Source organism: Vipera ursinii (assembly GCF_947247035.1).
Source record: "Vipera ursinii genome assembly, chromosome: 6".
NCBI classification, from domain to species: Eukaryota; Metazoa; Chordata; class Lepidosauria; order Squamata; family Viperidae; genus Vipera; species Vipera ursinii.
This window is the reverse complement of record NC_139515.1, coordinates 3475326-3619504: the sequence shown is the minus strand read 5'-3', so window position 1 is coordinate 3619504 and position 144179 is coordinate 3475326. Positions and strand designations below refer to the sequence as shown.

Here is a 144179-nt window from a genome sequence, read left to right as displayed (position 1 = left end):
CAAAGATGGAACCTTTTGGACTAAACGAGATGACGGTATGTACAGCCACTCAGTCTTGGCCGGGTTAAGTCGAAGCCTGTTTTCTCCCATCCAAATCTGTACCGCTTCCAGGCAACGGGACATCACATCGAGGGCATCACTGGGTTTTAGTCTCCAGGCCTTGGATCATCTTAGTTGCTCTTCTCTGAATTTTTTTTCCAGACTCTCAACATCCTTTTTCTAGTACAGTGACCAACATTGGTTGCAGTATTCCAGATGTGGCCTCACTAGGGTTTTTATAAAGCGGTACTAACAGTTTGCGTGATCTTGATTCTATGCCTCTGTTTATACAACCCAGGATAAAGGTCCCTAACCTTTTCAAACAGAAGGGATTGAAGATCAGAAGAGCTGAATGCATCCCGTGGGATATCTCTTGGGCTTCAACTTTACCACCGATATCCGCTCGGGCTCTTCATGCAGAAAAATATAACCCAGAACAAGCGAAACACAGGGCAGCTGAGGGCATTGTGAACTGTCACTCACCAGGACCACAAAGTCAGTGAGCCATATGCCACATGGTTGGATAATCTGCAACTCTGGCTGCTAACAGTGCTTGGAAGTGGAGCAGCGGGAACAAAAAAACACCGTGTGAGCAGCTAACTGGCGAAGTCACGGACTGCTTTCGTCAGATGGCGCTTCGTATTTTTCGCACCTGGACTCTGGAACTGGGTAACTTTTTCCTCGATATCTAGATCGTGCTTTCAGCTCCCGCTTGTTTTAGACCAAGGGCCGAAGCCTTCCTGCTCTTTTGTGTTGTTGTAGCAACAGCAGGGGATGGACAAAATTCAGCTAACACCGGGTACACCACACAAACGCAAAAAGGACCTCGCTAGGGACCACAATTTCCCTCTTCGGTAAACAGCAACAGATGTCACAACGGAACGAAATCTCTCATTAATGCAGATCCCAACCTGTATGCAGCATGTGGCTTCAAATAACCACCCCAGGTATTGCTCTCACCTGTTCCGCTAGCCGTCAGGCTGCAGATGGCGGTGCACAACCCAGCACAAGGATAAAATCTGCTAGACCCTCATTTCTGATTCTGCTTTGTGCATAAATAAATTCAATCTGCGTAGCAAAAGGGCCAGGGTTATACGGAAGTCTCTTTGTTGCACTAGAAAAATGAGTTCCTCCTGTACGCTAGAAAAGTTGTTTGATTAAAAATTAAGGCAATTCGTCTGACACAGAGTTCAGACGGCTGTGGTAATTTTCCATCCTGTTTTGGGCGGGTGTGTCTCCAAAATTGGACATGCAATTACTCGACAAGACATCGGGCCCAACTGTGCAGTCGGTAGCCATGGCGCTTGTAATTATTTGGTACGAATGCTGCCGCACTGCAAACAGTTTGAATCACGAGGTATTCTTACTTTTCTCCTTGCCCCATTCCTGTTAAGGCCCATCCCTTTTGTATTGTTCTACGGGGAAAACTAATTCTATTTAACAGAGAATCAAAACCATCCAGGAAAATTATTAAATAATAATTGGAGAACAGTCATGTTGCCTAGGATGGGGGGGGGACTTCCGGGACTCATAGTTTCTGTTCAATGAGCAGATAGTAATTGTGGCTAAAGGTAAAGGTAAAGGTTCCCCTGCACATGCGTGCTAGTCGTTTCCAACTCTAGGGGCTGGTGCTCATCTCCGTTTCAAAGCCGAAGAGCCAGTGCTTGTCCGAGGACGTCTCCGTGGTCATGTGGCCGGCATGACTAGACGCCAAAGGTGCACGGAACTCTGTTACCTTCCCACCGTAGTAGTCCCTATTTTTCTACTTGCATTTTTACGTGCTTTCGAACTGCTAGGTTGGCAGAAGCTGGGACGAGTAACAGGCGCTCACTCTGTTACGTGGCACTCGGGATTCGACCCGCCAAACTGCCGACCTTCTGATCGACAAGCTCAGCGTCCTAACCCACTGAGCCACCGCGTCCCTCTCAATTGTGGCTAGGAAAGTTTTTTCAGAGCTTCTTCTGGTACACCAGTTGTATCCTCTCTGTAGAAGAAGGACAGGCAGAGCCTGGGCTGGAGTCAAGCGAGGAATCAACCTGAAGTCCTTACGCTGCCACAAATGGTTTAAGCCCAATCCCTCTTGGATTCCGCTAACTCTACCTAGTGACAATTTAGTGCTGACCATTAGTTCACAGATCCCCAACTCCCAGTCCATAGACTGGTACCGGGCCACAGCATACTAGCAACTGGGCCGCACAAACAAGCAAAGCCCCATCCGCGGGATACAGGAAGCACACAAAACCATGCCTCTCCTCATGGTTCATTTACAACTGATAGTACAAGGCATATATTTCACAGATTGTTTTTTTAACTTGCTTATTTTCTTCTGGTATCTGGTGTACAAAGCTCTGAATGTTTGAACAACAAAGTAATCAATTCATCTGAATGGGTCTGTCTTTTATTCTGGCCTATAACTGTTGTCTCTGTGCATAAATGCAGCCTGATTTTGGCTACCCACACAATGTATTGCAAACCAAATAAACGGGCTTCAGGGTTGGCTGCGTAACAACTTGACACTGTCATCATTATACAGATGCCATGCTGGCATATCTGAACAAACAGCAGTTCATTCATTTATTCCAGGAATAAATCATTTCGTTTGCAGAAAGCCAGCGTGATGTTTTTCATAGTCAGCATGTTATCTTAAGACAGAGGTCTTCAAACGTGGCCCTTTTATGACTTGTAGACTTCAACTCCCAGAATTCCTCAACCAACGTGCCTGGCTGAGGAATTCTGGGAGGGGTCTTCAAACTTGGCCTTTCTATGACTTGTGGACTTCAACTCCCAGAATTCCTTGAGTCATAAAAGGGCCACGTTTGAAGACCCCTGAGTTCTCAAAGGGAGATTAGTTCCTTCAGCCATAACCTCCTTTAATGTTCTACCTTTGGCACCGGCAGATAGGAATATTTTACAAAGGTAAAAACGCACAGTGATTTAATTTGTGTAAACTAGATTTCCCTCCTTGCCTCATGCCTTTAATTTCTTCGGTTCACAATTTTTTACTCCTTTTCTGCATTATGCATAACATGGTTTCATCCCCAAAGGAAATGGAGTGATGGATATGTTCGCAATCCTTCTTCCTGTCTTAAGAGAGCAATCGGGGTTGTCCCTTAGGTGCCTTTGTCGATGTCCTGATGGAGATTAAACACCGTATCAATTTCACAAACAAAGCTAAACAAAGGCTTGGCCAAAGTCTTAGGTGGGAATAATTTTCACTCATATTGAGCTGGATAGGCCGACACAAAGTCCCTGGAATCAACTTCGGAGGAAGGCAGAAAGACCATCAGTTTCAAGTTCTATTATATCCAACAGTGCTTTTTTTGTGAAAGAAAAAGGTGCCGGAACTCACACATGTCACACAACCCGCCTTGCCTATCCTACAAGGTTCCATCCAAAAAAGGTGCCGGAACTCCGTTCTGAGCGTTCTATGAGAAAAAAAGCCCTGAGGTTCAAAGATTTATATTCATTTTCATGCCATAAAAACACCTCAATGTTCTTTGTCTTGTGTAGTCAATTTGTCTTATGTGACCAGTCTACTGAGCAATAACTATATAACTTTGCCAATTTTCCTTGTCCAGTTATCTATATCTTTTCAAATCATGTCTTTGTTTTAAATAAATATTTTTTTAGAAAATTAAAAAATGTTGTGAAATGCTATTATTAAAAACTATTTCTGCAGCATTTCTCGGCTATAATAAATTTTAATAATAAAAAGAAACTGGAGAAATAGTGGACTATCTTGTTAGCTGCTGCAATATCTATCTATCTATCTATCTATCTATCTATCTATCATCTATCTATCTATTTATCTATCTATCTATCTTCTATCTATCATCTATCTATCTATCATCTATCTATCTATCATCTATCTATCTATCTATCTATCTATCTATCTATCTATCTATCTATCTATCATCTATCTATCTATCTATCTATCTATCTCTATCTATCTATCATCTATCTATCTATCATCTATCTATCTATCATCTATCTATCATCTATCTATCTATCTATCTATCTATCTATCTATCTATCTATCTATCTATCCATCTATCTATCTATATCTACACACACACACACACACACACACACACACACACACACCCATTTGACTATTCATAATTTGTCTATGAGATTGTGAAAATTTTGGTAAAATTTTGTTTTTAAGGTACTTCTCAACCTTTTTTGAAGAAATATCTTCTACACAAATTGGAATGACAATTTTAAAAAATGCCTGTATACTTGCATTATCCACTAAAAACCTTCATAAAAACACATGGAATTACGCATGCTTCCTCACCTCAATCTAATAAAATAACTAATTGAAATCACTGCATTAATAATTAACAGTCTGATATGCTGGAAGTATAACAGCAAGGAAGTTATAGTTAGCAATTTCACACATTTTCTGATACTTCGTACGCACAATACCCAGAGTGAACACACTGATTGTTTGCTCAGGAAACAGAACACGTAAATGGCTTAGACAAAGTAAGCAGTGTGAAATCATATGTAAACACCGACGCATAAAGCATATGTAACTTTCCAGATCTATTAAGTAATTATTTGGGAGACCACAGTCGGTGACTGTTTAAAAGTTACAACGGCAGCGAAAGAAATGTGGCTTATGACCAGTTTTCACACTTATCCCTTTTGCGGCACCCTCGAGGTCCCGGGATCAAAGTTCAGGTGCTCAGACGACTCATATTTACGACGGTTTCTGTGTCCCAGGGTCATGTGATCTGCTTATGCAAGTTTCCGACAAACAAAGTCAGCGGGGGAGCCGGATTCGTTTAACAACCGTCTTACTAACTTACCAACGGCAGCGATTCACTTAGCAACGGCGGCGAGAGAGGTCGTAAAATAGGGCAAAACTCACTTAACAAGTGTTTCACTTGGCAAGAGAAATTTTGGGCTCAAGTGTGGTTTGTAAGTTGAGGATTACCTGTAGCACGCAAAGCACTGACAGTTGAAATGAATTTCTAGGTGTGCATCACCTTGTAAATTATTTTGGACAGAAGCCTCCTTTTTGTACCTTACTCTCCAACAACAAACACAATTTTGTGGGATGATGTTTACCCACACAGGGCCCTCCTGTTTGCTTCACCGTTTCATGAGGGACTTTGTCCCTGGGAAAATTAGACGAATGTTGAATGAATATGTGCTTCAGAACCGAATAGCCAATTAGAGAATCGTTGCAATGCTTGGCTGAAAAGTTTGACTCATCTCCAGTCACCACTCGAAATTTCTGAGGCAATTTTAGGAAGATGCATTAATAAAGGCCAACAAGTTGTGACTAGCTTTCTTTCATGGGTTGAGGGGGGAAAAAAAGAGTCAACCATGAAAATGACAGTCTCAGATTTTGCTAGGGAACAGAACGCAGAATTTACCTCTCTCGGATTTATTCTAACTCATCTTGAAGTACAATTAAAGAAAAGAAAAGAAAAAAAAGTTCTATTAGAAACTTTCCTTGAGAATATCCATTGGTTTAATTTTATTTGGGAGCATAATAACCAAAGATTTAATGCCTTCATTTCTACACAAGAATTCCTAACGGAGCTCTAAGAGATACTGCTTTGAATTCTGGTTACAAAACTAATTTCTAATTTGCTAAACAAAAGCCATTCTCATTTAAAGTTGCACATGTAAATCAATACATGAACTGCGGAATGAGGTTGCAAAATAACAATAATAATAAAGAATTCCAGCATTGTTCACAGTATAACTTACCTAACGATATTAATTGGATTATGTTTGTGTGGGGGGCAAATTTAGGAATATAATGGCATAGCCGGATAAAGTATATTTAAAGTAAAGTATGTTATTAGTGAGGATATAATAGAGAGCCAGTTTAGTCTCGTAATTAAGACACCAGGCAGGAGATGGTGAAATGAAGTGAGATGAAAGACAGCTGGATGACTTTGAATAAATTATATGGTAAAATAAAGTGTTCTGTTATGCTGCATTGTGCAGCTTATTGTATATTGACCCATATCTTCTACCGTTGTGTTCGAGCATTCACAACTTCTGGAGGCACGCTGTTCCACTGGTTAATTGTTCTAACTGTCAGGAATAGAGATGAATACAAATCTTCTTAGGAAACTTTTTCAACAGATACATTTGAACTAACCCCTACCGTAACATCATAGAAATGTTTTGGTTTATTAATTAATCAACTGGATTAAGGAGAGATGTCCTGACAGTTAGGACAATTAACCAGTGGAACAACCTGCCTCCAGAAGCTGTGAATGCTCCAACACTGGAAGTTTTTAAGAAGAGACTGGACAGCCATTTGTCTGAAATGGTATAGGGTTTCCTGCCTGAGCAGGGGGTTGACCTCCAAGATCCCTTCCAGGTCTATTCTATTCTATTCTATTCTATTCTATTCTATTCTATTCTATTCTATTCTATTCTATTCTATTCTATTCTATTCTATTCTATTCTATTCTATTCTATTCTTCTGTGAACTAGCTAATATCACCTGGTGCCCAGGAACATACAAGTTCTCCATTCGTGGGTCTTACCCGTGTCGAGCCGTAGCTTTCTTTTTTATTTTCATTAAATTAAATCTCCTCTCTTTACAATGAGACGTAAAAAGGCTGCATGGAAAATTATACCTTACATTTCCCCCCCCTGCAGATCGCTTGTTTCATTAAAATATGATGCTCCGTAATTGCCATCCGTTAAAAAATGTGCTATTATATTAAGTACTTAAACATGGTGCAGCCCCAAAGAATATCATCCGCCTATAAGTGACTCTGCCAACGTTATTTCAGTGGGTATTATTTTCCCACCTACTCCTAGCATTTTCAGCCAGTCTGCTAAATTTAATTGTTAAAATTGCAGAAATTACTCTCCCCTTTGTTGTAAATGAGAAGACAGACGATGACGCAATTCCATCAAGGGCGCACCCTCATCTCTTTAAAAACAGTTCATTTTAGGATTATTTGAGATCTATTTCAAATTCTATTCAGCCAATTAACTAGGGAGAATAATCTTCTGTAAGATGCCACATAATGGATTTGTTTCAAAGCCTCTATTTAGGGATCATTAGAACTTTTAAATATATATATATCTCCATGCAAATCCGTCTGCCTTTTCAATAACACGCACTCTCTTATTCCCTTCCTGAAACTAGAAAAAAAACCCAGCTTTTGGGGTGTGTATGTGTTACTCTTTAGTCTTGACAAAAATGTTTGAGAGGCTACTGTGCATTCATGCTTAAAAATTATAGTTATTTTTTTTCTTCAAAAATAATTGAAGCCAAGTCCCCATTCCATATGGCAATGTACATTTCTAGCGATCTTTAAGCCTGCATTTTAAGAAGCAAAAGGGGTTGATATAGAGAATTGGACAATTTCAGGATATATCTTTTCTTCTTTTCTTTGATGGGAAAGCTTCATTTCCGTTGATATCATCTCGATACCACGACTTTTCCGTTTCTCACGGCAGAAGGCATTTTCGACTTATGGAATTTGATTCATGGCAAATCCTGACGTTATAGATTTCTGTGTCTCACGTAAGAAGACATCACGCTTTTTTTGAAAGACTTCACTGCATGGAGGAAACCCAGGTTCCTTATCGTTCATGCTAAAATTTAACCACTTTATAGATGAACTACTTAAAACAGAGGTGTCCAAACACAGTAACTTTAAGGCTTGAGGACTTTGGCTCCCAGAATTCCTTAGCCAGCATGGCTGACAGGGGAATTCTGGGAGTTGAAGTCTGCAGGTTTTCAAGTTGCCAAGGTTGGACAGCCTTGATTTTAAAAGTGCTCGCTGTGCCACTGTTCTCTTGTTGTTTTAAACACACATGCACCCAATGTCATTTTTCCTAATTTTTTTTTTCCGTTTAGTAAATTCCAATTGACATTTCTAACTTCATCAGACAATCAACCAGTTACCTATGAGATTGAGTAAATGCTCCAACCTTCAGGATAGCCTGGTGAGCAGTGAGCTGTTTATCCCTTGTGGGAAGTCAGCCCCGCCCCCCCAGAAAAGGAAATATTAAAAGGGCAGAAAAATATATTTCCTCAAAAGGATCTTAATGAGGCAGAAAAGCATGCCTCTTAATAGCCCCAAGTCACCCTCCCCCAAGCAGAAACCAGCTCTGCAGAATTACAGATGATAATCTTGTCAGTAAGACTGGAGTTAGGAAACTGGGGTTAGGAAGAAAGATCCCTAGAATCAACACCAAAAATCCAACAGTCATCAGCCCCAGTCTCAGGGAAGCAGGATGTGACCCTTGGGACATAATACAATTAACCCACCACCATCAGAATACCAGAAAGGCACACCCAGACAAAGGTCAGAATACATGACACAGGAAATACAAAGCCTCAAACAGGAAACAGGAAACAACTCCAAACAAAAGGCTCCAGAGGGTATAAAAACCCACTCCCTACATGTGCTCGCTCTCTTTTTTAATCCTAGAGCCATCTTCCTGTCTGGTTCTCCTCTTCAATTAACTGCAACCTTCTTTCTAAAGCAGTCGCCATGTTGTTTATTCCCAGCTTGGACTGAACCACGATGAAGACGTTTCCTTCAACACCCCCCAATGCAAGCTGAATTTTAAGAGCAGCATAGCAAGTCTTGAGACGATGTTGGCCAAGGCAGAGGTCACTCAAGTTGTATCGCAAGAAGACAGGGGGGGACACTGTGTTCCAGCAATAATTTAATTTAATTTAATTTAATAATTATATACCGCCCTTCTCCCTGAGGACTCAGGGCGGTTCACAGGGCAGAATAAAATACTAAATACAAACATTAAAAAGAGATTAAATGATTGCCCAAGTTAAAACAATTGGAATAAAATTCTAAAAACCCCAAGATAAAATTAAGACACCAAAAATAAAACAACCCCACCAATCCCCATCAGGCTAGGCCGGCTTGTACAAACAGAAACGTCTTGAGATCGCGACGAAAGGAGTGAAGATCGGGCGCCATCCGGAGCTCTACCGGTAGCTGATTCCACAGCTCCGGAGCGCCCACAGAGAAGGATCTCCTCCTGGGGGCCACCAATCGACATTCTCTGATCGGTGGCACCCTGAGGAGGCCCTCTCTGTGGGAACGCACAGGGCGCAGGGAGCTTGATGCCGGCAGCAGATGTTCCCTAAGGTACTCCGGCCCCATGCCATGGAGGGCTTTGAACACCGTTACCAGTACCTTGAATCTCACCCTTTAAAGTCTTCTCTACCACCTCAGAATGTTCTTCGTTCGTTCATAAGCAGAAGAATTGTCGGAATAATTCAGTGACATTTCTGCTTCTGACAGCAGAGCTATGAAATTAAGGTGAGGTGGGAAAAGGGGCAGAGGACAAAAAACAGCAAGCTTCAGTCTACTTTTTTCCTCCCACTCGAAATCTCTAAGAGATCATCGTCCTTGTAATTCTGTTGTTCACATTTTCTAGATGGCCCAGTTCAGTGGCTCAACCCTTATTTTTCTGTCATGTCTATTGGATTCACACGTAAAGGTTCAACTAAACTCATTTATTGCTAAAAGCCTATGGACAAGAATCTTCTCAACTAACAGTTGGCACCTGCTTAGAGTTAGATCAAGGTCAACAGAATTCAAGGGAGGGCGGAGAAAATATCGACAGACCCCTCACATCCTGGACATAATCTATTTCAACTTCTCCCCTCAGGACGCCCTATAGAGCAGTGCATGTCAAAACAACTAGACATAAAGTTAGTATTTTCCCCCCGTGCCATCACTCTGCTGAACACTTAATTCCCACTGTCTTGTTTCTCGTCTTTTCACATCTTCTCCTACTGGTTTCTTATGATTTATCAATGGTTGTTTGTAACTTATAATCAATTACTGTATCTACGATTGTGACCCACGACCTACCAGTATTGCTCACTGTACACTGTGAGTCTATGCACCGGAGACAAATGCCTTGTGTGTCTGATCACACTCGGCCAATAAAGAGTTCTATTTCTATTTCTTAAGTTTGCTTGTGGCTACATAGGGATTCTAGGCTGATTCCTCTTTTGACTCCGCCTCCAGGTTCTGCCATTCCTTCTGCTACAACCTGACCCGTGCGGTCCGGCAGGAGGGGCACATTGTGGGTTCTGATTGCTAAGGATGGGACCCAGGAGAACAGTTCCTCTGTCCCAGGGCGGTCCTTTGGAATATCGTTCCCATCCACGGCGTATTAAGGGAGAGGACGAAGAGCAGAGGAAGTAAAGACGGAACGTTATTGGCAACTTCACAGCCCATGTAACACCTGGAGACCCAGCCACTTCGCTCAGCTAAATATATTGGGCTAAACTCGCAGTTTCAGAACAGCGCAACTGTGCGATATCTGTCCCTCTCAGCTTCACAGCTTTTGCCAAGCAAAATTTTGAATTTCTCTCATTTTCACACAGATGACTTATATTTTCCTCATGGGTTCCTTGGTGAGGGTTACTTGAGGTCTTTCCTAGATGCTGGGAGACATCATGAATCAGAGTATATTCTCTTTGGCCTCACAATACACCGATTAAATGTATGCAATGTGCAGATTAAATACACTTAGTAACAGCTGACTTAATAATAGTTCATTTAGTGACCCTTCATAGTTACAATGGCACCCCAAAAAAAGATGACTTATGACCGTTTCTCACACTTAGGACCGCTGCAGCATCCCCAGGCTCACGTGATCAAAATTTGGACACCTGACAACTGTTTCACATTTATGACGATTGCCGGGGTCCCGAGGGTCACATGAGTCAACGGCGGGGGCGGGGAGCCAGATTCATTTAACAACTGTGTTACTAATTTAACAACTGCAGTTGATTTACTTAACAAGGGTGGGAAAAAAGGTCTTAAAATGGGGCAAAATCCACTTAACAACTGTCTCACTTAGCAACAAAAATGTTGGCCTCCATTTTGTGGTCATAGGCCAAGGACCAATGGGTACTTATGATCCTACTTCTTAGTCTGTTCCCTGTGGACACCAGTGTGTCTACAAAGACCTTTTCTGGTGTCCATAGAGAGCAAATTAGAGAATTGTAATTCAAAGTATTGTTATTACACTCCCTTAAATAAAACAAATTGCATTGAGGGCAATTCTATTGGTTGACCAGGCATTCTGTTTTAATGTCTTGGACAATTGTGTGTGTGTGTGTGTGTGTGTGTGTGTCTGTCTGTCTGTCTGTCTATCTATCTATCTATCTATCTATCTACATCTCTCTCTCTCTATATATATATATATATACATATATATACATATATATATATATATACATATATATATATATACATATATATATATATATATATATATATATATATATATATATATATATATGTATGTATGTATGTATAGGTGTACATATATATATAGATGTAGATGTTGATGTAAGGGACGCGGTGGCTCAGTGGGTTAGGATGCTGAGCCTGTCGATCAGAAGGTCGGCAGTTTGGCGGGTTGAATCCCGAGTGCCGCATAGCAGAGTGAGCGCCTGTTACTCATCCCAGCTTCTGCCAACCTAGCAGTTCAAAAGCACGTAAAAATGCAAGTAGAAAAATAGGGACCACTATGGTGGGAAGGTAACAGCGTTCCGTGCACCTTTGGTGCCTAGTTATGCTGACCACATGACCACGGAGACATCCTCGGACAAGCGCTGGCTCTTCGGCTTTGAAATGGAGATGAGCACCGACCCCTAGAATCGGAAACGACTAGCATGCATGTACGGGGGAACCTTTACCTTTATCTTAAGATGTTGATGTATATAAATACAGATATATGTATACACATACACACACACAATATATTCTACATCATCTTTCATTCAGTTGTTCAAGGCAGTGCACAGAGCATTCCTTCCACTCCTTATTCCCAACAGGAAGAGACTCACTCTGGCTTTCCAAAAGTAAGTTGGAAAGATCATTTGTAAATAACCTTTAGCAGCTAGCACTCACCTGTAAAGTAGGCAGATAGAAACCTGAGATTACGCAGTGTAGGAAGTGGGACATAACATGGTTGCTGTCAGACAACTAGACAGAACTATATACTAAATGATCAACTGCAAGCCCGGAGATTATGCCTTGCTTGCAGGACATTCAGACCTTAGCATCACTAGCTGTGGGAGAAAAACAGGCAGAGCGGGGAGACAGAGTGAAACAAGTCATCAGCCTAGTGTCCTTACGTTGTCACAAACGATCTAAGTCTAACTTCTCTTGAATTCTGTCGAGTCTTCTCTGGCACCAGTTTAGTATTGAACTTTAGTTGACTAGATACTTGTATGTAGGCTTGAATAAATCCTCTGTGCTGCAATTTATGCTTCTGATCCTTTGCGCCTGACACTGGCTGAACCATATTGAGATAATAAACACCAATTCTGGGAAGCCAGTCCCAAATTTTCATCGTCTGCTCAGCAAGTTCTATTACCTACCTTATTCTGTCAATACAGGAAATCAAAATATATACAAAATTCTGCTTGCCTTTTTAAACCACGTTTTGTGCCACTTTCACGCATAGCATTAAGCATTCTCTCGCATTATACGTGTTTAATGAAGAATGCGATAGGGACAAAATATTTCAGTACAGGTATTAGAATCAAATTAAATCAATGACGGCACAGAATCGATACACACTATTTTCAAAGGCTAAGGAAATGTAGATTCTGAAAACAGCATTTTCTAGACTGAGTTCTCATTCAGCCAGAAGAACACATTCATAGGGCTGGGTGAAAAATATTAGGATGCACAACCTTACACTAAATGTTCAATAGGACTGACAAAAAAATAACAGTTTCACACGGCATTTTTTTAAAGTCACCATAAGACCACTGACCTCTATCTACATTATTCATAGCTTAATAGCAAAGCTTGAAAACGTGTTACTTTTTGAACTGCGTGGCTAAATTATTACTTATCGGTAACATCTCCACTATCTTGTTAATAATAACATTGTGGACTTTTTTACTTACAGTTTTTAACATTTTTATTGTAGTTATTAACATTTAATACTTTAATACCTTGCTCAATAGTAGTAACTGTGAGAGGGATCTCGGAGTCCTAGTGGACAATCCCTTAAATAGGAGCCCGCCGTGTGCTGCAGCTGCCAAAAAAGCCAATGCAATCCCAGGCTGCATTAACAGAGGGATAGAATCAAGATCACGTGAAGAGTTAATACCACTTTACAATGCCTTGATAAGGCCACACTTGGAATATTGCATTCAGTTTTGGTCACCACGATATAAAAAAGATGTTGAGACTCTAGAAAGAGTACAGAGAAGAGCAACAAAGGTGATTAAGGGACTGGAGGCTAAAACATGCAAAGAACGGTTGCTGGAATTGGGTATGTCTAGTTTAATGAAGAGAAAGACCACAGGTGACATGATAGCAGTGCTCCTGTATCTCAGGGGCTGCCCCAAAGAAGAGGGAGTCAAGCTATTCTCCAAAGCATTTGAAGGCAGGACAAGAAGAAACGGATGGAAACTCACCAAGGAGAGAAGCAACCTAGAACTAAGGAGAAACTTCCTGACAGTTAGAACAATTAACCAGTGGAACAACCTGCCTCCAGAAGTGGTGAATGCTCCAACACTGGAAGTTTTTAAGAAGAGACTGGACAGCCATTTGTCTGAAATGGTATAGAGTTTCCTGTCTGAGCAGGGGGTTGGACTAGATGACCTCCAAGTTCCCTTCCAACTCTATTCCGTTCTGTTCTATTCTTCATTTCCCTATCCTATCCTATCCTATCCTATCCTATCCTATCCTATCCTATCCTATCCTATCCTATCCTACCCTATCCTATTATTTAGAATTATTTAAAAGTATAAATGACAGTAACTGATTCATCAAATTTATAACTAATGAACACCAGATGTAAGTTCATTTTTTTCTAGCATGGACCTAATTGTTAAGCATACGTTCATTTGATTTGTTTTATAAGCATTTCTCTTTACTGGTCTCCGGATAGTTCAAATCCAGGAGGTTTTAGTCACTTTTACTTTCCATTTTAATACGTTGTAATTCATTAGTGTTTCATCTCTCCTTTGGCCACAAACTGATTCGCATTAAGAACAACTCCCCAATGGCTTGTTTCGATCTGCCTCTGCTGAGATGCACGCTATTTTTTTCATCGTCTTGTACGCATTTTGTCATTTTCAAGATTCAGCATGGAAAAAGGGGAACCTGTGATTTCCTTGGCTCTTATCAGACTGGCTGTTTCTTTCACTATCAAACAAGGATAAACGTTAAGAGACGCTGACCTGGTTCGACCAACCTCCAAGCCAATGCTTTTGGACTTGGCGTGTCATGTCAACCCAGGAACGACGAGCTGTGGTTTGTAGTTAGCAAGATGCACAAAGGGGATTTATTTTGCAACGGGACTTCATATGCCAACACAGCAACTGAACCTGCTCAGAATCCAAGCATCCATGGCCCTCTGCTCGTTTACCAAGCCATCACAGTTTACCTGCAACCTTGTTTAACTGCTGATTCCTACTCTGTCTTTCAACTACCCAGAGGAAGAATCAAAGGTGGGGGAGAAACTTACTATCTCCCCTCCTTTTCATCCGGCTGTGATGGAAAAAAAATGTAAACGCTTAAAGCAGCTGATGACCGGAGGAATTTGCGCGTTTTCAATTACGTTTCTCTCTCTTTTGCAGCCCTTTCCTCCTCCCCCCAGCCCACCCCCCAACCCCTGGTACTGTGACCTTTACTCAAGCACCAATCTCTGCCAAAGGGTGAATTTCTCACTGCAAGTTTAAGCCCTTATTTCAAGCCGTTGAAAAGCCACCTCTCTCTTCGTCGCGACAAGTTCGTGGGTCGGCGAGCTGGTGAAGAAATCCATGTTTTCCACCCCTCCCCCTGGCCCAGGATATTAGGGCAGAGGTCCCCAACCTTTGGGGCACTAGGGACCACCGGTTCTGTGGAGAGAGGTTTTTCCACGGACCGGAGAGGGCGTGGTTTTGTGTGTTGCCTGCATCCCGCGGATGGGGCCTTGCTTGTTTGTGCGGACCGGATGCTGGCATGCCGCGGCCCAGTACCAGTCCACAGACCGGGGATTGGGGACTGTTTGGGGTAGATCAGGGGTCTGTACCTTTGACAGCTTGAAGACCTGTGGATTTCAACTCTGGCTGGGGAATTCTGGGAGCTGAAGTCCACAGGTCTTCAAGATGCCAAGATTGGAACACTCCGATACAGATGCAATCACAGTGTTAATCTGGGCAGCCCAATAATCAATATTTGAGCACGGGTGAAGAGTTAGAGGCATGGCTTTCATTTTTTTTTAGAATTTGTGCCAAACCCAGCATCAGGAAAACATCCCAAATCCGCTCAAGAGCTTCCTTGTGTGCCCCCAAACCCTCCCCAAAACGTACGCAGCTTTGCCTCCACATCTTACACACACACACACACACACACACACCCCGAAGATCTCCAGACACTAAGCCCCTTAGTTTTTCTGCCAATCAACGACTTCCCACCCCACAAACCAAGGATCTTTAGCCTAGAAAAAGTCTCCGCTTAAACTAGCCGTCGTATTTCGCACTCAGTCCCCTGTTCACAAATACACCCGCCCAAATCACCATCGGCCCGCGGAGGCTTTGTGCTTTGATGTCGGACAAGGAAGGAGAAAGTAGAGCTAAAAGCCTGGGGCGGATTCACGAGGGGTAGTCTTCATCTTACGGCCACAAAACGGGCCCCCCAAATTTCGGTGAGAATGAAGTGAGAGTATGCTTAAGTGACTTTGGCCCCCTTTTATGACCTCCGTCGCTGTTAAGTGAATCCCTGCAGTCAATAAGTCAAGTAACCCGGTTGTTCAGTGAACCTGTTTCCCCCCCCCCCACACACACACATTGACTTTTCTTGTTGTAAGGTCGTAAAAGGGGATCACGCGACCCCCCCCCCAGGACGCTGCAACGGTCATAAATATGAACCAGTCGCCAAGCGTCTTGAATTTTGATCGTGTGATGGTGGGTTGCAACTGTGAAAAACGGTCGTAAGTCCCTTTTTTGTTCAGTGCCGCCGTAACTTTGAGCGGTCACTAAATGAACGGTTGTAAGTCGAGGACTACTTGTAAGGAGGACCAAGCACACCCACAGATGGAGCAAAGGTAGAGACAGCTTCCCCAAGGGCACAGCCACAGCTTTGCCCCTTTCTGAACTCAAGACTGTCTAGGCCAGGGGTGGGCAACCTTGGCTCTTTTATGACTGGTGGACTTAAAGATCCACTAAATGGCCTGTGATTTATATATGCATATATAAAGAATAGAATAGAATAGAATAGAATAGAATAGAATAGAATAGAATAGAATAGAATAGAATAGAATAGAATAGAATAGAATATATGGAATAGAATAGAATAGAATAGAATAGAATAGAATAGAATAGAATAGAATAGAATAGAATAGAATAGAAAATATGGAATAGAATAGAATAGAATAGAATAGAATAGAATAGAATAGAATAGAATAGAATAGAATAGAATAGAATAGAATAGAATAGAATAGAATAGAAAATATGGAATAGAATAGAATAGAATAGAATAGAATAGAATAGAATAGAATAGAATAGAAAATATAGAATAGAATAGAATAGAATAGAATAGAAAATATAGAATAGAATAGAATAGAATAGAATAGAATAGAAAATATAGAATAGAATAGGAAAATATAGAATAGAATAGAATAGAATAGAATAGAATAGAATAGAATAGAATAGAATAGAATAGAAGAATGAAGCATAGAATAGAATAGAGTAGAATAGAACAGAATAAAATAGAATAGAAAATAGAATAGAATGTAGAATGTAATAGAATAGAATAGAATAGAATAGAATAGAAAATATAGAATAGAATAGAATAGAATAGAAAATATAGAATAGAATAGAATAGAAAATATAGAATAGAATAGAATAATAGAATAGAATAGAATAGAATAGAATAGAATAGAATAGAATAGAATAGAATAGAATAGAATAGAATAGAATAGAGGAATGAAGCATAGAATAGAATAGAGTAGAATAGAACAGAATAAAATAGAATATAAAATAGAATAGAATGTAGAATGTAAGAATAGAATAGAATAGAATAGAATAGAATAGAATAGAATAGAATAGAATAGAATAGAATAGAATAGAATAGAATAGAATAGAAGGGACCTTGGAGGTCTTCTAGTCCAGCCCCCTGCTCAAGCAAGAGAACCTATCCTATCTCAGGCAGCCTCTTTTTAAAGACCTCCCGTGATGAAGCACCTACAACTTCTGGTGACAAGCTGTTCCACTGATCAATTGTTCTCACTGGCAGGAAATTCCTCCTTCTATTCCAGGTTGCTTCTCTCCTTGATGAGTTTCTTGTCCCGCCTTCAGGCGCTTTGGAGAAGAGCTTGACCCCCCCTCTTCTTTGGGTCAACCCCTGAGATACTGGAAGACTGCTCTCCTGTCCCCCCCCCCCTGTTTCTTCTGAGACTGGGGAAACGTCTTCCAAAGAAAAACCAGAAAGTCCAGTTGCCTCCTGAAGACAAAAAAAAAAAAAAAAAAGCGCCTTGGACCGGGAGGGCTGTGAACCTCCAGACACCACAAGCTGGAAGCCTTCCCCCTTAAAAAAAGCATCTCTCAGTGGTTGGACTGGTCCCCTACCCTACCCCCCACCCCTACCCCCTCAGTCCTTGCTGGCTCCGGGATCCCTGACGCCTGGCATCTCTCGGCGCAGGGGTCCCCAAGCTCAGGTCCGCGGACCGGCACGCCAGCCGCCGCTCCGCACAAACCAAGATAGCTCCATCTGCGGGGAAAGCGCGCGTCCTCCGGGTGGGCGGGAAAGCCCTCTCTCTCTGCACGGGGACCGGGGGTCCCGGCTGCCCCAAAAGGTTGGGGAGGAAGTGGGGGGGGGGGAGAGCCTCGGTGGAGCCGTGGGCTAATGCCTCCTTAAGTAACACCAGCTGCCTGCCATTAGTGCAGGTTCGAGTCCCACCAGGCTCAAGGTTGACTCAGCCTTCCATCCTTCCGAGGTAGGTAAAATGAGGACCCAGATTGTTGGGGGCAATTAAGCTGACTTTGTAATAATGCCACTTGGGGTGTGTGTGTGAAAGCCCTAACAAGCAGGCATATACATAGAATGAAGGCTACCGCTAAGCTTGTAAGCCGCCCTGAGTCTTCGGAGAAGGGCGGGATATAAAAGGCATTAAAATAAATAAATAAAATAAAATAAAATAAACCTCCGTGTTAGCGCTTTCCGACGGGCGAGGTCTTCCCTCCCCATCCCTTCCCCCCCTCGTTTCCCTCCTCCAGCTGCACACACACACACACACACACACACACACACACAGCCCCCACCCACCCAACCGACCCCGGGACCGTCTGTACCCCCCCCCCCCCGCGCGCCTTTACCGGAGCTGAGCTGCATCCAGGCGCAGATCTTGTAGACGGTGGCCGTGTTGCAGAAGAAGAAGAGGCTGAAGCAGAGGATGCAGGCGACGACCAGCGCCATGGAGAGGCCGATGAAGAAGGAGGCGGCTTGGAAGGCGCCCGACGGCAGGCTGGCGAAGTCGGCGAAGCTGCCCTGGCAGGTCAGCTCCCGGGAGACGCCGCTGCCGGTGCAGAAGTGGAAGAGGCCGAAGTAGCCCGCCTGCGGGGTCTCCACGCCGTCGCCGATCCAGTAAGGCTGGAAGAAGCAGACCACGTTGACGATGGCGAAGCAGATGGTGAAGATGGCCCACAGCACCCCGATGGCCCGCGAGTTCCGCACGTAGTTGGTGCGGTAGAGCTTGGCCGCCTCTTGGGGGGGCAGCAGACCCCCGGAGAGGCCAGCCGACGAGGAGGAGGAAGAGGCCGGCAGACCGCTCGGGACGGACGCCGCCGACGGGGCCCTGGACGCGCCGGGCATCCTGGACGCCCTGGAAACCCTTCCGACGACCAACGCGCGTCCAGCCAAGAAAGAGCCAGCCCGGGTTGCTCTGCCCAGCTTCACGGCGGAGGAGGAGGAGGAGGAGGCATCGCCTGCGGGGAGGAGACGGCTGGTCCTCCCGGCGAGGGATGGAGGGATGGAGAGATGGAGGGAAGGAGGAAGGAGGGAGGAGGAGGAGGCGGCGGCAGCAGCAGCCCGCCGCCGAGCCCCGGCGCGGCACCAGCGCACCGAACGCTCCCCCTAGCGCGGCTCCGGAGCGGGCGAGCCCGGCTGACTCTCCGCTGCTGCGCAATCGCGTCGGGGGCTGGAAGGCGCGCGGGGGGGGGGGAGAGGAAGAGAGAGGGAGGGGGAATGAGAGAGGGGGGAGGAAGAGAGAGAAAGAGAGGGAGGGGGAATGAGAGAGGGGGAGGAAGAGAAAGAGAGAAAGAGAGGGATTGGGAAAGAGAGGGGGAGGAAGAGAGAGAAAGAGAGAAAGAGAGGGATTGGGAAAGAGAGAGGGGGGAGGAAGAGAGAGAAAGAGAAAGAGAGCGATTGGGAAAGAGAGGGGGGAAGAAGAGAGAGAAAGAGAAAGAGAGGGATTGGGAAAGAGAGAGGGGGGAGGAAGAGAGAGAAAGAGAAAGAGAGGGATTGGGAAAGAGAGGGGGGAAGAAGAGAGAGAAAGAGAAAGAGAGGGATTGGGAAAGAGAGAGGGGGGAGGAAGAGAGAGAAAGAGAAAGAGAGGGATTGGGAAAGAGAGGGGGGAAGAAGAGAGAGAAAGAGAAAGAGAGGGGGGAGGAAGAGAGAGAAAGAGAAAGAGAGGGGGGAGGAAGAGAGAGAAAGAGGGATTGAGAAAGAGAGAAAGAGAGGGATTGGGAAAGAAAGGGGGAGGAAGAGAGAGAAAGAGAAAGAGAGGGGGGAGGAAGTGAGAGAAAGAGAGGGATTGAGAAAGAGAGGGGGGAGGAAGAGAGAGAAAGAGAAAGAGAGGGGGGAGGAAGAGAGAGAAAGAGGGATTGAGAAAGAGAGAAAGAGAGGGATTGGGAAAGAAAGGGGGAGGAAGAGAAAGAAAGAGAGGGATTGAGAAAGAGAGGGGGGAGGAAGAGAGAGAAAGAGGGATTGAGAAAGAGAAAGAGAGGGATTGGGAAAGAAAGGGGGAGGAAGAGAAAGAAAGAGAGGGATTGAGAAAGAGAGGGGGGAGGAAGAGAGAGAAAGAGGGATTGAGAAAGAGAAAGAGAGGGATTGAGAAAGAAAGGGGGAGGAAGAGAGAGAGAAAGAGAGGGATTGGGAAAGAAAGGGGGAGGAAGAGAGGGATTGAGAAAGAGAGGGGGAGGAAGAGAGAGAAAGAAAGAGATTGGGAAAGAAAGGGGGAGGAAGAGAGAGAAAGAGGGATTGAGAAAGAGAAAGAGAGGGATTGGGAAAGAAAGGGGGAGGAAGAGAGAGAGAAAGAGAGGGATTGGGAAAGAAAGGGGGAGGAAGAGAGGGATTGAGAAAGAGAGGGGGAGGAAGAGAGAGAAAGAAAGAGATTGGGAAAGAAAGGGGGAGGAAGAGAGAGAAAGAGGGATTGGGAAAGAAAGGGGGAGGAAGAGAGAGAAAGAAAGAGAGGGATTGAGAAAGAGAGGGGGGAGGAAGAGAGAGAAAGAGAGGGATTGAGAAAGAGAGGGGGGAGGAAGAGAGAGAAAGAGAGGGATTGAGAAAGAGAGGGGGGAGGAAGAGAGAACGAGAGAGGGAGGGAGAGAGAATGAGAGAGAGGGACTAGAGATAATGGGAGAGAGAGAGGGAGAATGAGAGAGGGGAAGAAAAAGAATAAGAGAGAGGGAGAATGAGAGGGGGAAAGAGAGAATGACAGAGGAACAGAGAGAGAGAGAGAGAGAGAGAGCGCCGGCCCTGCACGCGAAAGAGACGCCCCCCCCAGCCGGAGCAGCCCGAGCAACAGTCGTGTGCGTGTGTGTGTGTGGGGGGGAAACACGCCTCTTGGACCCGCGCGATTGTGGGCGCAACAGGCGGACCCGTGTTGGGGAGGGCGGGGGAGAAAGGCGACGAACGGAGTTTCTTGGGTGGGGGGGATGGGGTGGCGGGTTGAAAGCCGTCGGGAGTGGGACGCGTGTAAGAAGCAGCGCTGACCCGGGGCGCGGTAGCTGCTCTTTAAGGGCAGGTTTTGTCAAGCTTGGAAGCTGGAAGATGGGGGGGGGGGGGGGGGTGGACATCAACTCCCAGAATTCCTCAGGCAGCGGGTGCAAGGTTTCCCAAACTTGGAAGACGGGGGGGGGGGGGGGTTTCAACTCCCAGAATCCCAGCCCTGGTTTAGTGAGTGCAATTTGCTACTCCGTCTGCAAGCAGGGTAACTGGTAGCCTTGGAAAAGCGGGAAGGGTGCTTTGGTAGGCAGCAGAAGGGCCTCTGGGATAGGCTGGCGCTTGCCAGTCCTACGGAAGGAATTGCAAGGTAACGTCTGAACTGCCACCAATTCCAGCAATGGCCCCCCCGTACGGATGCATGACGGTGGATGGCACCCTACTTCCCAATTTTGGCTGGCTCGATTCCCTACTATCCAAAGTTTGTTTGGGTGACTTGACAAGGATGCCCCAAACTGACCTGCAAGCCCTTTTTTTATCAACCGGGTTTGATACAGAGATCTAGGCCAGGGGTCTTCAAACTCGGCCCTTTTATGACTGGTGGACTTCAACTCCCAGGATTCCTCAGCCAGCGTGCCCGGCTGAGGAATTCTGAGAGGGGTCTTCAAACTCGACCCTTTTATGACTGGTGGACTTCGACTCCCAGGATTCCTCAGCCAACGTGCCCGCATGAGGAATGCTGGGAGGGGTCTTCAAACTCGGCCCTTTCATGACTGGTGGACGTCAACTCCCAGGATTCCTCAGCCAGTGTGCCTGGCTGAGGAATTCTGGGAGGGGTCTTCAAACCCGGCCCTTTCATGACTGGTGGACTTCAACTCCCAGAATTCCTCAGCCAGTGTGCCCGGCTGAGGAATTCTGGGAGGGGTCTTCAAACCGGGCCCTTTTATGACTGGTGGACTTCAACTCCCAGGATTCCTCAGCCAGCGTGCTGAAGCCCACAAGTCATAAAAGGGCCGAGTTTGAAGACCCCCTGATCTAGGCAATTATCCAGTCATCCCATTGAGATAAAGCCAACTTAGGCCTAGGCCGCATCAAAAGAGGGATAATATCCAGGTGACGTGACGTTCTGGTGCCACTTTATCCTTGGGATACTGTGTCTCCAGGCCACTGGCTGTCCTCCCCTTTTCGTCAGCCAAGCCAAAGGAATATATGGTAAGTTTTTTCCGGTCAGACCGGTCTGGTTGATGCACCTTGGCTTGGGTGCTCCATCACTGGAGGTTTTTAAGAAGAGATTGGACATTCACCTGTCTGAGACGGTATAGGTTCTCCTGCTTGATCAGGGGGCTGGACTAGAAGACCTCCAGGGTCCCTTCCAGCTCTATTTCTATTCTATATTCTATGTTTACCATCATCCAGATTGTCACCTCTGGCACAGAATCATTAGTTACAGAAGTCCACTTGGGTGTTCTCTGAGTGACATGTCCTGGACAGGTTTTTTTTTTCCCCAGCAGGTTGATTGAAGGTTTGATGAAAGGGCGAGAAAAGAACTGGCCAGTAGCAAAGGATGGAATGAATGCGTGTTGTGTGTTTTTTTAAAAAAATTTGCCATAAATAATCAGCAAAATTAAAAAGGGGTACGTCAGTAAGGCAAGGTTTGGCTTTGTGTGCATCATTTTTTTTATTATTATTGTACTGACACAAAATCTGGCAGCCGTGGGCGGTGGAATGTCTCATGTCTGACAGTATAAAACACATCGGCTCTGCCAGGTAAGAGAGCAAAATAGAGCTCTGAAAATTATAAAGGGAACATAGAATAATTGAAATACGTTGCCTTGTTTCAATTTCTCCAGAATCCCTTCTATATGGGTGACATGGTGGCAGAATCCTTGGTCCTCCTTGTGCTTGGTTCATTATATTCTCTTTTACTTATTCACCTTAGTTCATTTTGAGCCTTCGCTTCCCTCGCTTCATCTTGGCAGGCTATTGGCTGATATTCTGCCTTAGTTATGTGCCCCTCTTTCCACTTTTTATACTTGTCCTTTTTGTCGTTCAATTTATCAGAGAGTTCTTTATGCAGCCATGCTGGTTTCTTTGGAGAGCTGTTATTTTTCTTCGTTGTTGGTATTGTGACCAACATTTGTCTGAAAGGGTTAGGGTTAGGTTTAGGTCACCATGTAGTTGGAGAGCAAAATGGACATCGCCAACAAATTCGGAGTGCTTGGGTATGGTTAGGAGGGCACTGACTTTTCTAGGCTGCCCTATCTATGTTTCCTGGTAAAATACATGGGAAAATCCCATTGGAGGAAAATTCCACTTAGGGTTAGACTTAGGTCGCCATGAACTCAGAGAGCAAAATGGACATTGCTAACAAATTCGGAGATCTTCGGTATGGTTAGGAGGGCACTGACTTTAATAGGTTGACCCATCTATGTTTCCTGGTAAAATACATGGGAAAATCCCATTGGAGGAAAATTCCACTTAGGGTTTCCTGCCTGAGCAGGGGGTTGGACTAGATGACCTCCAAGGTCCCTTCCAACATTATTATTGTTGTTGTTGTTGTTGTTTTTTACAGTATTTTAAAAGCTTGCAGTCTTTCTTGTAATGGACGAGAGGCTTAAAATCAAGAATAAGTGATTGAGACATTCTGGATCACAAGCTTCGGAGACCCAGGTGAGCTGAACGTGTGAGCTTCTGGGATATTTCATCACGTAAAGAAGTACTTGGGGGCAGCGAGTGGAATTTTTTAAATTAAACCGTTAAGGCCATCCTTCACGAATCATCTTTTCTCTAGTGCCCGGCTAATAATTAGTTATACCTGCCAAGACTCTTATTGCTTTCGCTAGCAACCGTCATCTTCCCCTGCCAGAGCTGTCACTGAATGATGATCCTGTGCTGGAGGAATCTAATAGAACAAGTACCGTTTTTATTAATCTTTGGCTGATGTGGAAGGTGGAAAGCCCAGTGGATAACCTTGGGTGATGGGTGGATTGATTGTGTGCTGTCATTTTTGAGAGACCACCTAGATAGATTTACTCCATAATGAGCTGTCCCCAGTGGTGGGATTCAGCCGGTTTGCACCACTTTGCCAGAACCGGTAGCTAATTTTTTGTTGCCCAGACCCACAATGGACTTCCGGAAGTGGCATCCACACAGACAACTGGTTGTTCACATATTTGAATCCCACCACTGGATGGATGGATGGATGGATGGATGGAGAGAGAGAGAGAGAGAGAGATTGATAGATAGATATAGATATAGATAGATAAGATAGATAGAGATTAGATAAATAGATTAGATAGATAGATAGATAGATAGATAGATAGATAGATAGATAGATAGATAGATAGACAGACAGACAGACAGACAGACAGACAGACAGACAGACAGACAGATAAACAGACAGACAGTGGTGGGATTCAGCCAGTTTGCACCACTTCGGCAGAACTAGTAGCTACTTTTTTGTTGCCCAGGCCCAGAATGGACTTCCGGAAGTGGCATCCATACACAGAACCAGTTGTTCACATATTTGAAACCCACCACTGGTTGTCCCCAACCTGGTCTTTCAGGTCTTCCAACGTTGCACCCATTGTCACTGTGGTTGATTCCATCCACCTTGCTGCTTGTTGTCCTCTTCTGCTGCTTCCTTCCACCGTTCTCAACATTAGAGTCTTCTCTGGAGAGCTCTTAACAGAATAACAGCCTTGGAAGGGACCTTGGAGGTCTTCTAGCCCAACCCCCTCCTCAGGCAGGAAATCCTATACCATTTCAGACAAGTGGCTGGCCAGTCTCTTCTTAAAAAGAAGTGTTGGAGCATTCATAGCTTCTGGAGGCAGGTTGTTCCACTGGTTAATTGTTCTCACTGTCAGGAAATTTCTCCTTAATTCTAGGTTGCTTCTCTCCTCGGTTAGTTTCCATCCATTGCTTCTTGTCCTGCCTTCGGGCGCTTTGGAGAAGAGCTTGACTCCCTCTTCTTTGTGGCAGCCCCTGAGATACTGGAACGCTGCTATCATGTCATCCCTAGTCCTTTTTTAAAAAACTAGATTAGACATATCCAATTCCTGCAACCGTTCTTTGTACGTTTTAGCCCACACAAGGCCACACAATCACCATTTGTGACTTTCCCAGCTGGCTTCTGACAAGCAAAGTTAACAGGAGGAAGGCAGATTTGCGTGACTCGCCACAATTCGTTTAACCACCGTGGCAAAAAGGTTGCAAAATTGGGCGGGAGCCACTTAACCCACAACCCCCTTGCTTCACAACAAACTTACGTTCTGAATTGCGGTGATAAGTCAAGGGCTAGGTCTCTAGGAAAAAAAATGGTTTTCAGTAAAGCGTGCGTTTATTCCTACAGGTGTGATCTTTGAAAAATAAAAAATAAAAAACCACAGAGGTCCAAAACATGGATTCAGGTTTCTTGAGGAAATCCTTCATAGCTTCCATTTCTTTTTTTAAAAAAAAAACAACACCAAAGTTTCTGATTTAATTCATCTTATGCTAAGAATAAGATGTCAGGCTTCATGGGTAAAAACCCAGATATAATGGCTCAGTCGTCACAAGAAGCCAGGGTTTCTTGTAAACAAATAAGCCAGCCACCACACTTATTAACCCTGTTTAATCTTCCTGTCCCTATTTTAATTACAGGCTAGGCTAGGGGAAGAAATCAGATTTTCCCCCTTCACTTTAAGCAAACCAGGACTGCATTCATTGGATGCACTAAATCCCAAGCCATGGTTAATAAATCCGAAGGGTTATGTTTTCACCCGCTAAGCCAAAACAGTGTGGCTTGTGTTGGAAGAATGGATTTAGTAGGATGAGTTAACTGGGCAATTTCCTGTAAGGAAACCTGATCTAAAATGAAAAGAAGAAAGATTAAAAATAAAGGAGTTAGGAGGCTAAGGGTTTAAGAGAGAACCCCCCCTCCTGTTATTCTTCTGCCTGCTTTATTTGGTTTCATCCTGATCTTGTTTTGAACACTTTGCTCTTCCAGTCTGCTGCATATTCATGTATTCAATGCATGCCGACAGAAATATATTCGTTCTTCTGGGGCGCAATGGCTCAGGAATTAAAGATGGTGTTCTTCAGGCATTTACAGAAGGACAGGAGGGTGGGTGAAAATCCCACCTCAGTGGGTACAATATTTTTCTTTTCTTTTGTTCTTGTTAGTTGCGAAGTCGTGTCCGACCCATTGCGACCCCATGGATGACGTTCCTCCAGGCCTTCCTGTCCTCCACCACCTTCTGGAGTCCATTTAGGCTCACGCCTACTGCTTCAGTGACTCCATCCAGCCATCTCATTCTCTGTCGTCCCCTTCTTCTATTGCCCTCCACCTTTCCCAGCATGAGGCTCTTCTCCAGTGAGTCCTTCCTTCTCATTAGGTGACCAAAGTATTTGAGTTTCAGCTTCAGGATCTGGCCTTCTAAAGAGCAGTCAGGGTTGATCTCCTCTAGGACTGACCGGTTTGATCGCCTTGCAGTCCAAAGCACACACAGGAGTCTTCTCCAGCACCATAGTTCAAAGACCTCCATTCTTTGGCGCTCAGCCTTTCTTATGGTCCAGCTTTCACTGCCATACATTGCAACTAGGAAGACCATAGCCCTGACTATACGCACTTTTGTTGGCAAGGTGATGTCTCTTGTCTTTACCATCTTCTTATTTTTCTTTCTTTTCTATTTTCTTTTTTTCCCCTGCCCCTTCTATTTCCCCCCCCTAGCTTCTATTAATTTTTAATAAAACAACTATTCTCTTAGCGGACAATCAATTAAATATGAGCCAAGAGCTCCATTAATGGAGGGATTCAATCAAGATCATGTGAGGTACTAACACCACTCTATAAAGCCTTAGTAAGTCCACACCTAGAATACTGCAACCAATTTTGGTCTCCACACCATAAAAAGGATGTTGAGGCTCTAGAAAAAGTGCAGAGAAGAGCAACAAAGATGATTAGGGGACTGGAGGCTAAAACATACGAAGAATGCTTACAGGAACTGGCATGGCTAGTCTAGTAAAGAGCAGGACCAGGGGAGACATGTTAGCAATCTTCCAATATTTGAGGGGCTATCACAGAGAGGAGGGGGTCCGCCTATTTTCCAAAGCACCCAAAGGCCAGACAGGGAACAATGGATGGAAACTGATCAAGGAGAGGTTCAACCTGGAAATAAGGAGAAACTTCCTGACAGTGAGAAAGAATCAACCAATGGAACAGACTGCCTTCAGATGTTGTGGGAATATTCTATTCTATTCTATTCTATTCTATTCTATTCTATTCTATTCTATTCTATTCTATTCTATTCTATTCTATTCTATTCTATTCTATTCTATTCTATTCTATTCTATTCTATTCTACTCTACTCTACTCTACTCTACTCTACTCTACTCTACTCTACTCTACTCTACTCTATTCTACTCTGTCCTTCAGATGTTGTGGGTGCTTCATCACTGGAGGCTTTCAAGAAGAGACGGGACTGTCATCTGTCAGAAATGGTGTAGGGACTCCTGCTTGGGTGGGGGGGGTTGGACTAGATGACCTACAAGGTACCTTCCAATCCTGTTATTCTATTCTATTCTATTTTAAAAAGTTGGAATACAGTTTGAAAACATTTGGATTCTAAAAGAACGTTTAAAAAGGCCTTTGGCCCTAAGAAAACAGCTGAGCTCTTAGTTCAAATCTCCTCTAAACTGATCTTACATATATGTATGTATGTATGTATGTGTGTGTGTGTGTGTGTGTGTGTGTGTATTCCCCCAACTTGAAAAGTTGCGTAATGTAAAACTGAAATTGTTTGTTCTCCCTAATTAACTGTTTCTAAAAGCAGTTTCCCCTTTCCCATCGTATAACTGTTGGAAAGCTTCTTGATGTTAACAAGGTAGCTAGTTCCTGGCTGATGTAGGATCTAGTGGCAAGCCAATTAAAATGTGCCAACGTCTCTGTGTTCCATTTTTTTTAAAAAAATACAGAGAGTAGGAGAAAAGTGGAACAACTCGTTGCTTCACTTCACAAAGGAGCAGTGAGGTTTCTGATAGCTGAGCTATATCTCTCTTTCCCCCCCCACCCCACCGTGCAGGTAGCTGAAGCATCACATCACATTATTATTATCTATTTTTTAAAAAAATCATACTTGGTAACCACGTCCTTTTATGATCTTTGGGGGGGGGAATTAGCGGCAATTGAGGAACGGTGCAAACCGCTTCCGACGGTCCTGGGCAAACCAGCCCTTTGGCAACGCCTGAAAGATGCCGTGAAGCCACAGCAGAAGACATTGTGATTTGGGATAAAATGTGAAACAGCCTCCTGACTGTGTGTGTGTCAGACGGTGGATGCAATGCTATAGAGCGTAGAAGGCCGAAAGTCTTTGGGTTTCGCATTCGAGAAGGATTTTTCAATATTTTCGTTTGGGCTGCTGAGAACTTTCCTTGCTTTCTTGACGAGAGAAGGACCGTCAAAACCTTTTGGTCACCTGCAAGGAAGAATCTCAGCCAACGAATAAATGTCCTGCCTCAGAGTGTTGTTGAAGTTCCAACAGCTTTCACTACTATAGCCTTCAACTTCCTCCTCGTATTGCCCCCAAAATAACCACCCTGGGAGGTCACTTGGGCTGAGAGTGACTATTTTGGCTGTGGTTTAATCTTCAAGCTTGTTTCAATATAAGGTAAAGGTAAAGGTTCCCCCGCACATGCGTGCTAGTTGTTTCCAACTCTAGGGGCCAGTGCTCATCTCAGTTTCAAAGCCGAAGAGCCAGCGCTTGTCCGAGGACGTCTCCGTGGTCATGTGGCCGGCATGACTAGACGCCAAAGGCGCACGGAACGCTGTTACCTTCCCACCGGAGTGGTCCCTATTTTTCTACTTGCATTTTTACGTGCTTTCGAACTGCTAGGTTGGCAGAAGCTGGGACGAGTAACAGGCGCTCACTCTGTTATGCGGCACTCGGGATTCGACCCGCCAAACTGTTTTAATATAGTTCAGTATAAAACCCCAGTGAGACCCACACCTGGAATACTGCAACCAATTCTGGTCACCATACTACAAAAAAAAGAGGTTGAGACCTTGGAAAAAGTTCAGAGAAGAGTCATTAAGATGATCCAAGGCCTGGAGACTAAAACATACAAAGAATGGCTGCGGGACTTGGGTTTGGCTAGTCTCAAGAAAAGAAGAAACAGGGGTGACATGATAGCAGTGTTCCAGTATTTGAGGGGCTGCCACCAAGAAGAGGGGGGTCACATTATTCTCCAAGCTTCTGAAGGCAGGTTGTTCCACTGGTTAATTGTTCTAACTGTCAGGAAATTTCTCCTTAGTTCTAGGTTGCTTCTCTCCTTGATGAGTTTCCATCCGTTGTTCCTTATCCTGCCTTTGGGCGCTTTGGAGAATAGCTTGACTTCATCTTCTTTGGGGCAACCCCTGAGATATTGGAAGACTGCTATCATGTCACCCCTCGTCCTTCTCTTCATTAGACTAGACCTACCCAATTCCAGCAACCGTTCCTTGTATGTTTTAGCCTCCAGTCCCCTGATCATCTTTGTTGCTCTTCTCTGCATTCTTTCTAGAATCTCAACATCTTTTTTACATCGTGGTGACCAAAACTGGATGCAGTTTTGGTCACCACGATGCACCACAAATTGCAGCAAACTGCCTCATCATGTTATAGTTTGTACAGTTACACTGTTGGAAGAATCTTATATTCTAACTCCTATTCAATGTAACAAACCCATTCTTCGCCAATAGCCGTCCGAATCTCCGTTTTAAAAACATCCCAGTGAAGGAGACCACTCGGCTGAAGCTGTTCTACTCTGAAACAGCCCCTACCAGCAAAAAATTTTCACACACACACCACACACACACACACACACACACACACAAATTTAATTCAGGTTTTTGCTTCCCTGCAAATTTGGGGCTAGTTCTGCCTTTTGTAGCAGTAGATGGCATAAATATGCAGATCTGTTTTCATATTTTCGGTAAAATGCATCCAATTCATGCCAGGACCTTGGACAGCTCCATTCCTTAATGCACTCGTCAAGGGAGAATGACGTTCTAGCACAGTGATGGCGAACCTTTTAGAGACCGAGGGGGTGCCGGGTGGGGCATGGCCTGTTGGGTGGGCGTGGCCCATTGGGTGGGTATGGCCCATTGGGTGGGCGTGGTTACAGCGGTAATGGCAGACTGGGTGGGACTAAAAAGTTCAATCAGTCAATTCCAACTTTGCGAGATCTTTGTTTCCCCCCCATGAGAGGTTGAAATTGATTGATTGATTGAACCTTTCTTTTTTCCACACACAGCGGCGGAGGCCTAAAGGTTTTATAAAACCCAGCTGATGGCCTGGGACTGGGGCGATGGTGTGCGTGCCCACAGAGAGGGCTCTGCGTGCCACCTGTGGCACCCGTGCCATAGGTTCGCCACCACGGCTCTAGCATCCTGCAGCAGACGTTGAAAAGATGGATTTAAGTGACCGAATTCATACGCTTCCCGGGCTAATGCCATGGATTTTCACGGGCTACAGAACAAGCCATGTGAGAAGTAGAACATTTTTTAAAAAAAACAACAACCCTTCCTTGCCACTGAGAAGGACTCTCTTGCCTCTGATCTAAAACACTGAGGACACATCCCGAAGATGCTTTTCCAGCAGGCAACTGGACTTCCTTTTTTTTTCTTTGAAGACGTTTCACTTCTCATCCAAGAAGCTTCTTCGGCTCTGACTGGATGGTGGGAGCTGAAGAAGCTTCTTGGATGAGAAGCGAGACATCTTCCAAGAAAAACAAGACAGTCCATTTGCCTCCTGGAAAAGCACCTTTGGGACAACCCAGACCTGGAGGACTGAGAATCCCCATAGACACCGAGGACACACCGACGTTCTCCAAACACGGCATCCTCTGGGTTTGACGTGAAATTGTTTGTGGCATGCTGTTTTTTTTTAATTAAAAAGTTTTACAATACATTTTATCTTTAACAAACCAGAAAAAGAAAAAAACCCTCCCAACCCCCTCCCCTCCCACCCTCTTCCCCCTCCCCAACCCTCCCCAACCCCTCCCTCCCTTTCCCCTCCCCCCCGCTTCCCAGAGCAAAATACAGGGTATAAAAATACAAACAATCATAATCTAACTTACGCAAAACACAGGGTATAAAAATACAAACAATCATGATCTAACTTACGCAAACAATCCTAAACTATTCAAACTATCAAACTTTAACTCATATAGGTAAATTCCAAACATACATATATATATATCATATCAATGATTATTCAAATACAAAATAATACCTTCCAATCTGATACCCAATAAAAACAATCCCAAATAAACAATCCCAAATAAATAAATAAATGCTGTTTTATGCCACCAGGTAAAAGGGAATTGTTACTGAGATCCCAGCAAATGCGGCTGGATGAATTCCCGTATCACTCGTGTGAGGATTATTTTGTTGGAATGCAATGAATTGGTGGAGCATTTTTTCTTTTTCTTTTCTTTTTTTTAGCACAGCTAGGCATTTCAAAATGTCTCAGATGCTAAACTGATCCTCTTAGAAAGTCTGTCCCTGCCAACATTGAGATATTTTCTTTGTGTGTCGGGTTGACAGTGTCTGGCGGAAATCATGACTTCCAGAGTTGACAGCAAATCGTTTCGGACACTTTCCTGAATGTGGGGGAAGTGAGTATGGAGCTTTACGCAAAGCGTAAACTTCAGAATCAGAATAGAGATGGGAAGGGACCTTGGAGGTCTTCTAGACCAACCCCCTGCTCAAGCAGGAGAGCCTATACCAGGGTTCCCTAAACAAACAGGTTTCAGCCCGCTACTGGAGCGTGGCTGGTTCAGAAGTGGACCACATGGTTAGCTGGCCAGCACATGCGTGTGCAAGCAGGTCAACTCACATGAGTGGCAGGCCAGCGAGGGCACATATGCCCACTGCTTGCAAGGGCCAGTTCCCCTCCCCCCCCAACTGGGCCGCAGAGCCATAAAGGTTGGGGACACCTGCCCTATACATTTTGAGACAAGTGGCTGTCCATTGTCTTCGTAAAAACCTCCGGTGATGAAGCCCCCACAACTTCTGAAGGCAAACCTTTCCACCTGTTGATTGTCCTCACTGTCAGGAAGTTTCTCCTTAATTCCAGGTTGCTTCTCTCCTCGATCAGTTTCCATCCGTTGCTTCTTGTCCTGCCTTCAAGGTGCTTTGGAGAAGAGGTTGACACCCCCCCCCCACCGTCCTCTTCTTTGTGGCAGCCCCTCAAATACTGGAAGACTGCCATCATGTTCTCTTTTCTCTTTTTCTTCTTTTCATTCAAGGCTTTTCCTTCAAGACTTGGCATTTAACCATTCTTGCTCTTCAGGCTATGGATTATGTCTGTGCCGACTGCAATGAGAATATTACATTGCCATTCTTTCTGTAGGAATTGTCAGGATTCCGTCTTAAATCCTTCTCAAATGAAAAGGAAAAACCCGCTAGGAGGATCAGGACATTCTCAAGAATCATATACTGAGAAAAATAATACATTTTTTTTAAAAAATAATAATAATATAACGTAGAAAGGCTTTGATATGTGAACGTAATTTAAGAAATGCAATATTCTTCATTCATTTCCCTTTCTGCCTGCAGCTTCTAAAAGTAGAGTCTTCAGATGGCATCCTGAAGAATCAAGTAGAACTGAGTTTTGTAATTAGATTAATAGCCATACCGATAGCACTTAGACTTATATACCGCTTCACAGTGCTTTGCAGCCCTCTCGTTGAAACTCAACATTAAGAAAACCAAGATCATGGCATCTGGCCCTCTCAATTCCTGGCAAATAGATGGGGAGGAAATGGAGGTAGGGACAGATTTTATTTTCCTGGGCTCCAAGATCATTGCAGATGGGGACTGTAGCCAAGAAATTAAAAGACGCTTGCTCCTCGGGAGGAAAGCCATGGCAAATCTAGACAGCACACTGAAAAGCAGAGACGTCACCCTGCCAACAAAAGTGCGTATAGTCAAGGCTATGGTTTTCCCAGTTGCAATGTATGGCAGTGAAAGTTGGACCATAAGAAAGGCTGAGCGCCAAAGAATGGAGGTCTTTGAACTATGGTGCAGATAAAGGCCAACAGAATTCAAGAGGAGCTGGACCATTTCTGCCCACGTAATGACTCTAGGCTAATGACGCATTTAACCCCACCCCACCTCAGCTCAGCCGGCTCTTCTCCTACAGCATGCCCCCCTATTATTATGAGCCCTGATGGCACTGTAGGATGACAGCACACCCCCCCCACACACAGACACAGATCTTTCTGCCCCAGCCAGAAAATCAGCAAGTCAGGTCTGTAGAAATGCAGATTTGATCATCTTTTCAGAAAGAGTAGAGCCAGGAAGCTTAGAGCTGATGGGATTAGAAAGACAAAGATCCCTAGAATCAACAACCCCTCACCCATCTAACACAGGACATAGCCATCGGCCCCAGCCACAGGAAATCAGGACATGACCTTCAGGACATAACAGGATTAACCCACCACCATAAGAATACAAAAAGAGCACACTCAGACTCCGGTCAAAGAACATGAGACAGGAAATGCAAAGCCTCACCATGCCACAGGAGCCACTCCGAACACAAAAGCCCAAGAAGGTATAAAAGCCCACTACTCCCAGAAATATGTGGTCAGCCACCCCAGAAACATGCTGCTGTCACTGACATTTCTGGCAACTAAATAAACAAGAAGCTTCTTTCTAAAGCCGTCTCCATTTTGTTTATTCCTGGCTTGGACTGGACCCGGATGAAGATTTTTTTTTCCAACAGTGCAGTGTTTAGAATGCAGCATTGCAGGCTGATTCTGTCCACAGCCAGGAGTTCGATCCTGATGGGACTCAACGTTGACTCAGCCTTGCATCCTTCTGAGGTCAGTAAGATGAGGAACCCAGATTGTTGGGGGGGGGGCAGCATGCTGACTCTGTAAACCACTTAGAGAGGGCTGTGTTGTTGTTGTTGTTAGTTGCGAAGTCGTGTCCGACCCATCGTGACCCCATGGACAATGTTCCTCCAGGCCTTCCTGTCCTCTACCATCTTCTGAAGTCCTGTTCTGTACCAGCCTGCTACTGGCCTTGCATAAAAGGCAACCCCTTTACAGACGGCAAGAGGCTGGAATACGTCTGCCAAATTTATTACAAAAACAAACAAGACACGAACCAAGATACCAGAGCTTTGAAACACTATCTGAGCGGTTGCTTTCAGCAAACCAGCCCTCCCCACACAAGTCCTTTATAAAGAGTTCAGGGCGTGGCTTCTCTCTCCCTCCTTCCGAGAAGCCCCATTGCCTTCCTCTGTTTACTCCTACTTGACTGCCTCCTGCGTCGGGCGTCCTTGAACAGGGCCAGCTGTGGGTCATCTTCATCCACGCTGTCAGGCTCACACAGCTGGGTCTCCACCAGGTGGGAGGGGCCTGGCTGGGGGCTCTGCGGAGCCTCAAAGCCATCATCAGCAAGTTCTTCAACACCCCCCTCCTCCCCCTCATCTGAGTCATCCGACCCAACTGCAGAACCCACAGGCTGACCCTGAATCACAACAAGTCCCTTTAAGCTCACACCTACTGCTTCAGTGACTCCATCCAGCCACCTCATTCTCTGTCGTCCCCTTTTTCTCTTGCCCTCAACCTTTCCCAGCATTAGGCTCTTCTCCAGATTCTGAGCAGATTCTTGTGTAAAGGCTTGAACATTAAATCTCTGAACTGCACTGTAAGGTAGGGTTTGATCCTTTTCGCCTGACCCATGCCTCTCTGAAAACGAGAAGAGTATCAGCTCTGCTATAGGATAGAAACGGAGCATATTAATTGATGTGTATCCATATTGATCTTCTAGCAGGCCTGTCTGGTCTCCCGCAGAACATGAGTCGATCCTAAACAGGATCCTCTGCCAGATTCTGTTCTAGCTCTGGAGATGTTTCTCAAGTGCAGGCAAAACTACATGTTATACTCACTCCGTGGCATGTGGTAGTTTCAAATTTTCATAAATTAAATAGAGACACGGGTGATTTGGAAAATTTATATGCTGGGAGCACAAGGCAGAGACAATATGCCAAGCAGATGTATTTGAGGATTCCTATTGTTTGTAACAGCATAAGAGGCATGCAAAGTATTTCGCTCTTCGATATAATCCCACAGGAATCATTCATCAACATACAGTTGCTATACTTTACGTATAAAAAGCGTAATGCATAATATGGTTCTGATAAATCAACGTAGAAATGCATCCTTGGACTGAAAGTTATATTCTAGAAAGGCTCAATTAATATAAAGTATGTTTTCCAGAAGTGGCATTAAAATGCTATCAAGCCTGGCAAAGCAGCTGAAGTTGTGTTTATCCTGACAGTAAAACATCCTAATTATATTAGCATATCCTGATTTATGGGACTAATAATATCAGCCACATTAAGTGCAACAAGAGACAGTTCAAGGCCTTTACTTGGATCAATCTGTCAAGATCAGGAAGGTGAGGAATTTTAGAAGACATTATGACTCCAATAATAAATATTGCCATCCGGGCTGGAGGGTTGATGTAAAACAAGGCACAGAAATTTAATCTGGAGGAAGATACAGAGTGGAATTGTAAAAAGGACAAAATTTTAGAATCAATATATGCAGTGCTTTTTTTGCAAGAAAAAAGGTGCCAGAACTCACATCTTATTAATCTTCTCTCTCTCTCCCTCTCCCTCTCTCTCTCTCTCTCTCTCTCTCTCTCTCTCTCTCTCTCTCTCTCTCTCTCTCCCTACCTACCTACCTACCTATCTTAACTTAATTTATTGTATTTAAGGCAAATGTTCATAGTAAATTCCAAACTTTTGTCCAATTCTCGTCTGGCAAATCTTCTCAACTCCTTTCTTTGCTCTTAGTATCTATGGTCAAATGTTGTCCCTCTGAGTAACCACAGATCAACATACTTTGAAGGATCGAAAAGTCTCAGAAGGGGGTCCGACAAGTTTAATGAACAAAAGTACTGGGCGTCCTTATTTTCGTTGTGCCTGTTAATATTCTGGCCTTTTTATCAGCAGGACCGTTGGTTGAGACGTAATTAATATTTTTTTTTTCATTTTTAAATTTGGGGTCACACTTTTACACTAAAAATTTAAAAAAAGATTTTCAATCCACCAACGATTTTTTTAAAAATAAATTATTTACCTTTCGTACGTAGTCAATCCATGTACACACACCCACACACGTCAGTTGGGTAACGAAAAATAACAGTTGCCGCCTGCAGTAAGCACTCTGCACGCAACCACACAATCAATCACACGCCGAGCAGTGCCACAAGCCAAGCAGCGCATGCACCATTTTAATATAATAATAATAATAATAATAATAATAATAATAATAATAATGCCCCGATGACAATGGGTATCACTGTTACACGTTTCATCTGAAATGCTGCAACCTAGCCATCGAAACTGCGCGATTATGGATGAAACGTGTAACAGCGATACCCATTGTCATCGGGGCACTGGGAACTATGTCCAAAAACTTTCCAAAATACATCAAGAAGTTGCAGCTTCCCGCAATAACTCCAGCAAAGGCACAAAAAACTGCGCTACTTGGAACATCTTACATTTTAAAGAGATACCTGGTTGATACCTAGGATGCTGGCAGCAACCCGTATCAACCATCAGCGCCAGTCAACTTGGATGTTCAGTTGACTGAGGTTCATGTCTAATGAATAAAAGTTACATAATAATAATAATAGTGATGATGATAATAATAATAATATTCAGTGCTCAAACAAGAACGAGCATGCAGCTTGACCGTACCTTTCTCAGTGGAGGAAGAACAAACGGCGCTACCATATTACCGCGATCCAGTTTTAAACGTTCGGGATTCATTTTGCTAAGCAGATTAGCAGATGGTAACGGTAATTCAACGATACACAGAGCAATTAGTTTAGGATCAAGGAGCTATCCTGGGAAGGGCGTGCTTCTTGCTAAAAGGAACAATTATGCGAACAGGTATAGATTTTGCAAGCTGTGGTCGAGATAATTTGCAAGCCGTGGTCAAAATAATCGAAAGCTAACATGCAACCTGCGCCTGAAGCAAAGTAGTAAATGAGTGGGTGGGATAACAAGACTCTGCGACTGGACAAAAGGCTTACCTGATTATTGGGGGTACCCTTGCAACACGGAAAAATGTCTATTCCCTTGAGGGAGACACGGACTCTTGAACAGAGCTCCTGTCAAAGCTTTCAAAATACAGACTTACAACAATCTGTTTAGTGACCGTTCAAAATTACAATGGCACTGGGGGGGGGAAGCAACTTATTTCCCTTTTTTTCACACTTACGACCATTTTAGCATCCCCACGGTCAAGAGGTCAAACTTTAGCCGCTCGGCCGCTGGGATGTATTTATGACGGTCGCAGCGGCCCCCCGGGGGTCACGCAATCCCCTTTGGTGACCTTTGGACAAGCAAAGTCATCGGGCAAGTTCGATTCACTTAACAACCGGATTACTAACTTATCAACTGCAGGGATTTCCCGACAACGACAAAGGTTGTAAAACGGGGCAAACCTCACTGAAATGTCTCCCCCAGCAGCAGGAATCTTGAGCGCAATTGTGGGGGTTGGGGCTGGAGGACTTCCGGTATTCCACCAGGAAAGTAGAATTAATTGCTTCGCAAAAGCAGAAGACCCTTGTGTTTGTGGCAGACCTAAAGATGCATTTTTAACCGGGCAGCTTTTTAAATTCCGAGCTCTTCCTTACGACACAGAGTAAACAGAACTCTTGGCTTCGTAATTCCGTCGCCATTGGAACGATCCACTTTATCTCGGCCTGGCCCTTGCCTTCACCAGTCAGCTAATCGAAAGCACCTCACCCACAGCCAGCTCTGTTTGTGGCATTAGCAGCATACATATTAACCTGTTGGAGAGATTCAAAGCATAATTGTGCGGCGAGGTGACTCATACATCACACACACACACACACACACACACACACCCCGGAGTGGCAGCAGCACCAGATCCAATTCGTATTAATTAGATGGCCAAGCTTTCAAAAGCGCCTTTCTGAGTAAGCCATCGGCACTGTTAATTCGCCCGTTCTCCGGCGGCCTTGTGGAGATAATCAAAAGAGATGGCTCTCTTCAATCTTTGCCCCCTTTTGCCTCCGAAAACACCTTTGCGCAGGCATTAGTTTAGAATAGCCTTGCTGAGGATTTTCCTGTTCTGCTTAATAATTCTGGACGCAAGGTTGCTGTCGAAGAGATGGCAAAACAAAAAACAAAACCCAACCCTCTAGAATCTGGGAAAGTACTTCACAACTAAAGCACAATAAAGATGAGAAAACAGTAGCAAAGCAACAATTTGTGAAACCAACTGAGATGACACACGTACCTGTTGTAGAGGAGGGTGGTAACAATCCGGGCTGTAGCCACAACCAATTCACACCTAAGGCATACTGGAAAAGCAGATTTTTTGATAGCCTTATTTAATTTTTTAATGTGTGCCAGAAAAAAAGTGACAATGAAGATTATGTTATCCTATCCTATCCTATCCTGTCCTGTCCTGTCCTGTCCTGTCCTATCCTATCCTATCCTCCAATTTCTATTCTATTCTATTCTATTCTATTCTATTCTATTCTATTCTATTCTATTCTATTCTATTCTATTCTATTCTATTCTATTCTATTCTATTCTCTACTCTAAAAAAGGTAAAAGATAACAGTTCCCCCGCACATGCGTGCTAGTCATTTCCAACTCTAGGGGCCGGTGCTCATCTCTGTTTCAAAGCCGAAGAGCCAGCGCTTGTCCTAGGACGTCTCCGTGGTCATGTGGCCGGCATGACTAGACGCCAAAGGCGCACGGAACGCTGTTACCTTCCCACCGGAGTGGTCCCTATTTTTCTACTTGCATTTTTATGTGCTTTCAAACTGCTAGGTTGGCAGAAGCTGGAACGAGTAACAGGCGCTCACTCTGCTACGCGGCACTCGGGATTCGACCCGCCAAACTGCCGACCCTCTGATCAACAAGCTCAGCATCCTAACCCACTGAGCCATCGTGTCCCTACTCTACTCTACTCTACTCTACTCTACTCTACTCTACTCTACTCTATTCTGTTATCCTATCCTGTCCTGTCCTGGCTTGCCTTGCCTTGCCTTACCTTACCTTATCTTGTGCATGAAGATGTTGAATCAAATGTATCTCTGGAGGAAGCATGTTCCATAGCACGATGGCCAGATTTCGTCTATAAATGTCATTTAATTCTCTAATAGGAAATTCAACACTGAAGTGATTGTTTTATTTTTTAATTATTTATTATTTAGCTCCGGGAGGTGCGATGAATACCAAAAAACGCTGAGTAACGAACGAATTTTTCCTATAAGGAATAATGTAGTGAGGTACAAGGCAACCGACACGGACAAGTTCTAGCTGGTGCAATTCAGTACCAAACAAATGATGAGTAGCGGGGCAAAATTTTGCATCGAAAATGGGTTGAGTAGCAAATTTGATGAATTTCAAAGCAGTTGAGCCCTAAGGCACCACTGTATATGGAATAAGAGGATGAAACATTAACTAGCCTTTATTTATGTTCCTAGGTACATGGTGGCTCAGTGGGTTAGGACGCTGAGCTTGTCAATCAGAAGGTCGGCAGTTTGGCGGGTTGAATCCCGAGTGCCGCGTAACAGAGTGAGCGCCTGTTACTCATCCCAGCTTCTGCCAACCTAGCAGTTTGAAAGCACGTAAAAATGCAAGTAGAAAAATAGGGACCACTACGGTGGGAAGGTAACAGCGTTCCGTGCGCCTCTGGCGTCTAGTTATGCCGGCCACATGACCACGGAGACGTCCTCGGACAAGCGCTGGCTCTTCGGCTTTGAAACAGAGATGAGCACCGGCCCCTAGAGTCAGAAACGACTAGCACGCATGTGCGGGGGAACCTTTACCTTTATGTTCCTGGTCAGGATCAAATCAGTTAGTCACAAAAGATTATGAATAGGAAAAAAAAGTAATATGGGTAATCCTCTCTGATAAATTTAATATGGATTAATTAACACAAAGAATATAAATCCTTCCATTCCCCAACATCCAGTCAGAGCTGAAGAAGCTTCTTGGATGAGAAGCGAAAAGTCTTCAAAGAAAAAAAAAAACACAAGAAAATTTGATTGCCTTTCGGAAAAAGCACCTTTGTGGAAACCATGACCTGGATTGATTGGAAATCTACACAGAGACACCCACACAGATATTTTGTGAGCAGGCCACCGGTTAGAATTGGTCAGCCTCACAACTGAATAAATAAAATATCTCATGCCTTAGTCTCCTGGGCTTATTATTCTGCACTCAAGTTTTTTTCCCCTGTGCTTTGAGCAACACTGTTTACTCCCGAAAGGGAATAGCTTAATGGGAGTGTATGCATGTTCTTTTTCTGTTAAGATATGTTCAGGAGTAATTGCTAGGGAAAATACACAACAGGTTTTCAGATACAGACGCTAAGAATCCCCGGGAGAAGATATCTTACAGCTAGGTGACAAAAAGTATCATAGCATTTGTTTTCTTTTTCATGCTTGGTAAAAATCATAAAGCAGGTCTAGTTGAGTTCACCCTTGTTTTTCCAGCCTAGACCCACAGAACCGTACATTGCTTTACAGTTTTTCATTTTTCCTGATCTTAAAGAATTCATTTATGATGCCTTCCTAATTTTATTTATCACCCTCAGGAGGTTTCTTGATAAAAGGTGCTTTAGAATTGCAATTATGTTATGATGTGGGTATTATATTGCAGTATCGTGTGAAAAAAACTGTAGATGTCTGTCAGAGCATGCACAGTCTTATTGCACTGAGATAACCCAGGAGTAAACACAGTAAACAGTGGTCTATATTAAATGGTGGTTTATCATACGCTATCTACCATATCGTACACCAGGAACGATATACATGCGTGTGTTAATACAGCAGTCTCCAACCCACAGCAATTACAGCAGGAAACAGAAGAGAAAACTCATCTGTGGAGCCTTCCCTTTTATACAAGGCTCCTAAAGAGACACAGACCCTGCTTGCTTTCAAAGAGCACAGACCCAGCTGGCTCTTAAAGGGACATAGACCCTGCTGAGTCATTCCCATCATTACACCATACAACTTACATCAGCTGGTTAGCTTCTAAATCATCACCTTGACAATGTCTGTTATTGAATTCTAACCTCTAGTGTGGTCAGAGCTATCAGGAGCAAAAGACCATGTAGCTATCATTTTGAATTAGCGCAAAACATAATATGGACCTCCAGTTAAATTTGCTTTTAAATTCCACTAGCTGGAAATAATGACCACTCAGGATCTGAATGATATGTGCAGCTGTGGGCAGCCTCAGACTTTGATTCAAGAGCCACACGGTAATGGCAGCCATACGCTAAGTTGCAGAATACACCCAGCATTTTGTCCAAACACGCTTTTGAACAAAATGCTTAGTTTAATTGAATCGAGGTGGGGGAGACGACTGATTTCAGGGACTGCCCCTCCCTGCAAAAACTGTCTATAGCCTCCATCAATCTCTACTGAAGTTCCCTCCCTGATGTAGGAGAGGGAGTGGAAGACCCTGGGGGGCAGAGTCAAATGAGGAATCAGCCTAGAATCTCTATGTAGTCACCAATGGCCTGAATCCAAACCCTCTTGAATTCTGTTAAAATTTATCTAGCACCCGTTTAGCGCTGTTAGTTGACTAGATCCCTGTGCCTAGGCCTGAGCAGTAAATCAGGTTAACTGGAACTCAAAGGAAGGAGACTTGACACCCCTTCTTTAAAAAGCGCTGTTCTTTTCTCATGTCTTTTGTTCTCTCACTTTTCATTGTTGTCACTTTTTTCTTTCCTGTCTCCTCCTCAGCTGACGAGGAAGCCGTTTTTCCAAACAGGACTGAGTCATCCCAGGGCGAGCTGAAGTAGATCCCTAGCATCGGCTGATTACGACAAACCCTTTTAAATTTAGATTACTTTGGAACTGGAAGGAAGAGCGATGACAGAAAAAGCGACGAAGGCTTGTGCTTTGCAGGCGAGTCGGGAATTGTTATACTGACTCAGCTGATCTGAACAGCAAACGATTTGGATTTGGGTAAGTCGTTCTGCCCAAACGAGATTGCTAGGGCGAATTGTTAATATTTGGGAATGTATTTAGCGGAAGGGCCTTCTGGTGGAACGAGAGCTCGGAAAGGCAGGAACTGTTGAAATACGACTTTTGAACACACAAACCCTGGCATAACACAGCAACTGGAGCCGAGCTTTGTAATTCTGAATATCATTTGCTCATTGTTACAGATTGTCCTCCTTTGCAACATCCCCACGGCCATGTGATCAAAATTCAGACACTCAGCAACCGACTCGTATTTATGACGGTCACCGTGTCTTCCCGGGGGGGGGGGGGTCACGTGATCCCCATTTGCGACCATCTGACAAGCAAAGTCAAGGCGGGAAGACAGATACCCTTAACAACTGGGTTCCTAACTTAGCAACTGCAATGATTCGCTTCATACGTGCGGCGAGGAAATGGGGCAAAACTCACCCAACCACTTCTGTCTCTCACTTAGCGACAGAAATTCTGGTCCCAGGGCTGGCTGTAAGTTGAGGACTACACGTAGGCAAACGTTCCTTGGACATTTGCATTTCAACTTTGACAAGAAGGTCAAGATCTGTTGAATCTACTTCCCAGCCTAGACTTTCTGGGTAGGAAAACAGAAGGAGAATGAACAGGAAGTTAAAATCAAGATCAAGTGAGGTACTAATACCACTTTACAATGCTTTGGTAAGGCCACACCTGGAATACTGCATCCAGTTTTGGTCACCACGATGTAAAAAAGACGTCGAGACTCTAGAAAGGGTACAGAGAGGAGCAACAAAGATGATTGGGGGACTGGAGGCTAAAACATATAGGGAACGGTTGCTGGAATTGGGGATGTGTAGTTTAATGAAGAGAAGGGCGAGGGGGGACAGGATAGCTGATGTTCCAATATCTCAGGGGCTGCCCCAAAGAAGAGGGAGTCAAGCTATTCTCCAAAGCACCTGAAGGCAGGAGAAGAAGCAACGGATGGAAACTAGTCAAGGAGAGAAGCAACCTAGAACTAAGGAGAAACTTCCTGACAGTGAGGACAATTAACCAGTGGAACAACTGCCTCCAGAGGTGGTGAATGCTCCAACACTGGAGGTTTTTAAGAAGAGACTGGACAGCTATTTGCCTGAAATGATATAGGGTTTCCTGCCTGAGCAGGGGGTTGGACTAGATGACCTCCAAGGTCCCTTCCAACTTCTTCTTCTTCTTCTTCTTCTTCTTCTTCTTCTTCTTCTTCTTCTTCTTCTTCTTCTTCTTCTTCTTCTTCTTCTTCTTCTTCTTCTTCTTCTTCTTCTTCTTCTTATTATTATTATTATTATTATTATCATTATTATTATTATTATTATTATTATTATTATTATTATTATTATTATTATTATTATTATTATTATTTCATCCGTATCAGGGATAAAATGTGGATTTTTTTTTTTAAAGCTGCCTGGGATGCTTTTTAACGCCCGAACAAAAGCCACAAGTTTGAATGAAGTTTTTTTCCTTTCTACTGCCGTGTTTCTTTCATTGTACTTAAACCACGTGTAGCAAATCTTCCCAAACCTTTCCAGATTTGCCACTCGAAGGGAAATGGAGGACCTGGGAAATGTACAGCGCATGCGCAAAATGGACGCGCACACATGTGCAAACGGGCCACTAGCACCCGTACACACGGAAAGACGGGCCGCGAGTGCTTGTGTGATGCCGGCGGTGGCGCTAGTGCCCCACACAGGTGCAAAGAAGGCCACTAGCACCTACGCGGCGGCACTGACGCGAGCAGGGAGGGTGTGTGCACAAACTCGCCAGACATTCCCACGGACCGGTACTGGGGCACGGCCCACAGTTTGGGGACCCCCGATATATCGGCAGCAGATTTGACGGTTCAGCCGTATTGGCCACATTTCCCGTGGCTCGATTATCTCTCTGCCAGAATGTGCCACTTAATTCATAGTAAAACATCTATTTTACAGGTCTTCTCCAATGACAGCGTCTCTCAACACTTGTGGGTTGTTGTTGTGTTTTTTTTTTTGCCTGAAATTGCAAATCGGTGAGGACATTTGTTGCTAAGGGTTTGTTTTGTTTTTTTTAAGTCTGGAGAACAAAAGGAACCGTTCTTTGTCTCCGTAATTATTCCGCTGGCTCCTTGTTTCATATTCTTCCGACTTCCGTCGAATGAAAGAGGTGATGAAGGGATGAGTAACAGGGTAGGATTTTCAAGGGGTTTTTTTTCCAGATCTTTATCGCAACCTCCCCGTTCCTAAAAGAAATTGAAGTGAATCTCAGGAAAAGGGGAACAAGCGGATTTGGGCTTCCTTCCTTCTATTTGGGCAAATAGATGGGGAAGAAATGGAGGTAGTGACAGATTTTATTTTCCTGGGCTCCAAGATCACTGCAGATGGGGACTGTAGCCAAGAAATTAAAAGACGCTTGCTCCTCGGGAGGAAAGCCATGGCAAATCTAGACAGCACACTAAAAAGCAGAAACATCACCCTGCCAACAAAAGTGTGTATAGTCACGGCTATGGTCTTCCCAGTTGCAATGTGTGGCTGTGAAAGTTGGTCCATAAGAAAGGCTGAGCGCCAAAGAATTGAGGCCTTTGAACTCTGGTGCTGGAGAAGACTCCTGCGAGTCCCTTGGACTGCAAGGCGATCAAACCGGTCAGTCCTAGAGGAGATCAACCCTGACTGCTCTTTAGAAGGCCAGATCCTGAAGCTAAAACTCAAATACTTTGGCCACCTAAGGAGAAGGAAAGACTCACTGGAGAAGAGCCTAATGCTGGGAAAGGTTGAGGGCAAGAGAAGAAGGGGACGACAGAGAATGAGGTGGCTGGATGGAGTCACTGAAGCAGTAGGCGTGAGCTTAAATCATCTCCAGAAGATGGTAGAGGACAGGAAGGTCTGGAGGAACGTTGTCCATGGGGTCGCGATGGGTCGGACACAACTTCGCAACTAACAACGACAACCAGCAGTGTCAACCGCTCAGACCTGACCAGGACTGTGGATGCAGCCATTAAAACCTTCCTCCATTTCTGCTTGGGAAATTGTAAGGCAAGAGGCCGTGAATCTTTAAATGGATGCACAGCAATTCCAAGATCTCTGCTGGAACCTGTACAAGAAATTGCTCTCCGATCCCATACGTCGAATTTTTTCTCCCCGCTGATAGAATATTTGTAACTCAGGGTTGAAATGAGGAGTCCTTGGCGCTCTCTGACTTTGCACGTTTTCTTGCAGATGTTTCATGACCTAACTAGGTAACATCTTCAGTGCTAGAAGGGAGTGGGATTTGTGGAATGATGGAGGAGGAGGAGGAGGAGGAGAAGGAGTGTGGGGTCCTTGATGCTCTCGGAGCTTGCTGGTTTTCCTGCAGACATCTCATCACCAAACTAGGTAACATCTTCAGTGCTAGAAGGGAGTGGGATTTGTGGAATGATGGAAGAGGAGGAGGAGGAGGAGGAGGAGGAGGAGGAGTAGTGTGGGGTCCTTGATGCTCTCAGAGTTTGCTGGTTTTCCTGCAGACATCTCATCACCAAACTAGGTAACATCTTCAGTGCTAGAAGGGAGTGGGGTTTGTGGAATGATGGAGGAGGAGGAGGAGGAGGAGGAGGAGTAGTGTGGGGTCCTTGATGCTCTCAGAGCTTGCTGGTTTTCCTGCAGACATCTCATCACCAAACTAGGTAACATCTTCAGTGCTAGAAGGGAGTGGGGTTTGTGGAATGATGGAGGAGGAGGAGGAGGAGGAGGAGGAGTGTGGGGGTCCTTGATGCTCTCAGAGCTTGCTGGTTTTCCTGCAGACATCTCATCACCAAACTAGGTAACATCTTCAGTGCTAGAAGGGAGTGGGGTTTGTGGAATGATGGAGGAGGAGGAGGAGGAGGAGGAGGAGGAGGAGTGTGGGGTCCTTGATGCTCTCAGAGCTTGCTGGTTTTCCTGCAGACATCTCATCACCAAACTAGGTAACATCATCAGTGCTACTAAGGGAATAGGGTTTCCTCTTATTTGTTCATACTATGGCTTGCCCTATTGTTGGTGGGAGCAGTCTTAGTGTTCCTTGATTAGGCTATGGTTTACTGTTAGTTTGTCCATCAGCACTGCTAGTTCCCTGAATTGAGAATTGTTTACTTCTTTGCTTCTTTTCCCCCATCATTAATATTCAGTGACTGAGTCTGCTTTTCTGCCTTACGGTAGCAACAATGGGTCAGAGAGCAGAGACAGGATTGCCAGCGTAGCCTTCAGAAAACCAGTGAATGCATGTGTGTGTGTGTGTGTGTGTGTGTGTGTATTATATATACATATACATATACAAGGGACACAGTAGCTCAGTGGGTTAGGATGCTGAGCTTGTTGATCAGAAGGTCGGCAGTTTGGCGGGTCGAATCCCGAGTGCCGCGTAGCAGAGTGAGCGCCTGTTACTCATCCCAGCTTCTGCCAACCTAGCAGTTCGAAAGCACGTAAAAATGCAAGTAGAAAAATAGGGACCACTCCGGTGGGAAGGTAACAGTGTTCCGTGCGCCTTTGGCATCTAGTCCTGCCGGCCACATGACCACGGAAACGTCCTCGGACAAGCGCTGGCTCTTGGGCTTTGAAACGGAGATGAGCACCGGCCCCTAGAGTCGGAAACGACTAGCACGCATGTGCGGGGGAACCTTTACCTTTACCTATATATACACATATACATATATACATACAGATAGATATAGATATAGATACACACACACACACACACACACACACACACACACACTGGTTTCCTGAAGGCAACACTGGCAATCCTGCTACATACAAATGATACGTATATGTATATATGTATATGCGCATCATGTATTATGCTGGGGAAAAAGCTGGGTGTTACAGGTTTGTTCTGCTGGAGAGGAGAATCTCAGAACAGATGCAACAAAAGCAGTACTCACAACAGGGAGTAGCAATGGAGCTGCGCATACGCACGTGCGCTGCCACTTACACACACACCCCTTTCCCCCCAAGCCGTGCTGGCCTGCCAAGGTAGTAAGGTTGGGGACCACAGCACTAGGACGCCAAGATCCCTACTCTGTACCTGTGCCATTGTTGTTTTTCTTGCCTAAGTTTAAAACCTTACTTTTAGCTATGTTGCCTTTCAAAGAGACTGAAGGCAGAGTCTCTTTGAAATGATAATTTTTGGGAGCTATACTCCGCCTTCGAGCCAGCTAATGGGCTATTTATGAGGCAATCTGTCAACTAACCCGTCACCAGCTTTCTTCTGTTACCTTCTTGCCCACCCTAAATTTTTCCCGGAAAATTTCTAGCTTGGCCCTGCTTTGCACAGTCACCCTGTCCTCGTTATATCTTTTTCCTTCTCCCGTGGAAGAGTCGAAAACCTCTTTCAAGTAGGTGTAAATGCATTTTAGTCTTTCTTCTTAGCATTTAGTGTTGTGATGATGGCACTTCAAAACTGACAATTGAGATTGCAGCCAAGCCTCAAGCAAAGAGTGGACTACGGAAGTTAACAGTTAACGTGTAGTTAGAGGAAACTCTCTGTAATTTGAGTCCATCAGTTAAGTCTAGCAATTTACGGGAGGCTATTATTGCCAGCTATAAATTCCCACGAATTACTGCTCATTTAGAAATCAAAAGAATGAGGTGTTTTTATATGCTTTATGTTTATTCACTCTTGGGTAAATCAATCCAGGCTTGTAAGCTTCGCTTCTTTCTCAGAGAAATTAAAATAGATGTGTAAATTTTGTGCTGAACTCAGATTCGCTGATGTACTAATCCTTTTATTGTCAAAATTTGTTTGTTTTCTCTTCTTGTCAGAACTGCGTAGTGAAATGAATTGCCAGGAAATTCTCGATAGACAAAATAAGATACTCTTTGACAACAGATCAGTTCAGTTCACGTCATCTATTATCACAAGGTGCAATGAGGGCTATTGGCGTAAGGGTAACCTGAACAACGTTTACAGCTTGGGAAGCCATTGAGGGGAAATGAGGAAGTTTACTTATTTTTTCTTTAATCTTTTTTTTCCTCTTTAACGATCATGTAATCCATGGCATCAGGGTGGAGCCTGAACAACTGAACAGAGCTTGAGCATTTGCTGGCCAGATTCCCTTTCTGATGCCTACACAGAGTTCACAGCAGACAATACCTCATTGTGCCCAGAGAGAGAAATATCTGCTGCTAGCTAGGATTGAACTCACCGACTCCTGGTTTAATCTTCTTTATTATTTCAAAAATCAACAAAAATCTGAACAATTTCCTTTCTGGCATTTGTTCTCCTTTATACTGCCAGCTCCACTCCATGCAGACAAAATTCTGGAGATATATTTCCCTACTCCAGGAGAGATAGAAAGCAGTTAGCTGGTGAAACTACTATCCAGAGCAAACAAACAGCCAGCAGCAACTGGCTGTATTCCCAACTCCAGGCAAAAATAGCAATTTGAATGTATATATTTCCCTCTCAAGGAACTTTGGAAACATACCACCGCTTGCAAGTGGAACGGTTGCAAGCGAACAGAGCTGTCTCGGACTGAATGGGATAAGTTGGTGTGGCTGTTGTTCCCCCGCCTTTTCCCCCCCCAGGTCGGAGGCTGAATCTGCTGAGGAAGAGGAGCTGGAACTGGATCCCACAGAGATTGAGGGGGAGGCATCGTTGGCTTCAGAGAAATATAGGGAGGAGAAGGCCGAAGTAGGCCAAGGCCTTTCAGGATTGGGATGGCTCGAAGGCAGTGAGGAACAGGGCCAGGATGAACATGAGTGACAGGCGATGAGCAAGGACCAACCCCTCCAGACCCTCAAGCACAGAGAGTGGAGAGAAGGAGGGAACAAGGCAGGCAGGCCCGACTACTCGGGAGGAGAGCGCCCCACCGCTGTACACAAGGCACATCTGGGGACTGAGACTTAAGGAGACGCTGTGGGGAGGGGCATTTGTCAGGAACAAACGCTGAATTATTGGAGGTTTGTGTGCCGTTGCCGACGTTGGAAACAACTCTCTGATCTGATCTGGTCACCACAATGTAAAAAAAGATGCTGAGACTCTGGAAAGAGGGCAGAGAAGAGCAACAAAGATGATGAGGGGGCTGGAAGCTCAAACATACAAGGAACGGTTGCTGGAATTGGGCAGGTCTAATCTAATGAAGAGAAGGACGAGGGGAGACATGATAGCAGCGTTCCAATATATCAGGGGCTGCCCCAAAGAAGAGGGAGTCAAGCTATTCTCCAAAGCGCCTGAAGGCAGGACAAGAAGCAACTAATGAAGGAGAGAAGCAACCTAGAACTAAGGAGAAACTTCCTGACAGTTAGAACAATTAACCAGTGGAACTACTCGTCTCCAGAAGCTGTGAATGCTGCAACAATGGAAGTTTTTAAGAAGAGACTGGACAGACATTTGAAATGGTATAGGGTTTCCTGTCTGAGCAGGGGGTTGGACTAGATGACCTTCAAGGTCCCTTCCAACTCTATTATTATTATTATTATTATTATTATTATTATTATTATTATTATTATTATTATTATTATTAGTAGTAGTAGTAGTAGTAGTAGTAGTAGTAGAAGTATCTCCTGTTCTATGTTGTGATTTCTACTTGTAAACTCTTAAACTCTGTCCATTGGACTGGCTGACAACCTTGATTTGGTGTTCCAAACCTTTGATTTTTTAAAATATGTTTGATTGATTTTTAACATAGACCTTAATATTTGGTAAACAGCGTGTTGTCTGGGTTGGTGTTTAAAAACCAATCAATAACAATTCGTTTCTATAATTCTGTAGTTCACATAATAGCTTTACTTGATTTCCTCTTCTTCCAATAATATTCTCTTTTGCCAACCTTAAATTAATACAGTTCTTATTTAAATAAATGACAATGAAATATGGACATTTCTCTCCCGTTTCTGCAAACAATAACCACGTCGATACAAAACTGCTTTCCATTGATCATCTTAATTGCCTCATCATAAATCCTGTTTACAAAATTCTTATTTAAATTTGTTTTCAGGTTGAATTTTGGCTTCTCTTCTGAAACTACTCAGGCAGGCTTGTTTTTCCACAGACTCATTAGATTTGGATGTAATGTTCCTTTCCTTGTTATCTGCTTGGCCTTGAGTAAATTGCTGTTCTAATCTAGCCACCATGTCGAAAACCTGAAAAGGACTGCTTGTTCCATACAAACACTTTTCCTGCCTGAGAGAGTGAAAAACTTTTGAAACAACTTGCAGCCAGATCCTGCTGAAGGTGTGTGTGTGTGTGTTGTTACTTGTTCGGGGACTTGCCAGAAACGTGGGAGCATTTGGGGAACATTTGGAGCAATAAAGGGGCAGTTTGAACTGCCAGCTGACTGTTGTTGAAAGAAAAGTCTTCATTGCAGTTCAGTCCAAGCCGGGAATAAACAACATGGTGACTGCTTTAGGAAGAAGATTGCAGATTATTGAAGAGGAGAGCCAGACAGGAAGATGGTTGTGGAAGAAAAATAGAGAGAGAGCACATGTAGGGAGTGGGTTTTTATACCCTCTGGAGCCTTTTCTTTGGAGTTGTTCCTGGGGCATGAACTTTGACCGGAGTCTGAGTGTGCCTTTCTGGTATTCTGATGGTGCTGGGTTAATCCTATTGTGTCCCAAAGGTCAAATCCTGCTTTCCTGGGGCTGTGGCTGATGACTCTTAGATTTTTGGTGTGTGGGGTTGTTGATTCTAGGGATCTTTCTTCCTAATCCCATTTTCCTGACTCCAGTCTTTCTGACAAGATTATCACATCTGTAATTCTAAAGACTTGGTTCCTGTCTGGGACAGAGAGACTTGGGGGTGGAGTTGGTTTCTGCTTTTAAAATCCTGCCTTTTAAATATTTCCGAAAATATTTCTTTCTCGGGGGGGGAATGACTTCCTACACTGCGTTGCCTCTGCGCCGTGCCTTGGGTCATCACAGTGGCCAACTCACCGCAGGCAGCTTGCCACGGCCAGCTTGCTGAGAGATAATTCAACAATTCAATTATTTTAATTTCTGCCGTCCACATTTCATTTTGTCCCTCCTTTTAAAAATTATTCTATCCCACCATTTCTTTGGTATTAACGTAGCTCTTGTCCTGCGGTGGTTGTGTCAAGTTGTCCTGCAGCGAGTTGACTGTGGCAACGTGGCTGTGCGGAGTTGGTTGCGCTAAGTTGTCCAACACCCGTCTCGGGTGACCTCTCCTCCTCTAGACTAACTTGCTACTCTGCCCAGGTCACCAACCTTACTCGTGGTACCATAATGCTACCCCTGCATGCAGTGGTGGGATTCAGCCGGTTCGCACCAGTTCGGCAGAACCGGAAGCTAATTTTTTGTTGACCAGGCCCAGAACGGATGAGGCCTCCCCCGCCTAGAATGGCCCACCGGAGGTGCATGGATACCACTTCCGGAATTCGTTCTAGGCTTCGGAGGCCCAGGCCCGCATCCAATAAGAGAACCGGTTGTTCAGGTATTTGAATCCCACCACTGCCGTTGCTGCGTCCCAAGGTCATGTGATCCCCTTTTGCGACCTTGTGACAAGAAAAGACAACGAAGAAACCAGGTTCACTTAACAGCTGGGTTACGAACTTGCCAACTGCAGCGATTCACTTAACAGCTCTGGCAAGAAAGCTCATAAAATGGGGCAGAACTCACTTGAACAACTGTCTCGCTTAGCAACAGAAATTTTGGGCTCAGTCGTGGTCGTTAAGTTGAGGACCACCTGTATTGTACCCAAGGAATTTGTGCAGTTATTTTGTGACTCCAGTCATACACAACGTTTTCCCAAAAGCTGGGATTTACTGACCTGTGCGTTTTCTCTGCTTTTCCTTTGAGAAGCTTACAAAGCAATGATTTATTTATTTATTTTTTTGTCTCTTTGTGCGCTTGTCGGTTTTTGTTCCCGATCTTCACTTTGGGTGAGTTTTATTTTAACAACAAAAAGAAAAGAAAAAAAAAGAATCCAAGGCTTATTGAATTTCAGTCTTTTTACTTTTTTGCAAATGGATGATATTAAAACAGTCTCTCCTCTTACAATCCTGTCTCAGTACATTTTTTAAAACTTACATCTCAACGGGTGAACTTAATTAAAGAAATAGGATGTGCAGAAATTGATTCAAGTGTCTTTGATTCGGGTTTTACTGTTCCCCCAAGTATTGAACAGTGTCTTCTTATAATATAGACAGATGCTCTAATAACTGACCTCCGTATAATTCACGTTCGGCTCGCAAGGTTACAACTACAACGTGAACGAACGTCTGGATAAAAGCTATCTGATATAATATTAACTTGCATTAATATAAGAGAGCCCAGAAGCTTTGAAAACAACATCTATATATTTTTTTTAGAGATAAAAGACTCTTTGAGGAATATCATCCAGCCACATGATTCTATAGGAATTACATTAATGTACAATTTATATAACCTTTTCCCCCAATTAGGGCCTCTCTCTCTCTTTTGCTTTCCAGACAGATCCTAAAAACAAGTGAGTTCAGCTAGTCATATTTGCAGAGATAATTCCCTCGGCGTATCAACTGGGGGGGAGGGCTATTTGATGGCACCAATATAATTTCTAGCTTTTTAAGATGCTAGGTAAAGGTAAAGGTAAAGGCAAAGGTTCCCCCGCACATGCGTGCTAGTTGTTTCCGACTCTAGGGTCCGGTGCTCATCTCCGTTTCAAAGCCGAAGAGCCAGCGCTTGTCCGAGGACGTCTCCGTGGTCATGTGGCCGGCATGACTAGACGCCAAAGGCGCACGGAACGCTGTTACCTTCCCACCGTCGTGGTCCCTGTTTTTCTACTTGCATTTTTACGTGCTTTCCAACTGCTAGGTTGGCAGAAGCTGGGACCAGTAACAGGTGCTCACTCTGTTACGCGGCACTCGGGATTCAACCCGCCAAACTGCCAACCTTCTGATCGACAAGCTCAGCGTCCTAACCCACTGAGCCACCACATCCCTTTTTAAGATGCTAATATATATTTTAGTGAATACCCCAAAGTTGATGTATATTGAGAGATGGATGTTACAGATGTATGAAAACATTAGAAATATGCTAGGGCCATGGTGCCACGCTACCAAGGATAATGAAGGCAGATCTTCTTGAATATTATATCCACATATTTTATTCTGCACAAGCAGAGGGGAAAATTTACAATACACCAAAGCTACGCTTCGAGGGATGGTGATGCTGAATTCCTGCCCTGTTTGAAGCATCCATTTCAATTCAGATATCAAAGAGATGGGTTTTTTTTTCCAAATTAGAAATGAATGGATGGCATATCTTCAGTCTTTTTCCATCGCTGCCCGGTTCAAAATTTTAGGGCGAAGTTTGACATCAAAGGAGGGGCAAAAGTGAAATAATTTTTATACAGGGTCAAGCTACTGGATTTTACTTTTTTTTTTCTTAGAGAAGTGCTAAAGGAAGAGGCAGGGGAGAACAGCTTAAAAGGTATATCAGCACTCAGCATCAATATTATATTTCTAAGAAGGCAAGCAGCTCCTACGGGGTTGGGGAAGATTTGCTGATTGCACATCTGACCCGAATGATCCGCCTGCTTTACTCCATCAATCTTCCTGACTTACGAGCTTGGCTGCCGTTGGCTTGATCAACAGATATAGGTTTCCATTCATTCCCCGGTCCATCTTTGTACTAGCTGTGAAATATCACGAACCAGACACCTTGGCCAACCGGAGGAAGACTGAAGACTTTGATGATTATCAAGATGTACAGCCGGCTGGTGTGAGCAGCTGCACTATCTCAAGCTTGCAGGAATTCAATTTTTTTCCACCCCCCCTCGCCTCGTTTCCGTAAAACATCCCAGATTTATAAGGTCTACACTAACTTCCTATTATTTCTGACGCTGGTTTTTTCGCTGCTCCCCCAAAAGATGTGAGTGTGTAAATGTCTATGGAAATTCTCAGTCATCCAGGTCGTAGTTTCCCCAAAGGTGCTTTTTTTCAGGAGGAAACAGGACTTCCTTGTTTTTCTTTGAAGACGTTTCGCTTCTCATCCAAGAAGCTTCTTCAGCTCCGACTGGATGATGGGGAGTGGAAGGATTTATACTCCTTGCAGAGAGCTAGTCATTTGCATCCTTTTTAAGAGTTGTTGAGGCCACTTGGAGGTTTACCTGTGTCCTCAGGGTCACCTGAGTGGCGCAAATGGGTGTTCCTTTCAGCAATTCCAAGAAGACTCCACACCCGTTTTCACTATTCTGGCATCTAAACAAACTCAACATCAGAGATGCAACAAGGTTAAATCTCTTCTTCCAAATCCTTTCAGCTTCTGTGCAATCAGATTTATAGGATAATATGTAACGGGGTCCTCCAGTTAATGCCGATTGCCACTGAGGAATTATATATATATAAAGCACGGGAGTCATGGAACATGACCTACATCAAAATAATCATAATCATAATCATAGAGTTGGAAGGGACCTTGGAGGTCTTCTGGTCCAAACCCCTGCTCAGGCAGGAAACCCTGTATCATTTCAGACAAATGGCTGTCCAGTCTCTTCTTAAAAACTTCCCGTGTTGGAGCATCCACAGCTTCTGGAGGCAGGCTGTTCCACTGGTTAATTGCTCTCACTGTCAGGAAATTTCTCCTTACTTCTAGGTGTGGAGAGAGAATGAGTACAGAGAAGAGCAACAAAGATGACTGATGAAACACATCAGTGTAAATAAAGGTAAAGGTAAAGGTTCCCCCACACATGCGTGCTAGTTGTTTCCGACCCTGGGGGCCGGTGCTCATCTCCGTTTCAAAGCCAAAGACCAGCGCGTGTCCGAGGACGTCTCTGTGGTCATGTGGCCAGCATGACCAGACGCCAAAGGCGCATGAAACGCTGTTACCTTCCCACCGTAGTGGTCCCTATTTTTCTACTTTCATTTTTACGTGCTTTCGAACTGCTAGGTTGGCAGAAGCTGGGACGCTCACTCTGTTTACGCGGCACTCGGGATTCAACCCGCCAAACTGCTGACCTTCTGATCGACATGCTCAGTGTCCTAACCCACTGAGCCACTGCGTCCCTGTTTCAGTGTAAATAGGACATGCTAATATCTGTTATACCAGCAGAACTCTGTTGATCTAGCAGCCAAAATCAGGATTGTAAAGAACAAAAATCATGTAGCTGGAAACAATTCCACTTTTGAACAAATCCATCCGTCATTTAAAATGAGATTCCTAAAACCACTCAGGTCTTAAATTACTTAAATACACAACTAGCTGTTTGCAGATGAAAACAGACAGGCATTTCTCTTTTGTTCTGATTGTCTTGTGTGGTTATAGGCTTCCTCATTTTATTTTAATTAATGTTGTCTGTTCTCATTGATAAGCCAACTATTTTGCAATTTCATTTCATTTTATTTAAATAAACATGATTTACTGACTCTAATTTCCCCTTTTATCTATTTTGAAATTTCGCCTTTATGGAGGGACACGCGTTAGAAAAGAAGATACATTTTGATATTATATATTTATTAAAGGTTTGTGCTGCCCATCTCCCTTACATGGCTTGCAAGTTATAAAACAAATAAAATATTAAAATATTAAAGGATTGAAATCACACAGATTAAAATATTATAAAAAGGATATCATTTAAGGATTTTTCATTTTATTTAAATATCGTTCTTTGTACAGCTGGACGTTTTTCAAAATACAGTGCCTCAGAAAAGCCTCAAAGAAATGGCTTTGCCTTTATGCAGCAACTTTATTCTGGACCAGGAAAAACATCTCACGGGGAAAACCAATTAAATTGTGAAATGGAAGAAATGGGAAATTACACCATGGAATATTCCAAAAAAAAATTCAAACTTCACATCTTCGTTGAGAACTTCCCGAGAATTCTTGGCAATATTCTACTTTATTCATGTGAAAATGGAATCAATTTTTTTCAAAACGACACACTACTTCTGTCAGCAGATTGTAGAAAAATAACCATCATGGTTTTCTTTCTTTGCGGCTCTCCTGCAAAGCTACAGAGAATGTCTATGCAGTAACGATAATATTCTTAAAATAATGCCCTGGTGTTAATTCTTCACACTCTTAACCAGAAGGTATTACCTTCTAAATATTCTGCTATGGGGCAAAGAATTTAAGTCCAAGGGCTACTCTCCAGGGGATTCGTCCCTATTTCACCTTTGCAACAGGAAATGTTGAAATTGTTGTTGTTGTTAGCTGCAAACTCGTGTCCGACCCATCATGACCCTATGGACAATGTTCCTCCAGGACTTCCTGTCCTCTACCATCTTCTGGAGTCCATTTAAGCTCATGCCTACTGCTTCAGTGACTCCATCCAGCCACCTCATTCTCTGTTGTCCCCTTCTTCTCTTGCCCTCAACCTTTCCCAGCATTAGGCTCTTCTCCAGTGAGTCCTTCTTTCTCATTAGGTGGCCAAAGTGAGTTTTAGCTTCAGGATCTGGCCTTCTAAAGAGCAGTCAGGGTTGATCTCCTCTAGGACTGACCAGTTTGATCACCTTGTAGTCCAAGGGACTCGCAGGAGTCTTCTCCAGCACCACAGTCCAAAGGCCTCCATTCTTTGGCCCTCAGCCTTTTTTATGGTCCAACTTTCACTGCCATACATTGCAACTGGGAAGACCAGGGCCTTGACTATACACACTTTTGTTGACAGGGTGATGTTGAAATGAAAACCTTTATTTTGCTAATAACTGGATCTGCCTAAAGGTATCATCGGGAGAGTCTATGGATATGACTACTGCCTGGTATGTCAGCAATTAATATGAGATTGCATTCTGCCCTACATGCTTGTTTTGGTGCGTGAATTCATCCACAATTTTGTTGATGCACGAAAAGTAGGTTTTATGTATGTGTGCCTGCACGAAAACCCTGTCCGTCTATCCTGCATGGCTTTCCTAATCCAGAAATTATTTTCTTCCATTTCCCTGTTCTGAGCAAGATGGATTATTTAATTCACAACCCTCAAACGTTATTGGGTGATATTCTTAGGGGGAATGAGACTTTTGCTCAATTCTCAGCATCTTTCTCCCCCACCCCTCCCCTCTCTAGCCCTGTGCGGATCAGAATGAAATTCTCATTTGCAAGGTGACAAATGCAGAACAATTTCGCTTCTTTGATGGTTTTTTATTCCAGGCACTGCAAATACTCAATTTCTGTCACCATTGCCCTCTCCCACCAATATAAAACCAGAAAGTGTGACAGGTGCTATTCCCCACTGGGGAGAATAATAAGCACCACCTTTCAATCATTTTAATTGTTTTTTTAATTTTTGTATTGATGTTTTAAACACCTTGTAAACCGCCCTGAGTCCTACGGGAAAAGGGCGGTATATAAATCTAATTAAATCTAAAATAACACAACACCCTCAACAACAAAGCCATTTGTGGCAAGGCAACGCGCCGGCGGAGAGCTTTTATACCCAACCGTCCTCCCACCCCTCCCCCCTGAGATCAACGCGCACTCCTATTGGGAAGCCTGTCTGAGTGACGGCGGAGCGGTTCAATCAAGCTCTTTTATGACGTAGCTCTCGCGCTGTGGGAGAAGCTTTGGCGTTTTCCTCTTGATTTTTCCCGCACTTTTAGCGGCGGCGGCGGCGGCGGCGGCGGTAGGTTTCTGAGGCGTGGCGGGAAGAGGCAAATTCAGCCCCTTTTCGATCCTGGCGGGGCCTTTCGGGGAGCGTCGCCTGGCTTTGCGCGGTCGGCTTTGCCGCCCAGGTGGCCGTCGCCATCGCCCAAGTATAGCGGTGAGGAAACTATGGCAACTTTGCCACCTGTGGACTTCAACTCCCAGGATTCCTTGAGCCGCTGTGGCTTAGCCTGGCTGGCTGAGGGATTCTGGGAGTTGAAGTCCACAAGTCGTAAAGTGGCCTCAGTTTTCCTGCCTCGGCCTCGCAGCCTTTCTGCTTCCATCCTCCAAATCTCTCGGGGTGATGGAGGGAGGAAGGCCTGGCTTGGGGCTGCCCTAACCTCCAATCTCCTCCTCCTCCTCGACCCTTCCTAGAAAGGCCTACGAGCCAGGCGCTGGTATTGGTTATGTATTCAAGATGGACTGTGATTATATGTTATTTATATGTAAGGGTGTAGGTTTATACATAGGTTGTACTTAGCATGTTTAAATGTGTGTTATGTATGTTTACACTTTGAGAGCAAGCAACTCAATTTCATTTTTAATGTGTGCCAATGTGCCCACGGTAAAAAAAAAGACAAAGGTCTATCTATCTATGTATCTATCTATCTATCTGTCTGTCTGTCTGTCTGTCTGTCTATCTATCTATCTATCTATCTCATCAATCATATCGCTATAATATCTCTATGGTATCTCTATCATATCTCCATCATCTATCATATCTCTATCTACATCTATCTATAATCAATCATATCTCTACCTATAATATCTATCATATCTCTACATCTATCTATAATCAATCATATCTCTACCTATAATATCTATCATATCTCTATCTACATCTATAATCAATCATATCTCTATAATATCTATCATATCTCTATCATATCTCTATCTACATCTATAATCAATCATATCTCTACCTATAATATCTATCATATCTATCTACATCTATCTATAATCAATCATATCTCTATAATATCTATCATATCTCTATCATATCTCTATCTACATCTATCTATAATCAATCATATCTCTACCTATAATATCTATCATATCTATCTACATCTATCTATAATCAATCATATCTCTATCTATAATATCTATCATATCTCTATCATATCTCTATCTACATCTATCTATAATCAATCATATCTCTACCTATAATATATATCATATCTATCTACATCTATCTATAATCAATCATATCTCTACCTATAATATCTATCATATCTCTACATCTATCTATAATCAATCATATCTCTACCTATAATATCTATCATATCTCTATCTACATCTATAATCAATCATATCTCTATAATATCTATCATATCTCTATCATATCTCTATCTACATCTATAATCAATCATATCTCTACCTATAATATCTATCATATCTATCTACATCTATCTATAATCAATCATATCTCTATAATATCTATCATATCTCTATCATATCTCTATCTACATCTATCTATAATCAATCATATCTCTACCTATAATATCTATCATATCTATCTACATCTATCTATAATCAATCATATCTCTACCTATAATATATATCATATCTATCTACATCTATCTATAATCAATCATATCTCTACCTATGATATCTATCATATCTCTATCATATCTCTATCTACATCTATCAATCTATCATATCTGATATTTTATCATCTATATATCATATCCCATATTTATTATATATCATTTATGTCAACTATGTCTATCGATAGATTTATATCTATTCATCTACCCATCCATCCATCATCTATGTCTATCTTCTATCTGTCTGTCTATCTCGGTGTGCAAATGAAAGGTCGGGTGTAAGTTTTAGCTTCTCCAGCCTGGGTGTCTCTAGAATCTAGATCTTGTCAGATTACAGGTAGTCCTCCACTTACAACAGTTCATTTAGTGACCGAAGTTATAACGGGACTGAAAAAACTGAGTTGGGATTGGTTTTTCACACTTCTGATCGTTACAGCATCCCCATGGTCATGTGATCAAAATTCAGACGCTTGACAACTGACTCATATTTATGACGGTTGCACTGCCCCAGGGTCACAGGATCCCCTTTTGCGATCTTCTGACCAGCAAAGTCAATGGAGGAATCCAGATTCATTTAACAACCGTGTTAACTAACTTAACAACTGCAGTGATTCACTTAACAACTGTGGTAAGAAAGATCCTAAAATGGGGCAAAATTAACTTAAATGTTTTGCTTAGTGACATAAATTTGGGGCTCAGTTGTGGTCGTAAATTGAGGATTACCTGTAGCACAGAAGGAGCCATCCATCCCCCAGTTAGCTGAACTTAATTTTCATTAGAAAAAATTGGCTTAAGTTTTAACTTAATCTATCATGATAATTTCTCTCCCACTATTCCTGGTTAACTTAGCTTTTGAATTTGAGCAGCGCACTGAAGTATATACCAGCTTTAGATTATACGTTTGCACAACATATCAATCTAAAATAAGACTTGATTATTATCTTTAAGACAAGGATAGTTTTCTTCTTTTCACCATCCAGAATTTACAATGAGCAATCACTGAAGTGATCACTTATTTTGAATAAAATGTCAAGATGGTAGCCGTACTTACATCTCTTATAATTAAGAGTTAAGAAAATTAATGTAATCTTACATTCAATAAGCATCAAATGTTCCTTTCATCTTTGTTGTCATACTCTATATCCCTACAACAAAATTTGAAAGTATTTTATGTGTAATGCAAGCAATTAAATATGTATTAAATAAGCCATTTGGCAGAGAAGAATAGAATTTTTAATTTATAAAGGACAGGCAAATAATATAATAGTGCTAATATCAATATTAAATAGCATGGAGGAAGTACTAAATTTCTGAATTTATCCTTTTATGTATGTATGTATGTATGTATGTATTTAACGGATTCTGTGCTGCCTTGATCATAGTGAATCTAGGCAATATACAGAACAGGATTAAAACATGAAAAAAATACGGTTTTACTATATTATCTTCAGTACACTAATAACTACCGTCATCAATATATATAGTGAAAACCACATTTTTTACTTTAATTTTTAAGAACAAAAAATCACATTAAGAATTTTTTCCTCCTTAAATTTTTCATCTGCTTTCTTCTTGAAGAAATTATATGTTTTTAAACAAGACTGCCCAGTTGCGGTAATATATTTTAGGCTAGGATGTCATTCTCATTGGCCTGTTGGATTATGGTGAATGTGTTATGCAGATTTTGAAATGTGAATCAAGTGTAGCTCACATAATTGTGAGTAAGCCTATCTTGTAAATGTAGCCTTGTTGAATATATATTTAAAGTGCATTAATTGCAGTACTACAGCCTACTTGTTCTTTTTGTACAATACAGTTGTACAAAAACTATGCATTTCTATTAGCCTGTTAGATTACTTACCTTGTGTATACTGGACATATAATTAATAATATAGGGGAGGAAAAAAATCTGGTTTTCTGGATTTTCATTGTAGTTACCCTGGTGTAGAGGTCAGAAAATCTTGGTGAGGTCCTGTTCTGCTTTGCCTCAGTCTGGCTAATGTTATACAAGTAGCCCTCGACTTAACAACGGTTCATTTACTGAGTGTTCAAAGTTACAATGTCACTGCAAAAAAAATGATTTAGGACCATTTTTCACAGTTGCCGTCGTTGCAGCATCCCCAGGGTCACGTGATCTCAAAATTTGGACGCTTGGCAACTGACTCATATAGACAGCGTCCCTAGGGGGGGTCATGTGATCTCCTTTTGCGACTTTCCGCCCAGCAAAGTCGACGGGGGAAGCCAGAGTCGCTTAACAGCCCTGTTACTAATTTAACTACTGCAGTGATTTGTTTAGCAACCGTGGCGAGGAACGTCGTCAGATGGGGCAAAACTCACTTAACAACGGTCTCACTTAGCAACGGAAATTTTGGGTTCAGTTGTGGTGGCAAGTTGAGGACTGCCTGTGTTTATGGAGTACTTCGACCATCCCCTTCAAATATTGAGCTAGAAGTGAACACCTCAGGTGGCCATAATGCTTTGTTATTTTTAATAAAAACAGGTTGTATGTAGCCTGATTGAAAATATGTCACTTAGTACATAGCCAATATGTTCTCATTTTCGTTTTTCAGGTCTTCCTTCATTCTTGAAGCTGCCTGTAAGACGGAGCCACAGAAAGACGCTAAAATGTCAGCTTTGAAACACCCAGAGTATCCCGAAGCAAAATTGCTTCAACTGGAAAACATGATACCCTGTCGAGAAGCTCAAGCATCCACTTTATTGTCAATATTTGGAGAGGTGCCCCTTTTTTATATATATATATAAATATATATGTATGTATGTATGCTTATAAAAGGGACGTGGTGGCTCAGTGGGTTAGGACGCTGAGCTTGTCGATCAGAAGGTCGGCAGTTTGGCGGGTCGAATCCCGAGTGCCGCGTAACAGAGCGAGCGCCTGTTACTCGTCCCAGCTTCTGCCAACCTAGCAGTTCGAAAGCACGTAAAAATGCAAGTAGAAAAATAGGGACCACTTCGGTGGGAAGGTAACAGCGTTCCGTGCGCCTTTGGCGTCTAGTCATGCCGGCCACATGACCACAGAGACGTCCTCGGACAAGCGCTGGCTCTTCGGCTTTGAAACGGAGATGAGCACCGGCCCCTAGAGTCGGAAACGACTAGCACGCATGTGCGGGGGAACCTTTACCTTTTTTAATGTATGCTTATATACCTTTTTTCTGATGCTGGGTCTTGTTTTTTGACAAGAGGCCTCATGTTTCGTATTGTAAAAGGAAGGGTCATTTTTAAGATGCTTTCAACTCCTCACATCTGGGACAAAAAACATCAGTTTGAACTTTTCACTTTCCAGGAAGCTCGTGTAAAAGAAGGGTGGTTATTATGGGTTTTTGTTTTTGTTTTTAGGGTTGTTGTGAGTATTTGGTGGGGTGCGGCCACACCTTGTTTAGCTCTTTACCGGAACTGCCGTTGTCTCTTTAGACGAGATTTCGTTTTTCTGCCCCCCGTCAAAAGAATTAACAAGGAACGGACTTGTTACTGGGATTGAAACTGAAGATGTATTATTTTGAAACAGTTACGTGTGAGGGAGGTACACGGTGAGGTCTCCTTCTGTCTGCTCAGAGCAATGGGCAGGAAGTGAGAATAAGCAGAGGCAATGCTGTCCCAAAGGTGTTTTTCAGAAAGCAAACTGCATTTTCTTGCGATTCACCCCCCCCCTCTCCCCTAATGTTTCCCTTTTTATCCAAGAAGCTTCTTGGGTGGGAAGGGAAACGTTAGGGAAAAACCCCAAGGAAGTCCAGTTGCCTTTTGAAAAGCACCTTGAGACAGCCTTGACCTGGATGACTGACTGAGAATCGCCATAGAGAGAGAGGGACCGTGCCTTTCAAAAGGTGCCTTTGAAGATGGCACCTTGAAGACGAGGTTTGGGAAGATCCACTTGCCTGCCAACTTTTAACTATTTGTGATGTTAACGTTCTGGGTTCCTTCCCCCCCCTTCCTTCTCAAGGTCCTTTATTTATTTATTTATTTTATTTTAATTCCATTTATATCCCGCCCTTCTCCGAAGACTCAGGGCGGCTTACAAGCTTAGCAGTAGCCTTCATTCTATGTATATGCCTGCTTATTATTAGGGCTTTCACACACACCCCAAGCGGCATTATTACAAAGTCAGCTTAATTGCCCCCAACAATCTGGGTCCTCATTTTACCTACCTGGGAAGGATGGAAGCCTGAGTCAACCTTGAGCCTGGTGGGACTCGAACCTGCAATAATTGCAGGCAGCTGGTGTTACTTAAGGAGGCATTAGCCCGCTGCTCCACCAAGCCTCATTCAGTTTTTGTTTTCACTTTTTCTCTCTGTCTGTCTGTGTCTGTCTGTCTCTCTTTATCTGTGTCTCTCTTTGTACGTCGCTTGTCTTTCCGTCTCTGTATGTCTCTGTGTCTCTCTTTTTGCCTGTTTTCTCCTTCTCACTTTGCTGTGGCTGTCAAAAATTTGCATTTCTCTGTAGGTATATTTGGTGAGGAAGAACCATTGGTGCATGCATTTGGAGAATCCATTTTGTACAGAAGTAATTACAATCAATTATTAGTAGTTTTCCCCCCCGACCTTGCCTTAATTTGACCATATGGATAGTGTAGCGATTTTGGAGTTTCGATGCTGACTTCAGGCCATTAATGTTTTTGAACCTTATTCCTTAGTATTTGATGTAATAGGAATGCTTTTGCCCCGAGAAAAGGGAGCTGCTGCATTTTTAAGCAAGATCAATCATTGTTCAGCTAATGTTAAAAAAATGAGTCAAAGTCCTCAAAACCATTTAAACAAAGGATAGGGTATGCTTAAAGTACAAAACAAACAAACAACCTTCCTAAATATGTATGTATATATTATTTCCTAGCGCCAACATTTTAGCTTTCCAGCCCTTTTCATATATGGACACACATCCAGTGGAAAGACTTATGTGGTGCAGACCCTTCTAAAAATCTTGGAGGTAAGACTGATCTACTTTTATCAGTTTTCTGTTTAAAAAAATAAAAGGATTTTGAAGAAAACCGGAAATGTTATTTTTTTTGTTGCTTCCTTTAAGCAGGGATTCACATTTGATATAGAGAAACATCTTAACATTCTTTATGTTAAGTGGGATTGTCCAGAATCATTTTGGCAGGATGTGGCCAAAGCATAAAAATAATCCAGAAAACCACAGTTCTATTTGTTTCTATTTGGGTGAAGGTGAGTAGGGCAAATGGCCAGCAAATTAACAGTTTTCTGCAGCTGCCATTTAGCCAAGTGTCGGTAATTGTGAATTACGATCCATCTATGCTCAAAATGAGGACCCAGATTGTTGGGGGCAATAAGCTGACTTTGTAAAAATGCTGCTTTGTGGGGGGGGGGGGGCTGAAAGCCCTAATAAGCAGGTATATACATAGAATGAAGGCTATTGCTAAGCACATTGATTTGTGCTTCTTAGATTGTAAGCCGCCCTGAGTCTTCGGAGAAGGGCGGGATATAAATGGGATTTTTAAAAAATGTATACTTCCTTGTCCTTAGAAAGAAAGAGTTGTATTTAGAAAAAGGGTAAGCCAAATAAATAGTGTTTATTGTTTACTTTTTTTTACCAGTAGACTCATCAAGTTTCTGATTTTTGTCACATCCTAGTCTGAATTCCCACCGTGGGTCTTCTCGGATGCATTGATGCTATGTTGAATTTTTCCCAGCTCTTATTTATAACGGTGGTTGAATGTGATTAATTTGTTATCTTTTTTCACCGTGTCTTTTTGAACATAACTGCATGCATTGCATATTGCTATCAATTTACAGTAAGTCATTATATTCAAGGTGCTGGTAATGACCTATAAAGCCCTAAATGGCTTGGGTCCAGACTATCTAAGGGAACACCTGCTGCCGGCATCATCTTCCCATCGTCCTGTGCGCCCCCACAGGGAGGGCCTTCTCAGGGTACCGCCGGTTAATGAATGCCGGCGGGTTATTCCCAGGGGAAGGGCGTTCTCTGTGGGTGCACCTGCCCTACGGAACCAACTACCCACAGAACTTAGGACTGCCCCCGACCTTCGCTCATTTCGCCGGGACCTGAAAACTTGGCTCTTCGATCTGTTTGGTCCAGACTGTGGGGTTGTTAATTTAACTGGGTTTTAGATTTACTCTTGGGGCTTGAATTTAATTTAATTGTTTTAATTGTTTTTAATTTTTTGTATTCATGGTTTTAACTGCCCTGTAAACCGCCCTGAGTCCTACGGGAATAGGGCGGTATACAAATCCAATAAAATAAAATAAATAAAATGAATATTGGGTGGCTGGTTTTGGGTAGCAGTTTGAAAGCATGCAAATGCGAGTAGATCAATAGGTACCACTTTGGTGGGAAGGTAACAGCACCTTGTGATGGTCACATGACGGCGGGAATGTCTTCGGACAGCGCTGGCTCAATGGCCTTGAAAGGGAGATGAGCATTGCCCCCCTATAGTTGGCAATGACTAGCGGAGTAAAATCCACAGAGACTCCTTTATCTTTTTTTACTTTTATGTAAAGTAAAATACATTTTACCGTATATTGATTGATATATATATCAATCCCAATCGTTAAGTACTTAGCAATGAAATGCATTTAAAAGCAGGGCAGTGAGCTGTGCTGAAAATTTGTAAATCTGAATGGGACTTACTTTATATAAGCTGAGAATTTTAGGTTGCAAAATACACTCCCCAAAATTGCCGACCAGGGGTTAGATTTTTTTTTTAAAAAAAAGCCCGTCACAGCCTTAAAATTGCATGGTCTTATAAATGATAAGGTAACAATTTGCAGTTTCTCACCTGTCACTGTGTTTTAAAATTCATATGTCAGCTTAATTATACATGACACATTTTTCCTGGTACTTCGGTTGTAATTTCTAGAGTTGGCTTATACATCGATGGACCTATAATATTCATGATTATATATGGTGTTCTCGGGATGGCATGACCGTGCAGCCTTCACTTCTGATTCTAGTTATTTAGTGATTTATTTTTTTTACAAATCAGCTGTAATCAGCGAGTTAACATATCTTTTGAGTCTTAGACGTTGCTTTCTTACTGTTTCCTTACTTTGTAAACAGTCCCAAGTTAGGTTTGCCGTGGAGAACCTTGTAATAATAAACAGAAGAAATTTGTCTTCTCTCTTTTCAGCTTCCCCATGTGTTTGTGAATTGTGCCGAATGTTTCACTTCCAGATTACTTCTGGAAGAAATATTGAGACAGTTGCAATGCCTCTCCATCCAAGAAGAAAATCCTTCCTTTGTATCCTGCGACACATTCAATGATTTCGTGCGTTTATTTAAAAAGGCGGCCTTGACACCCGATCTGCAGAATCAGACAATATATGTTGTAAGTAGCTATTTCACACTGCGATATATTCAGATAAAAATGCATGAATGTTTTGCACAGGAAGCATGCCTACTGTTGTTGCCTTGCAATTGGCTGAGCTCAATTGTTTTGTTATATAGTTAGTTAACAATAATAGGAAGAATATTGTTGCCCTACAGGGTGTCCCACGCTGCTAATAAAATGTAATTAGCTCTAACGTGAAAAGTAAAAACACAGCTTACCTGAAATGCACAGTTCCTTTTTCTTACACATTGAGCCGTGTAGTTCTGAGGACGTCACTTTTTATTTAAGGAAAAATATTTCTTATTTACAGAAATCGAAGCCCCCCCCCCCCTCAAAAAAATGAAAAATGTGTCGTGAGGTTTTACTGATCTGTTCCAGGGAAGAAACTGAATAATAAAGCTGGTTTTAGAGAGACGTTTGTTTAGTTTATTTTAATAAGGTTATTGATCATTCTCATATCTGAAGTTACTTGAAAGTAGATGATAAAGAGCATTAAATTGGTGATCGTTTTGCATCGGGCAAATTGTTAATAAATCAGAAGAATTAAGAGCGAAATTAGAACTTTCCACTCAGCTGTGCAGGAAAACAGACCCCCCCGAATAGGAGCAGAACAAATTTGTGTGAATTAACCTGTGATGTGTGGACTTGTGATGGGGCAACTTAAATGAAGATTGATGACAGCCCGTGTGTTTTGGTAGCACAAATGGGCAAAACGTAATTAATTCTGTTTTGTTCCATTGGTGAATAATTAACATATTTCAGCCTGGTTAACTTGGGGAAAATGAAGATAAATGAACGGTCTCTTTCAGTGGGTTTCTGAACGCTTCTCAGATCCAAGCACAGGTACGGAGCAATCATGATTTAGCAGGAGGGTCCAAATGACTCATTCTCCCCCAGAGATCGATGCCGTCAATAAAACTTTGTTTACGACTATCGTGAGAACAGCGTGTCCTTCATGGCTTTCCCCACAAGTGTTTCAAATTGTAATTTGCAATTTAGATAAGTGTTAATGTATAAGAACAGATTTTATGTTCCTGGGCTCCAAGATCACCGCAGACGGGGACTGCAGCCAAGAAATTAAAAGACGCTTGTTCCTGAGGAGGAAAGCCATGGCAAATCTAGACAGCACACTAAAAAGCAGAGACATTGCCCTGCCAGCAAAAGTGGTATCCCGATGATACCTTTAGGCAGATCCAGTTATTAGCAAAATAAAGGTTTTCATTTCAACATCACCCTGTCAACAAAAGTGCTTATAGTCAAGGCTATGGTCTTCCCAGTTGCAATGTATGGCAGTGAAAGTTGGACCGTAAAAAAGGCTGAGCACCAAAGAATCGAGGCCTTTGAGCAATGGTGCTGGAGAAGACTCCTGCGTGTCCCTTGGACTGCAAGGCGATCAAACCGGTCAGTCCTAGAGGAGATCAACCCTGACTGCTCTTTAGAAGGCCAGATCCTGAAGCTAAAACTCAAATACTTCAGCCACCTAATGAGAAGGAAGGACTCACTGGAGAAGAGCCTCATGCTGGGAAAGGTTGAGGGCAAGAGAAGAAGGGGACGACAGAGAAGGAGGTGGCTGGATGGAGTCCCTGAAGCAGGAGGCGTGAGCCTAAATGAACTCCAGAAGATGGTAGAGGACAGGAAGGCCTGGAGGAATGTTGTCCATGGGGTTGCGATGGGTCGGACACGACTTCGCAACTAACAATAATGTATAAGAACTAACGTAACAGGAATTGGGAGAAGCCACTTCAACTCACAGGATTTCTGCTTGCCATGTGGCATTTTCGTCATCTGATATTAGTTAAGCCGCTGTGACTTTGGGAAGGTGCTCCAAATTTTGTATCGTACTGTGACCGAGTTCCCCCTGCGAAGGTTTCCTGGATCCCTGCATGAAATACATCATCCGTAGGGCACTGCTGTCCAATGGGCAAAGCAGCAAGATGTCCAGCCAAAGCTTTAGCCGCCCCAGTAGCTGCTCAGGCATAATTTAACATTATTCCTCGTTTTACTCATCCCTCCTACTATGCGTTTTTAAAAGAATTCACTGCTCTGACATTTAATATTATGACACATATTTTATATGCTATGTCTGTGAATTTTTATATGTTCTGTATTCTGTTACACTAGAACAGGGGTAGGCAACCTTGGTTCTTTTATGACTCGTGGACTTCAACTCCCAGAATTCCTGAGCCAGCCAGGCTGAGGGAAAAGGGAGAGGTTTCCAAGCTGAGCCATGCTGGCTCAGGAATTCTGGTTGTTGAAGTCCACGAGTCATAAAAGAGCCCAGGTTGAGGACCCCTGATATAGGGCAGAGGTGGGCAACCTTGGCCATTTTATGACTTGTGGACTTCAACTCCCAGAATTCCTGAGCCAGCCTGGCTCAGCTTGGAAACCTCTCCCTTCCCCCTCAGCATGGCTGGCTCAGGAATTCTGGGACTTGAAGTCCACGAGTCATAAAAGAGCCAAGGTTGCCTACCCCTGCAATGATACATATGGAGGTAGTTCTTGACTGACAACAGTTCATTTAGTGAACGTTCAAAGTTACAACGGCACTGGAAAAAGTGACCATTTTTCACACTTATGACCATTTCAGCACCTCTATAGTTTGTTTGTTTATTTATTTATTTATTTATTTATTTATTTATTTATTTATTTCGATTTATAGGACTCAGGGCGGTTTACAGGGCAGATTAAAACAATACAATATATACAAGTCAAAATAAAAATTAAATTAGATAGCCCCAAAAAATAAAAAATAAAACCTTAAAAACCTTAAAAAGTTGTGATCAAAATTCAGACACTTGGCAGCTGACCCATGTTTATGACGGTTGCCGTGTCCCAGGGTCACATGATCCCCTTTTGCAAACTTCTGACAAGATAAGTCAATGGGGAAGCCAGATTCACTTAACAACCGTGTTGCTAACTTAACACCTGCATGATTCACTTAACAACTGTGGCAAGGAAGGTCATAAAATACAAACGTTGCACCCCTTACTGAGATAACTTATTGAAAGATTACATTCTGGAATTTGTTTATTTAGTGTATTTGTTTATTTAGTGCATGGAAACCTAACATTTTTTTTTGTATTCAGCAAGGGCATTTTTGGAAAATTGATTCCAAAGTTCTGCATAGCCCAGCCTCATCAGAAATAAAATATGGTTTTCTTTCCCTATCTTTTTACGAAATCCAGTGCTTTAAAAATTAAACGGCCAATTGGTATAATTTTAAAAGTAATAGAACCTATTTCAATATAGATATAGGAATTTAGTAACTATTAGAAGACAATTACCGTAAGCTTTGTATCGATCACTTCCTACCTAACTATTTCTTTAAAGCAAAATATAATGTTTTATTTAATTTATTTAAAATATTTATTTATATCGCTGCCCATCTTTCAACCAACTCTGGGTGGCTTCCAATGAAAGATTAAAACATATTTTAGTTGCTTTTAGGGAGATTAAATAAGTTAACTGAAATACTTGGACTTTTTAACCAATTGTGCCTGCTTGAGGGGAAAAAAAACATTTTTCTTAGGAAAATGTAATTTGAGGAACTCTTAGAGAAAGTTTGTATTGGTAAATATACTTGAGTAGTAGAAACAGAACCTTCAAATTATTATTTTTGTGTAACATCTTTTTTTGTTTACAGGTTTTGGATAAAGCAGAACAGCTGCGTGAGCTGGAAGGAAATATTCTGCCAGGTTTTCTTAGACTGCAAGAATTGGTAAGGAAATTAGCCTCATTTCATTATTTAAGAATGAAATCTCCGGTATATCCTGACTGATTTAATGAGTATATTTCTAAAAATTAAAAGTGGCAGGTCTAGGTGATCTGAATAAATTTTGCAAAGTTATTTTTGTGAGTTAACAGGACAATTTTAATGTGAAACAGCTATTTTTGCTAGCAAAATTTGATCAATTGTGTGTCTTTGAGTTTAAATACTGTTATTATTTTATTAACTTGTTTTTGTGTTGCTGTTTGTGATGTATCAACAATTTGAAAAGTTATGTGGCTAAATTTACAGGTTAATTTTCTTAATACCCAAAGTAGCCGAGTGAGCCAGCAATTTTGTTTGAAGTTTTAGCTAATTCACAACTTTACTTCCCATAAGAAGTGTTGCTCTTAAGATCAGTATAAATTTTGCAAAAATGGGGAAGAGAGAGAGAAAGATAAATAGCTCAGGTGATTTATTTATTTATTTTTTACATTAAAATTTGATTTTTTTTTAATTTTTTTTTTTTGCTATTTTATTTTTCATGCTACTGACGTTCCTCTTGATGCAGAAGTTACTTTGCATTTACAAACATGGAAGGATCCATGTGAAAATTTAATCACTTCTTGCATTTTTTTATGTTGTCCTGGACTGTCTGTAATGTAATATACATATGTACTGTACGTAAAAAGGAAATTCTTGTTCTGTGCATGACTCTTATCCAAGGATATTTTTCAGTGTATTAAGGGCAAGCAGAAGCTGTTACCAGCTAACAAACATCATGGGATGTAAATACGTCAGTAGAGATGAAAGAGATTCAGAGGACCTAAGTAAGCTAGATTTTAACAAAATGGAATAATTACAATTAACTTTGTACTTAAAGTAACAAGTCAGGATGATGGTAAGGATCACGTGCGAACAGTTGGAAGGCAAGAAAACGATTGTTTCATTTTTACTTCAAGATTGCCTTTTGCTTCCCCCCCCCCCCCTCTGGAATTAAAACTGTAAATCTACAATGAGCTGCAGTATAGAAATGCTGATTTGGGCAGCCCTTCCTTAGGCTTGCTGGCAAATGGCATTCGAGAACCTGGTTAAAACGTGCGTCTTTGGTTTTTTCAAGGTGTGCATTAATCTTTGTAGCAAAGCAAAGAGTCACTTTTCACACTTCCATGTGTTTCCATTGCAACCATCTGATGTAACACTTTCGAGTTCAAGGAGAAGAAATGTGTTTGTTTTGGATTAAGGGCATTTGGAGCAGTTCAAATGGATTAGAGAGGCATATTGCGCGATTGCAATCTCTTTCCAGTGGGTGGAGGCTAATAAACGTGTGTGTGTGTGTGGTGGGGAAATTAGTTGTTCTGATGCTTATTTAATTTGTAAATTCACATAGCATAGCTGCTCATCCGGCATAAATGATCCTGGGCAACCTGCAGACTTAACACCACAACATTTGTTCCAATTTTCTATGCCCAAGTGAAGATTTTCCAACGGTGGTTTCACAGCGGCATCTTTCACGGCCTTTGGGAATGTAATAATTTTCAATCTCAATACTGCATTAATCCGATTCCCCGTCGCCCACCGGGATTACCTGGGGCCGCCCTGGAATTCTCTGTCCGGTACAATAGGAGTCAGCCATCGACTTTGACCGTGAGGAAGGATTTAAAAACGAACAAAAAAGCATTGTCATTGGTCTACCGTGTTTGCTTGCATTCTTGTGTTCGGTTTTTTTTTAATTAAAATAATATTTTAATTCAGTTTAAACATAGTTTCACCATCTGTACATTTTTATATGTTTTAACCTGCGGTGGAAACTAACCAAGGAGAGAAGCAACCTAGAACTAAGGAGAAATATCCTGACAGTCAGGACAATTAACCAGTGGAACAGCCTGCCTCCAGAAGTGGTGAATGCTCCGTCATTGGAGGCTTTTGAAAAGAGACTGGACAGTCACTTGTCCGAGGCGGTATAGGTCCTCTTGCCTGAGCAGGGGGGTTGGACTAGAAGACCTCCAAGGTCCCTTCCAACTTTGCTGTTTGGCTATTTTGAGTTTTGTAGATTTTTAAACATCAGTCTGTTGTCTGAAGCGTTTTGAGGCTACGGGTCAGCCCTTCTGATATTAATAAAAACCAGAATAAACGTCTTGGGGTACAACTATCGACAGCCGTTTTTTCCTGAGGGAGGAAGCGTGAAACTGTTTCTCTTCCAATTGCCTGGATCAAAAAGGAGGGGAATAAAATCTAATCGATGCATGAAGGTCTTTAGATCGAAATTTTAATTTGTCCCCGGTAATTTAAGGAGGCAGAATTTCGGTTAACAGCGAAGCTTCAGAGATCAGGAACATGTGGGATTTTTGCTTTTTTTTTTTTTTTTGCTCTCCTTCCGTCATCACCCCCTACGTGGGTATTTCTCTTCTTTTTTTTTCTTTCCCAACACTTCATTGCAGGGCTTATTTTTAGCATTCCTTTTGCATTAAAATAAAAATTTTAGAACGCACAAAAGCTCAAGTCAGTAGGAGGAATCCCTTGTCTGTACCTGGCTTTTCCCTCGTGAGGAAACGGCTAGCACAGGGTTAGGCAACCTTGGCTCTTTTATGACTCATGGACTTCAACTCCCAGAATTCCTGAGCCAGCCAAGCTGAGGGGAAAGGGAGAGGTTTCCAAGCTTAGCTGTGCTGGCTCAGGAATTCTGGGAGTTGAAGTCCACCAGTCATAAAAGAGCCAAGGTTGCCTACCCCTGCCCTAGGCCCAGGCCACTTTATGACTCCTGGACTTCAAGTACCAGAATTCCTGAGCCAGCCACTTTGAGGGGAAAGGGCGAGGTTTCCAAGCTGAGCCATGGTGGCTCAGGAATTCTGGGAGTTGAAGTCCACCAGTCATAAAAGAGCCAAGGTTGCCTACCCCTGCGCTAGTGGTATAGAACAGAATGTCTGTAGGAGCTCAAACTTCATTGAGAAAGCCTGTTTTAACTCAGAAGCTGATTTCCATTTTGCTCTGATGTTCCACATTGTGCTTTTCTGATATATAGTGACTCCTCATTATCTCATAGCTTCTAGCAAGATGTGAGGCGACCAGCTTTCCTTGAAAACTAGGCCCCGAATATAAAAATAACATCAAAGTTTTTAACTGTTGTAAAAACATACTAGAGATGAATAAAATGCACAGGATCACAGAAGAGGAAATTAGCTTGGAAATAAGATAATACGGCTGCTTCGAGCCCCTAACAGTTTTAATGACTTAAGTATTATTATTTTTTTCAAGTGCAATCAATTTATCCTCCCTAATAATTAAGATGTGTATCTCTGGAAATCTCGAGTGTCATAGTGCAGAAAAACAGAATCCTGAAACCTATTTTTTTTTAATTATTATTATTATTATTTAAATGTGCTAGCGGCTTGATTAAGCTATTTAAGGGCTTCTCATTATGCAAATCGTTTTAAGTAAAATGCTGAATCGGATTAATTTCTTTCCGCTTTTTTTTTTTTTTTTTTTTTTGTAAAACCTGAACTCTTCTGTGATGAAACATATAACTACAAGGTTATTTTTTACTTTCTCTCTCCTATAACATCGCTCACTTACAGACGGAGAGGAACGTGACTGTGGTTCTCCTTAGTGAAATTATATGGGAACTTCTTCGTCCAAGCACGGGATGCCTTGAGCCGCTGCCTTTATATTTTCCAGATTACAGCATAGGTAAGGACAAAAATAAGTAAACATACTGTGCATCACTTTATTAGTATGTCTATCAAAGAACGAATAATTGTGACGTCTAAATCTTATTTCTATGAACTAGAGCAGGGGTAAGCAAACCTGGCTCTTTTATGACTCGTGGACTTCAACTCCCAGAATTCCTCAGCCAGCCACGCTGAGGGGAAAGGGAGAGGTTTCCAAGCTAAGCCATGTTGGCTGAGGAATTCTGGGAGTTGAAGTCCGCGAGTCACAAAGAGGCCATAGTTCCCCCATGCTGGCTGAGGAATTCTGGGAGTTGAAGTCCGCGAGTCATAAAAGAGCCAAGGTTGCCTACCCCTGAACTAGACACATGAGGCTCAGTCTTTAGGTGCTGGATGGTGGGGATGGTTAGGAGCTAAGCCACACATACACACACACACCTACACACCTGTCAAGGGACTGTAGATAGTCCTTAACTTACAACAGTTTGTTTAGTGACCGTTCGAAGTTACAATGGCAATGAAAAAAGTGACTTATGATGGTTTTTCACACTTTCGACCATTGCAGCCTCCCCAGGGTCCCGTGATAAAAATTCAGACGCTTGGCAACTGGCGTGTACTTCTGACGGTTGCAGTGTCCCGAGCTCATGCGATCCCCTTTTGCGACCTTCCGACAAGCAAAGTCAGTGGGGAAGGCGCCTTCACTCGAACAGCCCTGTCGCTAATTTAACGACTGCAGTGATTCACTTAGTAATTGTGGCCAGATAGGTCATAAAATGGGGCAAAGCTCACTTAACAGACGTCTCACTTGGCAACCGAAATTTTGGCCTCGACCGTGGTCGTAAGCCGAGGACTAGCTGTACAGCTAGGTTTCTTAAAGGCGGTCCTTGGTTGAGTGACCACTCGTTCAGTGACTGTTCGAGCTTACGACCGCAAGCGAACGAGTGGCACTTAAAACCAGCTCTGGCTATCGTAAGTGTCCCACGACGCATAGTTTGCTTCCTCCAAGCAAAGTCAATGGGAAAGCTAGCAGGAAGACTAAAGTTGGGATCCACGTGAGGTCCTTGCTTAAGGACCAGCAGTAATTTGCGTAACGCACTGCTCAACCGCAGCGCGGGTCATGTCACATTGTGTTTCTCTTAGCCACGGAAATTCTGGCCGTCTGCTGTCTTCCTCTTTTCCTCCTTCTGTTCTCGAATACTATATCTAGTCCAGTGATTCTCAGCCTGTGGTCCGTGGATCCCTGGGGGGGGGGCTGCCGATATCGTCCGGGCGGGGGGGGGGGTGTCCGTGAAGACCTGGGGGGAAAAAAGTTATGATTTAAATCTTGAGTTAAGTCTTGGGGGTCCGTGGCCAGAAAAGGTATTTAAAAGGGGTCTGCGGTAAAGAAACGGTTGAGAACCACCGATCTCGTTCATGTTGGTCATTGTGGCACGTTTGATTTTCTAGTATATTTAGCTGCCAGCCAAATTCCCAGCATTATTCCATCCAGAATCCTCTGTGATCTTTTTATGACGTACTCCTTTCGGCCCGCTTGCCTTATCTTCCCCCCCCCCCCCGGATGAATATGGGTTTCTCTTCCCAGAAAATTATCAGCAAAGTGAATGCAGAGATAGCATAGGCGGTCCTCAACTTACAACAGTGCGTTTAGCGACCGTTCAAAGTTAACAATGGCACTGAAAAAAAAGCCTGACTTACGACCGTTTTTCACAGTTACGAACTTTGCAGCATCCCCCGTGATCAAAATTCAGACGCTTTTGGCAACCGGTTCATAATTTACGACCGTGGCTGTGTCCCAAGGCCGTGGGGGTCACCTTTTGTGACCTTCTGACCAGCAAAATCAACGGGGAAGCCAGATTCACTTAATAGCCGTGTTACTAACTTAGCAACTGCAGTGATTCGCTTAACAACCGAGGCAAGAAAGGTCACAAAATGGAGCAAAATCCGCTTAACAAATATTTCATTGAACGGAAATTGTGGCCGTAAGTCAAGACTGCCTGTCTCAAAAGTTTTAATGGTGGGTATGGTGGCAAGCAGTATATTAATTAGAAGCATCTTTATTTTCCACTAATCAGTCATCACTCTCAGAATGATGTAGTAAGAAAAACATAAAACACATAGTGTAAAATACAAATATGAGATGATATTATTATTATTATTATTATTATTATTATTATTATTATTATTATTATTATTATTATTATTATTATTATTATTATTATTAAATTTCTATACCGCCCTTCTCCCGAAGGACTCAGGGTGGAGTACAGGGCAATAAATACAATAAAATATACAATGTACAAAAGTTAAGAAACAATTAAATAATGTAGCCCAATTACAATAAAAATTAATAAGATTAATATTAAAATACCCCACACCCATCAGACCAGGCTGGCTTGTTCAAATAAGTAAGTTTTAAGTAAGATAATCAACAAATAATGTTAACTTGCCTGACACTTGATAATCACTGTATAAATGAACAAGGACCCTAAGGGACATATTAACAAAATGTTTGCCTGATGTTGTAAAAAAAGGTAGTTTCATCGCTTGAGGCTTAGGAGATTGCTTTGATCATTCTGGGAATCTTGATAGAAAAGAAGGAATTGTGGTAGATGCTTTCTTCAAAGAGAATTGTATCTGCAAGGAAATTGAAAGCACGATACGATGATTTTAATTAAGAAGACTTGGGTTGCCTGTCTTTGCCTTCATAATTAGAATGTTACCTGATAAATGAGAGCGAGCTGAATAGCTAAAAGGAAATACTTTTTTTTTTTTTTTGCAAAATGGCTGGGGCTGTAACAGCAGGTTTCTTCGTCTTACTGTATATAAAAATATTGTTCTGTGTGATGTCTCCTGAATTTTACTACTGAAAGCAATGCAGTATGTCACTCCATGAGCTTTAATGGAAAACCGTGCTTTTGTTTTTAATTCAAATAGGACATCTGCAGAAGATTCTGTCCCATGACCATCCTCCAGAATATTCGTTTGATTTTTATGCTGCATATATCAATATTCTCCTTGGAGTCTTCTATCCAGTCTGCAGGGACTTGAAGGAGCTCCAGCATCTGGTGAGAGATCTCTTTGGCGTTCTTCAAAGATAAGATAAGATAAGATAATCTTTATTATCACTTCTTTCTGTGAACACACTGGCATGCATTCAAAAATGAAATGCTGAGGCCCGCTCTCCAAAGACCTTAAAGATCCACTAAATGGCCTGTGATTTATATATGCATATATGAATAGAATAGAATAGAATAGAATAGAATAGAATAGAATAGAGGATAGAACAGAACAGAATAGAATAGAATATAGGACAGGACAGAAGAGAAAAGAGAAGAGAAGAGAAGCTGGAAGGGACCTTGGAGGTCTTCTAGTCCAGCCCCCTACTCCAGCAGGAGAACCTATACCATTTCAGACAAGTGACTGTCTAGTCCAGGGGTAGGCAACCTCGGCTCTTTTATGACTCATGGACTTCAACTCCAAGAATTCCTGAGTCAGCTGACTCAGAAATTCTGGGAGTTGAAGTCCATGAGTCATAAAAGAGCCGAGGTTGCCTACCCCTGGTCTAGTCTCTTCTTAAAAATCTCCAGTGATGGAGGGCCCACGATTTCTGGTGGCAAGCCGTTCCACTTGTTGATTGTCCTCACTGTCAGGAAGTTTCTCCTTAATTAAAGGTGGCTTCTCTCCTTGATCAGCTTCCAACCATTGTTTCTCGTCCTTCCCTCTGGTGCTCTGGTGAATAACCCCCTCCTCTTCTTTGTGGCAGCCCCTCAAATACTGGAACGCTGCTATCATGTCTCCCCTATTTCTTCTTTTCTCTAGACTAGCCAAACCCAAGTCCCGCAGCCGTTCTTTGTACGTTTTGGTCTCCAGATCTTTTAAGTTCCAAATGATACCAAATAAACTTTGCCCTCTTATCTTACAGGCTGCGCTTAATTTTTCCAAATATTGTGAACCTGTGGTCCAAGGCGAGGGTGAGTATTTTACTTCTAGTTTTGCCTTGTCATAGATAACACATAAGTTGATCGGTGCAGTGGCCTAGAGGTGAAGATGCTCACCTCCCACTCAGAAGGTTGAGAGTTCAATCCTAGGCAGCGGCAGATGTTTCTCTATCAGGGCTTGAAGAGGAAATATCTGCTGTGAACTCTGCATAGGCATCCGGCCAGTAAACACTCAGCTCCATTCAGTCATCTCGACTCCACCCCGATAAAAGGGATTAAAGGGTCCCCCAAAGGGGAAAAAAAAATAGATACACACGTGCTAGTTCAATAGGAGACAAGAATTACACCAGAAAGTAGAGAACAGGAAGCTATGTGGGAAATATCTCAGAAGTAAGTAGTGGCAAACAGTTTCCATATTTTGGGCCATAAAACTCCATGGAAATGTCACCGAGAGTCAAACTAGACTGAAATGATTTTTTACACACGCACGCACACACACACACACACACACACACACACACAAACATAAATATATTCTATTGTTTTTTTAAAAAAAACATAAATCACTTAATTGGTGAACAGTGTGTTGTCTGGGTTACATTTGTAAAACAATCATTAACAATTAATTTCTATAATCCATATTCCACATAATAATTGTAGTTGATTTCCTCTTTCCCCAAAATATCTTCCTTTTGCAAACGTGAGTTAATACAATTCTTATTGTTTTGATAAAACAATTGAATATGTAATTCCCCCCCCAATATTCCTAAAAATAATCATCACATCGTTATAATATTTCATTTCTATTCAGTCATTCTGGTTGCCTTATCATAGATCCTGTTACAATCCTTATTTTAGTTTATTTCTCCCACCAAATTCTAGATATTCTCACTGGTGAAGATTTTCTCAAAAATTAATTACATTTACGTTTACAAATTTAACTCTTGTTTTTTTTCCGTATAAGCCATCTCACACTTTTTTACATTTCTTAAGAAATAGATAAAATGATGAAAAAAAGAAAAGAGAGGAAAAGAAACATAAGAAATAACATATTACTTAAAATATATGTCCCTCCAAGGCTAATACATATTTACTTTCTCAATTTCTTATTCTTTTTAGCCACAATTAAGAATATATTTAATCTTTAAACATTCCATTTTTTAACTTAATACTTAATATGTGGGAAGTAGAATGCCCCTGGGAAATAGACTGCTATCCTTCTTATTCCAGATCTTAAATATGACCCCTGTACTATTGAAATGTAGCCATTTTGCTGCCAAGTTTGCCATTACGGTCTCTGACCGGTGAGCGTGGGAGATTCGCGTGGATCACTTGCTTGCCCACCTGTGAGAAAGCCATTAAAAAAAAAAATTCCAAGTAAAATCACGGACAGACTTTTTTTTTAATTTTACAGCTCATCTTTCCTGCTTGGAAAGTTCTGTGGGTTCGAGCTTGACGTTTCCTGTGTTAGAAATTGCTGGACAAAGTGGGACCGGTTGGGTCACCATTTCAGAAATATTTCCTTACCTAAACAGCAAAGCGGGAACGATCGCGGGCAGGCAAAAAGGCATTAGCAGCAGAGATGACTTGACTATCCTGTTGGTTTCCAGATTGATTTTCTTACGGGAAGCTGGTGGAAACAACAATAATGTGATTGGCTGATCGCCACAGTATCGAAACAGCCAAACCTTTGCCAAATTTCAATCCTGTGGGGCCTGGGTTTTGAACACATTTAAGTTAGCCCATTGGAGGCAAGTTGATTCAAAAATTGTTGACCTACCACAGCGGTCCCCAACCTTTCCGGCCTTGGCAGATGGACGAGGAGTGAAAGGGCAAATGGAGTTCTGTGTGAGTGGCAGGTGCGTGCACTCTTGCAAATGAAGCACGTCTCCATCACTCACACAAGAGCTGCACGCGCTCCCTCGCACGCTGCTTGTGTGACCCAGTTCTGAACGGGCCGTGACTATGGGCCACAACCCGGGGTTGGGGACCCCTTAGATTCAAAAGTTACTGAAAATAATTTGTCCACGTTGGCTAGATATTCTGGAGCTTCCAAGACAGAATGCATGGAGTCAAGAGAAAAGATGAATAAAACGGGCGGTAACTGTTATATAGCTGGAGGCTTTTGAGGGATAAACCCTGATTAAGTTGTCTTTCCACGGTACAGCGAATGAACGCGACACACGCCGGCTGTGGAAAAATATTGAATCCCATCTGAAGAAAGCGATGCAAACAGTTTATCTTCGAGAAATATCAAGGTAACTGCTTCTCTTCCTTCTCTGTTTTTTGTTTTTTACAGCAACCTCGAACTATCTATGTTGTTGTTAGCTGCGAAGTCGTGTCTGACCCCTCGCGACCCCATGGATGACGTTCCTCCAGGACTTCCTGTCCTCTACCATCTTCTGGAATCCATTTAGGCTCATGCCTGCTGCTTCAGTGACTCCATCCAGCCACCTCATTCTCTGTCATCCCCTTCTTCTCTTGCCTTCAATCTTTCCCAGCATTAGGCACTTCTCCAGTGAGTCGTTCCTTCTCATTAGGTGGCCAAAGTATTTGAGTTTCAGCTTCAGGATCTGGCCTTCTAAAGAGCAGTCAGGCTGGATCTCCTCTAGGACTGACCGGTTTGATCGCCTTGCAGTCCAAGGGACTCGCAGGCGTCTTCTCCAGCACCATAGTTCAAAGGCCTCAATTCTTTGGTGCTCAGCCTTTTTTACGGTCCAACTTTCACAGCCATACATTGCAACTGGGAAGACCATGGCCTTGACTATACGCACTTTTGTTGGCAGGGTGATGTCTCTGCTTTTTAGTGTGCTGTCTAGGTTTGCCATGGCTTTCCTCCCCAGGAGCAAGCGTCTTTTATACCTTTCCCAATCATTACGAGTGTCCCTATCTTTTTTTAAACTCAGCCTAATATGGGTAAGAGTTTATGTTTTTTACTAATGAAAAAAAATGCAGTTATTAAGTGGTACCGAAGACAGGGAGGTATGGAAAGTTTCTCATGGGTTTGCTATTAAAAGCAGTCGCAGATAAGGGCAAAGTACCGATGAATTGTGTACAGAATAACAGAGCTGGAAGGGACCTTAGAGGTCTTCCAGTCCATCCCCTCTGCTCAAGCAGGAAACCGTATACCAGGAGCGTCAAACTCGCAACGTCAGTTCTGATGAGAAGCGACTTCTGATCTTCTTTGCAGAAGCCACAATGTTTGAAAATGTTTCAAGAAAGCGTTTTCAAAGAAAATCATCTTTGGGACTACTTTTCATAAGGTTTTTGGTTGTCCATAGGAAAGCAGCTAGCAAATAATGTTTTGTCTCATTCTTCTGTTGGATTATTCAGCAACACATTTCAAAGGGGTCTTTTAATTAACATCTGTGGCTAACACTTCCTGATATAATTTCTTGTATTTACCTTATGCTGAATCCAGTAAGGATCACATGTAATTTTGAATAATAAATGTTGATCTTAGTTTAGGTGCTGAAATGTGTGAGCGTGACTGATGAATTTAATTTGGTCTTTTTTTTTCTCCCTTCTTTGATTCACATCTAGTATTGATATAATTTGTACGGTTAATTAGAAAAACTGTTTCTGATTCCCTGCTTGTATATTTTGAGATAGTAGGGAAAGGTATAAAAGACGCTTGCTCCTCGGGAGGAAAGCCATGGCAAATCTAGACAGCACACTAAAAAGCAGAGACATCACCCTGTCAACAAAGGTGCGTATAGTCAAGGCCATGGTCTTCCCAGTTGCAATGTATGGCAGTGAAAGCTGGACCATAAGAAAGGCTGAGCACCAAAGAATTGAAGCCTTTGAACTCTGGTGCTGGAGAAGACTCCTGCGAGTCCCTGGGACTGCAAGATGATCAAACCGGTCAGTCCTAGAGGAGATCAACCCTGACTGCTCTTTAGAAGGCCAGATCCTGAAGCTGAAACTCAAATCCTTTGGCCACCTAATGAGAAGGAAGGACTCACTGGAGAAGAGCCTCATGCTGGGAAAGGTTGAGGGCAATAGAAGAAGGGGACGACAGAGAATGAGGTGGCTGGATGGAGTCACTGAAGCAGGAGGCGTGAGCCTAAATGGACTCCAGAAGATGGTAGAGGACAGGAAGGCCTGGAGGAACGTTGTCCATGGGGTCGCGATGGGTCGGACACGACTTTGCAACTAACAACAACAACGAGGGAAAGGTAGCTGCTGTATGTGTGGATGAAATTTTCTGTTTTGTACCTAGGGCAAAAGCATCACAAGCATCACAAAGGAACATTTTTACAAAATGTTTAAAGTTACACCTGGTTTTGTCTCCAGTTGTCAAGCTGTCTGTTCAGTAGAATAATCTCGTATCGTGCCTGTTGTAGATGTACTGTTAAACAATTTTAACTGCCTTACTGCTTCAATCCCAAAGAATCCCAAATGTATCCTCTTTTAAAAGTGAAACATAAAAAAAAACCCTTGCCTTTCGCCGCAGCAAACCCAGGGCTTTTAAATGGCTACCTACCTTGTCTTTTCAGCTCCCAATGGGAACGATTACAGCAAGATAATGGAGAAACTGGACAAGTAAAAGGTACGTGTAGCAACAATAGCTTGGCTGTGTAAATTATTGATGACAAAGAGAGCCTTACAACTCAGAACAAATCAGCCACCGTTACCGAGCAAGCATTTATAAGTATACCAGCATCTTTAAACAAAAAAAAAATAAATCCAATGAAAAAAAAAATTAAAAAAATCTTAAGCTGTCGGCGAGAACCTTTAAATTGATTTTTTTTAACGTGAGCTTTTAAGTTGTCAGATTCAATATTTCTTTGTTTGACTGTTTCCCCCCCGCCCCCCAGGACTTTCAGCTCATGCTCATGTAGAACTGCCATATTACTCCAAGTTTCTTCTGATAGCAGCTTACCTCGCCTCTTACAATCCTGCCAGGACAGATAAAAGATTCTTTGTGAAGGTAATTAGGTTGGTTGTTTTGGTCTTTAAAATGTTGCAGATTCAAATAAGCTACCTAAAGGGGGGGGGAAATGAGAAAAAAGGGGAAGTGCGAAAAGCAATGCAGTTCGGAAAAGAACGGGAGAAAAGATAAAAGAAGCAACATCTGATCTCCATTGCAGAATTTGGAGAGAGAGGACCACTGGTCTGAAAGAGGCCATTTACCGTATTTATCGGCGTATAACACGCACCGGTGTATAACACGCACCTCATTTTAAAAAGGAAATTTCAGGAAAAAACCGTAAATTATATCGGCGTATAACACGCACACATCATTTGCCCCCTATTTTCAGGAAGAAAAAGTGTGTGTTATACGCCGATAAATACGGTATGTCAAAGTTGAACAGCCCTCTGTCAACTGATGTGACACCATCCATCACCTGTCCTCAGTTAACTTGACTTTTTCCTGGGCTTTTGGCTGGCAGACTCTATCCCCCCTATCCAGAATATGGATAGAGAGGATAATAGAGTCTGCCAGCCAGAAGCCCAGAAAAAATTCAAATTTAACTGAGGATGTAAAAGCAACCAACTATTTCTAGTAGAAATAAATTTAAATTAAGGCCAGACAGACATTTGGATTTAAAAAATAAATTGGATGGGAAAGACTTACCTCAATAACTTTTTAACCTGACCTGCTGGCTTCCCGGTTGACTCAAATGGCAGTCCTGTGATTGCAGGGCTCTTGGCAACAAGTCATCAGTGTGGTCAGGTTGCTAAGCACCCAGGTCACACAATCCTGTGACTACAAAGGTGCTGGGGCAGCCGGAACACTTGAGAACCAGTCCTAGCCACGATTAGTTCAGCACCATCCTGGCTGTAGGTTGATAGCAGGCATTCCAAGCTGGAAGCTCTGTTGCTTTTTATTTATTTATTTTATTACATTTATATACCGCCCTTTCCCGAAGGACTCAGGGCGGTTTACAGGGTGATTAAAAGCAAAAATACAAAAGTTAAAAACAGATTAAAAAATTATATTCGTCCCTGCATAAGTAAAACCCCAGTTAAAATTATAATTAAAACTAAAAGTAAAATTTTCAGCCTGGGCCAGAGAGCTTGAAGAGCCAGGTCTTCAGGTCCCGGCGGAATGAATGGAGGTCGGGGGCAGTCCTAAGCTCCACTGGCAGCTGGTTCCAAAGGGCAGGCGCACCCACTGAGAAGGCCCTATCCCTGGGTGTCGTCTGTCGGCAATCTCTTACCGGTGGCACCCTGAGAAGACCCTCCCTGTGGGAGCGCACTGGACGATGGGAGGCTGATGCTGGCAGCAGGTGCTCCCTAAGGTAATCCGGACCCATGACATTTAGGGCTTTATAGGTCATTACCAGCACCTTGAATCTCACCCGGAGGGCAACCGGAAGCCAATGCAGCTCGCGGAGTAGAGGTGTTACATGGGAGTATCGGGAGACCCCCATCACAACTCGCGCGGCTGCATTCTGCACCAGCTGAAGCCTCCGAGTGGTCCTCAAGGGCAGCCCCATGTAGAGAGCGTTGCAGTAGTGTAGACGGGAGGTCACGAGCACATGAGTGACTGCGTAGGGCATCTCGGTTCAGATAGGGTCGCAACTGGCGCACCAGGCGAACCTGGGCAAAAGCCCCCCTGGCCACGGCTCCTATATGGTCTTCAAAATTGAGTTGTGAATCCAGGAGGACACCCAAGTTGTGAGCCCTATCGACGGGGGGTAACACCTCACCCCCCATCGTTAGAGATGGAATAGTCTGGTTAACTATTTTTATTGTTACCTCAATTGTTAATGGAAGAAAAATAAAATGAATTATAGTTGAATTAGGCATGCGAAAATACACTGATTCTAGCCAGAGGCCAGTTCCATAAACGTCTGCCTGATAACTAATTTCTTCTTTTTGTTTGCAGCATCATGGGAAAATTAGGAAGGTAAACTTTCAGAAGAAACACGAAAAGGTATTTTTAGCTTTGTGTTTCTGATCCATATAAAATTTTGTGCACTCTGTGTGTATGTGTGTGTTTTTATATATATATGTATGTATGTATGTGTGTGTGTGTGTGTATGAATATATATGTGAGTTTGTGTGTGTGTGTATGTATGTATATGTATATATATCTATATATTTATAGATATATATATAGAGATAGATACATGATAGATAGATAGATAGATAGATAGATAGATAGATAGATAGATAGATAGATAGATAGAATTGTTTAAGGTACAGATGATAAGTATGAAAAGGGTAAATTCGGAAGAATTTAAGCAAATGAAGAGTGCCCCACTTAGAAATGATGTTTCTCTTAAGAGTACAATAGAGAGAGTCCTCTATGACCAGTTGCTTAACTACCTTTTAACATTAGAGACTTAAAAAAAAAGCCAGTTATGACTTGAACTTACAACTGCTGTCTCCTCCCCACCCCCCACCCCGTGTTTATGTGATCACATTTTGGGCACCTGGCAACCACGTTGCACTTAACCGGTTGTAGCCTTCTGTGGTCACGTGACCCCAATGTGTGACTTTTGCCAGGTTCCGGCAAAAAAACCCGTCCATTCAGGAGAGTGGATTTGCTTCATGACCATGCGGTTTTCTTTTTACGACCCTTGTAAAAATGGTCCTAAAAGCAATTCTGGATGCGGTGCCTAGATTCAATATGTTTTTAAGGTGCTTTTAATATGCGTATTGGACTTACGGTATTCTGCCCAGAGTTGTCTTGGACTTAGGAAACCTTAACAAATTGAAATAATAATAATAATTCATAACCATCACTATGTATCTGAACTATGACACTAAATTCATTAAAGCTTATTTCTGTGTACATGTGGGTTTTGGCAGCTGGAGCAGTCAAGTTAACAAAATTAATTCTGCAAGATTCCAAGCAAGTGCCATTAACTATTTCTTTTTTAAAAAAAAATAAAAACAGACCAGCAACCATCTTCTGGGGCCAAAGCCTTTCCCACTGGACAGATTGCTAGCCATACTCTACAGCATTGTGGACAGCCGAATCCCTCCGACTGCAAATATATTTTCCCAGGTGAGTGAAACTGTCCTGTCTTTAGAGCCTTGACCCAAATTTCAGACCTTGTTTTCTTATTTAGGAAATAATCACAAACTTTTTACCGCCAATGTTACAGTTACAGGTATTCCCCAACTTACCGCAGTTCCTTTAGTGACAGTGCAAAAGTTAACAACAGCATTGGAAAAAACCTAGCCTACAGGCAATCCTTGGTCATTCTTGGTTAATGACTGCTCTGTTTAACAACCATTCAGAGCTAAGGTGGCCCTGAAAAACTAACTTATTATCAGGCATGAACAATTCAGGCTAGTTACTTTATTGTGTTGAGCCTATAATGCAGGAATTCCCCCAGTCTGGCAGCCTGTGCCTGGTAACAATTAGATAACAATTCGATAGATTTATTTAACTTACATGCAGAGCACATCATGAGAAAGGCAGGGCTAGATGAATCAAAAGTTGGAATTAAGATTGCCGGGAGAAATACCAACAATCTTAAGATATGCAGATGATACCACTCTAATGGCAGAAAGTGAAGAAGAACTAAAGAGCCTGTTGTTGCGGGTGAAGAAGGAGACTGCAAAAGTTGGGTTGAAACTTAACATTAAGAAAACCAAGATCATGGCATCCGGCCCTCTCAATTCCTGGCAAATAGATGGGGAAGAAATGGAGGTAGTGACAGATTTTATTTTCCTGGGCTCCAAGATCACTGCAGATGGGGACTGTAGCCAAGAAAGTAAAAGACGCTCCTGGGGAGGAAAGCCATGGCAAATCTAGACAGCACACTAAAAAGCAGAGACATCACCCTGCCAACAAAAGTGCGTATAGTCAAGGCTATGGTCTTCCCAGTTGCAATGTATGGCTGTGAAAGTTGGACCATAAGAAAGGTCGAGCGCCAAAGAATTGAGGCCTTTGAACTATGGTGCTGGAGAAGACTCCTGCGAGTCCCTTGGACTGCAAGGCGATCAAACCGGTCAGTCCTAGAAAAGATCAACCCTGGTTCTTTAGAAGGCCAGATCCTGAAGTTGAAACTCAAAATACTTTGGCCACCTGATGAGAAGGAAAGACTCCCTGGAGAAGAGCCTCATGCTGGGAAAGGTGGAGGGCAAGAGAAGAAGGGGATGATGGAGAATGAGGTGGCTGGATGGAGTCACCGAAGCAGTAGGCGTGAGCCTAAATGGACTCCAGAAGATGGTAGAGGACAGGAAGTCCTGGAGGAACGTCATCCATAGGGTCGCGAGGGGTTGGACACGACTTTGCAGCTAACAACAATCAACAGAGAGTCAGCCGTGGCCTTTTTGTAGTTGCGCAGTGACTCCAGACTAGCCATTTGTAGGTTTCACACCTGGCTTCTGGCAAGCAGAGTAAATGGAGAAGAAGGCAATAAAAAAGCAAGTTGCAGTCATGTGATGTCTCACTTACTGACCAAGGTGATTGCGCTTAATAAAAATGGCCAAAGTAAAATAAGTGACCCAGGCAGAGACTCATGATTTTTCATTTAAGAAGTGCATGCTTCTTCTTTGCCTCCCAAGTGTACGTGTGGCTTATTCTGCAATGATTTGATTTTTATCATGTGAATGTGCACTAGATGGCACTGTATCCTCACAAATAAAAACCCACTTAGGGCAATTTTATAAAATAAAATGAAAATTGTAACAAACATGAGTGGGGGGAAACTAACTGCTCATGGGATATAAAAAAAATATCCCCTTTTTAATATCTCCCATAAAGGGACAGTTGAATATTCGACCTACTTAAATGAATGATGAATATATGAATACACACTACAGCTACAACTTTCTGTACAGTTAATGTGGCTTTGCTTTTATTTATATAAAGCAACTTTTGTGGATAAGTAAAATGGCTCTGTCCTTTTCAAATTCGTTCGCTCATTCTGCTTTCTCACATCGTCAACTTTTTGTAAGTGCCTTTCTTCTTTCATTTTGAGCTTTTGGTGGTCTGCCTAGTTTGCGCATCAATCTGAAGTCTGGAAAAGCGGAATTCTGTTAACGTTGGAATGACGAGAAATAGCAGTCGGCTGCTTCCAACTCAGCAATTATTTTAGGTCCATTGGAAAGACCTGTTTGACTTTGGGGTCAAAAATAAAAGGCTAAGATCACAGTTCACCTATTATCAGAGCTTTAAAGAGTAATTTAAAGTGACATAACCAGTTTGGGTATCTTTAAGCTGAAGAAGATAATCTTCCATTTCTTTGTTTGATGATTAACATTTATTTATTTATTTATTTACATACAATGCTCAGCTTGAAATCACCAGTCTGTAATTAGTTGTTGTTGTTTTTTTTTGATTACCCTCTTCCTGGGATCTTCTGATTGATTGAAGAAACCCGTGTGTTTTATTTGGACAACGTGGAAATAGGAAAACCTGCTTCTCAAATAGGTGAACACAGCCCTGAACACTTTCAAAGCTAAATGATAACTGTCTTTGTTGTGTTGGGAGTCATTGCAGAATAACAGAAATACAGAGTTGGAAGGGACCTTGGTTGTTTTCTAGTCCAACCCTTAAGCAGGACAGGGCTTTTCAACCAGTGGTATGGGTACCACCTGTGGTACATTGGCACCTGGCAGGTGGTACGCGACCATCCTAGAAAAGGGGTAGCGTGGGAGGGGAATGAGCTGAACCGGTGGCAGCACCGCACAAGCCTGAGCGAGAGACGGCTGGAGCTGCAGGGCTGTCAGGGCTCAGTGGAAGTGCCAGGATCAGTGCCAGGCTCCAGCGGGAGCTCGGCGCTGATCCTGGCGCTTCTGCTGAGCCCAATAGAAGCGCCGATCAGCTGGAACGTTGCAGCATCTCCTGGGTCTTGTGATTTACATTCAGATACTTGGCAACTGATTCATATTTATGATGGTCACAGTGTCCCAGGGTCATGTGAAGTGACCAAAACCTGCTGCAACCACCCAGCAGATGGGGGGGGAATAAAAACCAAACAACCCCCCCACTCCACACCCGCTGCCAATCCTCAACAGAAATGCTCACAACAACAAAAACCTCAGACCAGGAGGAAGAGCGCCGCCGGGCGGGCAGGCAGGTGTCTTGCTCGGCTGTGGCTTGGGGGGCACTTTTTTCAGTGCCATTGTAACTTCAAACAGTCACTAAGTGAATTGTTGTAAGTTGAGGACTACCTGTACTTCATCACTTTTTTCCTTTTTGGGGGGATGGCTCATCGAGTTTTTGACACCTTGCTAGGCGACTGGCGGTACTCGGATGTTGCCATATCCTAAAAGTGGTACAGTGGGTGAAAAGGTTGAAAAGCCCTGAAGTAGGAGACCCTATAGCATTCCAGACCAATGGATTGTCCGATCTCTTCTTCGAAGTCTTCAGTGAGGGAGCATCCACAACTTCTGGAGGCAAGGAGTTCCACTGGTTAATTGTTCTGTCAGGAAATTTCTCCTTAGTTCTAGGTTGCTTCTCTCCTTGATTCGTTTCCATCCGTTGCTTCTTCTCCTGCCTTCTGGTGCTTTGGAGAAGAGCTTGACTGCCTCTTCTTTGGGGCAGTCCCTCAGATATTAGAACACTTCTATCATGTCACTCCTAGTCCTTTTAATTAGACAAGGTAAAGGTTCTCCTCCCCCCCCCCCGCACATGCGTGCTAGTCGTTTCTGACTCTAGGGGCCGGTGCTCATTTTCGTTTCAAAGCCGAAGAGCCAGCGCTTGTCCGAGGACGTCTCCGCGGTCATGTGGTCGGCATGACTAGACGCCAAAGGCGCACGGAACGCTGTTACCTTCCCACCGGAGTGGTCCCTATTTTACTACTTGCATTTTTACGTGCTTTCGAACTGCTAGGTTGGCAGAAACTGGGACGAGTAACAGGCGCTCACTCTGCTACGTGGCACTCGGGATTCGACCCGCCAAACTGCCGACCTTCTGATCGACAAGCTTAGCGTCCTAACCCATTGAGCCACCCCATCCCTAACTTAATTAGACTAGACATACCTAATTCCTGTCCTTCAACCTTTCTTCATATGCTTTAGCCTCTAGTTTCTTAATCATCTTTGTTGCTCTTCTCTGCAATCTTTCCAGAGTCTCAGCATCTTTTTCACGGTATACCGTGGTGACCCAAACTGGATGCAATATGCCAAGTGCAGTCTTAACAAAACATTACCAAGTGTTGTACAACGGTAACCCTTATTTCTTTGTCACAATACTTGTGTAGAACAACTTAATTTTTACAGTGTTTCAGACCGTACACCAGATGGCACTTTTATCAAAGAATTCTTTCAGACAGCTTCTTTTATGACCTGACACTTATTAAAATCTTTTCAAAAGCCAAGGCTCCATTCAAGGACTTGAAATGGAGCGTAACAAAGTGTGCACAACGCATGTTATCATTTCCCATGAGATTATAGCAAGGGAAATAAAAAATGGGAGGACAAAGCAGTAGCACGTATGTTCATTACCTTGAGTTACTTAGAAAGTAATAAAGGTGGGATTTTTAAAAAGTCTAATAAATAAAATCAATAAAAACTGGGCTTGACTATGCTACCGCTAACTGGACATCAAGAAAAATTTCCTAATAGTAAGTAAGACTTACTATTTAGGACTTCTTCAGTATGGTGTATTCTTCTGCTCTGGAAGTACAGTATTTGAGAAGAAATTGGATAGTCAAGGCATGGACTAGATCCGTGGTGGCAAACCTATGGCACGCGTGCCACAGGTGGCACGCAGAGCCCTCTCTGTGGGCACGCGCACCGTCGTCCCAGTCCTAGGCCTTCAGCTGGGTTTTATAAAACCTTTTCACTTTAGGCCGCCGCCGCTGTGTGCAAAAAAAAAAGTTCAATCAATCAATTAATTTCAACTTCTCGCGGGGGAAAAAAAAAGATCTCGCAAAGTTGGAATTGATTGATTGAACTTTTTAGTCCCACCCAGTCTGCCGTTACCACCGCAGCCACGCCCACCCAAAGGGCCACACCCACCCAAAGGCCCACGCCCACCCGGCACCCGACGATACATAAGTGGGTTTTGGGTTGCAGTTTGGCCACTCGGCCTCTAAAAGGTTCGCCATCAGTGGACTAGATAATCTCTAAAGTTATTTTTCCTCTATAATTCTTTAACATTCCTGAATTTATGGGATTATCACAGAGTTTCTCAGAGGTTCATTTCTGTTGCACATCCTTCTCCCTCTACTGAAATATAGGCTTACGGGCTATTGTGCCCAATCGCCATCCTATTAGGCTGGGGGACATGGAATATTTCAATCAATAAGGTGAAACTTCCAGGCGTGCCTTTGTGATATTGTGTCTCTTGCATGCCTGCACATGCTTTTACACGCGCCCCGCTCAATATTTAATTGCCCAGGTATAACGCAGGTTTGAGATACACCCGTCCTGTTAGATGTCAGCTGGTCAGGCGTGGACAACTAGTAGCTCTTGAAATTCAGTCTAGATACCTTAATATCTGCATGGCAGCGGCAGCATAGTGCTTAGAACGCAGGATTGCTGGAAGACTGCCCACTGCCAGGAGTTCGATCCTGACCGGCTCAAGGTTGACTCAGCAGCCTTCCATCCTTCCGAGGTCGGTAAAATGAGGACCCAGATGGTTGGGGGGGCAAAAGGCTGACTCTAAACCGCTTAGAGAGGGCTGTAAAGTACTGTGAAGCGGTATATAAATCTCAGCACTGTTGCTATTGTTTGATTCAGATTATCAGCTGGAAGGAACAGAAGGGAAAGCGCTGGTAAAAATGAAGGTTTTTTTTCTTTGTTCTTACTCTCAGTGGGGGAAAAAAAACCTTCCCCCAAAAAAGACCCATTTTTTCCCCCTTTCCTTTCTTTTCTCTCTTTCAGAATATTTGACAAATCAGCCTGAGAGGAGTTTCATACCCTTTCCGGGTAGTCCTTGACTTACGACCACAGTGCAGCCCAAAATTTCTCTCGCTAAGCAGGACGGTTCTTAAGTGAATTTTGCCTCATTTTATGACCCCCCCCTCGTGCCGCAGTCGTCGAGTGAATCACCGCAGTTGTTCAGTCCGTAACGCGGCGGTTAAGTGACTCTGGCTTCCCCGTTGCCTTTGCTTGTCAGGAGGTCGCAAAAGGGAATCGGGTGACCGCCCCCCCTCCCCCACTAGGACAGCGCGACCGTCATAAATATGAGTCAGTCGCCGAGCATCTGAATTTTGATCACATGACCACGGGTTGTAAGTGTGGGCAGTTGGCCGTAAGTCATTTTTTTTTCAGTGCCGTTGTAACTTTGAACGGTCACTGAATGAAATGTGGTAAGTCGAGGACTTCCTGTGTGAACTTCACTTTTCTATTATTTTCTGTTGGGCAGTAAGCAGCCTCTGTTCCTCCTGATGGCCAAGCATGGACCCTGGCAGCATATACCGTATTTATCGGCGTATAACACGCACTTTTTCTTCCTGAAAATAGGGGGCAAATGATGTGTGCGTGTTATACGCCGATATAATGTTAATGACCCATAGTTATTTATTTGAAATTTAAGTTTTTTTCCTGAAATTTCCTTTTTAAAATGAGGTGCGTGTTATATGCCGGTGCGTGTTATACGCCGATAAATACGGTAATTTCTCTTTAGTGCCACGTTCTAGTTTTTATGTTCTAACTTCCGAAAATCCTTTTTTTTTCTTTGAAATTGGAGAGGAGGAGGAATACTGTTCAAAAGTAGTTTTTCCGTCTCCTCGGTTTTAATGCAGAATACGGCCTGCCGCTTAAGACTTAACTCCTCAGAGCAACTCTACAGCAATAACTGTTCTTGACCTCTGCTATTGCTTTGCATTTGAAAGGAGTTTTTTATTGAGGTAAATACTGTGTTGCAACCAAACTGCAGAGCAAGAGACTGTTAACTTGTAAGAAATACAGACCAGACTTGAATCTGTTTTTGCTGTGTATCCTAGGAAATACTTAATTTTGTTGCCAAGCCGGTCTTCATTACATTGCAACAGAGAATAATATCAGGTAGAAAAATGTTGGTTTGCCCATATAGATCGGATGCATTTCGTTCACGTTAAAATTCTCATTTGAATAAGCTTTTTTTTTTTTAGTTTGAGCGGCAGTTTAATTAGAAATTTTGCATGCTTTGCTAATTCTCCCAATTTTATAAAAAAGATGATCTTAAAATGTCTGCACCCCATTTTCGTCTAAGGGAAACTGTCTTTGTGACTCAGACGTTCAGTTTAGATTGGTAAAGCTCCGGGCACGTATTTAAAACTATTTTTAATAGGCCATTTTAATACAATTAAAAATTTATAAGTATGATGACCAATGTGCAGGCCATATTTGTTATATATTTTGGCTACTGAAAATGCACATTAGACACGTTGTGAGCCTCCTTGCCTGCAATATTTTATTGCTCTGATCTTACAGCAAGCACGTAACATTTACATTTCCCTTGAATAGTATTTTGTTTACGATTGGTGCTGCCTGTCCCAGTGGAGAGGCATAAAGGAATTTAGGATTCCCATTCCTGATTATTCTACTTGATTGGTAGCTCTTTTATTTTTTCCCCCTATTTTGGCTGAAGAGATATCCTCTTATAAAGTAAATTTCGTCTCCTAACATTCAAGTGTTAAGCATAAAAACAATTCACGTTCAGGTTTTTCAAGATTCGAAATCGTTGAGAAGCAGTGTAACAATTTATATTCTCATTGTTGGGCAGTCAATGATTTCACATCATTTTTTTTCTGCAAGTAAATTTTTCTTTCTAGCAGCGTATGTTCATATTTCTGATTTCAGGTGGAATTGCTTCATCCTAAACGAATGGGATTCCCAACCTTATTATTTCTGTATGTCTTAATCTGCTCTGTGCTGAATTTTTGATCTTTATAAACCAGGTTTTTTTCTCCTGCTTTGTGGATACATCCATTAGATCAGGGGTGTCAAACTGCTGGCCCACGGGCCGGATGCCTCACGAAACTGCGCCCATCCCATTGCCGGCAATGGGGAAAAAGCTCTTGCCAGACCTTGAAAATGAACAAATAACCAGGAAGTGAAAATGGCTACAGACATTGTAGCAAAAAAAAAGCCATGGGTTAATCATGTTTCAGAGTGGCTCTCATTCGTTCATTCATTTCCATTTCTAGAGCCACCCATCTCAGTTAGCGACTCTGAACAGCTTACAATTCAAAATGATTTTTTTTAGCCTTTATTCTTTTCCATTCCAATCCTGTTTTTTTTAACCCTAATCCTAACCTTTAGTGCGTCTTCCTTTTTGCTTCCTTTTTTTTTTTTGCTACATCTGCTTTTTTTCTTAAAAAAAAAAATGCAGGTTGGTATTTTTATGTGTGCGAAAGTTATGATAAGCTTTAATTGCCCAAACACTTCTATATGCAAATAGAAAGTTAATTAATTATGTAAATGGGACACCTATTTTTACAGGCAGTTAAGCTAACCATTAATTAAAATAATATTCAACTAAAATTTGCCCTTATGCAGCTTTTTGGCGTGAGCAGGGGCTTTTGTAGACTCTGCACGCATGCAGGCACGTGTGTCATATCGCATGCCTTTGTTGAGGGATGGCCTGGAATTTTTTATTTTTAGGATGGATGAAAATTAAGACAGTGGGGTTGTTGCACAACATTTTTCTCTGCCTCCCATTTTTTTGGGGGGTGGGGGTTACTCTTCTTTGGGAAGGGTAATTTTAAATTAAGTGGCATTATCCCTTTCAGTAAATTAACCCAGTTTAAAGCTGGCCTTGCCTATCCTAAATCAGGATGCAGAGGGCTAGACACTCTCTAGATTATTTTTATTTATTTATTTATTTATTTGATTTATATAGATTAGACACTGATTTGTCCACAGGTGGTGCTTGACTTACAATAATTCATTTAGCGACCGTTCAGAGTTAAACGGTACTGGGGGAAAAAGCGACCTATGACTGTTGCGACATCTCCATAATCGGGTGATCAAAATTCAGCCGCTTGGCAACCGATTCCCCTTTTTTTGACGGTTGCTGTGTCCCAGAGTCCTCTGAATCCTCTTTTGTGCCTTTCTGATGAGCAAAATCAATGGGAAAGGCAAAATTCGCTTAATGAACACGTTACACTAACTTAACAACTGTGGCAAGAAAAGTTGTAGACTGGGCAAAACTCACTTAACTGTCTCGCTTATCAACAATAATTTGCAGCTTAATTGTCATGAATTGAGGACTACCTGTATTTTGTATGAAGATCTATGGATGAGCCTCTTATAATTTAGGATTCTCCAAATATTTCTGACATATCAGAGCCTAATTCTGTCATTTCTAGCCAATTTGGCTACTATGGCCCTAAAAAATAGATACCGTATTTTCTGGCGTATAAGACGACTTTTTAACCCATGAAAATCACCTCAAAAGTTGGGGGGTCGTCTTATACGCCCAGTCGTCTTATACGCCGGAAAATCAGCGGCAGGCGGCTGGCGTCAGGGAAGAGCGTCGGACGGGAGCCGGCAGGGAAGTCCTGCACACACACGCGCACGCAGGACTTCCCTACCGGCTCCCGTCCGACGTCAGCCTGCCCTGCTTCCTCCACAGTGAGAGGGGAGGGTGTGCCTTCCCGGGCTCGTTGATTTTCCGGTGTATAAGACGAAAAATCTTGAAAATCATCTCAAAAGTTGGGGGGTCGTCTTATACGCCCAGTCGTCTTATACGCCGGAAAATACGGTAGTCTGAAAAATCCTACGATAATCGATTTGCATACCACAAAGTCAGTGGTGGGATTCAGCCAGATCGGCAGAACCGGTAGCTAATTTTTTGTCGCCCAGGCAAAGAACGGACTTCTGGAAGCGACATCCACACACAGAGAACCGGTTGTTCACATATTTTTATCCCACTATTGCACAAATTATATATTTTTGTGGTACAAGTCTTGGTAAATTTTTCTCTGTGATTATGTAGGGTTGCAGTAGCCTGACTTGTAAATATTATTTGAGACTATCATTGCAGCTAATAAGAAAGTCACTTGTCTTTGGAATGGAAATGGATTTTTTAAAAAACCGTTAAATAATTTTGCATTGCTTGTGGGACTTCCCCAATGTGCTGAATTTCTGTGAAATAGTTGAAACTGTTTTTCAGAGTTGTCAATGGCTTAACTTATAGAAAAAAGGAAATTTTATATCTGTTTTAGAGAAATACATATTAAAAGATCTGTTCATTATTATTATTATTTTGCACTTATAGCCAGCCTTAAAGGAGTTCTATATACAAAGTAACCTTGGTGATGGTTTTTCTTTTTTGAAAAAAGCAAGTCCATTTGATATATCTTAATAAATCTTATTAAGGCTATAATAAACTGCTTTTCACAGATGCTATAAATTATTTTCCAAATGGATTTCAGTTCCATTTTTCTTTATACAAAATAAGTGTGATCCCCACAAGGAATGCCCAAACCTTTGTACTTTCTATGATTTCAGTGGGGTTTGTGCAATGAATCAATCCTACGTTACGCAAAACGTTGCTATGTTTTTAATAGAGAAGTAGGCCAGTCCTTGAAACATTTTCAGAAAACTGTAAGAGAATTTTGTATGTTGGATATTTTAAAAAAAATAAAAATAAAACTTTTAAGGTGACAACAGCACTACAAGTGTCAACTGCTCTAATAAATTACTGGAATGGAAACCATTTAAATCAATTAAAAGCTGAACAAAATTCTCTTCTGTTTCTGACACAAAGCATATTTCATGGAAATCTTGCTCTTGATAAGTTGCTCATAAAAATCTGCCCTTGACAGAATGAATTTGCACCAATTTGTTCAAGCCTAAGTGTGCCGTATATGTCAGGGGAGTTAAAAAGCCACGATGAAAAAGGAAGTTTTAAAAGCCCCTAATTTTCTCGTTATTTCTCAAAACTTTTCACTCATGACAAATATGGCAAGAACATTCAAGTTAGAAGTGGGAACGGTGGAGAAAACACAGCATGATAGCTTCGGTTAGCACTTCAGTATGAAATATGGCACTTTGCAAGAACCTGCTGTTGCACTAAGGGAAAAATGAGCAGGCTGTACTTTTTATAGCAAATTACTGATAAAATAGAATCAAGCCTTGTTATTAGTGTGAACAAAAAGAAGAAAAGAGAAAAAACGCCATATTTTCCTCTTAAAAAGCTTTTAAAAAGAGTAAAGGTGATAAGCAATCTCTAATAAGTCACATTTCATTTTAATTGATTTAAAAACATATTTCCTTCTGGTGATGAAAGCGTTTCCCCCCCCTCCCTCTTCATTCCATTTAATAAATACAGGCATTTATGAATATTGGTTTGCTTTTTAAAAAAAACTGCTGAATAAGGTGAAGGAGTTTTTGGCATGTGTTTAAATCCAGCCAAATTCTGAAAAATTCCTGGTCTGTAGTTTTTTTTTAAAAAAAAACAAACGTGTAAATTGAAATGTTTTCATCCGTTAAATGTGGCAAGTGCCCGATAATTGGAGAATAGTAGAAATAGAAATAATAGATTGTGAGAGACAACGCAATGATTAAATTCAGGTGAATTTCTGTCTTAACTCTATAGAAAACGTAGTGCAGTGTTCAAAAGAGCACTGCTCATTAAAGATGTGTTTTGAAGTCTAAGAAACTTCTGGAAGTTTCCCTAACACACACACACACACACACACACACACAGAGAGAGAGAGAGAGAGAGAGAGAGAGAGAGAGAGAGAGAGAGAGAGTTTTCAAGTTTGAGGCGTTTCAAATTAAAAGTGTGCTGTGCAGGGCAAGTGAAATTGTTCCAATGAAAGTCGGTGTTTGTAACGTCGGGTATTAGTTCAGTCTGGATATTTGCCTTTAAACTGAACGTGTTCGTGCAGCTTTATGAGAGGAAATTACAGGCAGTCCTCGACTTCCGGCCACAACTGAGCTCCAAATTTCTGGCGCTAAGCGAGACAATTGTTAAGTGAGATTTGCCCCGTCGTATGACTTTTCTTGCCACATTAAGTTTTGATCATGGGGACCGGGGGGGGATGCTGCAACGATTGTTAGTGTGGGGAAAAGGTACATAAGTGCTGTTGTAACTTTGAGAATTCATTAAAAGTTGTAAGTGGAGGACGACCTGTAGAACACGGAGTGGAATCTTTCACATGGGTTTTTTTTTAGAGTTTATCTGAAAGACAGCTATTTGTCAGTCTCCAAAGCTACAAAGGGAAAACCTCTTCGGCACAGATCTGGAAAGCTTATGCCTAATAGACAGAATCTTGCCAGATTAAAATTTTAATCTTCTAACCTAAGAGATGCACACCTGAGGAAGAAGAAATAGGGGAGACAGGATAGCAGTCTTCCAGTATTTGGGGGGGGGGGCTGCCACAAGGCAGAGGGGGCCAGGTTGTTCACCAGAGGGAAGAACGAGAAACAATGGTTGGAAACTGATCAAGGAGAGAAGCCACCTTACTTAAGGAGAAATTTCCTGACAGTGAGGACAATCAACAAGTGGAACCGCTTGCCACCAGAAACCCTGGGCGCTCCATCACTGGAGATTTTTAAGAAGAGACTGGACAGTCACCTGTCTGAGATGGCATAGGTTCACCTGTTGGAGTAGGGAGCTGGACTAGAAGACCTCCAAGGTCACTTCCAACTCCTGTTCTGTTCTCTCCTGTCCTATTCTATTGGCTCGAGGTTAGGGTTAAGCAAATTCACTTAACAACCGGCTTGCCAACTTATCATCTGCAGTGAATCACTTCCCAACTGAAGCAAGACAGGTCACAAAAGGGGGCAAAACTCAATTAACAAGTGTCTCACTTAAACAGAGAAATTTTGGGCGGTTTTTAAGCCGAGGACCACCTGTAGTGCTGTACTGTAATTGTTACTTCAAAAGCCTGAAATTGCAGATTATTCCTGTCAAAGTGGGAAGATAGACCAGTCAGCCTTGTGAAGGCTAGAGCCCTAATTGTCCATTGGTCATTGTTTCCCACTAGCTTACGGCACCCTGTAAAGACCCAGCAATAGAGGGGTCTAAGACAACTCATTGCTGCTAACCTGCCATGGCCAACTCACCACAGCCAATCTGCCATGGCCAACTCAACTTGGCCAACTTGCTATAGCCAACTTAACACGGCCAACTTGCCATGGCCAACTCAACGCGGCCAACTTGCCATGGCCAACTCAACGCAGCCAATTCATCTCTGTCAACTCGCCACAGGATAGCTTGCTGTGGGACAATTTAACATGAAATAACTGTACTCTAGACCCAATCCTCTCTTAATAGTATTAGTAATATTATTAGCAATATTAATATTGTCATTAATATTATAGTTATCTCCCACTGAGTTGTCCCACGGCAAGTTGGCCGTGGCGAGTTGGCCGTGGTGAGTTGTCCTATTTCGGCAACAGAGACAGGGTGAACTGACCCACTCTACTTGTAAAGACTGATATATTCACAAATCAGAACACAATTCAACAATGGCTCCGAGTAAACATGGTACTATAGAAGAATTAGCAGCGGGCACAGCAATGTTTATGGTGGCACCATTTGTGCCAGCTGAAAAAGAGGTGGATAGCACCCTTACAATAGTGAGCAAAAGGACTGGTATTGAGGACACATCAGCATGTTAGCTTTTTTTTATAATTTTGAAAAATTTGCTTTTAATTAGACAAGCTTCTGTGTCTTTTCCCATTTGGATCATTTAATTGCTTAAATCAGGTGCCCAAAAGGGACCGGTTCCATGGAAAGAGGTTTTTCCGCGGACCGGTGTGTGTGTGTGTGTGTGTGTGCGTGCGTGGTTTTGTGTGCTGCCTGCATCCCGCAGATGTGGTTTTGCTTGTTAGTGCGGACAGGTTGCTGGCATGCCGCGGCCCAGTACTGGTCCATGGGCTGGGGGGGTTGGGGACCCCTGGCTTAAATTATTTATAAATTATCATTTTACAAAGTGTTAACTACGGTTGGTTTTCTCTTTATTTTAAGCCTTTCATTCTCCAGCTGTTTTTCTACTTCTTAAAGCGATTTGAAAATAGGATATTCCTACGGAGGCCTGCTGACATTTTTTTATATGAAGCAAATCCAGCTGAAACTTGTTACTTCTCCCCATTTTAAAAGAATTTGGTTGTACACAAGCTCCTATTGTTTGAAGATAAATAATTGGCATGTAGACAAGAACAAAGACCATAATAGCACATCTGCTTTTATGCAAAGATTTATTAAGTGGTAATGGTGCAACTTTTCTGAATAGCTGTTCTGTACAAAGCAAGCTGGGAGAGAGAGAGAAAAAAAGTCCTTGAAATGCCAGTTGTGCGGGAACAGTGTTTTCCCTAAACTGCTCTTAGGGATTTTAATTTGCATGCTTATTTTATTTTGCAGGCACCTGGCACACACACACACACACACACACACACACACACACACACCCCTAAATAAAATTAAATATAAATGTTCGGTTTCTAAAATGAAATCTTATTCCTTGAATTCCTTTTGAGTCACTTGGTTGAGTTGGGCGGCTTTAGAAGTCAAATGGGAGGGGAAGGAAGGAAGGAAGGAAGGAAAGTTTTGTATATCGAAAAGCACGAGGGAATGGGGATTTCTTAAAAAAAAACCCTACGGCTCATAAATTTTATTTATTTACATTCCACTGCAATTCTGCAACTCTCTCTTACCCGAGATGCGGAAAATTTAAAATCTCTATGATTTAAAACAGCAATAAACTAAATCATAAAATTAAAAGACCAAGTCTTAACAATGAAAATAGCAAAACTTGAAAGTACGGCATAAATTCAGAGCCTTTATAACTTTGCCCTCGCTGTCTTCCTCTGCCCCTTGTCTTTGTGGTAAGGCACAAAGCTCCAACCTCCAGGAATTAATGGAGACAGATAGACCTGACCTTCAAAAATGAAGTTTTGAAGTCTGGCAGTTTGGGAAGTAATGAAATGAATGGGTTTAGATTAATTGGAAACCACATGATTACATGTATTATGGCCACTTAAACCTCATTTAAGTAATTATGACCACATATATTATAACTTTGTGACTTAAGGAGAATACAGTATTAATAATTTATGGCAAAAGTTGACTTTTCTCGTACCCTGGGAGTTTCTGTAACTGTTCACCTGTATAATAATTAAAAAACAAACTTTTGTTACATTTTCCCTGTAGTTCTCACACAATAAGATGTATCTTCTATAATTAACATTTCTTAAAGGTCACGCTATTTCAGCTTCTCAACTGATTCATCTTACTCTTTAAATGACTCTTCTCCAGAATATTTATTATAGGTTGCGTGTCTGTGATTCAGAGTACAGTAACTTATTTTTTTTCCCCAGTTTTGTAAGCGATTTAAAATGTTATCGAAGTTTGGTTTGATTCGTGACTTAAAGAATTAAGGGGAAATCTAGATTAGATTTAGTTTCAGCGACTTCAGAGTTTGAAATTTCAGTCAGCGATATATTTCACATAGCTTTATCAGGCAATTGAATCCATGCATCTTTCTCACTTTTGACATTTTGAGTCCTTCTCTTCCTTGAATTATTAACTTAACAAATACAAATAGCCTAAGTTTTTATCTTTATTAATTTCAAATAAAATATGTATTCCCTGAGTTTTTACCACTTTCTGGATTGCTGTGAGAAAAGAAAAACGGCAAGCCTCCTTTGAGGATAAGTCAACATTGCAGGTTGAGGGCTGAGGCCGTTAGAAATTATGATTGCTTCCATACCCGAAAGTTATTTTCCATGTAGAATTAGTTTTTTTCCCCTTAAGTCTAGTCATTGCAGCTCAAGCTGAAGAAAAACCTTGATTTAGCCCTGTGTCCTCCAAATTTATGGAATTACACTTCAATAGAATCAAGATCACATGAAGTGTTGTTGGTACTGCTCTATAATGCCTCGGTAAGACCACCCTTGGAATATTGCGTCCAGTTTTGGTCACCGCGACATAAAAAAAGAGGTAGAGATTGTGGAAACAGTACAGAGAAAAGCAACAAAAATGATTAGGGGATTTGAGGCTAAAACATGATGTACAATTGAGGCAACTGGGTATGTCTAGTCTAAGGACTAGGGGTGATGTAGGTGGTCAACCTATTCTTCAAAGGACCTGAATAAGAATAAATGGAAACTAATCAAGGAGATTAGGACTCACTGGAGAAGAGCCTCATGCTGGGAAAGGTGGAGGGCAAGAGAAGAAGGGGACGACAGAGAATGAGGTGGCTGGATGGAGTCACCGAAGCAGTAGGTGTGAGCCTAAATGGACTCCAGAAGATGGTAGAGGACAGGAAGGCCTGGAGGAACGTTGTCCATGGGGTTGCGATGGGTCGGACACGACTTCGCAGCTAACAACAACAACAGCAACAAAATCAAGGAGAGCCAGTGGAAACAACCAGTGGAACAACCTGCCTCCAGAAGTTGTGGGTGCTCCATCACCGGAGGCATTTAAGAAGAGATTGGACAACCATTTGTCTGCAATGGTATAGAGTTTCGCTTTTGAGCAGAAGGTTGGACTAGAAGAGGGATGCTACAACTGTTAGGTGAAAAAAAGGTCATAAGTCCCCTTTTCCCGTGCTGTGGTTACTTTGATCGGTCACTCAACGATAGATAACATATATTGTCATTTTTTATTTATTTATTTATTACTGTGGGCACAACAGCACACACGAATTTTTGTTGCTTGCTGGCAAAGCGTACCCATACATAGCACACATTTAAACATACTGTAAACAACACGTATAGACCTACACCCTTACGTATAAGTAACATGTAAATATTAATCACTGCCCATCTTGAATACGTAACAACGGAGGGACGTTGCAGGTTGAACGGTTGTTAAGTTGAGGACTGCCCGTACATGACAGCTTATTGATTTGAATGTTAACCGTAGAGGTGGGATTCTGTTCTTAGACTTTGGCAACCCACGTTTTGCTAACAAAGAGGAGGGGACACTAAAGCGAAGGTTGAGATGAAGACAGCGCTCAGATCCTTGGTTACGACGGGAAGGTCCAGACAGAAGCTTCCCCATTGTGTCCCAATAAAGCTCTTGAATGAACTTCTTTTTATAGCCGCTAAATGCATGCAAGTTTTGTGTCTTCGGCCACCTGCCAACTTTGCACCTGCTCTATTCTGATCTCCTCCAGTTGGAACAATGTGTACTTCCGGGCTGAGTGTTGATTCTTGATGATATTTAGTTTAGCCTCACTCTATACGGCCGGTGATCTTCCTGGCCATCTCATATTTTGCAAAGCCCAGGTGTCTTAATTAAAACTCATCGGCTCTCTAATAAGCCGCAGAGACCTGTTTCCAGCCCGTTAAAAAAGGGCAGTTAAAACAATGGAGGAAAAACACCTAAAAACGGAACATGGCTTTGCTTCTCCGGCTGTGTTTAATAGCTTTTTTTTTTTAAAAAAAATCAGCTTCTGGGAGGGTGTCTCGGCAAATATTGTAAAGAAAAATGGAAAGACCGGGCAAAAATTATAGTCCGCGTTTGGAAAACAGAAATGCTTCTGATTCAAGGAGAGCATGGCATGCTATAAATATGTGCGAAAAGGGTAGAGCTGGCGTATCATAAGTATATACTTTTATCTCAGGCTTCTGTGATGTCGTGTGGCATAAATTGGTAAAATGAGCTTCACAGTTCAGTGGCAGAGGCTAATTTATGCAAATTCTCCTCAGAATTGGTTATTAACCTTGATCCTCATTTCCTGTGTTCTACATTAAGTCTTGCTTTGATTCGGTAATTATATTCCGTGGTTAATCAACCTCACTCTTATTTTTTTTTAAAAAAAAATCATTTGGCTGGTCGTCATATAACATGATGTTGGGAAATCGGGTATTGTTAAACCCTGGTGACTATTTTTAAAAAAAATAATAGATTTTTTTCCCCATAAATGGGAATGGACTTTTCCCCCCCATCCAAAACATGTAAGAGAAGTAAAAAATGAAAACAATAAGCAAATACAAACTCCATAAAGTCATAAGGGCCCATTCTAAGCCAAATTACAGCACAGAATCAGTAAAATATAATGCTATAATCCCTCATCAGATATAGGTAGTCCTTGTTTAGTAGCCACAATTGGGACAGGCTATTCATTCATTAAATGAAGCAGTCCTTAAATGAAACAGCGACTGTCCTTATGATCTTACTTCAGCTTTCCTCTGCTTTACAGACCTGGGGGGGGGGGGTCGTAAATGTGAGGATTGGTTGCAATTCCCTGTCACAACTGCAAACAATTGTTGTTCAAAGCAGACACTAAATGAGGAATATTTGTAATTATAGTCAATAAAACACTCACTGGTTGTTTATGTTGGTAAAGCCAAAGAGAAGGTAACCTGGCTAAGTTCTTAAACTTGATTCCAAAATAAGAATTTTACTGGGAGGCAGAAATTAATTTGTCTTTAAGAAGACCAGCTGGCATAGAGAGACTGACTTTTGATAATGGTTGTATTTTAAAAAATTAGCAGAGTAACCCAAAATTTCTGTTGCTAAGTGAGACATTTGTTAAGGGAATTCTGCCTCATTTCACGACCTTTCTTGCCACCGTCGTTAAGCGAAGCACTGCATTTTTTTTAAGTTAGTAAACACGGTTGTTAAGCGAATCTGGCTTCCCCCGTTGACTTTGCTTGCCAGAAGGTCGCGAAAGGGGATCACGTGACCCCGGGGCGCTGCGACCATCGTAAATATGAGTCAAGTTATCAAGCGTCTGAATTTTGATCACGTGACCATGGTCGTAAGTGTGGGAAACGGTCATAAGTCACTTTTTTCAGTGCTGTTGTAACTTTGCACAGTCAGTAAAAGAACTGTTGTAAGTCGCGGACTAACTGCATATCGTACTGTATTTTCTGGCGTATAAGACGACTTTTTAACCCATGAAAATCTTCTCAAAAGTCAGGGGTCGTCTTATACGCCGGGTGCTGAAACTTTAGGGACAGGGCTGGCTGGAAAACCTGGAGCGGATCTTCCATTTAGTCTGCGCAGGGAAAGCGGGACCAATTGAAGAAGAAGCTTCAGTCTGTGATTTTTTACAGGCTGGGGTCTGGGCGTCTTTCCTTCTAAAGTTGAAGAGCAGCTGTAGTCTATCCCAACTTGAAAGGCAGGTGGGGAATGCAGTAGTCAGAGCAGCGGCTTAGCTCTAAGGACACATTTGACTCAGGAACTGGGCGGGCTGGCTGGAAAACCTGGAGCGGATCTCCCATTTGGGAAAGCTTTAGAGTGAATTAGGAAAAGTTTAATCCACTTGCACTGTTTTATGTTTACATGTTAGATGACAAACAGCCTTATGTTTATAAGTGACAGTTTTCCTACTAAGTACCTGTATGTCATAAGCATTTGAATTAAAATTACCATATTAAAATCAAATCTGATGTTTTTTTAATTTTTATTTGGTGTGCGTTGGAAGAGAGGTAGTCTTATACGGCGAGTATAGCCCAAACCCTATAATTTAACAGGAAATGTAGGGGGTCGTCTTATATGCCCAGTCGTCTTATACGCCGGAAAATACGGTAATTTCTTCCTTTTCAAAAGAATAATCCATCCATTTATTTATTCGTCCAATCCAGAGCCTTGACTGCTGTAAGGGAACGTCCAATCAGGTCCAGTGGGAGGGGCTGTTGCGGGTCTTTTCATCCAATGGGAGGGAACCTTTCTCTGACATCATACTTTCCCTTTGAAACATCCTCTCCCCTTGTGCCCCTCCCTCCTCCCCATCCTCCTCTTCCTCTCCCCCCCCACACGTTGACATTGGACCAGATTCCACTGTCTTTCCAGAAATCTCTTAAAATCTGGTTTCGTCTGCAGGCTTAGAGATCGCACGGAAAAAGAGAAAAACTACGCAATTTTTTGTTGGCGTAAATTTTAGCTTTTGGGGGGGGGGGCTCGACCTGAAGGCAGGCGTCTTAACATTCAGCCTGTATATTTTTATTAGCCTTTTTTTTAAAAAAAAAAAAATTCACTTGTAAACCTGGGAAACAATTAAAACAAGGTATTTCCTGTAACGGTGTTGTTCTTCAAAAAGTTACGATTTAAAACGTTAAAAAAAAAACCGATCAGAGTTTTGCCTGGTTGAAAACCTGCTAGGGGGGGAGGCGTTTGAAAGTAACCCAAATAAATAAATAAATCTCATCTTTGGTCAACTCTGATGTTTATTTTGGAACTCCAGTACGTATTTTCACTGTTCTTCCTGCCGTCTTGATTTGTTTTGTGTGTTGTTGTGTTTTGTTTTTTTTAAAAATGTGCTGAATCAAGTTTAGTATATTTGATATCGAAGCCCTTTATTGAAAATACGTGAGATCTTGCTAGGCTCGGCTATTGCAGCAAATTATAGCATTGTAGAACTGGTCTCCTCAGAGCGGATGGATGGAGGGATGGATGAAGCTTTTGTGTTTTTTTTTAATGCTAGCCCAAACTGACAGACCAGAGAATTTACTCTGTGAAGTTAATTCTGGAGCTTAGTTATATGTAGAAATTTCTGGGTGGGTTTTCCGCCCACATCTTGCCTTACCTTCTGACAATGTGGCCATTTAAAAGCCTTACAGCTCGCACAAAATACAAAGATGAAATGGGATAAGTGTATCTATTTTGGGAGGAAAAGATTAAAAAAAAACAACAGTGGTCTTCTCTTCAAGCCAGGTGTGACTTCATCAACACGCTCATATAGCTTCTTGGCAACAAAAGCCTAAATTCAAACCCTGAGCTAAAATCAGTCAAAATTGCACCCGTTTGTGCTTATAATGGTCTAATTGAGATGAAAAAGTTACAGCAAACAGCCATTTCAACACAAGCTTTTTGCTCACGTATTGTCTCTTTAAACTCCGGCTTCCAAATTAAGTAAAAATATTTTCAGCTCCATTTTGTACTTTACAATATTTACAGGTGCCTGCAAAATTACTATTAGGAAATCTTTTTTTTTATTATTTACTAGCGCTTCAGGGATTTAAATTTGAATTGGCTGCGTCTCCGCCACATATTTCTTTCCGATATTTTATAGTCAGCAACTATATAAAAATGTATATAAGCACAGCTGGATCCCAGACGTGTAAGGAAGTGCTAGACCAAAGCTTTAGTGAATATTCATAAGTATGTACTTTGCATGAATTTTGTTGGCATTTCATGAAAAAAAAAAATCTGTATAAACACACCAGGAAGTGCAAAAACCAAAGTAACATTTAAACAATGTGATTAAGCCAAAAGGGGGAAAGTGGGACCCAGGTAAGAATTTCAAGGCTGCATTCCTGAAGGATTTGGTTTATTACAGTCATAATTCATTGAGGACAAATATTCTTTTTGCCACGATGGGCCTTTTCACTTCATCCACAGAATGTGGGGCACGAGATTTATGTAGTAAAGCACATTACTGTGTGCTGGGTCAGCATCTCATTGAAAAAAGTTTTTTTTAACTTGTAGCTTCTTTGGGGCTATAGATCACTGATAGGTAATAATGAACACAGGGGGGACAGTATTTTAAATGAGGAGCCTGTATTGCACCTGTTACATCAAGGCAGACAATTTTTTTTTAAAAGAAACCCAACCCAGTTCAGCTCACTGTTTTAAAGTAAGTTTCCCATTGTGTGGGAAATCCAGCAATGGGATAGCTTTAACTGTTTAAATGTGCTAGTGCATAACTTAACACAGGCAGTCCTCAACTTGATCTGAGTAAGGTTTTAAAACTTTATTCCCCAATAAGATAGTATCAAGATCATGTGAAGTGTTATTGCCACTTTATAACGCCATTGGTAAGGCCACACGTGGTATATTGCATCCAGTTTTGGTCACCACGATGTAAAAAAGATGTTGAATGTTCAGAGAAGAGCAACCAAGATGATTAGGGGACTGGAGGCTAAAACATATAAGGAACGGTTGCTGGAATTGATCTAAAATTCCAAATTTTTAGAAGATTCTCAGCATGGCCAAAGATGGAGCAATTTGTCTCCTTTCTCAACTTTTTCCCCCAGCCTGTTGCTTTAGCATAAGCCAGGATTCACTGCCCCGTGGCTTCATTTTTCATTCTTCAAATTTCCTCTCGGTTTTGTTATTCATGGTGGGTCCCTCGTCAAATCATATTCCATTCTTGCAAAACATCTGTTCGCTTTTCTCTTCCATCCCCCCTTTTTTTTTCTTCTTCATCTTGGCTATTCTCAGCAACCTTGTTTGAAACCCCAGTCAGGCTGTACGATACAATCTGAGTGACTTAACCCTGTTGCATCAAAGCACATTTTATCTCTCTACCAGAATTCCTTGGCTTACTAGACAAAACAAACGAAAAGTGTGAAACCCAAACTCTGGAGATGATAGTGGATTTTGGAATGTTAGACAACACGGTATCCCCCAGTAGAGAGTTTCACATTTCTGGGGTCTTGTCATCTTCCCAGACTTGAAATGGACACCTAACATTGGATCCATCGTTAAAAAAAGCCCAACGAAGAATGTTCCTCCTGCTTCAACTCGGAAAACTCAAGACTGGCCAAGGAGCTGCTGAGACAGTTCTACAGAGGAATTATTGAATCTTTCATTTACACCTCTACAACTGTCTGGTTTGGCAACCAAATAAGTCAGACGCAGACTTCAACGGATAGTTAGAAGTGTAAAAACAAAACAAAAAAACCTATTGCTGCCAGCCTGCCTTCCATTGACCTGTATACTTGTTAGTTGCGAAGTCGTGTCCGACCCATCGCGACCCTATGGACAACGTTCCTCCAGGCCTTCCTGTCCTCTACCATCTTCTGGAGTCCATTTAGGCTCAACGCCTACTGCTTCAGTGACTCCGTCCAGCCACCTCATTCTCTGTCGTCCCCTTCTTCTCTTGCCCTCAACCTTTCCCAGCATTAGGCTCTTCTCCAATGAGTCCTTCCTTCTCATTAGGTGGCCAAAGGATTTGAGTTTCCACTTCAGGATCTGGCCTTCTAAAGAGCAGTCAGGGTTGATCTCTCTAGGACTGACCAGTTTGAACACCTTGCAGTCCAAGGGACTCGCAGGAGTCTTCTCCAGCACCATAGTCCAAATGCCTCAATTCTTTGGCGCTCAGCCTTTTTTATGGTCCAACTTTCACAGCCATACATTGCAACCGGGAAGACCAGGGCCTTGACTATACGCACTTTTGTTGACAGGGTGATACATTCCAGGTTCTTATGGAGAAAAAATGACCTGTATACTGCTATGGGTCAGAAGGAGGGCTGAGAAAAATATCTACAGACCCCTCACATCCTGGACATAATTTTAACTTCTCCCCTCGGCACACTGCTTCTAGGGCATTGCACATCAGAACAACTAGACACAAGGAGAGTTTTTTTCCCCTCCCATGCCATCACTCTGCTAAACACCAAATTTCCCAACAGTTATGTTCAAGGATGTAGGCTGTATGGCTGCTACCCTTCTCATCTTTCCGATTCCCTTCTACTATTGGTACCTTAAAATTATATTACTTAGTTGTTCGTTCTTTGTATGTATGTAATAAATAAATAAATAAATAAATAAATGTACTCACCGAGAGCCCATGCACGGGAGACAATTTCCTCGTGTGTTTAATCACACTTGGCCAATAAAGAACATTGTGTATCATATTGTCAGTGGAATTGACAATAAATGCTGGACTTGAGATGAAGAATCCATTGGGCGTAGTTGTGCTATCTTAGCGTCACAAATAATTATTACACAGTGAACTGTGCTTAATGGGGGCGCGGGCAACAATGGCTTAGCAGTCAAAGACGCTGAGCTTGTCAGCTGGAACAGGGATCCCCAACCCCCGGTCCGTGGACCGGTATCGGGCCACGGCATGCCAGCAACCGGTCCGCACAAACAAGCAAAGCCCCATCCGCGGAATGCAGGCTGCGCACAAAACCACGTTGCTGGCTGAGGAATTCTGGGAGTTGAAGTCCACAGGTCATAAAAGGGCCAAGTTTGAAGACCCCTGCTTTAAACTGTGCTTGGTTAATAGTGTATTGGCTTAATAGTAACAGCAACGTAGTGCCGATGGGCAGAGTATTTTTTTTCAGGCAGCAGAATACTAATAAGGCTTGCTCCATCATTGCTGCAAAAGTCATGTAGACTTGTGACGTGTAGTAATCGTAATAAGCATCACTGGCTAGATAATCCCTTGCTATGTATTCACAGACATATAGAACCCATAGCTTTCCTTAAGGTGCCAGCTTTTATTATGGCTTCATTTGAAAACTACTCAAGGTTATGTAAACTCCCCATGACATTTCTTCCTAGGGGATCGTGCAATGCCTATTACATTGGTGAAAGCTTCACTTTTGGATGGAAAGCTCCCTTCCTTCCTTCCTTCCTTCCTTCCTTCCTTCCTTCCTTCCTTCCTTCCTTCCTTCCTTCCCTCCTCCTCCATCATCCATAATTCTGCAGGCACTAATTTGCACAAGTGGTGTTGAACAGAAGTGCTATGGGCGTCCTCTCCTTCATGGGAAGAAATTGGGATGTCAGACAACGGAGCGTGAGTGGCTTTACAGCAGGCATTCATTAGAGACGCACGCTTGCTGTGTGAAGTATTCCAAGTGCACGCTTTGTGTGTGTGTGTGTGTACTTAAAAAGATGCAGAGGTTAATCTGCTATTAATATTTCATGGCTGATTAGTACAAGTGGGACCCAAAGCTTTACATCAGGGAGGTGATTATTGCTTCGGAAGTGTCTGCTGTTTTGTCTAAAATCCTTCAGCACAAAATTTATCCCTTGCCTGTGTGCCTTTGCTCCTGCTGTGTGTAACAGGGTTGTTGGCTCTACTCATTCGCACGATTACCAAGTGTTACCGTATGCAGCTATCGTTTCCTAGGGCTGGGCAGGTTGAATGAGAAGTAAAAGGTAAAGGTTCCCCCGCACATGCGTGCTAGTCGTTTCCAACTCTAGGGGCCGGTGCTCATCTCCGTTTCAAAGCCGAAGAGCCAGCACTTGTCCGAGGACGTCTCCGTGGTCATGTGGCCGGCATGACTAAATGCCAAAGGCGCACGGAACGTTGTTACCTTCCCACCGTGGTGGTCCCTATTTTTCTACTTGTATTTTTACGTGCTTTCGAACTGCTAGGTTGGCAGAAGCTGGGACGAGTAACAGGCACTCACTCAGTTACGCGGCACTCGGGATTCGACCCGCCAAACTGCCGACCTTCTGATCGACAAGCTCAGCGTCCTAACCCACTGAGCCACCGCGTCCCTTGTATGATAGGGTTCAAATATGATTAAAATGCACAGAGCCCAAACATTTGACAGTTTGTCCTTTTTTTCATCATCTGAACTTTCCCCCTTGCCTGGAAAGATAAATCCATTTCTAGACAATGTAACACCTTATCCCTTAGTTGCTTTTTTTTTTGACTGCAACTAGTGGGTTTCTCAAATTTGCAGTCCCAATACATAATTTGCACCACCAGCACTTTGGAAGTTGATATACGCAGATAAGAAGCATACCTGGGAAAGTAAGCAGAATCAGTGCATATAAAATTAATATGGGACTGTTGCATAGGGCTCTTGACCTTATTGCTAACTGCATAAAGTCTTCTCAGTGTCCAGTGATTCACTTAACAACCGTGGCCAAAAAAAAGGTCATAAAATTGGGCCAAACTCTACAGGCGCTTTGCTTAACAAGGCAAATTGTCAACTCTCTTGTGCTTGTAATTCGAGGCGTGTATTGTTATTTATTATAAATCTAGCAACGGACCTTTCGGTGGTGGTGTGTTTTATTATACTGTTGCTGTTAAGGATCTTTCACCTTGGATTATGCTATCGTTGTTATACTAGAACTTCCAAATTCCCCTTAAAGATGAGCGAACTGAAAAGGCTGAGTTGAAATAATGTTATATCTAATATTACTTAGCTTTCTAAGCTAAGCACCAAAGGGCTTCTGGATTGAGGGGGTTAGCCGGTGACATCGCCCTTGCTAAAATGGATAATGACATTTTATAGTTTAGCCTGTACAGTCTCTTCTATTGTGGTACCTGAAATTAAATAGCTTTTAAAAAATTGGGTTAAATTGCCCTTCATCTCATAAGCTAGCTGTCATGGTTCCGATAGACGAAACCCATCAAAAGCTTACCGGTTGAGCTCCGGACGGCTCCTGACCTTCGCTCCTTCCGACGTGATCTAAAAACTTATTTATTTGAACAATCCAGCCTGGTCTGATGGGTTTGGGGTTTTAACATTGATTTTAACTAATTTATTGCATCGGGCACAATTATTTAATGTTTTTTTAAAACTTTTGTATCTTGTACTTTTGATATTTATTGCCCTGTACACCGCCCTGAGTCCTTCGGGAGAAGGGCGGTATAAAAATCAAATAAATCAAATCAAATCAAAAGGACTTTGAGGCAAGAATTCTTCCTCAAAGAACATTTATTCAGGAAACAAAGTATCGGCACTGCATAGTTGAACCCCAAAACTAAATTCCCTTCCCCCGGATGCAAAGTAACAAAGCACCATTCCCACCCTCAGTAAACTGTCATCAAGCTTATAAAACACAATTAGCTTAAAGTGCGGGATTTCTCCTCAGCCCGCCAAAACGTTATCAGCTTAAGCATTATTATTATTATTATTATTATTATTATTATTATTATTATTATTATTATTATTATTATTACTATTACTATTATTATTATTATTATTATTATTATTGCTACACCTGAATTCTAAAAGCAAGAAAAGCATGTTAAAGGAGAAGAGAAAATGGCTGCCTTTTCATCAGTTAGCAGGAACATCCAATGTTAAGCAGCAACGATGACACTAGCATTTCAAATTGACTAGTTTGGGCAAACTCTCAATCTGTTCTAGAAACATTAAGAAATAATCAGCTTTAGCCTCTGGAAGTACATTTTCAAACTTCAGCTCCCAACCGTGTTGTGAATTCAGCTTCCCACGAAATAGTGTTTTAAAATGTTATGCCTATTTGAAAAATTAAGCCACCAGCTCATTTTTAATTATGGATTGCCTTTTGTAATTACACCTTCATACCACGTGACAGTGAGCAAGATCGGATCAATATCCTTTCAGCACTTAATTATCCTAATCCTTTAAAATAGACAGCAATTAGCACCTGCCTTTCACACTCCTTCAAAAAAATATATATACCAAAGCTGTAATACATCAAGCAGGGATTGGCATTAAGGTAATTTTTTTGTTTTGAAATGTGTTAACGAAGACCTAATATTGTGGAGCAGTTCTAATTTTCTGTAGCCCACTAATTGTGCTAGTGATGTCAAAAATTACAAAAAATTGACGGTGCAGTTCTTTAGAGATGAATCACTACATTGGCTTAGAGTCTAATTGGAAATGCTTGAAGGAACCATATTCTGAATTTGAATGTGAAAAAGGACGTGTCTTCACCCACTAAAGGGAGTATTCGAGTAGAATCTTCCTGTCTTCGGCGGGAAAGATATTCTCCTACATTCAGATAATAGGCCTCTGCATTTATTAATACTCCTTCCTTAGCAAACACTTGTTTGTAGAAAGTAATAGAATTAACAGAATTGGAAGGGACCGTGGAGGTCTTCTCTAGGCCATTCCCCTGCTCAAGCAGGAAACCCTATACCAGGGGTCTTCAAACTTGACCCTTCTATGACTTGTGGACTTCAACTTCCAGAATTTCTCAGCCAGGCACGCTGGCTGAGGGATTCTGGGAGTTGAAGTCCTCAAGTCATAAAAGGGCCAAGTTTGAAGACCCCTGCTCTATACCATTTCAGACAAATGGTTGTCCAGTCCCTTCTTAAAAGCCTCCAGTCTTGGAGCATCCATAACATCTGGAGGCAAGCAGTTCCACTGGCTGATTGTGCTCCCTGTCAGGAAATTTCTCCTTCGTTCCTACATTGCTTCCCTCTTTATTCAGTTTCCATCCGTTGCTTCTTGCCCTGCCTTCAGGCGTTTGGGAGAATAGCTTGACTCCCTCTTCTTTGGGGCAGCCCCCTCGAATATCGGAAGGCTGCGATCACGCCACCCCTGGTCCTTCTGTTCATCAGATCAGCCATGCCTAGTTCCTGCAACCGTTCTTCATGTCTTTTAGCCATTGTCGCTCTTCTCTGCACTCTTTCCGGAGTCTCAACATTTTTTTATATATATATTGTGGTGGTCAAAATTAGATGCCGTGTTTCAAGTGTGGTGTTACGAAGGCATTGCAAAGCGATAATATCACTTAATGTGATCTTGATTCTATCCTTCTCTTTATGGCAGGGGTCTTCAAACTTGGCCCTTTTTTGACTTGTGGACTTCAACTCCCAGAATTCCTCAGCCAAGGCACACTGGCTGAGGGATTCTGGGAGTTGAAGTCCACAAGTCACAAAAGGGCCAAGTTTGAAGACCCCATGCCTAAGTGCAAACCCCGCTTCTTTGTATCTTGAATTGTAGGTAGCTTGGGCTAGATAGGTAGTTCATGAATTAAGAACATTTCGCTTAGTGACCATCCCGAAGTCACAGCGGCACTGAAAAATATGACTTATGACTCATGCCTAAGGCAGGACTAGAACTCCCCGTCTCCTGGTGTTTGGCCCAAAGTCACCCAGCTGGCTTTCGTGCCTGAGGCAGGACTAGAAGTCCCAGTCTCCCAGTTTTTAGCCTGGTGCTTTAACTACTTAGACTAAATTGGCTCCCTGCAGTCCTTTCAATAGTGATTGTGAGAACAAAAAAAGGCCCCCTCCCATTTTTTTCACTGTTTTTAAAGAAATAGCTTTCTCTTTCAATTCACTCCCCTAAAAACCTAGCACGTTTTTTCTTATTGCATAGAGGAGTTTTTAATTTTGCATAATTGTTGCAAGCCCATTGAACTTAATACCACGAGGCTAGTTTTATGGGCATTTTGTCTAAAATGAATTTTCAAACTGACACCTGGGGCTCAGAGTGCCATTACAATCCAGGGCTTTGAACATCTGTACGAATCTGGCAGCAGTGGCTTTTTTGGACCGGCTTTGCCAAAAGAATTTAATTTTAATTAAATTGTTCAATTTAAGCTTCCCTTCTAAGAGCAAAGTCAAGCAAATCAACGAAACCACTCAGCGATGGCCATGTGGCAGACTCTGCTGACCGTTCAGAATATTTCAGTTATACTCTGGATAAAAAGTAATTTACAAAGTAAAACGTAACAAAGACAACACCATGGCAGCGATTGTGATCTATTGGCAGTTCTATATGTCTTAAAAATTTGGTAGAAAGGTAAGTTAAAATTCTAAGCAAAACCTCGCTGTAAATGATTACAAGGCAAGCAAATATTATACAGTATAGCTTTCTTGAAAGGTGAATACCTATTGAGCAATTATCTGCGCAGTGTGATCCAGAATATATGTGTGTGTGTGTGTGCGCGCGCGTGCGTGCACACACAGACAGACAGACACTAGCATAAAAACTAAATTTTACAGGTTTTTCCTAAACATCCGAAATGAAGATTAGCAGTTTTGCTTGAAGGAAGGGATTGTGTCATTGGAACAGAAATACGAAGGAGAAAAAAGACCGTTCAGTTAGCATCCATCTATGAATTGCTCCAGCTTTTATTGTTCAAAGAATTAGGAAATTCAAATCTGGTGGCCAAGGATCCGGCTTACTCCGATCAGCAACCTTGTATTGTCTTTAGTTTCGCACTCAAACCTTTTCGCTCTACAGTGGCTTGTTATTCTTAAAGCATTAATCAGAAATTTATTATCCGGCCTGACACCATTTTAAATTTATAGCCAGAAGACAGAGGCAGCAATTTTACAGTGCTGACCTTCTGTTCCATTTTACCACATTTTAGGAAGAGCCTCGGAAATTGATGACATTTTGTTGTTGTTAAGGCAGAGCTGGCGCATTTGTAAGGCAAGGGCAAGGCCGTCTGTTGAATTCCGCATCCTCCATATTATTTAGGTGGGTCCAACTCCAAGTCCTCCAAATTGGTGTGTTTGCGTGAGCTTTTATGAGCCTCGTGTCATTCCCGCTGTGGAATATGAGCCATTTTCATTGGTGGTTTCCGAGCATAGGAGGCCAGCTGCCAGCGTACCCTGGAAAATATGATTAGCCAATAATGGTACACTCGGGTCTAAAAAAGCAGTTGCAATAACAGATTAAGCCCATTATGCTTCACCATTGGCTGAATGAGGATTTATCTAAATGAAGAGCAATTTTCCTCCTTTACGCAGAGGTTCACAAAATTTGGAAGGCAGAGAATAAAATATCTCTGCCTACGGTTTCAGAATGGCATCCATTTCTGTGTTGCGTTTCTAAAGCACTAGTCCAAAATTATTTCGATACACACAGAGAGAGAGAGAATAGAATAGAATAGAATAGAATAGAATAGAATAGAATAGAATAAGAAATAGAAATAGAAATTAGAATAGAATAGAATAGAATAGAATTAGAAATGAACAGAATAGAGTAGAATAGAATAGAATAGAATTAGAAATTAGAATAGAACAGAATTAGAAATATAGAATAGAACAGAATTAGAAATAAAGAACAGTAGAATAGAATTAGAAATATAGAATAGAATTATAAATTAGAATAAAAGAAAATAGAATTAGAAATGAACAGAATAGAGTAGGATAGAGTAGAATAGAATTATAGAATAGAATTAGAAATTAGAATAGAACAGAATTATAAATATAGAATAGAATTAGAAATGAACAGAGTAGAGTAGAATAGAACAGAATTAGAAATATAGAATAGAATTAGAAATAAAGAACAGAATAGAATAGATATGGAATAGAACAGAATTAGAAATATAGAATAGGATTAGAAATTAGAATAGAATAGAATAAAATTAGAAATATAGAATAGAATTAGAAATTAGAATAGAACAGAATTAGAAATATAGAACAGAATTAGAAATAAAGAACAGAATAGAATAGATATGGAATAGAACAGAATTAGAAATATAGAATAGAATTAGAAATTAGAATAGAACAGAATTAGAAATATAGAATAGAATTAGAAATAAAGAACAGAGTATAATAGAATAGAATCGAATTAGAAATATAGAACAGAATTAGAAATAAAGAAGAGAAGAGAAGAGAAGAGGTATGCAACCTGAAAGCTGTTCTGTACCAGCCTGCTACCGGCCTTGCAGAAAGGCAACCCCTGTACAAACGGCAGAGGCTGGAAAGCGTCTGAGGCTGGAAAACGTCTGCCAAGTTTATTGCACAAACAAACAACAGAACATGAAACAAGATACCGGAACTTTGATCCTCAAACGGAGCGGTTGCTTTCAGCAACCAGCCCTTCCCCAAACACTCCCTTTATTAGAGTTCAGGGCGTGGCCTCCCTGTGCCTCCTTCCGAGGAGTCCCACAGCCTTTCTCTGCTTGCTCCTGCTTGACTGCCTCCTGCGTCGGGCGTCCTTGAACAGGGCCAGCTGTGGGTCATCATCATCCGCACTGTCGGGCTCGCGCAGCTGAGTCTCCACCAAGTAAGAGGGGCCTGGCTGGGGGCTCTGCGAAGCCTCCAAGCCATCATCAGCAAGTTCGTCTTCAACACCCTCCTCCTCCCCCTCGTCTGAGTCATCCGAGTCATCCGACCCGGCTGCCGGACCCACAGGCTGACCCTGAATCACAACAAAAGCAATTAATTGCTACAATACGGCTGCCAGCCATACTTCCACAGAATTTTCTGTAATTTGGCTACAGTGTTCCCTTACTAGACAAAGTCACTGGGTCTAATTCTTAAAATATATACTGTAGGTAAACTTAGATAATATGGAATAATATAGATCATTGTTTCCATGAGACCCGTAGAAAGTTTTGTTCATAAGGGAGGTTTTTGTTTGATGCTGTAGAATAAATTTTTTTTCTATCCAGACGAATAATAACATTTTCAGGTGATAAAATTGTAGGGTGCTGGTAAAGCTGATATGATGTGGCATGATATGATGCTGCTGTCATGCAAGCACAGGTAATCCTTGACTTACAACAGCTCGTTTAGTGACTGTTCAAAGTTACAACGGCACCAAAAAATGGGACTTACGACTGTTTTTCAAAGTTTACTGCCTTTGCAGCATTCCCACGATTACGTGATCAAAATTCAGAGCCGGGCAACCGGTTCATATTTATGACTCTATGATTTATGCTTCCCACAAGCAAAATCAGCGGGGAAGCCCGATTAACAACTGGGTTACTCACTTCTCAACTGCAGTGATACTCTTACCAACTCTTTGCAAGAAAGCTTGTAAAATGGAGTAAAACTCACTTAGCAACAGAAATGTTGGGCTCAACTGTGGTCACAAGTCAAGGACTATCTGTAGATGGCAATTGTGCCGTCTTTGCAGTAAGACCAGCGTGGGTGGGGGAAAAAAAAGCCAAACCAACTCACCTTTCTCTCCTTTTTTAGATTACTTCTCTTGTAACGCTGCAACTGTTAACCTTGGTTGGTCACGACGATCAGTTTAACGGACCAAGATACAAATGTGCAGTCTCCCTGGATTTCATCAGAGCTATTTCAAGGTAAACTCTGTCGCTGTCTTCTAATATTACAGGCACATATATTTTTTTTACATAAGGGAAAAAAGAAAAGCCAAAGATGCTTTTTCCAACAGGCAACTGGATTTCCTTTGTTTTTTCGTTTGAAGACATTTCGCTTCTCATCCCAGAAGCTTCTTCAGCTCTGACCGCATGCTGGGGGGAATGGAAAGATTTATACTCCTTGCAGAGAGCTGGTCATTTGCATTATTTTAGAGCAGGGGTGTCAAACTCAATTTCATTGAGGGCCGCATCAGCATTGCGGTTTCCCTCAGGGGGCCAGGTGGGTGTGGCCAGGGTGGGTGTGGCCTACTGGGTGGGCGTGGCTAGAGTGCATATGGCCTACTGGGTGGGCGTGGCCAGCTCTACATCGTTGGCATCGAGGGTGCCTATGGGGGCCTGGGCAGGAGTGGGACAGATCTGAGGGTCTCTGGCAGGAGGAGGGTCTCTGGGCCAGGGCCAAGGCAGTGGGGGCCGTTCCCTCACTGTTTCCAGGATGGCTTCGCGGGCCGCATGAAACCACTTCGCGGGCTGGATCCGGCCCCCGGGCCTTGTGTTTGACATGTCTGTTTTAGAGAGTCGTTGAGGCCTCCTGGAGGTTTGTCTGAGGTGTCACCTGAACAGTGCAAATAGGTGTGGAGCCTTCATGGAACTGTTGAAAGGACTGCATTGTAGACAGGAAATAGATGATGTCGGATTCCCCCTGTGTTGAGAGGGGGGCTGTTCGGTTTTGACTAGATGGCCTTTTGGAGCCCTCTTTCAAACCAGCGGTCCTCTCAGTCCGAAATGTGGACTTTGCTGTCTTGGAAAGAGCGGCCTTGGTCTTTCAAGTGCAGATGGACTCCTGACTCTTGTCCTGTTGGGTTTGCTCTCCTACGTTGTGTCCTGCGTTCGTGAAGTGGTTGCTTCGATTTCTGTTGCTAAGTGAGACACTTAAAGTGAATTTTGCCCCATTTTAACAGCCTCCCTTGCCACGGTTGTTAAGTGAATCACTGCATTTGTTAAGTTAGCGTGACAGTTGTCAAGTCAGACTGGCTTTCCCCATTGACCTGGCTTGTCAAAAGGTTGCAGAAGGGGATCACGGGACATCAGGACGCTGCGACCGTCATAAATAGGAGTCAATTGCCACGCGACTGAATTCTGATCAGGTGTCCCTGGGGATGCTGCCTTGGATCGTAAGAGTGAAAAATGGTCAGGAATCCCTTTTTTTTTTTCCTGTGCCGTCGTAACTGTGAATGGTGACTAACTGGACTGTTGTAAGTCAAGGACTACATGTTCTCAGTTTTTCATCCTTTTTTTTAAAAAATAACTTATTTATCTCCAAAGTTAAGATACAAAACGAGGGTGGGGAAAAGAGAAAAAAACAAGCAAACAAACATCAAGCTTTTCGTGCTTTTGATTTGGCTCTGAACCTATTTTGCTTTGGCAATGGGCAGGAGTACAATCTGTACAGCTAAGGCTTGAGTTGTCCACTGCGTTTGTTCCTGAAAATGTTGGGTCTTCCCTTGATGACGCGTGCAGTAGTTACATCCTGTGAAACAATTACAGTGTTTGAACAGGATACAATGTGACACTGCCTTTGAAAAATGTTTAGAAACTACATCAGGTCCAAAACGAAATTAAGTGATTCCCTTCTTAGAATTTTTTTAGTGGTCCATTGAAAAACACTTACAAAGATAGAGGTAGGTAGGTGGATGGATAGATAGATAGATAGATAGATAGATAGATAGATAGATAGATAGATAGATAGATAGATAGATAGATGATAGATAGATAGATAGATAGATAGATAGATAGATAGATAGATAGATAGATAGATATGGATGGATAGATAGGTGGGTGTATGTATGTATGTGGATAGATAGATAGATAGATAGATAGATAGATAGATAGATAGATAGAGATATGGATGGATAGATAGGTAGATAGATAGGTGGGTGTATGTATGTGAAGAGAGAGAGAGAGAGGATAGATAGATATACAGACAGATAGATTGAATGGATGGATAGACAGACAGACAGATAGATATGGATGGATAGATAAATAGGTGGGTATATGTATGTGGATAGATAGATAGATAGATAGATAGATAGATAGATAGATAGATAGATATACAGACAGACAGATTGAATGGATGGATGGATAGACAGACAGACAGATAGATAGATAGATATGGATGGATAGAAAAATAGGTGGGTGTATGTATGTAGATAGATAGATAGATAGATAGATAGATAGATAGATAGATAGATAGATAGATAGATAGATACGGATAGATAAATATGGATAGATAGATAGAATGGATGGATAGATAGATAGACTGACTCATATAGATGGAGAGTGAGAGAAAGAGAGTGAGAGATAACAATCGGGCACTGAAAAAAGTGATTTATGACCATTTTTCACACTTACGACCATTGCAGCATCCATCCCCAGGGTCACTTGTTCAAAATGCAGACGCTTGGCCACTGACTCATATTTATGACGGTGGCTGTGTCCCAGGGTCACGTGATCCCCTTTTGCAACCTTCTGACAAGCACAATCAACGAGGGAAGACGGAATCACTTAACCACCGTGTTACTAACTTAACAACGGCAGCGATTCCCTTAACAACCGTGGCAAGGAAGGTAAAATGGGCAAACTTCAATTAATAACTGTCTTGCTTAGCAACAGAAATTTTATGCAGGTAATCCTCGACTGACGACCAATTGTGGTCGTCAGTCGAGAACTACCTGTACGTTGTTAGAAGCAGTTTACTTTTAGAAGCCTGCTTATTTTTAGGATTTTAGGGTTAGGGTCCCCTCACTCAGAGACGTGGTAGAAAAGTCAGGGTCTCACTTCCATGGAGATTGAGATTAGCTGCTAAGAGAGCCCAAGTTTGTGTCTGCACTATTTTTGTCCTGGCAGACAAAATATTTCCTTATTCCAGTAAATATTTAGCCTTTCAGCAGGTGTCCTGTTATTTCATTTTAATGCTTTCTTTATAGCCGAAGTGTTATTTATGCTTTTATACTTGTGAATTTGATTTGTTCTTTTTTTCCCCTCCTACTGTTTTTAATGTTCCTTTTTGTAGCTGTTTTGAGCTTACTTTCAGTGGGAAAACAATAAAAATAAAATAAAATAAATAAAATCTCTAAACTTGCTGATGTTTAGACGATCAGACTTTTGCCTGATCTGGCATAACAGCATTCGCAGTCAGGAAAAAACATTACTTCATCTCTCTCTCTCTTTTTTTCCCCCCCTAAATCGACAGTTTTGAAGTTCTGGCAATATTCATTCTAAGCATTTTTGAGAAATCCCAAGTTAAGAAGTCGTGTTATTTTCAGCTGGCCTGTGAATTTTTTTTCCTTAAAGGCTATCTTTATACGAAGCACAGTGCGGCTGTGCACACTTTAAACACGATTCAGAAATAGTGCTAACAATTCTCCCAAACAGCCTTTTTTTTAAAACAACAACAACCGAAAATCATTTTAGCCCTGCCTCTTTTTTTTTTCCAGCCTTCCTGGTAAACTAAAATGAAAAGCATTCACTTCAAGCACTGACCCTTTAAAACAACTACATCTTTCTTGAAGCTCATATGGAAGCCTGAAAAAAGAGAGGCTGCTTTAATGAACGGAGAGCCGGTAGCTTCTGCCTTAAACGATATTCTTACTACGTCTTAAAAAGTCACCAGTTGGTTTTTTTTTTGTAGGCAGCCAGATGTTTTAGATTAAATAATGCGTTACGACAACCTATTGCTTTGTCAAGGAAACAGTGTTACGGCTCTTTAATCTAGGCCTTACATCTTGCCCATGTTAATGGCATTCAGTTTTTATGAATAATGCCACTAATCGAGTAAATTTCATAACTGTCACTTCAGCTGCAAGCATATTAGAAGCTTTCATGTTTTGTATAATTCCGTAGTCACAAATTACTTTCTAAACGTGGCCTTAACAACGATGCCGAAACGGGAACAGATTGCCTTTAAAAGCAGAGATAATTTAATAGTTAAAATTACAATGTCTTGCTCTTTTTACAATGATATACACTTGTGGACAAAAACCCTTTCCTTTTTGGATTTCTTCATTTTTTGTATAGAAATAAGGAAGCCTCGGCACTGAATCTTAATACCAAAGATCAAAATTAATTTCAGAAGAAGGGTGGGGGGGGGAGAAGGAATATTTTTACGCTTCTAAGGCATCGCTCTTTATTCTAACAAAGCAGAAAAATACATTCCGAGTACTCTCGGATTGTTCAAGTTTCATTAAATGGCAGGGGTTAACCACAGCTAAGAATGGAAGAATGCGGATTGCAAATTAATGCATATGAAGGAGTTATGCCATACATAAAGCTAGAACAGGTGGTTTGGAAGAAGACCAGAATGTTCAATAGCGGACACAATTGCTGTTTTGCATCTCCAAATAGTGAGCTGTATTTACTAGCTTTTTTTTTAAATCTTTTTTAATCTGGAGCTAAAAATTTTATTTGGCTTAAATTGCGGGTAATTTTTTGTATCTGAAAGTCTGTGCAACTAGAAAACGTCATTCCTAATATGCTTCTGAATAAGTTATACATCAGCAGGAATGCTTTCCTTCCTTCCTTCCTTCCTTCCTTCCTTCCTTCCTTCCTTCCTTCCTTCCTTCCTTCCTTCCTTCCTTCCCTCCCTCCCTCCCTCCCTCCCTCCCTCCCTCTCATACATGGCATATACATATTAGCATATCTGTCACTCAGTAAGCTAAAATAATAAACTTGGCACATCATTCCTCTGATTAGCATTCCTATCATCTTTTCAAAGAGAGAAAATGACTTACAAAATCAAACTATGTCCTATCTGAAACATTTCCAAATTTCTTTCTACTGAAAGGCACCATATAGTTTTGAGAGGGGGAAAAAAAAAGTTAGTTTAAGAACAAGGCAATTTTATCTTTAGAATTCATAGGGAAGAAAGAAAACTAAAAGCAATCAAAACCCACATAAATATGACTGCTTAAAGCAGACAAAGGCATCCTATACCTGAAGCACGTTTTATAAGGGCAGAACAAATCCGCCGTTTACTTTTTTCCTCCCAGCATTTAAGTTGCATCCAATTTCTTTGTCAACCTGCAGTTTTAAACAAATGATAGACCTAAATAGAAAATGTACATGGACTTTTATACAGTATTTTGCGCATATATATATATATATATATATATATATATATATATATATATATAGTAAAGGTAAAGGTTCCCCCGCACATGCGTGCTAGTCGTTTCCGACTCTAGGGGCTGGTGCTCATCTCCGTTTCAAAGCCAAAGAGCCAGCGCTTGTCTGAGGACGTCTCCGTGGTCATGTGGCCGGCATGACTAGACGCCAAAGGCGCACGGAACGCCGTTACCTTCCCACCGCAGTGGTCCCTATTTTTCTACTTGCATTTTTACGTGCTTTCGAACTGCTAGGTTGGCAGAAGCTGGGACGAGTAACAGGCGCTCACTCTGTTACGCGGCACTCGGGATTCGACCCGCCAAACTGCCGACCTTCCGATCGACAAGTTCAGCATCCTAACCCACTGAGCCACCGCGTCCCATATATATATATATATATATATATATATATATATACACACACACACACACACACACACACACACATATTTATGTCTTTGTTACATATCATTCCCGAAACATGATTTTAGGCAACTTTTGTATTGAGAATTGTATGATGGACTTTCCCTAAAGTATACTGTTGAAAAACCTTAAAAGTTCCAATTGGCATCCTATTTTTTATTTTTATTTTTAAAAATGCATCCCAAGTAAATTTCTTCTCTTATCTTTAGTCTCTTCTCACCAGCATAATGATATAACGAGGTGTTGGAAGAAAATCTTAAGGCTTAGTTCCTACAAGGGGAGATTGGAGTCAGGTGCCGTTTTCCAGTATTTCAAAGCTGCATCGAAAACAATTAGCATCTCACTGATTAGTCAATATTTATTTATTGCCGTAAACTATAATCGCGTACAACAGATGAAACAACAAATACACGGAGCAACTAAAAAAAAAAAAGCAGGAAGGCATAGCTAATTGTCTTCCAATGTTACCTTCTTTCAGAGCTTAAATATACTTACAGTTTCCATCCAGTCATCTTGAATTGGGCCTGGAAAGAAATCTCAAGTTGGATTAAGATCGGTCTTACCCTCATGAGAGCAGAATCTTTTGTTATTTGCACGACTGGTTGCATTCCCTTAGCACTCCCAAATTGGAAGGGTTGGGGGATGAGGAGATGAAATCTCTGGATCTGTTATCCAGATCAGAGGGATGGAAGAGGCTTTAGAGGTCTTCTAGTCCAGCCCCCTGCTCAAAGCAAGAAACCTTACCCCGTCTGGATCGAACGGCTGTCCAGCCTTTTCTTGAAAACCTCCAGCAATGGAGCGCCCGGGAGGCAAGCTATTGGTTCTCACCGCCAGGAAATTGAACAAGCTTCCACCCCTTGCTTCTTCTCTTGCCCTCGGGTGCTTTAGGAAATAAAAGCAGTCCACTCTTCTCTCTGACAGTCTTTCAAGGGCTGGAAGATGGCTGTCGTGACCGGTGTGGGGGCCTGGTGGTTAGAACGCAGTATTTCCAAGCTAATGCTGCGGACTGTTCGCTGCCAGCAGTTCAAATCTCACTGGCTCCAGGTTGACTCAGCACCTCCACCCTTCCGAGGTCAGTAAAAACGAGGTCTCAGATCGTTGGGGGCCGTAGGCTGACTCTGTGGACCATTTAGAGAGGGTCTGTAAAGCACTGTGAAGCGGTGCATAAGTCTAAGTGCTAGTGCTAAGTGGAAAGGAAGGAAGGAAGGAAGGAAGTAAGGAAGGAAGGAAGGAAGGAAGGAAGGGCAAGCCATGGTAGCGCAGTGGTTAGAATGCAGTATTGCAAGCAGACTCTGCCCACTGCCAGGAGTTCGATCCTGACTGGCTTAAGGTTGACTCAGCCTTCCGTCCTTCTGAGGTCGGTAAAAGGAGGACCCAGATTGTTGGGGGCAAAAAGCTGACTCTGTGAACCACTTAGAGAGGGCTCTGAAGCACAACGAAGCGGTATATAAGTCTAAGTGCTGTTGCTATTGCTATCTAAGCGGTGCAGTGAATAGAATACAGTATTGCCGGTTAACTCTGCCCACGGTCTGGAGTTCGATCCTGACCGTCTCAAGGTTGACTCGGCCTTCCATCCTTCTGAGGTCGGTAAAAGGAGGACCCAGATTGTTGGCGGCAAGAGGCTGATGCAGTAAACCCCTTAGAGAGGGCTCTGAAGCACAACGAAGCGGTATATAAGTCTAAGTGCTGTTGCTATTGCTATCTAAGCAGCGCAGTGGTTGGAACGCAGTATTGCCGGCGAACTCTGCCCACCGTCAGGAGTTCAATCCTGATTGGCTCGAGGTTGACTCCGCCTTCCATCCTTCCGAGGTTTCAATCTTTTTAATACATAGGAATCAGAACTCAATCAGATTTATTTTTTTAATCCCATTTACATCCCGCCCTTCTCCGAAGACTCAGGGCGGCTTACAATTTAAAGCACAAATCAATGTGCTTACCAATAGCCTTCATTCTATGTATATGCCTGCTTATTAGGGCTTTCACACACCCCCCCAAGCGGCATTATTACAAAGTCAGCTTATTGCCCCCCAACAATCTGGGTCCTCATTTTACCTACCTGGGAAGGATGGAAGGCTGAGTCAACCTTGAGCCTGGTGGGACGCGAACCTGCACTAATTGCAGGCAGCTGGTGTTACTTAAGGAGGCATTAGCCCACTGCTCCACCAAGGCACCAAGAATTGATTGAATTATGCTTTTTAGTCGTTTCAGTCAAGGACATTCACAGAAGGAGGATGTTCTGTGTTACAATCAAGGTCACGTGAAGTGCTAACGTCGCTTTACAAAGCCTTAGTAAGACCTTACGTAGAATACTCCGTCTAGTTCTGGCCACCCTGTTGTAAAAAAAGAGGTCGAGACTCTGGAAAGAGCGCAGAAAAGAGCAGCAAAGAGGGTCAGAGGGCTGAAGGCTACCTGAAGAACGTTCGCAGGAACCGGGTATGTCTAATCTAGCGAAAAGAAGGGAGACACGATAGCAGTCTTCCAGTATTTGACGGGCAGCCACAAGGAAAGGGAGGGGGGGGACTCAACCTATTTTCCAAAGCAGCAGGACAAGAAACAACGGGTGGAAAATAAGGAGAAAAGCAACTTAGAACTAGAAATTCCAGTGGAACCACTTGCCTCCGGAGAAGTTGTGGGCGCTCCATCACTGGAGGCTTTTAAGAAGAGACTGGACCGTTCCACTTGTCTGGAACGGCATAGAGAAGGGGGCTGGACTAGAAGACTTCTCCGCTTGAGAAGGACTAGAAGACTTCTCTGCTTGAGAAGGGGACTGGACTAGAAGACCTCCAAGGTCCCTTCCAGCTCTGTTACTCTCTTAAAGGGGCAAAAGACTTGACGACCTATTTTCTTGATGTTTGCAGGACCGTGAACTTTGACGTCACCAACTATTTATATGACTTTTTGTGAAGACCGCACAGGCGCCCGGGATGGCGGCCGAGGCGAACCCCGTCGTTTAGCCATCCAGGAAGGGGAGACGGCCGGCTCGCTGGGATTTGCCCAAAGCAGGTGCCGACTCAGCGTGGGATAAGAACAAAAGCCTCTCCTTGGCCCGGATGGATCTGTGCAGGGGAGGCTTTCCCCGATACCCTGGCGTATTTGGAGCAAACGTGTTAATTACAAACAGCAGGGACTAAGCCCAATCTGTTCCCCTCTTAATTATTTCATTGCAGCATCGAGATTGCCTGAAACCCATTTGAGAGAGATGCTATTTTGTGCTGTGAGTGCTGTGTGTCCCCCCGCGCTTGGAACGTGGCGGCAGGCTCCTACGCCCAAGCTTTTCACTTCCTCTCCGTGGGAGGGGCCGCATTTGTCTGTCACAGCCTCACTTAAAGGAGTTTCAAATAGCAGACACAATAAATACAGTCAACCTGGTGGATGCTTTTCTTTCCTTCCTAGAGCTTAGCCTAGTGACCGTGCCTGATTTTCTTTAAGATAGATAGATAGATAGATAGATAGATAGATAGATAGATAGATAGATAGATAGATAGATAGATAGATAGATAGACAGACAGACATATAGATATATAGAGATAGAGATACAAGATAGAGATAAAGATAGAGATATAAGATAGAGATAGATAGATAGATAGATAGATAGATAGATAGATAGATAGATAGATAGATGGATATAGATATAATAGAGATAGAGATAGATACGGATATAAGAGACAGAGATATAGAGATAGATAATAGATATATTTATTTATTATTTATTATTTATTAATTGAATTTATATACCGCCCTATTCCCGAAGAACGCAGGGCGGTTCACAGGGCAAGTTAAAAACAATACAAAAAGAGAGAATAAAATTAAATTAAATTAATACAAGCCCTCAAAATTAACATAACATTAAAATTGAAATTTAAAATTAATTTAATTTAATATAGATATAACATACATAGATATAGATACATATAGATAGATATAGAGATAATAGATAATATAGATATAGATACAGATATAAGATAGAGATAATAAATAGATAGATATAGATATTAGATAGATAGATAGATAGATTGATTGATTGATTGATTTAAAATCTGCTAAACCACTGATCTCCGGGACGAAAAAACCTTTATTAATAACTAAGCTTTCGTCAAACCACAGATTTTAAAGGATCATACCTGGGACTCAAGTTTTTAGAACTATTAAAGAGATAGATATAGATTACTTTTCGCCAAACGCCGAGGGTTTACAGCTGCTAAGCCTATTCTATGATCAGTGGGAGCAGACCCTGCCCCTTAGTAGCACTGATGATGTTACCTAGTTTGGGTAATGAAACATCTGCGAGACAAGCGCTGAGCTCGGAGACTATCCAGGGTCCCTTAAGCATATTGACATTCTGAGACAAGAGTTGACTTTTGTAGAGGTAAGGTAAGTATTTCCTTGTCTAAAAATACATGGAAATGTTAGGGGCTGTGCCGTGTTTGAGACACGAAGGAGGCACCCAGCCCTGCAGCCTCCTCCCAGAATCTTCCTGAAATCTTCCCCCCTTCAAAGACTTCTGTTGGGACTTCCGGGGTATCCAGCTGTGGCCGCTCTCCTCGGTTAGAGCGGGGTGTCTCCAAACTGGGCAACTTTTAGGACTTTTGGACTTCAGCTGCCAGAATCAGCTTGTCCACGAGTGACTTCCGTCGTTTCTTTTTAGCCAGGGCGGCCGTACCCAAGCAGCCTTGGATCACAGAATTGCTACCTTTACAAGTCAAACCTTGGCGTAACCCACAAGAGGCGTCGTTTTGAGTTTTATTTTTAAAGCAAGGAGGGGGGATCCCGAAAGGGCGTGTTCACTTCGGGCAGACAGTACGGCAGGGAGCCGCGTTCCCGAAAAGCAGCCCGCTGGAATCTCTTTAGCAGTCTTGAGCACAAACGGAGGAAGAGGAAAAAGGGTTAGGTAAGACCGGAGCAGGGACAAAACCGCACAGCCTCGAGGATACAAAACCAAAAGACGAACGGTTGAATGAATGAACCGTTTATTGTCAAAGTACAACCACGTATACACTGAGATTGGCTGAGCCTCCCTTGGTGCCCCCAGCCCCCAACTCACATTGACACAAACCATCTTATCACACCATGTGAGCTTGTCCTGCCAAGTTTACTTTATTGGTTTGTTCTGCCCGCTCCTGCTCTTGAGTGGATAAGACAGAAAAAAAGATAAGATAGATAGATGTGGATGGATGGATGAATAGAGATGGATGGATAGAGAGATGGATGGATGGATGGACACAGATAAGCAGGCATATACATAGAATGAAGGCTACTGCTAAGCTTGTAAGCCGCCCTGAGTCTTCGGAGAAGGGCGGGATATAAATGGAATTAAAATAAAATAAATAATAGATAATGAGATACTGTAAACATAACATAATATAGATAATGATATAGATAATAATGAGATGTAGACACAGACTGATGATAGATTAATCTTCCAATGATGAATATCTAAATGATCCATTTACCTGAACAGGCATAGACAGCTTTTTTGTTGTTATTTTCTTGTAACCGCTTTTAGACTATTTTTTACATTGGGGAGTACATCTTGAAATGAAAATAAAAATGGCTGCAAGGGGGCTAAAGAGACTCATCCCTAAAATGAAGGCATCCGGGATACAAAATGACATGTAATTGCTCATCCTCCAGACTTAATTAAATCTGTGACAACTTGGCAATAAAGTTATAGCACCAATAGAGGCTCCTCAGATTTTAAGCTGTCATATTTTTTTAATTGTATATCCACAAAGGCAACAGACTCGAAAGAATAATGGTTACCATTAAAAATAGTGGTCCTTAGCTTACGGAAAATGATGACTCTTGAAGGTGCCTTCCCTACCTTATTCAGCCTTTAACGTGTAAGTCCTCACGGCCACAATTTTTATTTTTTTTAAATTTTAATTCCATTTATATCCCGCCCTTCTCCGAAGACTCAAGGCGGCTTACAAGCTTAGCAGTAGCCTTCATTCTATGTATATGCCTGCTTATTAGGGCTTTTGCCCCCCCCCCAAGTGGCATTATTACAAAGTCAGCTTAATTGCCCCCAACAATCTGGGTCCTCATTTTACCTACCTCGGAAGGATGGAAGGCTGAGTCAACCTGGAGCCTGGTGGGACTCGAACCTGCACTAATGGCAGGCAGCTGGTGTTACTTAAGGAGGCATTTGAGACAATTGAGCCCAACATTTCTGTTTGCTAAGCGTGACAGGTGCTAAATGAGTTTGGCCCGCTTTTTACGACTTTTCTCGCCAGGGCTGTGAAGTGAAACCGCTGCTCGTGTGAAGTCAGTCTGGCTTCCCCATTGACTTTTACTTCTCAGAAGGCCGCAAAAGGGGGACACTGGAACCGTCACAAGTAGGAACCAGTTGCCAAACCTCTCAATTTTGATCACATGACCACGGGGATGCCGTGAGGGTCATAACTCTGAAAGCCGGTCGTCAAGTCACTTTTTTTCCAGTGCCGTTGTAACTATAAACGGTCACTAAACCAAGTTCTGTACTACTACTATTAATAAAGTTGGTATTTTAGCCCTACCCCCTGCTCAGGCAGGAAACCCTATGCCATTTCTGACAAGTGACTGTCCAGTCTCTTCTTAAAAACCTCCAGTGTTGGAGCATTCCCAGCTTCTGGAGGCAGATAGTTCCTCTGGTTAATTGTCCTCACTGTTAGGAGCTTTCTCCTTAATTCCAGGTTGCTTCTCTCCTTGATTCGTTTCCATCCGTTGCTTCTTGTCCTGCCTTCTAGCGCTTTGGAGAAGAGCTTGACTCCCTCTTCTTTGGGGCAACCCCTGAGATATTGGAACACTGCTATCATGTCACCCCTCACCCTTCTCTTCATTAAGCTAGACCTACCCAGTTCCAGCAACCGTTCTTTATATGTTATATATTGTGTATTATCTTCCAATATCTCAGGGGCTGCCCCAAAGAAGAGGGGGGGGTCAACCTATTCCCCAAAGCCCGTGAAGGTAGGAGAAGAAGCAACGGATGGAAACTAATCAAGGAGAGAAGCAACCTAGAACTAAGGAGAAACTTCCTGACAGTGAGGACAATTAACCATTGGAACAACCTGCCTCCAGAAGCGGTGAATGCTCCAACACTGGAAGTTTTTAAGAATCGACTGGACAGCCACTTGTCTGAAATGGCATAGGGCAGTGATGGCGAACCTTTTAGAGACCGAGTGCCCAAACTGCAACCCAAAACCCACTTATGTATCATCGGGTGCCGGGTGGGTGTGGCCCATTGGGTGGGTGTGGCCCTTTGGGTGGGCGTGGCTGCCGTGGTAACGGCAGACTGGGTGGGACTAAAAAGTTCAATCAATCAATTCCAACTTTGCGAGAACTTTCCCCCCCCCCGCGAGAAGTTGAAATTGATTGAACCTTTTATTTTTTTGTACACGGCGGAGGCCTAAAGCGAAAAGGTTTTATAAAGACCAGCTGAAGGCCTAGGACTGGGGCGACAGCACGCGTGCCCACAGAGAGGGCTCGGCGTGCCACCTGTGGCACCCATGCCATAGGTTCGCCACCACAGGCATAGGTTTTCCTGCCTGAGCAGGGGGTTGGACTAGAAGACCTCCAAGGTCCCTTCCAACTCTGTTGTTATCTCTCCTGGCATCCCAGGAGACGGCATCTCTCGTTAGTCATGTTCTTGAGGTCTTGCCTCACAGCAGCCAACCTTACTGCTGAGCTCCTGGTCCCTCCAAATTGCATCTAAAGCTCAGCCTTGCACAGACGAGATGAACAGCAACACGGACTTGAGTTCCCTTAATTCCTTTCGATCGAGCGAACTCAAGTTCCTCCTGGAGAAGACCGGGTGGAGAACGTGGAGAGTGCTCTTCAAATATTTAAAAGGATGTAGCACGGGAGAAGGTCTAAGGGGCATCCACCGTTCCAGCGGAATGGAATAATGTGTTTAATTTGCAAGAGAAAAGGATTCCAACTGAATTCAAACACCTTCCTGGCAACAGGATCAGTTCAAGAGGGACCCAATTACTCCGAGCCCAGGAAACGCGCCCCCCCCTTGCAGTGGATGTATTTTTGTGTTGAGTTGGGAGTTGGATTCAGTGGCCTCCGTGGCCCTTTCCAATTCTACAGCTGTTAAGAATCAAAATTACTTCTTTTATCTTGTACTTTTTTAGGAGGCTAACTTCAGTGGCCCCAAAATGGCCTCTTCCAACTTACTCCGTCCGTGGAAAGTTGCAGTTTCCTGGAAGGTGGCCTTCACCGATCTCTCAATCTTTTAACAACAAGGATCTCTTCTCGGTTCTAATTTTTAAGAAGCACATTTTTAAAATGGCGGTGATGAATAGAATAGAGCTGGAAGGGGCCTTGGAGGTCTTCTAGTCCAGCCCCCCCCCCGACGCCCCGTTTAAGCAGGAGACCCTATACCATCTCAGACAAGTGACTGTCTGAGTCTCTTCTTAAAAACCTCCAGTGATGGAGCACCCACAACTTCTGGAGGCAAGGAGTTCCACTGGTTAATTGTTCTCCCTGTCAGGAAATTTCTCCTTAGTTCCAGGTTGCTTCTCTCCTTGGTTAGTTTCCATCCGTTGCTTCTTCTCCTGCCTTCGGGCGTTTTGGAGAAGAGCTTGACTCCCTCTTCTTTGGGGCAGCCCCTGAAATATTGGAAGACTTCTATCATGTCATCCCTCATCCTTCTCTTCGTTAAACTAGACATTCCCATTTCCAACAACTGTTCCTTATATGTTTTATCCTCCAGTCCCCTAATCATCTTTGTTGCTCTTCTCTGCAGTCTTTCCAGAGTAAGATTAACAAACTTTGGTCCAGTTGCCATGATTTAACCATTTTAGAGATGCGTCTTCCGATCTTGCCTTGCTCCTTGGAGTTACTCTACGCTCAGCTTTGATGGGGTCCAGTCTCCGTGTCCTTTGGCGGTCTGGTTTCCTTTTATTGCTAATTCTTCCAAACCTAACTGCTTTTTCTGGTGAATTTCCCCACACGACGTGGCCAAAAGAAGTGATACAATTTTGTGATTTTATTTAGCATGACCTCCTTTCTTATTGCCATCAATAATTATGACTTCCAATGTAACCGGGGTTCGATTCTGCTTCGGTCGGCTTTCTAATCTTCTTCTAAAACATTAGTAATTTTGCTTCCTACCCTTGTAAGTCAGATCCTTCCTTATTTCCAGTTGAAAAGCAGCTGAGTGGGGAGTTTGCAGTGTATCCTTCCCAAGAGACACCATAGGTCCATCTTGATACATAACTATAGCACACCAAATGGGACTAGCACAACTCACAATAATGCATTTGTAAATCCGCGAGGTTCACCCTCTAAACAACTGTCTGGCGAGGTTTGATAAGTCGAAACCGCCGCGATCATTGTCTTGCCGTCTTCGCGGAGGAACTGCCTCTCGTGATTCATGCACAGGAGGAGGAATAATCCCGTTATCCATCATCGGAAGATAAATAAGCCACAGCAGGCATTCATATGGCTTGCCATGATATGCGGGAGCTTAGATTGCCAGGGACGGTGGCACCCAATTCATAATCCTGGCCTAAATGGCTGCTAAAGTTAATAGCCCGATTAAAAGGAGGTCACAGTAGGCACCGCTGTTGTGTCTGTAGCTGCAGAGACTCAAGTCATTTTTCAAATAAATTGGCATTTAAACAAAATAAAATAAAATTATTCAAAAGTTTAAAATGCAAAATCCAAGAGAGAGAGAGAGAGAGAGAGGGAAAAAAAACATGAACAGAGACAATAGGACTAGACAAAAAAATGTGATTTTTTTTTTTAAAAAGGCAACACATATCCCCTCCCCCCCCCCCGCTGAACACTGACGGATCTATTGCAATAATAGCTGTCCCCCCCCTTTGCAAAACAGGCTTTACAAAATTTGCAAGCTTCTGCAGAGGTACTGGGGGGGGGTGTCCTTGAATTACAGCCATTCATTTAGCGACTGTTCAAAGTTACAATGGCACTGGGGGGGGGGAAAGGGACGTATGACAATTTCGCACGCTTAAGACCATCGTAGCGTCCCCCTGGTCTCGTGATTTACATGAGGATGCTTGACGACCGACTCACATTTACGACGGTTTGCAGTGTCCCGGGGTCACGTGATCCTCTTTTGCGACAAGCAGAGCCAACGGGGGGGGGGGGGGCAGCAAGCCAGATTCACTTAACAACCGTGTTACTAATTTAACGACGGCAGCGATTCACTTAAGCAACCTGTCCAAAAAGGAGTCATAAAGTGGGACAAAACCGGCTTTAAAAAATTTCTCCCTTAACAACGTAAATGTTGGGCTGCTTTCTGGTCGTATGTCGAAGACTACCTGTATTTTCAACAAAGACCTTGGAAATGAGATGCAATCATCGGGAAAGTTCCCAGTTAAAAACCTAAGGAAATGTTTCATTATTAAGAACCCAAGAAAGGTATTTTTATCCTGGGTCGATCGGAGATAATGATCGGGGTGGTTACTACATGTGGAAACTGTAGATTTTCTACCAGTAAAACACCATAACGGACCGTTAACAGAACATTTTGATCTTTTATCTTTGCCGTTGTTTAACTTGTTAACTTATTTTTTTTTCTTCTTTCCTATATGCAGTGCATGCCAGGTCAAATAAATGAGTTGCAAATAAATGTAGAAGCTTATACATGGACATTTTTAACGGCTTGGGGAAAAGGTTTGGGCATTTTAAAGCGGGAGGGCCCTTAAAAGGCGGCACGCCAAGCCAACTTAGTTACATAGCAGATTGGCAGGAAGGAATTCCTGCAAAAGGATTAAGATATTCCGGGTTAATACTCTGGGTTAAAACTCTGATGCAGTTCCATTTTTTTTAAAAGCCGTGCAACTTTGATTAACGCCAGCCACCTCCTTGTAACCAAGGTGTAATGGCAGCCAGGCAGATTTTGACTTTTCCTTCACTGCCTCTTCTGCAGTTCAGCCGGCAATTTATGGATATTACCGGTGGAGGCTTGAGGGGAACAAAAATACATCTTTTTGAATGGTGCTGATGTAAGTGTGGTCGGTAAGGATTTTAATGCCGAGCTGAGTGTGTAATTTTGATTGATTGATATCCCCAACCCTGGGCTGTTGGGAGGTTGCATTTTATTTGTCCGGCCTGGGCAGGAACATATGTTCGAATTGTATTGCATTAGTCTTATGCTACCTGTTTTGGAAGACTGGTTGGTGAAAAATAGGGACAGCAACTGGATAGCAGAATAACAGAGTTGGAAGGGAACCTTGGAGATCTTCTAGTCCAACCCGCTCCTCAGGCAGGAGATCCTATACCATTTCAGACAAATGATGGTCCAATCTCTTCTTGAAATCCTCCAGTGATGGAGCATTCACAACTTCTGAAGGCAGGTTGTTCCACTGGTTGATTGTTCTCACTATCGGGGAATTTGTCCTTCATTCTAGGTTGGTTTTCTTTAAAGGAGTCCATTATTCTTACATCTGAATAGAATGGAATGGAATAGAATAGAATAGAATAGAATATGGAATGAAGAATAGAATAGAATAGAATAGAATAGAATAGAATAGAATAGAATAGAATAGAATAGAATAGAATAGAATAATGGAATGAAGAATAGAATAGAATAGAATAGAATAGAATAGAATAGAATAGAATAGAATAGAATAGAATAGAATAGAATTAGGAGTAGAATAGAATAGAATAGAATAGAATAGAATAGAATAGAATAGAATAGAATAGAATAGAATAGAATAGAATAATGGAATGTAGAATAGAATAGAATAGAATAATGGAATGAAGAATAGAATAGGAATAGAATAGAATAGAATAGAAAATATGGAATGAATAGAATAGAATAGAAAATACAGAATAGAATAGAATAGAATTAGAATTAGAATTAGAGAATAGAACAGTATAGAATTAGAACAGAACAGAATAAAATAGAATAGAACAGAACAGAATTAGAATTAGAATAGAACAGAATAGAATTAGAATAGAATAGAATAGAACAGAACAGAATAGAATAGAATAGAATAGAATAGATTAGAAATACAGAATGGAATGGAATGGAATGGAATTGCCTACTCAAAGTGAAACACATACATGACACACACCTAAACATACTATATGCAACACGTGTATAGACACACACCCCTACATATACATATCAAATACATATTAAATACTGTCCCTCTTGAATATATAACGGAAGGAGGAAGCTTGGGAGTTCACCAGGTTAATGCTGTATGGAACGAAAACTATGGCTGAATCTGGATGTTATAATAATACCTGTATTCTTAAAAATACTAAATTAAACCAAAAAACGAGGTCTTGTTTAAAAAAAATGCAGTACATACCTTTGGGCGGTTGTGCATTCTCACTGATTTCATGGATGACATATTTATTTGAAATGCTAGTGTTAATCCAAAGATGAACACAAGATGTAAGCTATGTTTATTTTAGGATTACTAATTACCTCGCTGATATGAGCCAGACATTTCTCTCCTTGAAATTGGTTGAATATTGGTTGAAAGAATAACTGAAAATCTAATCCAGCCGGCATTACCAGTAGCCCTAAAAATCAGCTGTTCTTTCCCACCAATTTCGCTCTCAAAAAAAATCGATCCACGGCATAAGAATTTTTTTGTTGTGTTTTATTTTCCTATCTATGAATCATAAACTTTACAAAGGAAGTGGCCTGGGTTCTGTTTAACTCATGAATCAATAGGTCTTTTGCATCCTTGAACTGCAATGTCAACAATTGAATGGTTGCTTAAAGGGTCTCAAATATTATAGATAAATCCTGGTTTATATTTCACATCTCTGTCAGCACTTAGCATACAGTGTACCTATTTTTCAAGAATATCGACTTGATTTAATAATACCTGTAATTTTTCAATGCACTTTCCGGAGATATACAAACATGAATGTAATCCATTTAAAACGGTGGATGTACAAGATCAAACATCATTCTTACGGAATGGCAATTCCAAAAGAGTGGTGGAATTTTAAAATAAAATTAAGCCTCTTTCAGATGTAACGTTGGAACATTTGATCAGCTATTTTGATTGGCATTACACGTGCCACCTATTTTAAGATCGTTTTGGAATGCTGGATGAAATTCTTACCAACGCATTAGCAAAATGTAACTGATTTTATGATTTCCAAGCACAGACTGACTTCTTCCCTAATTCTATTGTATATATTAAATAGACTCAAGCTCTTCTTCACAAGAACCATGAAAAATAAGCGCCGTTTGCAATTCAAATGAATCTCTTTAAGAACTTAAGGTGGAAAATACCCAGCCTGCCAGAAAAACGGAAGTTATCGACCCATTTCAAATTAAAAATCAAAAAGAGCCATTAAAAAAAGGAAGCAGATTCTCTTCAGCACAGATGCCTCGACATTTATTCGTTCCCAGAAGAAAGCAATACTCAGATTTGAGGACTTTCAGCTAACAGCTCATAAATTAACAGGCCCTTTCTCACTTTCTGAATTAATAGCAGCTTCTAACCCTTTCTACAGCGCCAGACTGGGAGAACGTGTAATTTACAAACATTGAATCAATATGGCTGTTCAACTGAATAAACACGACGTGTTGGGTGACTCCGCCGAAGAGCCGTTGCAGCTTGTTGTCCATTCTTCAGTTTGTCTAGAAAGGTTTTATTGGTGTTTGTAGAACTGATTTATGATTCAGTTCCTACTCGAAACTTGACAAAATCAACAGCGATGTGGGGGGAAAGGAAATATAATGTTACTCAGGACAGGTAATCCTCAACCTTGAGCCTTGGTGGAGCAGTGGGCTAATGCCTCCTTAAGTAACACCAGCTGCCTGCAATTAGTGCAGGTTCGAGTCCCACCAGGCTCAAGGTTGACTCAGCCTTCCATCCTTCCCAGGTAGGTAAAATGAGGACCCAGATTGTTGGGGGGCAATTAAGCTGACTTTGTAAATTTAACTGGGTTTTAGATTTACTCTTGGGGCTTGAATTTAATTTAATTGTTTTAATTGTTTTTAATTTTTTGTATTCATGGTTATAACTGCCCTGTAAACCGCCCTGAGTCCTACAGGAATAGGGCGGCATACAAATCCAATAAAATAAATAAATAAATAAATAAATAAATAAATAAATAAATAAATAAATAAATAAAGCCGCTTTGGGGGGGGAAGCCCTAATAAGCAGGCATATACATAGAATGAAGGCTATTGCTAAGCACATTTGATTTGTGCTTAAATTGTAAGCTGCCCTGAGTCTTCGGAGAAGGGCGGGATATAAATGGGATTAAAAAAACCAAAAAACCTACAGACTACAATTCAGCTCAAAATTTCCATCGCTAAACCCAGGCAGTTGTTAAGTGAGTTTTGCCCCATTGTGCAACCTTCCTTGCCACTGCAATTGTGAAGTTAGCAACACTGGCTTGCCTTTGCATGTCAGAAGGGGATCACGTGACCCCGGGACACCGCAGTGGTCATAAAGAGATGCCAAACGTTTGAATTTTGATCACACGATCGTTGGGGATGCTGCAAGGGTCGTAAGTGTGAAAAACGATCACGAGTCATTTTTTCCCCAGTGCCTTTGGAACTTTGAAAGGTCAGTAAATGAACGATTGTAAGTCAAGGACTGCCTCTATACGGTTAAGTAAGGAGTAACGGTGATGGAACTAAATAGCAACTGTGTTGGCTGGTGGCAGCATAGATTTTCCTGTCGTTGAAGTTGGCAAATGTATTGTCTGCTGGACGCCCAGATTCCAAGAAACAGTTTTGCTGTGTCTTCTTTTTGTATGGATTTTATTAGTTTTTATAGAGTTAGAAATAAGGTGTGGTCAGGGATAGGGTTGGGATTTGGGTTAAGGTTAGGATTAGGGTTGGGGTTGGGGTTAGGGTTTTTCCAAATAACATTCTCAATATTTAGCAAACAGCACAATGTCTGGGTGCATGTGTTTAACAAACAATAATAGATATACAGTAGTTAATTATCATAAACAATATGTTAATCACTCAGTAGCCCTCTTCTTGCTAATATATATTCAAAATTATATATCACATTCCTTTCTCTCTAACTCGTTTTTCTAGTCATTGATAGAAATGATCCCATGTTTTAAAGTCTTTGTTCTCTTTTATCTGTAAAGTCAATCTTATCCATTTCTGCACACTCTAGAATTTTCTTAATTAGTACTTCTTCAGCTGGTAAGTTTTCATTTTTCCAATGTTGGGCAAATACAATCCTTGCTGCTGTTAGTACGTGTAGTGTTAAATATCTGCAATCTTTCTCATAACAAGCTCCGATTATTCCTAACAAAAACAATTCTGGTTTAAAGTCTATTCGGTTTTTTTAGTCATTTTCTCCAACCGTAAATGTTTTTTAACCCAAAAAGGTTTTGCTGTGTCTTCTTAAAACAACCGATTCTCCAAAGCACCTGAAGGCAGAACAAGAAACAATGGTTGGAAACTGATCAAGGAGAGAAGCAACCTGGAATTAAGGAGAAACTTCCTAACAGTGAGGACAATTTAACCAGTGGAACAGCTTTGCCTTCAGATGTTGTGGGTCCTTCATCAATGGAGGTCTTTAAGAAGAGACTGGATAACCATTTGTCCGAAATGGTATAAGGCGGGGGTAGGCAACCTTGGCTCTTTTAGGACTCGTGGACTTCAACTCCCAGAATTCCCGAGCCAGCTAAATCAGGTTGGGGACCCCTGATTGAGTTTCTGAAGATTTCGTTGCCAGACTATTTTCCTTAGCTTATAAATGAAAATAGGACAGGGAAATCCTGCACTGATGGCGTTACATCATCATCATCATCATCATCATCATCATCATCAGAAGAAGAAGAAGAAGAAGAAGAAGTTGGAAGGGACCTTGGAGGTCATCTAGTCCAACCCCCTGCTCAGGCAGGAAACCCTATACCATTTCAGGCAAATGGCTGTCCAGTCTCTTCTTAAAAACCACTAGTGTTGGAGCATTCACCACCTATGGAGGCAGGTTGTTCCACTGGTTAATTGTTCTGTCAGGAAGTTTCTCCTTAGTTCTAGGTTGCTTCTCTCCTTGACTAGTTTCCATCCGTTGCTTCTTGTCCTGTCTTCAGGTGCTTTGGAGAATAGCTTGACTCCCTCTTCTTTGGGGCAGCCCCTGAGATATTGGAAGACTCCTATCCTGTCACCCCTCACCCTTCTCTTTGTTAAACTACACATACCCAATTCCAGCAACCGTTCCCTATATGTTTTAGCCTCCAGTCCCCCAATCATCTTTGTTGCTCTTCTCTGTATTCTTTCTAGAGTCTCGACATCTTTTTGACATCGTGGTGACCAAAACTGGATGCAGTATTCCAGGTGTGGCCTTACCAAAGCATTGTAAAGTGGTATTTGTACTTCACTTGATCTTGATTCTATCCCTCTGTTAATGCAGCCTAGCACTGTGTTGGCTTTTTCGGCAGCTGCAGCACACTGCTGGCTCATATTTAAGTGATTGTCCACTAGGACTCCGAGATCCCTCTCACAGTTACTACTATTGAGCAAGCTACCACCTATACTATACCTATGCATTTGATTTTTCCTGCCTAAATGCAGAACCTTACTTTTTTCACCACTGAATTTCATTTTGTTAGATAGTGCCCAGTGTTCGAGTCTGTCCAGATCCTCCTGTATCTTAAGCCTATCTTCTGGAGTATTGGCTATTCCTGCCAGCTTGGTGTCGTCTGCAAATTTGATGAGTTCCTCATCTATCCCCTCATCCAAATCGTGGATGAAGATGTTAAAGAGCCCTGGGGTGCCCCACTACACACTTCCTTCCATGTAGATGCGGTTCCATTGAGGACCACACGCTGAGTACGGCCTGTCAGCCAGCTACGAATCCATCTGGCGGGGATGCTGTCTAACCCCCATTTTTCTATCTTATCAAGTAGTAGGTTGTGATCTTTCAGAAGCCAAACTGAAACAAACGTGGAGAGCAAGCCACTGCCAAAATCTAAAGCCCGAGCTACGAGTATTTTCTATTATTTCAAAATATATATCCCCCACCCCCGAAGCTGCAGTCTCTCCTCACCGTGGACAGATTTTGTTTTTGACATCAGCAAAGGACAGTCTTTTCTCTGACGCCCCCATCTCTGGTCAGGTGCCCACCTTGTTGCAAGGTGGGATTGTAAGATTTTTTTCTATTCTCCCTGGCGTTGCTCTGAAGGGTTTTCCTTTCATTGCATTTTATGTGGCACGTAATCTATTTTTAATGTTGTCTATTGCCTGAGGAAGCTTTGCGTGGCAGGCTGACTATAAATATTTTAAAGAAACAAAGAAATAGTAACACAGTGGCTCTATTTTCTTTTCCTTTTTTCCTTTTTTTTTGCATAAAAAGAGATAACGCAAGAAGCCATGAACACAAGATTCGGAGTTTCAAGCCTTTGTCCTAAATTGATGACATATCGGGCATGGACAAATCAAATCACAAAGGGCGGCTTTCCCTGTAACACAAAACAACTGGAACTAAGGAGAAACTTCCTGACAGTGAGAACAATTAGCCAGTGGAACAACCTGCCTCCAGAGGTGGTGAATGCTCCAACACTGGAAGTTTTTAAGAAGAGACTGGACAGCCATTTGGCTGAAATGGCATAGGGTTTCCTGCCGGAGCAGGGGGTTGGACTAGATGACCTCCAAGGTCCCTTCCAGCTTTATTATTATTATTATTGTTATAACATTATTATAACATCCCCACTGACTTTGCTTGTCGGGTTGTGGTGTCCCCTTTTGCAACCTTCTGACAAGCACATTCAATGGGGAAGCCCTATTCACTTAACAACCCCTTGTGACTAACTTAACAACTGCAGCGATTCGCTTCACAAACTGTGGCGAGAAAAGTTGTGAAACGGGACAAAACTGACTGAACAAATGTCTCGCTTAGCGGCCGAAATTACAGGCTCATTGGCGATCATAAACCGAGGGCTACCTGTGACGCGTGTAAACATTTTAAGCAGCCTAATAAGATCCAGTTCCCCATCAAAAGAGTTGCGGGAACTTGCAAATTAAGCGATGTTTAAAAAGGGTTGAAGGAACTTAACTTACCGGACCAGATCAGAGGGTCCGTTGGATCTCGCAGATATTTTGGGGGAAGTTGACAAGATGGATGAGAAAACGAGAGATCTGCGGAGACTCAGATAATATATAGCTATTAAGGATCAAAAGAATACCAGTCAGGCAGGTTGTATATCTTTTAACTGCCTTTGATAATCTTACCTTCCACAAATTGGTCTAAGCGGCTTCTGTAATTGCCCGGATAATCCATCACTGCATCCTGTAGAAATAAATTAAAGAACTAAATTTAATGCTGTTCATACAAACAAGTGCATTTCCTTTAATTCGGAATCCCTTCCCCTGAAATGATTTCAGATCTGCTACTATACAGTCTGCTCGCCTTGTTCACGAGGTCTGCATTTGAGGATTTGTTGGGGTTTTGCAGGAGATGGTGGCGAAATTTATCACTGCTAAAAATTCGGCTTGTTGCATTGATCCTGAAGGACGGTGGAGTACATGTGTCTTCAGTCTTGCAATGAACATCATCCTTAGAAGGACCATTTTTGACCTTCAAATGGAATAGAATAGAATAGAATAGAATAGAATAGAATAGAATAGAATAGAATAGAATAGAATAGAATAGAATAGAATAGAATAGAATAGAATAGAATAGGAGTAGAGTAAATGAAATGGAATAGAGAATAGAATAGAATAGAATAGAATAGAATAGAATAGAATAGAATAGAATAGTAAATGGAATAGAGAATAGAACAGAATAGAATAGAACAGAACAGAACAGTTAGAAATATAGAATAGAAATAGAAATAAAGAATAGAATAGAATTAGAAATAAAGAACAGAATAGAATAGAATAGAATTAGAAATGTAGAATTAGAAATAAAGAATAGAATAGCATCAGAAATAAAGAACAGAATAGAGTAGAATAGAAAAGAATTAGAAATATAGAATACAATTAGAAATAGAAATATAGAATTAGAAAAATAACAGAATAGAATTAGAAATATAGAATAGAATTAGAAATAAAGAATAGAATAATGAATAGAATAGAATAGAAATAGAAATATAGAATAGAATAGAATTAGAAATAAAGAACAGAATAGAGTAGAATAGAATTAGAAATATAGAATAGAATTAGAAATATAAAATAGAATAGAATAGAATAGAATAGAATAGAATAGAATAGAATAGAATAGAATAGAATAGAATTAGCAATGAACAGAGTAGAGTAGAATAGAATAGAATTAGAAATATAGAATAGAATAGAATAATGAAGAATAGAATAGAACAGAACAGAATATTCTTTATTGGCCAAGTGTGATTGGACACACAAGGAATTGGTCTCCGATGCAGAAGCTCTCAGTGTACATATAAACATAATGTTACTTGCTTCTGTGTTAGGCTATTTGTGCTTAAAACTGTAAATGGTTGCATAAGTGTTTAGGCGCTGGTAGAAAACATCGGGCGATATTTGGGTGAGTGTAGAGATTTTAGCTGAATCTTACACTTTTTGCAGGAAGTGTTGATATAGAACCTCTAAAAGTATGGAAAATTGACTGTAGTGCTGATTAGTGAACTTACCCTTAATGCCACTTTGGGTTGATTATCTAATTAAAGCAAGATGCTAACATTATTATTATTGACAGAGAAAAAAAACCACATGTAAGGCATTGAATAAATTCCTCAAAACTGCAATGTCGTTAGATGATATGTGTATTATACGTCTATGTTTATGTATGTATACCTTGCAAGAATTTCTACTTACAATGCAGGTGGTCTTCTACATGTGACCACCGTGGAGCCCAAAATTTCTGCCGCTAAGTAAGACATTTGTTAATGAGTTTTGCCGCAGTTTACGACCTTTCTTGCCACGGTCGTTAAGTGAATCACTGCAGCTGATAAGTTAGTAACCTGGTTGTTATGTGAATCTGGCTTCCCCATTGACTTTGCTTGTCAGAAGTTCGCAAAAGAGGATCAGATGACCCCAGGAAACTGCGAACGTCATAAATCTGAACCAGTTGCCAAGCGTCTGAATTTCGATCACGTCACCCTGGGGATGCTGCAACCGTCGTAAGTTTGAAAAACGGTCATAAGACATATTTTCTAATGCCGCTGTAACTTTGTTTTTTTTTATTAAAGAGTTTTACAAAAACAAAATTTTACAATATATCCCCAAATCCCTCCCACCCCAAACCCACCCACTTCCCCCACCCCACTTCCCAGAGCTAAATACAGGATTATAGTTACAATAATCATATTCTAAATAAAAATTATGCATAATGTACAATTAACCAAATTCATAATGCGCTTTAACTCTCTTTTAACATAACTACAAACAACATACCAATAACAATATCCCACTAAAATCTACTCATAAGCTAAATGATACTTTTTAGTCCCATATTTGTTTTGAATATAATTTATCCATCTCCTCCAAACTGAAATATATCTTTCCTGTGAATGATCCTTTAGATAAGCAGAAATCTTAGACATTTCTGCAAGATTCGAAACTTTAAACACCCATTCTTCTACAGTGGGCAAACTATCCTTCTTCCAATATTGTCACACCAGTAACCGTGCTGCCGTTATCATGTTCAACATCAAGTTAGTTTCTTTAACATCACAATCTACAATGCCACTGTAACTTTGAACAGTCACAGTCACTGAACAAATTGTTGTAAATCAACAGCCTCTATAAGTTGAATTGTGACAGTCCCGGTACTAAAGTCTAAGAAAGTATTGTGCATATTCATACAGTCCCAAGAAATATATATATATGTGGATAATATTCATGCCTCTGCTTTCTCTGGTTCTCACATTCCTGAAAAGGTAACATAAAGGCGGCAGTGAAATAAAAATAAATATCGGG

General features: G+C 42.1%; 2 protein-coding genes across 5 annotated transcripts in view; one reads left to right on the top strand and one right to left on the bottom strand.

Moving 5' to 3' along the window:
* The window catches only part of LHFPL3 (LHFPL tetraspan subfamily member 3), a gene marked incomplete at both ends in the record, with an annotated part of 131971 nt that extends 113120 nt beyond the window's left edge, over nt 1-18851 (bottom strand). The window contains one exon of the mRNA XM_083366536.1: nt 18356-18851. Within this exon, the coding sequence (XP_083222662.1) occupies nt 18356-18851 (496 nt within the window). The remainder of the gene's footprint in view (nt 1-18355) is intronic.
* A 40577-nt stretch (nt 18852-59428) lies between these two features.
* ORC5 (origin recognition complex subunit 5) lies at nt 59429-138722 on the top strand. Of its 4 annotated transcripts, XR_014492873.1 has the most exons (16): nt 59429-59621; nt 61564-61729; nt 63836-63928; nt 66111-66308; nt 69955-70029; nt 73593-73704; nt 76617-76747; nt 77605-77653; nt 79788-79878; nt 82120-82172; nt 82441-82553; nt 84459-84506; nt 85476-85586; nt 117670-117782; nt 126241-126385; nt 126550-126788. XR_014492873.1 is itself a non-coding variant. In XM_083365886.1 (15 exons), exons 2-15 carry the CDS (start codon nt 61619-61621, stop codon nt 138714-138716), a joined length of 1344 nt encoding a protein of 447 aa, XP_083222012.1. In that variant the 5' UTR covers nt 59429-59621; nt 61564-61618; the 3' UTR covers nt 138717-138722. The 4 variants fall into 4 exon arrangements, 3 of the variants coding, with proteins under 3 accessions (XP_083222012.1, XP_083222011.1, XP_083222013.1); XM_083365886.1 differs by lacking the exons at nt 126241-126385; nt 126550-126788 and adding an exon at nt 138671-138722; XM_083365885.1 differs by having other exon boundaries at nt 126241-126788.
* The last annotated feature ends 5457 nt before the right edge of the window (nt 138723-144179 follow it).

What these genes read in the sequence shown, in the direction of transcription:
- ORC5 (XM_083365886.1), top strand. Translation starts at nt 61,619, where the DNA reads ATGTCAGCTTTGAAACACCCAGAGTATCCCGAAGCAAAATTGCTTCAA. An exon ending in TTTTCCAGATTACAGCATAG is followed by an intron (nt 73,705 to 76,616) that starts GTAAGGACAAAA and finishes TAATTCAAATAG; the next exon opens with GACATCTGCAGAAGATTCTG. An exon ending in TTCATCAGAGCTATTTCAAG is followed by an intron (nt 117,783 to 138,670) that starts GTAAACTCTGTC and finishes TAACCCAAAAAG; the next exon opens with GTTTTGCTGTGTCTTCTTAA.